The sequence below is a fragment of the Homalodisca vitripennis genome, chromosome 3 (assembly GCF_021130785.1).
Source record: "Homalodisca vitripennis isolate AUS2020 chromosome 3, UT_GWSS_2.1, whole genome shotgun sequence".
In the NCBI taxonomy this organism is placed as follows: Eukaryota; Metazoa; Arthropoda; class Insecta; order Hemiptera; family Cicadellidae; genus Homalodisca; species Homalodisca vitripennis.
The window spans coordinates 31,322,978-31,434,674 of record NC_060209.1 but is presented as its reverse complement, the minus strand read 5'-3'; the positions used below and the strand labels follow the sequence as shown (position 1 = coordinate 31,434,674).

General features: G+C 34.6%; 6 protein-coding genes across 7 annotated transcripts; 3 read left to right on the top strand and 3 right to left on the bottom strand.

The window, feature by feature from the left end:
• The first annotated feature begins 280 nt into the window (after positions 1–280).
• LOC124356763 (multiple coagulation factor deficiency protein 2 homolog) lies at positions 281–27,812 on the top strand. Its single transcript, XM_046807951.1, has 5 exons — positions 281–348; positions 18,777–18,923; positions 22,569–22,658; positions 23,932–24,104; positions 27,104–27,812. The coding sequence occupies exons 2-5, from the start codon at positions 18,778–18,780 to the stop codon at positions 27,238–27,240; spliced, it is 546 nt and encodes a 181-aa protein (XP_046663907.1). The 5' UTR covers positions 281–348; position 18,777; the 3' UTR covers positions 27,241–27,812.
• Positions 27,813–30,073: 2,261 nt separating this feature from the next.
• On the bottom strand, positions 30,074–53,963 carry LOC124356760 (ribosomal oxygenase 1). Of its 2 annotated transcripts, none has more exons than XM_046807948.1 (9): positions 53,808–53,963; positions 49,914–50,828; positions 45,458–45,636; positions 44,640–44,892; positions 39,186–39,399; positions 37,688–37,928; positions 37,170–37,290; positions 36,889–37,075; positions 30,074–30,564 (listed from the first exon to the last, which is right to left on the bottom strand). In XM_046807948.1, exons 2-9 carry the CDS (start codon positions 50,807–50,809, stop codon positions 30,487–30,489), a joined length of 2,169 nt encoding a protein of 722 aa, XP_046663904.1. In that variant the 5' UTR covers positions 50,810–50,828; positions 53,808–53,963; the 3' UTR covers positions 30,074–30,486. The 2 variants fall into 2 exon arrangements, with proteins under 2 accessions (XP_046663904.1, XP_046663905.1); XM_046807949.1 differs by lacking the exon at positions 53,808–53,963 and adding an exon at positions 53,618–53,796.
• LOC124356762 lies at positions 43,349–61,819 on the top strand. Its single transcript, XM_046807950.1, has 5 exons — positions 43,349–43,476; positions 56,136–56,778; positions 59,548–59,761; positions 60,285–60,417; positions 61,427–61,819. Exons 1-5 carry the CDS (start codon positions 43,420–43,422, stop codon positions 61,607–61,609), a joined length of 1,230 nt encoding a protein of 409 aa, XP_046663906.1. The 5' UTR covers positions 43,349–43,419; the 3' UTR covers positions 61,610–61,819.
• A 3,847-nt stretch (positions 61,820–65,666) lies between these two features.
• Positions 65,667–77,089, top strand: LOC124356759 (mitochondrial genome maintenance exonuclease 1-like). The gene is made up of 5 exons (XM_046807947.1): positions 65,667–66,086; positions 71,502–72,129; positions 75,711–75,921; positions 76,581–76,713; positions 76,808–77,089. Exons 1-5 carry the CDS (start codon positions 65,904–65,906, stop codon positions 76,988–76,990), a joined length of 1,338 nt encoding a protein of 445 aa, XP_046663903.1. The 5' UTR covers positions 65,667–65,903; the 3' UTR covers positions 76,991–77,089.
• A 2,406-nt stretch (positions 77,090–79,495) lies between these two features.
• Positions 79,496–87,135, bottom strand: LOC124356758. The gene is given in 4 exon segments (XM_046807946.1): positions 79,496–80,685; positions 81,870–82,073; positions 82,075–82,169; positions 86,321–87,135. Coding segments are annotated over 4 exon segments (573 nt in total). The 5' UTR covers positions 86,474–87,135; the 3' UTR covers positions 79,496–80,564.
• Positions 87,136–90,102: 2,967 nt separating this feature from the next.
• Positions 90,103–109,948, bottom strand: LOC124358131 (odorant receptor 10a-like). Its single transcript, XM_046810424.1, has 5 exons — positions 109,092–109,948; positions 97,260–97,359; positions 92,695–92,805; positions 92,461–92,613; positions 90,103–91,359 (listed from the first exon to the last, which is right to left on the bottom strand). The coding sequence occupies exons 1-5, from the start codon at positions 109,946–109,948 to the stop codon at positions 91,297–91,299; spliced, it is 1,284 nt and encodes a 427-aa protein (XP_046666380.1). The 3' UTR covers positions 90,103–91,296.
• Between the last annotated feature and the right edge of the window lie 1,749 nt (positions 109,949–111,697).

Sequence of the window (111,697 nt, the reverse complement as noted above, 5' to 3'; positions counted from 1 at the left end):
TTAAATTTCTAAATTCATCTTAGAAAAATGAAATCATTATTTTTCAATAAACATTTAAGGTAGTAATATAAGAATTGGAAAAGAAAGTTTTGGAAATTTTAATGAATAAAAATTTACGTTATGAAATTGAAAAAGCTGTAAGCTTGCATCGTGCATAAAAATAGACTTAAAGATTGGCTATTGGCATTAACTTTCCTGAAGATGAAGATAGGTACTATCTGGCGGGAAACTGAAGCACTAACAAAGGGTTGTTCTTGCGTCGGCGTCGATTGATTGATCAGCTGATCATCCAAGATGGCGGCGCAGTGCAGGTGCGTCTGAGTGAAAGGCGGCTGTTCACTGTAATAGGTAAAACTAAAATTTAATCACGTTATGACTGTAAATATTATATTATGGGAAAGAGTTTTGTATATTCACTATCTACACATTGTATGTGTTAATAGTAGGCTATATGCAAATTGAATGTGATAAAATGTGTATACACTGATTGTGGATTTAACCTCCAATGTTAAAGAGGGGGTGGTCTGTTAATTCGTAGTAAAGATGTAAACATTGAAACATATGTGTATGAAGTAATGTAAGATAACCCAATGCATCGAATTTAATTTAAATATATATTTAATTAATGTTCTCTTACAAATAAACTAACACTATTATACCATTTTTATTAGTGTTTTCAATTAATAAAATTACATAAAAATTTTGTATTGTGACAATTTGAATTATTTTGTGATTCGAAAGTACTGGTAGTGGAAATCTTTTATTACTTTTCATATATTTTATATATTAATAGAAAAGGGGTATCTGGTTTAAATTAACGCCATGATGTTTTGAATCATGGAATTTGTCTTTTACGACTGGATTGTCTGCATATAAACAGAGTAAAAACTACAGATTTCAAGTAATGACGTTGTATGAATCGTATTAGCTGTGCGTAAATATTGCAGTATAGTTGATTATTGTACATTTAATGATAGAATGAAATATATTTTCTGCATAAGTAATGAAATATGTTTGGGAAAGATTCCCAATCTTCAAATTTGGGAAGTTGTATAAGCTACACACCCTTGGATACTCTAGTAACAGTAAGAACAGCAAGGCCGTATGGATTACGTGGACTCTATGAAAAGCTGGATCGCATATTATTTACCTCATTGACCCTTGAACCCACTCAGAGTGGTTAGCGCCTTACCTCTAATCCCCACATCCACTCAAGTCATTAATTCAAGTCCAGTTCACACTAGAACAATGTCCGGCGCCGGAGGTGGCTGGCGCGGCGCTGTGAACAAGTGGGGCTGGGGCTGTCTGGGGCCATATGGCACCCCTCCCTCGGCACCCTCTGTACCAGCACCTGTTGACAGCTCGCCTCTACTCGCTTGTAATTACGATTTGGTTACAACCCCCCTAGATGTCACTGGACATAATGATAGAGTCGTTCCGCCGCGAGTACGGTGACAGTGGCAGCACCGCCCCTCTCAGCTGAATCACGATGATAGACACATGTCTCACCGAGGCGCGAAGACTCCAGGGACATTTTGTTAGTTTTGTATTCCGTAAATATTAGGAGTCAGATTCGGTTATATTCAAAACTTTACTATGTGTACTACAGAGTACGATAACACTGGCAGTCTACTACGTATTTCTACATTGTTAAAGACTACCACTAAGAACAAGATTACCGGCGTTTAAAGATAACGAAAGTTGCAAATGGGCAGGTGTCTTATCTGATTGCGATAACAGAACCAGGTCGCCCGTTGGGTCATGCCGCTGGTGCCTTTCCTTCCAGTTCAATCCAGTACCCAGTAGTAGTGATTGCTTCGTCATGGTAATTTCCAAGCTGTACGCACTAACTAAATCCAAAAGTGAATGTATCCGGTTTGCTGCAAAGCGTTAATATTATTCCTCTATAAAAACAGTGCGAGAATTGTCATGACATGTGAAGTGTGTTACGTATTATTACTGAGCGTGTTGTCACAGGTACTCGTATAATTTCTGAAAAGCGGGCTGCATATAATGGTATAAAAACTGTAACCAACAATATACCCTCATAACTCTGTTAACCATAGCCGCAACTTCATTGATCCTGCTACGGACACGTTGCACACCAACACAGTAGAGAGAATGTGGGGAGTTGCCACATAAGCTTCAGGCAACACTATGGCAATCATCAAAGTTACTGGACAGAGTTAGTTACCTTGTGAAGTTATGTGGAGTAAAACGTTTGGAACCAGATTTTCAAGAATCTTGCAGGATATCTCATCACAATTTGTTTCTTCATTTGTTTATCACCAGTTCTCATTAACATGGTTTTCCTTTATTACAATGTATATAAAAAAAACACTATTTTCCTTGAAAAATAGTTTTTTTTACAATTCCTATACAATATTACCAAACGTTATATCGTTGTACGCCAATAGAAGAAAGTTAGAGTTTTGTAGGTATATAACTGAATTTGATCAATATTGGGGTTTCTATCATCATAGAGTACACAATAATTGCAGTCATCACCATTATTCAGAGTATTCAAACAGTCTGCCTGTCTGCTGACGTTTCAAACCATGGTGTAAAGATAAGAGGTAAAAGTTTTAAAATAGCTCGAATTAGCTACATGTATGGTGTATGACATGATTTGATGAGGTAGGTCAGAATTAGGGTTATGGTGTATTGTCCAACGTTGGTGGTGCCATATCATGAAAGTCAGTTGTGAGAGTTTTATTTTAATAGTCCCATGTAGTTGCCCCGATATGATGACGCTCATTATCTGGGTGGGGTTAATATTTGTTGTAAAATGCCCCATACGTTGTGTGACATATGTCGTAGTTCCAAATGTGATGTCGATTTTAATATGGTGATTATTAGATGTATATCCGATGTAGGTTAAGATGAAGGTGTTGAATTGTTATACGACGAGTTCCGGTTCAAAGTGAGGTTATGTGAGGTGCACGTGACACTGCACATGTTGAAAAACCAATGTTATTGAATTAAATTAATAATTTATATTGGCTGCATGTAACTGGGGTAGGGTATGATAAGCGGACCCGGTTTTTTATATCGAAATAGGCAAACGATATTACTTAATCATAACCATCGATATAATAAATCGATACTGATTAATTATTTTGAACCATTAACTTAAATAATCTACATCAACAGCTGTAAACAATTTCAAATAATACTCATAATGTAATATTTCAATTATTTATAAGTAACATTTTATTATTAAAAACGACAGTCAATTTTAGAAAACTAAACGACATTGCTTTAAAAGAAGATAAGACATGTTTTTTTGTGACTTCAACATGTTGGACTCGTACCGAAAAACCCATTATGTGAAATTTGTGGGAAAGAAACAACTGTAACTGTGAGAGGAGCAAATATGGTCGTCTTCAGTTTTCCTAATTTTGGTTATAATAAAATTTGTTTGATCACTGTAAATATTAAATTCATATTTTAATTTAAAACATATGATTGTTATTGAGGACTATAGATACTTTTATATCGATTGATAGTGTAGGATTTGAGATGCGAATATTAGGTATCGATGATTACATACTTCGATATAAAAAACCGGGTCCGCTTATCGTACCCTACCCTGTAATTGTTTAAAATTTTTTTAAGTTTATACGTGATGAGTAGATGACATGATTGTGAAGTAATTCTAATGAGGTCTAGCTCAGTTAGTACCAAAAAAAAACACGGTATACTCACCATTTAATTATCTCCAGGATAATAAGTTTCTTTTGTATTTCACTCATAAAAATGTATTTTATTTATTTCAACGTAATTCCATTCACAAATTTAATTTACTTGAACATCTGACTCTGATGACGGGTATAACGCTTTCTTTCACAACATATGATTAAAATCTATTATATTCAGATATTAATTGCACTACATTAAAAAATGTCTAATAGGCACTTCACATATTTTTAAAAAAAGAATGCCCTTTCTAGCACGAGGACCACCAACCCATGTCCTCTCTCATTCACAGATGTCAAGAAGAAAGCTGGCAATCTGCTACATTTTCCGGGTCTTCAGACCGGAAGTTGTGAGCTCTTTCAGCCTCCGACCCAAACTAATAAGTTTTACCTTAGTGTTCATTAACATCGCCAATAGATTTTAAATTTCTTTAGTGATTATCGCAATTAAATAACTCGAATTGAGTCTAGTATGAAGTTGCCTTATCTTTTGCTTTATTATTTATTTTAGTCTTACATGTAATAATCAGCTGTTGGTGATACACGACAACTTCCGCTTACCGATCTTGCCGCGAACTATTTGAAATTCAAATTTGAACTACATGATCTGTTACACTGAATGTAAGACACTCACTACCAACTCAAAATGTTCAAAAATCAATCGATCTTTTGGAATAGTTGTTAGCAAGAAAACAAAAGACTAGAGTTGTGGCTTGGAACAAAGATTTGTTTGTCTTGAAGAAATCGACGTCAAACACGAAGTTGAATCTACTTTATCGTCTTTGCTTTAGTCTATTTTTGACTTTGCGCCTGCACATGAAGAATTCCTGATTTTTAATTGTCTTCACGATATTTGTAACTTTTATTTAAACACATAGAAAAACGTGAAAAATAAGTCAAATATCCTCAGCATTGCAACCAAATTTTAGATGAATATGTAGAATATTCTAATATTAAAATATGATTTCCATAATACACCTCATTTTCGGTAATACAATTTCAGCAGATTGCTGTTTTTTCATGTTCTTCTTTATAAAATAACTGAGGATTTCTTCACCTAAAATGTATATTTTCCAAGTGATTTTTCAAGTAAGACTTGTGATTTATTTGAATATGCTCATTTTAATGTCTGGCCTTGGCCATAGAGAAAGCCAATAAAGAAATGTACATTCGGTTTAGGTCCAAGTTATTGTCCCCCCCCCTTTTTCAGTAATTTATTACAACGTGTTTTATTTTAAATAGCAACCTCACTCCAATGGGGAGACATCCATTAAAAAAGTTGAATACGACAAAAATAGGTAACAGAGACATAGGTATATTTCCCCATATATTTATCTGACAAGTTAAACTTTTTTAAGGCCATGTTTTAAAAATTCTCCAAAATCTATGTCACCGTCATCATATGTGAGCTATTCAGGTTTGATGTTAACATCGATCAAAGAATAAGGAAATAGAGTGGAAAGACTATGTTAAAACTCGGTGCAAAATTCTATTACTACTCACTCTCGCGTTGTAGTACCTTCTTCCCTACCGTACCGGAACAGGTATTTTTCAGTCACTGCTATGAAACCTAACTCAATGTAAAAAAAAAATGTGAATGAATCATGTGGCGAAATATCTCAATAAGGATCATCTGCAGACTTTAAATTTTGAATTAAACTTTATTTCTACATAAGCAAGAATAAGTTCTATTTTAGTGCATGTCCAACCATGGAATTTGGCTGAGCGTCCTTGAAGCTATCATGCAGTAGGATGATCCAATTTCTTTTTTTTCTGCTAGGAGGATGAAAAAATTTCTGTATTTCTTTTTTTATGATATCTGTCTATTTGACTGCAATACGTCTAGAGAATGTAATTACTATAGACTTGAAATTTTGCATGCAGCCTTACCGAAGCTCGTTGCTTGTCACGTGGTGTGAAGTTTTCCTACCTTGTTATTATTAATTACATTAGAGATTAACTTATTTAAATTGCAATAACAAATAGTGTACACGCTGATAAAATATTTATACACAAATTCAGATTTTTAAAATTTAATATTTGTATATGAAAATTTTGTTTGACTCTTATCGTTGGGCTACTATAATCTGAATTTTAACGATTTCGATGGTCGGAAGCACAAGTCCACTGAACCCGCCAGAGTGAGGTGCGACAGATTGTGGTGGGTGACACATTAATGCTAAGTAAGTGGGTGTCAGCGCCTACAGAGGGACATCAGCTGATTACAGGATAATCTCCCCCTCCCCCACTCAACCACCCCCACCCACCATTCACTCCAGAGGGTGCACCTTCTACATCCTTAGGCCCTGTCACCTGCCCACTGCAGGAGTCCAGCTTGTTTCAAGGATTAATATTTTAGAAATTCAAATTAATTAAAATACAGCACAATTGACTCTCTTAAGTGAAAATGGAATTTTAAATAAATTACTATTTATAAAATAAAAAATTTTAATTTAGGAATTCAAAGTAATGCAGTGTGGCAAAAAAACATATATCACCGCATAATGGATGGAAATTCCCTGATAAATGAAACATGTAGGGCCAAATATATATTTAATTGTACGGCATGTTGGAATTGGGCTAAGCGTAACCGTATAATAAGTAATGCCACAGTGGCAATGCTCTACGAAAACAACATAGGACATAGGGTAGTGCCTCATAATTAGTAATGTGGTCGGGAATATTGCCAGTGGGAGGGAACTTACGAAATGGGAAGATTCCCAAAAATTGGGAATTTATGAAAGTTTGTCTTTTTGAATGTCTTAACAGTTAAATAACGTTAAAACTAAGTGAATTCATTCATTTAAATCCAAGAATGGTCGTTTCATGCATTTCCTGTATAGACAATATCATGGAAATTTATAGAACTAAATGGATTTCGATTAGGCTACTAAACCATTATTAAAAACTCAAGCATTTAAAAATCAGGCATTTTTTGAAGAAGTAATTTCATCTTGGAACTCATGTTCGAACATTCTAGATCTAAAATATTTAAAAAAATACTTATTTTTATAAATTCACTGTTTCTTTATGTTTTCATCTTTACAATTTATCAATTCTTATAACAATAATTAATTGTCAATATTCCCATTTTATATTATCACTTTTATTTATTTATAATTTTATTTAAAAATATTTTTAAGTTTTAGTTTGATTTACCTATATAATTACTGCTTTTACCTATTATTTTACGTTTTTTAGATTTCTTGTAAATTAATCATAAATTTCCCGGGAATTTATTAATTTTGAAAATATTTCTGGCAATATTCCCTGTGAATAATTCCTCGATTTTAAGTTCGTGGGAATTTTACATCACAAGTCACAATATGGTATGTCTTAAAAATACTGATCCAAATCAGTTAATTAGTTGGGGTTGTGGGCTATAACAAATGTTAATTATTTTACGTACCTCCATATATAAACAAAAATTATCGGCTAAAATTAAATAGAAATTCCTTAAACCGTAATTTTTTGTAAAGTTTTGCCTAGTATTGTAAGTAGAACGTTTGTAATCCGTTGAATAGATATACCCTTATCGATATTTGAGGAACAGATCTACATTAGCGGTGTACGTTTAACACTACAAATATCCACAGATATACCGAAAATCCTAACTGTACTTAACGCAGAATTTATCCTATACGTCTAACCTTATGATTAGTGTTCATTGGTTCATAAAGTATTTTCTTAGTAATTGAGTCAGCTTGTAAAAGAATGTATTTATTTAAAACTGGATATAGCTAAATTACAAATACCATTGAGTTAGCTCAATAGCCCATCGGGAATGGCGGTGAAATATATTTCGACTAGTGTTTGATACGCGAATCCGGTTGATTAGTACAGTATAATCATCGATACATAATATTCGTATATCGAATACGGGACTATCAATCGATATTAAAATATCTATAGTCATAATAAAAACCGTGTTGAAATCAAAATAAATAAATCAAAATATAACATCAATATAATAAATAATAAAGGAACCATAACTATCACACAAACAATTAGAACAGGATATAAAAAAACACTCATAAATAATAACGAAATGATAACAGAACTAAACAAACATTTAGAACAGAAAATTGGAAAGATGTAAAGTATTTATATCCCTCGCAATTATTTACCGTTTTCAAGGTGTACTTGAAAGCACCTTCTCCAGAATATTGTACCTCTCTTCAGTACAAATACTCACAGAGATGATCTGCAAGCAAGTTGGCTGGTATGTTACTTTTTAAACTTCGTTTCACGGCCCTCCATGGCCTTTCGACTCTGAGTATTAGCACCAGTTTCGGGCCCGCAAAGTTGTCACTATGGTTGACGGTAAAATGCACAAAACTACATTCGCTCAACCCAAAATATGCCCCGCATGTTTGTGATCGTGTTTGTCAACATAATGGGTGTGTTTCGGCACTAAACAAATCTCATGAGACAAAAAAACCGTTTTATCATATTTTAAAGCAATTTCATTACGTTTTTTTTTAAGTTTGCTGTAATTTTCAATTCGACAGTCACTTATTAAAAAGTAAATTACTACTTATATTTTCTAAAAAAACCTTATTACAGTTGACACATCGAATAGTACTGGTTGGTTACATCGATGGTTGTAATTTAGTAATACATTTTGTCAGTATCGATATACAAAACCGGGACCGCTTATCGTACTCCACCTTATTTATTTATAAAAAGAATTGTTTACATTTCATGCAGCGGTTAAATTCTGTAAATGAAATTGAACGGGTATATTTGGTAAAGGATGAAACGCGTCCTGTTACTTCCCTTAATTTTTATATCATTGAGATTATTCGATACCAGTCCCTCCTCCTTGTCAAATATTGTTTTATATTTTTCAAAAAAATTACCTAAACCTTATAATTTACATCTTTCTTTTTACAACTTAATATCAAACATTCGTTTACCTACAACCGATGCTCTGATAATTATGCGTGTAGAGACAGCTCTAACCAGAACCTCTACATTCCTTCTTATAATTTTGCTATAGAAAAACATCAGAACGGAACCATGATGTTTACTGCAACTACACCACATGATTGGGGAGCAATTTTATTGAGAAACGTACCCTTCTTTGTCCCCCTTTGCCTGAAGTCACAATCCCGACTGACAAATTTATATTCAATCACAGGGCAGAACCGTATACCAACTACAAATAAGAAATATCCCCCGGCGCAGTCGGAAAAAATTAAGGGATTTCACATGAGACCGTAATCTCGAAATGTCTAACTGAGGATGTATCATTATTTTAGATGTTTAATTTGCAGAACAGACTCTCAATGTTCCCATGTTAATATAATCTTAACACTCTCAAACATTTAGAAACTCCATTATATTAAACCTTAAAAGACAAAAATTATTAAAATCATGCAGGGTGTCCCACGAGTAACCCGAGAAACTTCTCAGGTTAAAACCCGACTTTTAAACGCTTCCGAACTACTACCGAGACGCTATCAGTAAAGCTAAGCGTATTAAATTATCAAGGACATTATTTTGAACACCATTTATAAGGTATGGAAACTGGAATAAAAGATTAGCAAAGATCAGCAATTAAAATGTTTTGTTTTTACGAAGAACGTTCATTTAATAAACAGATATTGCATTTTCTGTCTTATTTTTCGTATATGTTGATTTATTCAAACATTATTTTTTTTAACTTTTAATTTGTTTATTATGTCCCATGAGTAACCCGAGAAACTTCTCAGGTTAAAACACTTATTAAATCCGGTTCTGAACTACTACCGAGACGCTATCAGTAAAGCTAAGAGTATTAAATTATCAAGGACATTATTTTGAACACCATTTATAAGGTATGGAAACTGGAATAAAAGATTAGCAAAGATCAGCAATTAAAATGTTTTGTTTTTTACGAAAAACGTTCATTTAATAATTAGATATTGCATTTTCTGTCTTAATTTTTCGTATATGTTGATTTATTCAAACATTAATTTTTTTTTAAACTTTGTATTTGTTTATTATTAGCCTATTTTACATTATTCAATCCGAAATTTAAATTTTCTAAAAGTTTTGGTTAAAAAGTTTGCTTGTTTATTACCCATTTAATGAAGTTAATGTACTTCAAATCTAAACAAAGTACGTTTTTCGAGACCAAATTTTGCATATTTTGTCTGATATCTCAGAAATAGGTTGTCTAACAGGTCTGGAACGTATTTTATTCCATTTTTCAGTTCACTTTACATAAAATCCCCTATCTTTACACCGTAACATCAGTTTCGCTTTATTTCCGCCCTTTCTTAGAAATTCGGATGAAATTTTTCGCTAGCCGTAGCTCGCTAACAAAGCCTTTCCGGACATAATTTTTTTCATTATTTTGATGAGAGGAAACCGCCTGAGAAGTTTGTCGACTTACTAGTGGGACACCCTGTATACATTTCTATATACAAACGTGGACTTAACTTAGTCATAATTAATCCGAAATTATGTTTGTAAGAGATCTTTTCTGACATTAACTTTTAAATTTGATTGAAAAAAAAAAAGAATTGTTAAAAGTTAAAATTTCTTCAACGATGTGATCTTGATCGTTTCTAAGTTTATTCTATACTTTTGTTTCTTAAACCCGAAAGGGGCATATATTAATCTAGAAACTATTTTCATCCAGAGAGCCGTGGATCCTGGTGTGTTATGGACACCTCTCATAGTAGGCTACTCTAGAGCTCTCATACGCGCACTCACAGCTCTAATAGAATGTGAGTTAAAAGTATGGATACTACACAGTTTTTTATGGGTAAAGATGGAGGGATGCCGTTTCAAATTTCTACAGGAACACAGGATTGGACATTGTCAAACTGTCCTGGAGCAGCAGTTTGAAAATCTGATATAAAAAACACAGGTTAGTAAGATTTAGCCGTTTTATTGCTTAACGTAATTGTAATTACCAGTACTACTGTAACTTTACATTCAAAAATTTTAAACTGCCCCCTAAAAAGTCCATTATGGGAAAATGGTTCGCTTTTGTTTCTTAGAGGGGTGACCTGAGTTTCATTTTTCTATCTTTGTCCATTGAAAGTTGAGCAGGATCCATGATTTTTACATAATTAATTTCAATGAGCTGTCATTTTGTACTGGGTTAAGATAAAAAGTTCTTCTTCTTTTATCAAGATCATTCAAATGAGGTGTTACTTAATGGGTCTTTTACGTTTAAAAATTTGGAGCCCCTCCCCCCAAAAAAATCTATTTTATGTGGAAATGGGCAAAGTTGTAACAGTGACGAAAACGTTCACTTCTATTTCCTAGCCCTTTAAGGAGTGCGTGTAAACTCTACATAATGAGTAAGGACGTCATATGACGTATACAACAGTGGCCCAAAGGAGTACGGACGTTTAATCTCTGCATTTTTGTATTATATAAATGCATTGCTATTACTGATTGCCTTTTTGTAGATTATTCTGTAAAGTGGTTCCATCTATCGGCAACATACTTAACTTCCATTTTTGTGCTCGGATTCACTTGTAATCTGATTTTACCACCAGATCGCAGTAGCCACCTGGTAGAAGCTACTGACTCAAGACGCGTTGAGCGCGCATCACTTTGCTTCAGTCAGAATATGCCGCCACATTATACTAGCGATTCCTTGTATACTGCATACTGTGGCCATATTTATTTTGTGAGAGTGACTTATATTTGTTGAGCAACCATCTAGTTTGTTACTGTTGTCCAAATGGCATACAATATTGAACGAGTCTGCAGTAGTGAGGAAACAAGACATTTGATTTTGAAAAGGTACTGAAATATTGACTTGTAGAACACGTAGTCCTTTTTTATTAAGCTTCCAAATGTAAATAAACATTCCTTAAGAGATTTTAATTTTTTACTCCTTTTGGTAATTTTTTGGATTTCAACCATTACTCCTTTTAGCCTATCAAAAGAAGACGACATATGCCGTCCATACTCCTTAAAGGGCCAGAAAGGCGTCCCGAGCTCCATCCCTCCATCTTTATCCATCAGAAACTAAACAGAGTGTATCCATATTTTAACTCACACTGGTATAAACGTTTTTAAAACCAGTTTCTGTAATGGCTAGGTGGTAAGGCGATGGCTCAGAATTGCCAAAAAGTGTTTATAGGTTCTGTGGCCCGATAGGGTTATAATATATTTAAAACATAGTAGAGAAAATAAATTTTCCATTTTTATTATTTTATGCTCAAGTGAATAATGGACAATTTAAGTAGGTTCAAAATGGTCTCAACAGTTGAACACGTACGACTCTGCCAGTATCACGACGCGACACCGAGTGTCCCACAAAGACAAATTGGCGAAGGGGACAATCGGGTGCCTAATGCCCGCACTTCAAAGGGCGGACAGTTCCGGTTTATTTTTTATTCATGAGGGGACCCCCGCGGCGGGGTGGGGATTCCAGTCCGATTGCTATCTATCAATAACCGGGCAGATAGCGGTGAGGACACATGTCCTGGGCTCTAAGTGGGGCGCTCATACCGCTGATGTATCTGATAAGGAAAACCAAACATCAGGTCATGAAGGGGGTTAACAGGAGTCCGGACCTCACTACTTGAATATCGTGTTTCTGCTGAACACTAAATTAATAGTGACAGTTTAAGTTTGTTACAATTCATTTTCAGTTCTTCATTTTCAATCTCAGCTTTGCCAGTTTTATCAAATTACATTAAAGCTGCATATGACAATTTAAAGATTCCTTCGTCAATGATCTTATTTTTTGGTACCAAATAAATATAGATAATGTGGTAAAAGAATCTTATAAAAGACTTAACAAGTATTTATTGAAAGTATGCGATAAGCAAATCACAAAAATTCAAGATTTAAATATTATTTTCATGCCTTTAGAAATTGTCACTTTGAGATGAAAAAAGTTAACCAACTAGATGTGTACTTTAGCTATTCCAGTATTGTTATACTGTATAACACTTTCCAGCCCCAGGCGTATATACGTTACTCTACAGTAAGTGTAAATATCATTACCACGAATATTCACGTGGGGTTGAGATTATTAACATTGTGTACCTTAGCTAGTCCAATAATGCCAATTTAATATTGTGTAACCTTAGCTATTCCAGTATTGCTATTAACAATTGTGTACTTTAGCTATTCCGAGTTATTGCTATTTTATTTACAATTGTGTACCTTAGCTCTTCCAGTATTTGCCCATTTATCATTGTGTATCCACCTTAGTCTATTTACCAGTATCTGCCAATTTAACATTGTGTACCTTAGCTAGTCCAGAATTGCCATTTTAACATTGTGTACCTTAGTCTAATCCAGTATTGCCATTTTTCGATTGTGTACCTTAGTCTGTCAGTATTGCACATTTAACATTGTGTACCTATCTAGTCCAGTATTGCCATTTTAAACATTGGTGTACCTTAGCTAGTCCAGTATTGCCATTTAAACATTGTGTACTTTAGCTATTTCCAGTATTGCGCAGTTTAACCAATTGTGTACTTAACTATTCCAGTATTTGCCATTTAACATTGTGGTACCTTAGCTTGTCCAGTATTGCCATTTTAAAAACATTGTGTACCTTAGACCAGTGATGACCATTTAACATTTGTGTACCCTTAGCTATTACAGTGATTGCCATTTTAACATTGTGTACCTTAGCCTTATTCCAGTATTGCTATTTAATATTGAGTAACCTTAGCTAGTCCATATTGCTATTTAACATTGTGTACCATTAGCTTATTCCAGTATTGCTATTTAAACATTGTGTACTTTTGCTATTCCAGTATTGGCTATTTAACCTTGTGTACCCTTAGCCTTATACAATGTATTGCCATTTAACTTTGTGTAACCCTTAGCTAGTCCAGTACTGCTATTTAACATTGTGTATCTTCGCTAGTCCAGTATTGCCTATTTAAACATTGTGTAACATATAGCTTTTCCAGTATTTGCGATATTAACATTGTGTACCTAAGCTAGTCCAGTATTGCTATTTAAAACATTGTGTACTTAAGCTATTCCAGTATTGCCAATTTAACAATTGTGTTACCTTAGGCTAGTTCAGTATTGCCATTTTAACATTGTGTACCTTAGCTAGTTCAGTATTGCCATTTAAACATTGTGTTACCTTAGCTAGTCCAGTATTGGCCATTTTAACTATTTGTGTACCTTAAGCTATTCCAGTATTTGGCGCTATTTTAACACTTGTGTACTTTAAGCTATTCACAGTATTGCTATTTTAACATTGTGTTACTTCTAAGCTATTCCAGTATTGCTTTTTAACATTGGTGTACCCTTAGCTATACAAGTATTGCCATTTAACATTGTTGTCTTAGCTAGTCCAAGTACTGCGATATTAACAATTGTGGTATCTTAGCTAGTCTGTATTGCTATTTATCATTGTGTAACTTAGCTATTCCAGTATTGCTATTTAACATTGTGTACCTAAGCTAGTCCAGTATTGCCATTTAAAAACATTGGTGTACCCTTAGCTATTCCAGTTTTTTATTGTTCCATTTAACATTGGTGTAACCTTAGATAGTCCAGTATTGCCATTTAAACATTGTAGTAACCTTAGCTAATCCCAGTATTTCCCATTTAAACATTGTGGTACCTTAAGCTTAGTCCAGTATTGCCATTATACCATTGTTTCATTAGCTAGCCTCCAGTATTGCCATTTTAACAGTTGTGTAACCTTATGCTAGTCCACAGTATTGCCATTTATCATTGTGTACTTTAGCTCATTCCAGTATTGCCTAGACATTTAACATTATGTATTTTAAGCTATTCCCAGTATTGCACATTTAAAATTAGTTGTACCTTAGCAGTCAACAGTATTGCCATTTAACATTGTGTAACCTTAGCTTAGCTCCAGTATTGTTGCCATTTATCATTGTGTACCTTAGCTAGTCCAAGTATTGCCGAATTTAACATTGTGTAACCTTAGCTATTCTAGTATTTGCCATTTAACATTGGTTGTACCTTAGCTATTCATGTATTGCTAATTTAATATTGGTGATACCTTAGCTAGTCCTGTACTGCAATTTAAACATTGTGTAACCTCCTTAGCTATCTCCAGTCTGTGATTGCTATTTAACATGGTGTACATTTAGCTATTCCAGTATTGCTATTTTAACATTGTGTACCTTAGCTATACAACAGTATTGCCATTTAACATTGTGTACCTTAGCTAGTCCAGTTACTGCTATTTTAACATTGTGTATCTTAGCTAGTCCGCAGTATTGCTTATTTAACATTGTGTAAAAACTTAGCTATTTCCAGTAATTGCTGATTTAACATTGGTGTACCTAGCTAGTCCAGTATTGCTAATTTAAACATTGTGTACCGTTAGCTTGTACCACGATATTGCTATTTAACATTGTGTTGTACTTAAGCTATTCCAGTATTTGCCAATTTAACATTGTGTTACCTTTAGCTAGTTCAGTAATGACCATTTAACATTGTGTTAACCTTTAGCATGAGTCCAGTAGTGCCATTTAAAACATTGTTTACCTTAGCTAGTCCAGTTATTGCCATTTAACATTTGTGTAACCTAAGCTATACCCAGTTATTGGCCATTTAACAATTGTGTACCTTTAGCTCTATAACAGTATAGGCCATTGAACATTGTGTACCTTAGCTAGTCTAGTATTGGGTCCATTTAACATTGTTGTACCTTAGCTCCTCAGTATTTGGCCATTTAACAACCAGTCAAATTTTGACTGGGTTGTAGATCAGAATAAATTTGATTTACTCTGTTATATAGTGTTTTATGTGCAATCTCTACACACTGATATCTGTTTTCTACATATTATGATGTAAGCCATTCAAGTGCATGTTTTTCAATACCAAGTAATCTAAATTTACTAATCAGTCTGGAATGATCAACCCTATCAAAAGCTTTTGATAGGTCCATAAAGAATATCTCTTTGGGTTGATCTTTATCAACAGAATCTACTACTGAATCTATTAATGAAACTGCTGCTGTAGTCACAGATTTACCAGTGGTTATCCATGTTGGTTACTGTCTATCTAATTGTGCTCTTGTAAAAACGCTATAAGTTGAATATGTGCCATAGATTTCTCATAGATTTTTGAAAAAGCTGGAAGTAAGAAATTGGTCCGTAATTTGACAAATCTTTTTTGTCATTTTTCATATAGATTAGAAATTATTTTTGAAATCTTTAATTCATTAGGAAAGTAACCAGATACAAAAGATTAATTTACAAGGTGTAACAGTATTCCACTTAGGCGATGCTTAGCTAATTTTATTATTGTTATTGAAACATCATCATACCCACTTGAAAATTTCATTTTGAATAAACTTATTACTGTTTCTATTTTCTTCACATTAACAGAATTCAATATGTTTTTATTATTTATTTCATGTCCTAGTGGTATGTCTTGTCTGAATGGAATGCTGATTAGATAAACTGGGAATGAAATTTTTCCAATAGTATTTTTATATCTTGAAAAACTTCATGTGGGCAGGTGCTAGAATAGACATAATTTGCTCCAACTGGTAGCATCATATCTTCAGTCTGGTAATTTTTTTTATTTTTTAATATCATTTATCAGATTACAAAATCTAGCATTAGGTTCGGTTTTCCCATTAACTTTGACCTAACCTTTATACTTGGTGTTCAGTACAGTTGCTAAACTTCTTCTGTGACTGTCTCCAATTACTTCAATGTTTTTCCTTAATGTTGTGATTTATTTCTCTCAATGTAGGCTGACAGTGTACAGTATGTTAGTTGTGGTTTCTCTCCTAGCATATGTATTAAGTTTGTCACTATTCTGGTTGACACTTGAGTTTTCATTTAAAGTTAATAAAGGATGAAATCTGTTACTAGTTTTGATTGTGTCAAACAAGGCCATTCATTTAGTGATTTAAAATCACTATACTGTCCCTTCCACACTACAGTTGTTATTGAGGCGTTGGTTTTATAATGTGTAATAGTTCTAACTGTGTATGGGACTGGTTTTTTTTTGTTTCTATATGACGATTAAGTATCTCTTTGCGATGACATTCAATTTTCTATTATTTTTTTAAAGTATAGGTTTGGTTTGTGGTTGAGTCAGTAAAGCTTCTTTATTGGTTTGATGAAAACTTCTGTTATGCAGAGCCAATTCAGCATGCAAATACTTCAAATGTTGCACTTTTTTCAATCAAATGGTTTTTTCTGTTGTTTGACACTCAAGTTTAATTTTATCATCCAAAAGCAGCTTTTCTAATTTGAGTTATTCACAACATATTTTTTCTTTTTCTCTTTCACATATTGTTTCTCTTGAGTCAAGTTTTAAAATGTCCAATTCCTCTTGCATCTTGAATAATCTTTTGTCTTTTTCCTGAACGAGATTTTTTGTTTTAAAAAATAATACAACAGCTCGCTTTTGTCGGCTTCATCTATACCTAACAATTTATTCTTGCGGAAACTTGATTTCCGTTAAATGTTTGTCATAAGTGACAAGAATTTCTCCAAAATTTGGAAAATATTTTTAAATATAGTGGGTTCACATTTTTATTCATCTGTAATCTTCTTGAATTCGTCAGATATTGGTACTGCATATTATTCTACAACTTCAGATGACGCCATATAACAAAAACCGTTTTCTGTCTGAGTATTGTCATGTGCAATCAATACTCTCTTACATTTGAGTGCTCATTTTAATGTCGTCAGATATTTTAATAAGTACTAATAAAATTTGTAGTCAGGCTTTTAGACTAGAGTTTGTCTATAATTCTCTCTGTAAATAACAATTAAAAACAAATTGTGGTTCAGTTTTTTAGAGTAGGGTTTTTGCAATTCTCTCAGTTAGTTGTTAATAAAACAAATTATGATAGTTTTTCAGGGTTATGTTGTTAACTTTCATGTCTAAGATGATAAAATGTAAAACAAAATATGATATTATGACTTTATTTTAAAAGCAGAATATAGTGTACTCAAGACTGCTTGGTATGTGTTGACTCAGCTGGGTCAGCAGATTGAGGCGAGGTTACTGACCACCTACTATGTGCAATGGTGGTTGTACTTATGTGACAACAGTTGTTCTGTCACTATTTCTTGTGTTAAATTTGTGCCTTACGTGAAATGGGATGTTGTGGGTTAGTTATTGCAATCTCCTTAAATCCTAAAAAGTCTCACTTACAATACTTCATATAAAGGTAAGAGCCCATTTTATATACAAAACTAACACTTTTTAAGGAGTGAAAAGAACAGTTGCTTTACACATCCGCCACCTTGATTAATCATCGCGTCATATGTATTTCTGACTAAATTCTTAATTATCAATGTCATATCCAAACATGAAGAGTCAAAGCAGAAGAATCAGACATCTGAAGTAGCATTGGTCAGATAACATGCCTGCTAGTATTAAATAAGTAATAGTATTTTGCTCGACACTTTGTCACTATTTAATGATATTAGCTTACCAATCAACCATTCTAGCTGGAACTAGGTAAACACTCCTAGTTGCAACTGAATTGAATATGATTTTAAACTGGAAACTGAGTCCAGGTCTAATTGACATGTTACGTTAAGACAGAGAAATCCATTTGATATAATCTACGATTCCTAGCCACCTCTCAAACTATGTGGCCCACCACTTCGCCTAATGCCAAAGCAAATCTCAACAATCTTGTTCCTCGACATCTTATTCTTAAGCAATAGGTTGATTCACATTTTCAATAACATCAGAGCCACAAACATACAGATATCAATTGTTAACGATATTACATTGTATGGAAAACAAAATAAATTTCTCAAAAATGCTGTTGTTCACACCCTGTTCCGATCTGCTTTTAAGCCTTATTCTGTCTGTCCTCATGGGCCAATGGCCTGTGTGGGGATCTTATCAAACAAAATATAGGGGAGTGTCAGTACAGTACAAGGTCAATGGTACTGATAGAAAGTGCAACATCACTGACAGGATTTGAACCTGTGCTATCTCTAACTCAGATCCAAAGTCCAACGTCTTAGACTGCTCGGTGATCTGCACTAAAACTGGCGGAATCTAAATTGACTTCTTAAGATGGTTTCTGTCGAACATATTAAAACAGAAACTATCATTTCCATTTAATAAATGTATTTCACAATTGACACCGAATGACAAACATTGTTTTGTTTTGAACAGGATGCTGCAGCTGTTATTGGTGCTCGTTGTATGGGGGACTCCTAGTGGAGGAATGCGAGGACCTCACCATCCCCGGGGCCACTACCATCACCAACCCCGCACAGACACTAAACTTACACAGGACACAGAGTTGCTCAGGGATGTTGAGTAAGTACTTACAGTAGAGTTAATAATTAGGACCCCTAGTGGAGGAATGCGAGGACCTCACCATTCTCGTGGCCACTACCATCACCAACCCCGCACTGACACTAAGCTTACACAGGACACAGAGTTGTTCAGGGATGTTGAGTGAGTACTTGCAGTAGAGTTAATAATTAGGACCCCTAGTGGAGGAATGCGAGGACCTCACCATCCCCGAGGCCACTACCATCACCAACCCCGCACTGACACTAAGCTTACACAGGACACTGAATTATTCCGCCTGTTAAGTTATTTACAGAAACCGAAATTTATGTTCCATATGTATGGTTAGTTCATCTAAAAATGCTGTTATTGTTCTTATACATACACAAAACCAATGTTTTTCTTACATATAGCTGCATAACAAGAAACAATTCTCTAGGATATCCAGAGAGTTAAAAAACACCCTATATTTATTACATCATGATTGATAGCTGATGCTTCCACAACAATAATTTCTGAATAGTTTAAATTGAAATGAAACATCTACATGTATGCAGATTAAATTGCTCTCTCAACTCAGTTATTCCTGGACAAAACTTGTTGTATGGGATCCATATGTCATAAGTTATTTGATACTTGAAAAATAAATTAGTATTGAAATTAACTAATCATATAAAATATATACTTTACTCTAAATGAGTTATTTTTTATTTAATAAAAATCACCAATTTGAGTACTAAACTTTTACACATTAAATTCTATCAGTTTGCACATGTTTTTTTTTATAAAGGAAATAAAGAATTTTTTGAACTCTCAACTCCTAAAAGAGATCAAATCCAAACAATTACATTTAGTAGTATCACTCATTTATGTGAAATATTATTTTTTGAATTTTGAAAAATAACTTATCATCTTCTAATGTAACAGCTTAGTATTAGTGTTCACTTATTTGTTTTTAATTCCATATCATAATGTCAAGACAGCCCACCAGTTTGGAGTACCTTAAGTGAAAACATTCATAGCTTTGTTGATTTAGATTGGTTTGTTAACAGTGTTTAAATAGTATTTACAATGCATTAGACGTTTTAAATTCGTAACTGGTACTGTCTGGCGTAAAAGTTAGATATTAACTTTGTATTCGCTATATGTATTAAACGATTGAACAACCACTGTATAATTATGTTATAACATTTAAATATAAACAGATGTTTCAGTCAATTTGAAGAATTTTAGCTGAAAGTGTAAACAGCTGTTCATTGTCAGTTTGTCAGTTAAATTTGGATTATGAAACATAAATACTACAATTTTTTCTGAATCGCCTAATAATCCAGGTAACTTTCCTAATCTTTCTCTTCATTTTTATAAACATACTTAAAAAAAAAAAAAAAAAAAAAAAAAACAAGAGGCTAATCCCTTTTACAGCCTTATTCTGCCCGTCCTCATGGGCCACTGGCCTGTGCGAGAATCTTATCAAACAGAATGAGGAGGAGAGTCATACAGTACAAGGTCGATGGTACTGATAAAAAGTGCAATGGTCACAGACAAGATTTGAACCCTCGCTATCTCTAACTCAGACCCAAAGTCCAACGTCTTAGACCACTCCCATCAGCACTCCCATGGCCGATATATTTCACAAAAAGAATTTGCCAGATTAAATGAATGAATGAATAAATAAATGAATGAATTTATTCCAACAAATATAAAATACAATATTTACAAACAATTCACTTTAGAAATACCTGGCCACTTTTACATATAATGTAGCCAAGGTTACAAACAAAAGTAAAAACAACATAAAAGTCAGTATCCAGTAAAACATGTTTCTTATCAACCGAGCTGCTCTCTGTGCCATCAGCATCAGATGCACCTGACAGGTTTATCACTACATTGAAAGCTAATCACTACACTGTAGGCTGATAAAAACAAAAATTGTTTCTTTTGGTAGCTAGACTATTGTAAAATAAAACTTAAAAAATAAAGGGAATCATTGAAGTAATATTTCGCTTGATAACAAAAAGACTTCTGGAAATCAGTGCTTAGCAACACATTTAGCGATTGATTTTTATGTACAAAGTTGATAACTATTTTCTTAATCTTAGGTTGAAACTATTTTTTATAAATCATTATTAAAATATTTTAAAACATATTCATAAAAAATCCTTTTTATTTTGTTTGGGAAACATAATGAAAATCTGTATTCCAATCAATATCATTTAATTTTTTTAAACTAAAATGTTCTTAAAGTTGTATAATGAAGTTAACCTGATAATTAATTATGCTAATAATAAAATGGTCTTGTTTAATAACTAACTTTAATCTAGTTTTTAAAAAGTAATTTTATTTGGCAAATTGAATTAAAATACCAACCGAATCTATCATTTTCCGTTTTACATCATTCATGTTTTAGCTAAAATGTTGCTTCAATCAGTTTCCAAATAGGACATAGAGTTATCTTATTCAGAAACTTTCAGTGTACTTAGTTTAGTCTTTATTAGCTACTATAAAAACATTTAACCTCAGTTCTCAATTTTTGAACATTGATAACAATACTATTGTAGCTGTAGCTATTGGATGTAGTAAATCACTATACAAATAAATTAAGAGATAAAAGTAACGAGTACAGAGGGTTTTAACTTGATGTTTTGCATGCCTATGATTTAACTAAAATGGTTTCACAAGTGAACACCACAATCATCAATTATTATCTCCCTTTTTATCTCTATCTTTATTTTCTTGTTCAACTCTCTTCTATATACAACATATAAAAATGAATATTTCTCTGTATGTATTTATATAATCGTAAACTATTTGACCGATCATTTTTAAAATTTGTATGCATTTGTATTTTTCCACCTAGAAGGTTTAATTGCTATGCCCATTGATGTAACTCACCAACAGGCAGCACTGCAAAAAATAAAAGTTTTCAAAGCGCCTGCACATTATAAGCTGCAATTACAAGACAGTTAGGTTTATTAAATAGCTAAACACTATTTGAAGGTGCTAAGTTATGATTTATATTTGTATTTAAAATATATTTCTGGTTTAACTTAAAGCTTGAGTGTTAGACCACATTATGATAAAGTACATATACTTGTAGCATGCATCTTTTAATAATTTTGTTGTGGTTCACAAGATATCTCAGCCTACCAACATTTAAAAATCATCCATAATTCAATTTATAAATATGAGCAGTAGTGACCATCATGAAGTAATTTTCATTATTCATTATTTCAGTATTTTCTTGATCATAAAAGAGCCAAATCAGCAATTAAACAAAAAATACTAACAAAGTAATTTCGAAGTAAATTACAATGACCATAAATATACACTTTAAAATATATTTTCTTGATCGTAGGAAGAAGGCAAACTCAACCTTAGCATCGGAAATATAATTCACTCGAACCAGAAGTGCTGATACAGGTGCAACACCTATGAAATTGTGTGTGAAGCCGTGGGTAACTACTACTTCTTTATTAAAAACTGTTTTCTAAATGTGTAAGGACAAGGACATAAATGTATGAAAGTATTCTACAAAACACATGTAAAATCTTTTTATAAATATTTTGCAGAGCAATTCAGTTTCAAGTATTAAAAATAATATTTTAAACAAAAACTGTATTAATAGAGATATTCTTTCTGGACTGATCCAAATGTGTTACCCCCTAACAGGCACATCAAAGAGGATCTTGGCGACTGGGGCATGTCTCAAGAGGATGTTCACAAGCTCACTCCAGAGGAAATGGACTTCCACTATTTCAAGTAAATTTATAAATTAATCTTTTAGATAACATGATTATTTAGCTACTCATCGTAAAAAGTGATTATTTTTACTGCTGGTCATAGGTTAGTTGTGCCAGAAATCTGTTAATTTTACTGAGTTCCTCAGACTTTAAATTCCAATCAAATATGGTACGGTTATTTTGTCTTTGATGAATTCCCAAACCGTAATGGAAAGTTATTTGATAATGTTAGTTCTGTTGTTTCCTCAGCTGTTTTGAGAAAATAGTGTCAAGTAGCAGCACAACATGGAGCGTAACAGAACTGTGTAAAAAAAACTTGAATGTTCTCATGACTTTTATGATTCTAACGATCATCTGTACAAAAAGATGAGACAGATCCAGACTTTCTATGGAGAATGAAACCATTTGTTCACAGTTTTAAGAAAGTGTTGCCTCGCATATTAGCGCTAACCCATGAGGAAATGAATTTGAGGTTAGCATTATAGTATATAGCATCATTGACATACAGTATATAACGTACAGTATTATAAATTTTTTATTGCAGCATATTTAACTTTTCTTTATTCTCAATTCAATTAGAGCCTAATGCTATGGATAAATATCATATACCAACCAAAATCATTAGGGGTTCTCAAAGAAATAAGTTTACTTGAGCGTGATCTTTCTCTTCCCAACCTTCTCCCTCCTCTCTCTCTCTCTCTCTCCCTCTCCACCCCCCCTCTCTCTCTCTCTCTGTCTCCCCCCCCCCCCCCCCCAAGATTAATCTAATTATCATGTTCTGTGCTATAAACAAATATTCTCATATGACAAAATGTTTTGTTATAAGCATTTCAGAACACTTTTTCACAGGACATAAATAAAAGATAATTGTGAATTTCTTTTAGTTTTAATGGTCCCCATATTGAAACGAAATGGTGTACCAAGATGACCAATTAACTAAGATCTACCTTTGTTCCAAGTTTCATCTTTTTTGGTACAGTTCTTGTTTCCACAAGCCGTGTTATTTAGTATATTATAATCTTTTTTTAACGGAAGATGGTTTTTGACTCTGGAGCTCATGTTCCATAAAGCTATGTAGGAATTTTCAGTAAGTGCTACGATTGCAATAAAATGAATTTGCATTAAAAAATCTACCTAAAATTTAATGGTAAAATTCTTATAATATAAGAATGTGAAACCAAAGAATATTGAAATATGACCTGTGGAGAGTTAATACAGCACCAATTAAAAGGCAATATTAGACCAAAAAAATGATTAAAGAACACTTTTGGTTACCATTGTTATTGTTACAGGCTTCATGACTTTGACAATAACACAAAGCTGGATGGACTGGAGATCTTGCAAGCGATCTATCACACCGTACACAAGGAGAAGGAAGCACAAGCCAGCCATGATGAGGAGGGGAGTGGGGGGCACAGCCCAGACACACACTCATCCGCTGATGATGATCTTCCCTATTTTATCGGTGAATGTGATGAAAAACTATGTCATAAGTATCAGTCTTATGAGAAATCCATTATTAAAATAAATGCAGAATATTTATTTTTGGTAATGTGTTTATTTGTACTTACTTATGTAAAATTATTTCCCAAGGTTAGCTTTTAAGGTCTTTTGCACTTCCCATCTTTGAGAGATTCCTGAAGGTCTTTTGAGTCTACCCATGAACTCTTCCTGAGGGAGGTGACAACGCCATGTCAAAGTTGTTTGTCCCGTTTCAAAACAATAGAGGGGTATGGATGTTCTCAATAGCTTCCTTTGCTATCCACGACATCTACATAGTGAAAAGCATCTTATGCTTCCTCAGATGACAAATTTTCAAAACAAGCCTGCAGCAGTTTCTGTATACCTATTAATTAACACGCCTCACAGATTCCTAGTTCCAGATACAACCCACATTGACAGGGAAAGAAGTATGAGTCTAATCATATGGAGAAGACAACCAAGGACTACCTCCTCCGATGTTTGTCGAGCTCAGATATTGATTGCCTTGTATACCTGGTATTGATGGCCTTGGTACCTGGAATCCCACTGAATGGTTCTGGTCCAATGTGTAGTTATGACTAACCATTGGCAATTTATCATCAGTCTTATACTTCTATATATACAGGAACAAAGAAAAGTGAAAGATTATTAAATCTTCACACCTGATGATCTCCACATTAGTGGAGACCTGAGCAGCAAAGTAGTCCTTAACGGTTTAGGACCTAAACTTATAAGACCTCCAAGTCCTAACAGCTCTCTTCTTAGCCAGATGCAAATTTTGAATGAATATGATCTATTCTATTGTATTGGTAAATCCAATGAAAACTATTTTACAACCCAAATTTAGTTTGTATTTAAGTACTTACTTGTAATAGTAATTATCTATGTCATCAATTGTTTACATCTTCAGTACAGAATCTAACGCAGTGATCCTGCATCCTGTAAACTCAGGACAAACCAGAAACAGAGTCAGTGATTGTATAGTTTATTGTTTAAAAAAAATATATCATCTAATGCTAAAAAATACTAAATATTGCTGTTAAAACAACTCAATTTTTGTTACCTTGCATACAAAACTAAAATGGCTAGAAGAATATAGTCTAAAACCAGATTTTTAAATAATAAATTTATTTATTTGAATAATATTGTCTTGTTTTTGTCAAGATATTTTTACAATTATATTTTTTGTTTAGTGTTATTTATGACTTTTTAAAACCTCCCCTTTTCAATAGCATGTTGATGTTTTTGCTATCTATATTAAAAATCACCCAGTCAAATTTTTTTTGATGCGCTGCATAATAATTTTTGTCCAAAAGAAGATTTTCCGTCTTCTTTTGGACAAAAATGATAGCCAAAGTTTGTTGGATAAAACTGTCTACAGTCACAGCCAAAATTTTCATTTGCCCAAGGAACTGATGCTTGAAATAGAGCCAATAGTGGATTGGGGATCCTCAACTTCTGAAAAAGTGTGCAAGGAAACATTCAAAATCCTAATGAGTTACTTAATAACGTAATTTGGCCAGTTACACCGAAAAGAGTATATGTTACGCAATCTGTACTGAAACATGGTGTTTGTTTGGCAATTTGCACATTTAATAATGGCCTAATTGTCAGAGTCAAAATAATGGAGGACCTATGACTGTAACCTCTGAAGCATCTGATTACCTTAATGACAAATATTGAAAAATTGTAACTGAGAAAAGTTGAAAAATCTGCAAGTGATCTTGAAAGAAATGAAGAGGGCTAGAACACTTGTGAAAAGGAAGATACAAGACCACTTTGAACATCAGGAAACAGAGAACTCAGCATAAAATGCAGGGAATTACTGTTGCTGCACCATCTTCATCTTGCCAAATACAGGCTTTTTTCGATCACGATCTTTTCTTAGTAGTGTTTGAAAACTTTAATGTCATTAATCTCAGATCCTATAACAGCTAGCCTAATGAAATGTTTACTGTATGTTTATGATAATATATACTAGTGTTTAACACAGAGATTGTTAAATATTTAATTAATTTTAACAAAATAGAACAAATTATATATCTCTATCTTACACATAATTCAAGTGATGAAGGCCTATGAAAATAGGCATTCTGACTCCCCTTGAACATAAGTTTAACCCTAGAACTGGCATGTAGTCCAGTTGACTCGAACAGCAACAGTGGGTATCCTAAGCTATTCAAGACATCAGGTCAGGATGAGAGTCACTGGTCTGTGGTAAAGTCAGTGAGAGGGTCCACCTTAAAATATGGTGGTTGGCTTGGGTTGAAGTGGACAGGATCAGTGATTTTCTTATAAAAGTTTACCAGATCCAAAATACTTGTTTTGCATTTTTTGCCATTACTATTTAAAAGAAATAAAAACCACTTAATTTATGTTATTTTGTGTTCCACAAGTCATTTATTATTGAATCATAACCATAATAATGGCTTTTTAAAGTTAAAAAGCAATTTATAGTACAATAACATCGAAATTGTAATATGCTAAAGTCTGTACTCGTATACATAAAACGGCAGAGGAAAAAATGCAACGTTAATTACAATTTTGCCAGTTCAAGGGTTAAGAACTGCCGTACTAGTGGCTTTCTTCATTTCAGGGCCCTAAAACAAATGCTAAACTTTGAACACTTTTACAACCCTGGTTTCAATCATACAATTATTGAAAATATCTCATTTTGAAATTTTGTCCTATGGTTATTGTTTATTTAGAAAATAAAACTCAAACTTGTTTATATTTCATTGTCTAGATACTCAAAAAGTTTAACTTTACACAAAAAACTAAATAATGTTTGGATGAGAATTCATCATGCCTTTAAAATGGGACATCCACACAATTCTATAACCAAAAATAGGGGTGTAAAACTGTTTGAAGTTTAACATTGCTCTTATGGAGTATAACTCAAGGTCATTTCTTAAGATATCTATACGTTTATTATTTAACTCTTGCATATTAAACGATGAAAATCAATTTGTATTGTTTTAGAGCTGATAGACCAAGTGCTAGCTGAAGATGATCAAGACAATGATGGATACTTGAGCTATATAGAATATGTCATTGGTCGGCAAAGAGAGCAAAGCAAACAAGAATCTGCAAAACGAAGTATTCACAACCATGGATAACCTGGAAACCGAACAACTTGTCTACAAAATATATTTGGTACTTTTTCAACATTTAAAAGCTTCTGTTGAGTATTGGTTGGTTAATATTTTAGTATGTTTTCGTAATTTTTGGCAGAAAGTATACTATAAGAGACTTTTAGGATAAGTAATAGCTGTCTAAAAACTGAATTTGATCTATTTACAATGTTATTAGAGAGCAATTAATTAAATCTGCCTTATCGAAATTTACTACAATTAAAAAAAAAACATGTTAACTGGTACACTTTATGGGCATATATAAGTGGGATCAGGGGGCTTAAGCTCCTTTGAAATTTCGAAAGTCACACAATGAAATTGTACCCAGCAGCTAGAACACATTTATGAGGTTTTAATTTTTCTAGAGGGAAAATTCCTGACTCCATAATTTGGAGGATACTTTATTCCTCCTAAACAACCCAGTGTGCAGCCTACTACAAAATATTTTTTTATATACGTCACTGGTACAGTTATAAAAATTGTATTTACTTATTCTGTTACTTGTGTTACATTTTTATTCATTAACCATAATTAATTGTATAATTAAAACTGTTTTTACATTATGACTATATTATTTTTGTGTCAATAACCTTAAATTCCAACTTTTGAAGAACAATCAAAACTTCAGTACTGGAACTTTATGGTTTTACAAAATCACGGATGATGTAATTTTACTGATTAATAATATTACAATTTGAAAAAATGTTACCATTATTATAAACATTGATATTGTTACAAAAACAGAAACACTTTTGAGAGTTGGTATCCATCCTGACATGAGTACTTCATGTGTGAAATCATAAAACATAACGTTTAATGTTTAAGAATTTTGAAACATTTCTGTTGTAATGCATACCATTGGCAAATGTATGTAATCCTCTTATCCTCCAAGTTATTCAATGTTAAAAAAGAACCTTACACTAAAATCACCAATTAATCACAAAAAATTTTTAAAACAGTACCCCTTTATATTGTTATAATACAAGACATTGAGTTTGACTGTCAGTGGTCTAAAATGTAATCTACACAGTTACTGAGTCTCCATCAGTCTGATAACATAATCTTCTCAGTTACTGAGTCTCCATCAGTTTACAATCATCAGTCTGATAATATAATCTACTGAGTCTCAATTAGTTTACCACCATGAGTCTGATAATGTAATCTACTCAGTTACTGAGTCTCCATCAGTTTACAATAATCAGTCTGATAATATAATCTACTGAGTCTCAATTAGTTTATCATCATGAGTCTGATAATGTAATCTACTCAGTTACTGAGTCTCAGTCTCCATCAGTTTACAATCATCAGTCTACTGAGTCTCAATTAGTTTACCATCATGAGTCTGATAATGTAATCTACTGAGTCTCCATTAGTTTACCATCATCAGTATGATAATGTAACCTATTGAGTCTCCATTAGTTTACCATCATGAGTCTGATAATGTAATCTATTCAGTTACTGAGTCTCCATTAGTCTCTATTAGTTTACCATCATGAGTCTGATAATGCAATCTACTCAGTTATTGAGTCTCCATGAGTATACATCAGTTGAGCTTCAGAAGGTTATGGTAAATTACTCTTTGATAACGGTTTGACTCCAACAGGAAATAGGAAATAAAATATATCTCATCAATGGTAAATTTTCTACACAAATCCATCATCCAGAGCTGATTAGGACTACTATTTTGGCTACTTGTATACTTAATATTGGTAAGACTTCCCTCGTGACAAGACAAAAATAATTGTATGCTTTGGAAGCATTTCATTAAGAACAGAGAAGGCTAAGAATTGTGTTCTTATATGTCACCTCATATATTTTAACCTGTTTTGTTGGAATGGATTAGAGGCCCAACAGCTAGTGCTCTCAACAAATGTAAAGAAATCGTAAATTGATAAAAACTAAAAATATCAATACTATGGCACTTAAGGTAATTTCTTGGTACTTAATTATTGACCATACATCATTTATACCATAGATTAGATCATTTATACCATACAACAGGTTTTAAGTGAACAAGTCTTGCATCATTTTACGGTTCCAAAAATGGATCAAGCAATCTTCCAACAAGATGGGCGCTCCTTCTCATTTTGCAAATCCTGTCAAGCGATTACTAAATGACAACCTTCATGGCTGTTGGATTGGTCATGAAAGTTATTTTTTAGATTGGCCACCTCGATCCCCAGACTTAACTGTGTATGATTTCTTTCTATGGGGTTACTTAAAGGAACAAGTTTATACTAGTATCTTTAATAATGATGAGGAATTAAAACAATCAGTTGAAGAAGAACTTCTCCAGATACCACAGAATTTCTTTGTAAGAGCTTACGATTCATTTGTTAAGCGCTGTTATCAATGTGTTGCTGTGGATGGATTACAGTTTGAATAATTGTGGACTGTAATTGTAAGTTTTTTAATAGGCTATGCTCTAATTTTCTGATTGAAATGCTTTATTTCTCTAGAATGTGACAATAAATAATTTTACAAAACCAAAAATACCGTTTTTTTACTGTTAAAGTATAGTTTTTCAAAATGCCACCATTTTGTTTCAACAATTATTGCTAGAGAGCCGAAATTTTCACAGAATATTTTTAAAACCTGTTTAATGAATTGTGTAGAGTTTGAAAATGTTCGGTGCATAAATGGGCAAGTAATATAAAATCAAACGTTTAAACCTCTTTGTGGGACAGCCGGTACATACTAAGTCAAATATTACCATGTAATATACCCTATTTTCTTTTATAATTGTTAACTAGCTAAATCGTCTATTTATTGTAAATTGTTTTGTAATGGATTGTTTGTTGGTGAATAAATGTCAAAATTAAATAGCAACTGGAAGTTTTATTACAGGTTAAAAAAAATTATATCACAATGTGAACGTTTTATTGAAAATTCCAACATAACAAATAATTATTATTTGCAGTACATATATACATTTGTTAAAATCCATGATATTTTATAATAATGTCAACAATACTCAATTACTGTAGTAAAATAAAAATGCACATCACTTATAAAAATCAAAATGTTAACAGAGTTCAGTAGGAACGTTCCTGATAAATATTATGTTTCTACTTTGTTTAAGTTAGGAAATTATAAAAGTTTAAAATAATTAAAAACACAAAGAACATTAGGAAGATATGAGTACTGAGCAACATTAAAATTACTTAACAGTGTTCGAACATTACATTATGCTTAGACCGTTGATTCTCCACAGACAGTGAATCTACGCACTCAGTCATCTTGTGGGCTTGTCTGTAGCTGTTTTGCCACCAGCAGTCCAGCATCCCAAAGGTCAGTTATCAAGTAGAGCTGAAATACATTCATATTCTCAGTCAAACTTTCACAGTATAAGCTTTACCTTCTAAAGACCAGTGGCAGTATCAGAGTAGACTGAAGTGTCAAGACTGCCATTGGTTCAGTAGGAAAGTCATACGATGTAAATAAAGTCATACAAAACATTACAACATCGGTCTGGACAGTCTTGAAAAATACCATATGTCTACTTAACAATGATGATTATGACTCGTTAATAGTCCAAGTTCATCAAGAGTCACTCTATATTGGTGTACTAACAAGCCAGCATATGTTCTCTTTCTCACTTTAATATTTTGTTTAAAATTACAGTAACTTTTTTAACTTTTCTTCAGCTGTTTATGATATTTATTTAGAGATTTTTTTGGTACAAGGAGCATAGAAAACAGACAGATATATTTATGAATATACAGAGTTTTGATGGATACATGGCAACTATATAAATTCGACATGACAAATTTTATATTTCCATGTTTTACACTTACTTTACGATGACATTTATTAGTTTTCAACCATGTTTTTTTTTTATTTTATTTGAAACTTTATGCACTACTTTTTTTAAATGTTTATTGTTATGTATGTATAAATCCTCCCAACCTAAACCTGAGATAAGACCCTCCCTCCACTCACTTCAGCAAGCTAACAGTTTCCATATACAGGGTGATTCAAAACTAAACGGCAATCTCTCGGGAGCTTATTCTATAGCTAAAAACAAGTAAAAAAGTTCATATAACCATATGCCCGGAAACGCTTCGTTAGCGAGTTACGCCTAGCGAAAGATTTCGCCCGGATTTCAGAACCCTTGGTGAAGTCAGGCCGTATAAAAATGGTAAAGGTAGTTACAAAGATACAAATACGATTGTTTTTTTATGTTTTTATATCTGACAAATTTATTAAAATTCGTCCCAGGGCTGTAAATGCAATACTTTCAGAGATATCTTACGTAAAACACAAGAATTGGTGCAAAGAAATAACACATTTTTGTGTTTAACGTAAGATTACTTCCATAAATGTTAAATAAAGGTAATTTTTTTCTTAAACAGATTTGTAGAACATTTAATTCTGAAAAGATTCATGTGAATTACTTAGGAAAAAAATTAATAATAGGTGTTGAAATTTAGCTTTATTTAAAAATAAAACAGACACACAAAAATGCATATTCTTATCTGCATAAAATATTAACTAATGTTTAGGTTGTGAGTAACAGCTGATCATTTATTCAACACTTTTTATCGTCATATTTTCTTTGCAAAGGTTGGCAATATCAGCTGATCAACAATTAAGTTCATGAAGTAATATTTGAATAACCTTTATGGAGGTTTTTGTATTGTGGCGTGTGAAGATTGTATTTTGTGAGATCCTGTGATTATTTGGAAATATTTTATACAAGTGTATAAAATATTTTATTAAATATTTATTTTTAAAATATTTTATTCAATATTTTTATAAAAGTGTATGTAATTATCTTAGTAAATAATGGCAGATAATGTAAATGGTATGTATTCGTTTGAAGAGTATACGGGCATGATACTGATTTACGGCAAAGTTAACAAGAATGGTTTAGCTGCAGTTCAGGAATATCGTGATACTTTTCCACATCGAAGAACACCTGATCGCAAAACATTTGAAGCTGTGGAGAGACGACTTAGAGAAACTGGTAGCTTTAAACCGAAGCGAATAGATACTTGTCGTCAACGTAGCGCAAGGAACTATAATAATGAACAAGCAATAATAAATGCTGTAGAATTATCACCAACCACAAGCACCAGACGATTATCACGTCAGTTAAATATTTGCCAGTCAAGCGTATGGCGGACACTTCATGAAGCACAGTTGTACCCATTCCATATAACACGTGTTCAAGACTTATTACCGCAAGATCTTAATAAACGGAAGATGTTCTGCCGCTGGTTAAGAAGAAATTGTTTACGACATCAGTATTTTCTTCGGCGTATTCTCGTTACTGATGAATCCTGTTTTACTAGAAATGGAATTGTAAATTTTCGTAATACCCATACTTGGGCGTACGACAACCTACATGAAACTGCGACGAGGCATTTTCAACATAAATTTTCAGTCAATGTATGGCTTGGTGTTCTGGGTGATAATTTGATTGGTCCATTTTTCCTCCCTAATCGACTTAATGGAGTAGCGTACTTAAATTTTTTAAGAACAAACCTGCCTACCCTCTTGGAAGATATTCCTGTTCAAAACAGAATAAATGCATGGTTTATGCACGACGGAGCACCTCCACATTTTTCTAATGATGTGAAAAACTATTTAAATGATACATACGGTAGACAATGGATTGGTCGAAATGGACCAGTAAAATGGCCACCACGTTCTCCTGACCTCACGCCAGCAGACTTTTTCTTATGGGGTTGGATGAAGTCAATTGTTTATTCAAAACGGATTAACACCATAGAGGAGTTACGTAATCGCATTACAGAGGCGGCAGAAACTATCAAGAATGCTCCAAACGTTATGAAACACGCTAGAAAAGAGTGGATTCGTCGTGCGAAAACGTGCATTGCTAACAACGGAGGACACTTTGAGCAACTATTATAGGTGATTATTACAGTTTTATAAAGGTAAATACATTTTATGTTAATGTTCAGTCTAGAATAAATGATCAGCTGTTACTCACAACCTAAACATTAGTTAATATTTTATGCAGATAAGAATATGCATTTTTGTGCGTCTGTTTTATTTTTAAATAAAGCTAAATTTCAATACCTATTATTAATTTTTTTCCTAAGTAATTCACATGAATCTTTTCAGAATTAAATGTTCTACAAATCTGTTTAAGAAAAAAACGACCTTTATTTAACATTTATGGAAGTAATCTTACGTTAAACACAAAAATGTGTTATTTCTTTGCACCAATTCTTGTGTTTTACGTAAGATATCTCTGAAAGTATTGCATTTACAGCTCTGGGACGAATTTTAATAAATTTGTCAGATATAAAAACATAAAAAACAATCGTATTTGTATCTTTGTAACTACCTTTACCATTTTTATACGGCCTGACTTCACCAAGGGTTCTGAAATCCGGGCGAAATCTTTCGCTAGGCGTAACTCGCTAACGAAGCGTTTCCGGGCATATGGTTATATGAACTTTTTTACTTGTTTTTAGCTATAGAATAAGCTCCCGAGAGATTGCCGTTTAGTTTTGAATCACCCTGTATATATATATATATATATATATATATATATATATGGAAACTCCAAACACTACTATGTCGCCATTAATACGACACATCGCTGTCGGCTGCGATCTTGTAGCGGTGGCAGTTGTTTGCGATCGTTTGTGCTGCAAACCACTCCATTTAATTTAATTTGGTACACTAGTAAATCACGCCAAGACTGATTACCACGAGTTGCCGCGATTAGACTTACTTAATTCTCGCTCACATGTGAACCGGACCTTACAACATAGTCACGGAGACGATGCATGCTGATTCAGCTTGAAGATTTTCAAAATATTATGTCAAGACTTTTAGCGGACACCAAAGCATACAGTAAATTTATCATCATAATGGGTGACGTAAATGTTGATATGCTTAAGGAAACCTCTGATAACAAACTAATTAATGACATGCTATTAAGTTTCAATACCACAAGACTACCCCTGCAAGCTACTAGGATTACCAGCTCCACACAGTCCTCTATTGATTGGGTGTGCACAAATAGCTTGGAACTTGTTGTACAAGTGGAAGTACTACAAACTGGACTCTCTGACCACAGAGCTCAGCTGTGTACCCTAAACATCGCTACAAAAGAAAAACCAACAGTTTCTGTTACAAGACGCAGGTTCAATGATGACAGTATGGCAGTGCTAAAATCTCTCTTACAAGGGCAAAACTGGGACAATGTCAGGAATGCACACCACCTACAAGATGCTTATGATACTTTTTCTAAGACCCTGAATGTTATCTTGGATATAGCATGTCCTAAAAAGAAAATTAGATCTCGAAAAAAAGCCAAGCCAAAATACTATTTAAATGACGAAGCACTAAGCCTTAAAAGAGACTTTTTGGAGGCTCAGCACAAATTTGAACTAACAGGCTCTGTAACAGACAAAACCAACATGACAATCAAGAAAAAAGCATACGATTTTAAACTGAGAGACATGAAGAGGCAACACATAGTGACTTACATCAACCAAGCTCATGACAAGTCCAAAGCAACATGGAAGGTTATAAATGACGAAAAGACAGGGAAGAATGACAATAACTCAAAATTAGAACTACTTGTTGATAACAAAAAACTTGAAGACCCTCAGAAAATTGCAGACTTCCTGAATGAATACTTCATTAATATAGCAGATAACACTTTAAGAAAACAAACCAAAAACCATACAAGACCAGTATTATCTACATTAGTACCTGTTACAAACAGTAAACTTGAAGTATTTCATACCACGTCAGTAGAAGAGGTGCAAAATGTAATAAAATCCCTGAAATCGACTCATTCAGCTGGTCTGGATGAAATATCCTCAAAGATATTGAAATTTTGTTGTGAGGAGCTATCTGAACCTCTGTCATACTTAATTAACAGATCTTTTCAACAAGGAATTTTTCCCCAACAGCTGAAAAAATCCAAAGTTTATCCAAAACATAAGGGTGGAAATAAACTGGAAGTCAATAATTACAGACCAATATCAGTAATTTCAACAATTTCCAAACTGTTCGAGAAGATAGCCCTCAAAAGATTATTGGATCACTGCAACGAAAATGAGTTGATGACACCTAACCAACATGGCTTTAGGAAACATAAGTCCACAACAACGGCCTTAATAAGTCTGCTTGAGGAGACTGTTGACCACATAGAAGCTGGCAGAATAGCAGCAGGTATTATGCTAGATTATAGCAAGGCCTTTGATTGCCTCAGCCATGACCTTATCCTCACCAAGTTACAATCCCTTGGTATTGTGGCAAAAGCAGCAGAATGGGTTCAGAACTATCTGGCTGATAGACATCAGCTTGTGGAGCTTCTGTGTCAAGAAAAGAGTACTACCAAAAAAGTTCTTTCAACACCTCTACCAATAACAAGAGGGGTACCCCAAGGTTCTGTTCTGGGCCCTGCTCTCTTCATCCTTACCACAAATGACCTACCAGCATATCTAAGAGACAGCTGTACCCCAATAATGTACGCTGATGATACCACCCTTGTGCTGGGCAAAGAAAGTATTGAATCACTTCAGATAAGCGCATTTATTGCTACAAACCTAGCCACTCAATACTGCCACGAAAATTACCTAGTTATAAACACACAAAAAAACAAAGCAAATCATGTCTGGTAGAAGAGGAAGGGAGGAACCAGCATTACCTGAGGTGGAAGTGGAAGAGACCGCATGCTTCCTGGGCATTACCATCGACAGTTCCTTTACCTGGACAGCCCACATTGACAGTGTATGCAGGAAGTTGAACACTGGCATATTTTTAATTCGAAGAATGACGCAAATTGGCACTCCAGAAATAGCAAAAATCATTTACCATGCTTTCTGTGAAACTCACATAATGTATGGCATAGCCGCATGGGGTGGTACTACCAAGACCAATATGAACAGGATACTAATATTACAAAAGAGAGCATTAAGAACTATACTAGGCCTACAACCTATGGAGAGCTGCCGAGAACATTTTAAAAGTCTTAAAATCTTGACTGTGTATGCAATGTACATTTGTGAGGTGGCACACTATACATCAATCAAACAACCAGCTCAAGAATCAGCCCTTCACAACTATAATACAAGACATGCAACTCGTTTCAACCTCCCAGCTCATCGAACTTCTCTATATGCAAGAAAACCAATATATGCCGGTATGAAAATCCTCAACCACCTACCACAAGACTTCAGACAGGAAACTGGTGCAACACTAAAGAACAGACTGAAGAACCTCTTGTTGGACAATCCAATCTATTCCATGGATGAATTTTATCAAACGACCTGGACTTGATGTTATGTATTGTATTACAATTTTATGTATTTACTCATATATTGTATACAGTATTGTTTTGACACCATTGCATTTCTTAAAGAAATTGTAACAAAGAATATTCTGACTTCTGATTCATTTAACAGCAAGTTGTGAAGATTTTCAAGGTTTGTACATTAAATTCAGTGCTTATTTAAGGTTTTATTCATGGCTTATTCACGATTTCACAGTTGGGTGGGGACGATGAAGATTTCGATGCAAATCAGTGTTAGTTTACATAGTATAACACTATAACAACCCCCTGAGGGGTCCTACAAGTAACTTAAGCCCAACTGGTTGTTATTTCTAAGTACAAAAATAAATTATTAACACACTCACCAAAGCCTCCTTATCGTCAACGGGCAACCTTTGGACCTGGACATATGCAGGATAGCTGCGGAACAGGTGTGTGATGACAGGGATGCCCTCAGGGGGCAGTACCAAAAACTGGGGCTCATCGGCGTGATACTCCAGGGGGTTGTCCAGGCAATGGTACAGCCTCACCTCGTCCTCCTCCTCTGCCAACCTGCAATCGTAATACATTGTTACACCACATGTGTATCAACATGCTAAAGTTCCATTAAAGCCTGGTTTTATATAAAACCAAGAAGTATACTCACCTACATATGTTTGCTCTGACCAGCTTAACCTTTGTGTCCATATCAAATTCCACTCGGTTTACCAGCTTTCCATTTTCCTCCATTCTCAGACCACCACCCAAACTTGACTTTTCTTTTTCTTCTAGAACATAAAATTAAAAATAATGCCAATAAGTAAACAGTAGTTAGAAAATAAATTAATGGTAGTAATGTTGGTTTTCAATTCCATTTTTTATTACATTTTTTAATATAATAATTTGCACTAAAATGTCTTCAAATCATGAATTAAATAACATGTATGATTATATTGTTTAATGGAAGCAAGAGCAAGAGCACACAAAGGCAATGTACAGGTGCCCAGAGTATCTTACAGGATTAAAAAAGATGGCTGGTGTCCACAACAAAATTGAACTGTTCGTAATGTATTGGAGTGTTAAATTCAATGCTTTTCCACTTTTTTACACACAAATCCTAGTTATAAATTCAGTTGTCTAATGACTAAAGAGACACGAAGTAACTACTTGAGCTAATATGGTCACCTGATGTAAGAACAGGAGGCAGAGCATCATGCATGAACTGAGCACCCATCTGATCTACTCCTGCCCCTAAACTGAGGCTCAAGAAGTGTCCAAGTCTAGCCACAAGTTGCTTAGCCGTGTCAGCGAAAGCCTTCTTCTCCACATCACCGCCACGATGCTCAATGTTCAGGTAGTCTCTGGGCAGACCTCGGCGGAACTCCACATCCTCGGCTGCAGCCTTCTTGAGAGCCAGAGGTAGAGTCTACAGTGAAAAGCACATCATTATTACATCAAAAATGTAATAAAATAACTCATAGACAACCCAGATATTTTTCCTAAACTAAACTAAATAAACCTCACAAAAATGTACTGCTATTCATTTTTCATATAACAAAAACAAAACTTTATTAGATGACAAAATGTTGTTAAATACAACTATCTGTTAACTCTTAAATGGTTAAAAATTGAAAAATTACATTTAAGATGTTTCTAGGTCAATATTGCCTAATTTCTAACATTAAAAACTCATGCATTGCCTCCTGAAGAGAGTTGCTTCCAAAATTTCAAACAATACATCCCCCTTTTTAGATCAACATTTTAAAAACAAAGATTATGTTTCAAACCATTTATGTTTATGCTAAAAAAATACTACTAAAACATCAATTTTAAAACCACTTTCAATATAAAAATACAAAATAAATTCTAAAACCTCACACAGTTTTGCTGCTAATTATAGGCCAGAAAATTGATGCCAAGTAAATCGCCTACAGTAAGAACCACCAGAAAGTGCAGTTGAGGGAGGAGCCTATTTGGCGCGTGACCTTGGAGCAGCCAACGAGGACTGAGCGACATTGCCAAACATGTTCTCTGCTGTTACCGCAGCGCACCGTGCCAAGCGGCAGTTGACATGTGGCAATGTCGCGTTGGCCTGTTCATCCTATTGGTCACCGCCAACTGCACTCTTTCGTGATCCCTACTATAGTAACATGTTCATGTTTCAGAAACACCAGGATAATTTTTGTCTAATCCTAAAAATGCTCCTCTAGTCCAACGGTAAAATCTAATTCAAGCCCAATAAACTAATCAAAAGGAAATTTAATTTTTAAATCTTATTGGAGCTGTATTTGGAGTATTTAACTCAATGAGCAATTAGAAGATAACAATTGACATTTGGAAATCCTCATGTTTTAGAAAAACTGAATGCATTAGAAGGAGATTCACTGGAATTTTGACATCTGTTGGCTTCAATTCATTATTTTGGCGTACTTAATTTTTATTTTTATTTCCCTTTCTAGAAATGTATTAAAAAAGGAGGATTATAGTTTGGAAAGTATGAGTTGGGTATGTGGAGGATGTCTCCTTCCAGAAACAACATCTGAAAATGTTAATTCAAAATGTAGGTACCACTGATCCAGAAACATCATTAATTTTCATTTTTCTTTCAACAATTATTAAAAAATTAGCAGTGGGACACTATTCATCCTTTATAGTGCTTTGGATCGATCAAAAAGGCATCTACCTTCTCTAAGAGATCCACCCAAGCAGTCTTCTGGTAGGCAGAAAGTGTGATGTGCAAGGAATGTTCTCCCTCTACAGTGGATGCCTGGTGGATGAATCCTCGGGGGAAGTACAACAAGTCTCCGGGCTCCAAGGTCACATCCAGAATTGGCTCACCAATCTCTTCCTGGCTGAAGTTGGGGCTTGAAAACCGTGGAAGAACTTCTTTGTCATTCCTTCAAAATAAATACCAGTTTAAATGTTGAGTAATAAAAAGCAACTAAGGTTGAATCCATGTCTTTCACGGTTTGCATTTATTTTCAAACTTTAAAGTACTTTCTTAAAAAATAATGCTACAATCTGATTTTTACCCCACTTCATGTTGTGCTTTTCAGCATTACAACACTCAAATTCCTTCATATACTTTAGTCACAAATCAAAAATGACAAACTGGTGCCAAATAGGACGGTTTTATACTCACATTCATTTCACCCTCTCCCAATTAATAAAATTTCAATTAGATTTCATTCTTACAGAGCCCAAGAAATGGATATTATTGGATATAATTATATGCATAAAATAGTTTTCAGTGTCCAGGATATGCAGACCACAGAATTATAAAACCATTTATTTTATTTTTACCACCTTGCAATCATGAACGGATTTAGGCATGTACCAAGGAGCCTATGCTTGGAAATTTTTTTGAAGACAGCAACATTTGTGAAAAAATAAATTTAATCTGTACAAAAACTCAACTTTATACTTTTTTATGGTAATCTTAAAATGTCATTATTGTTTAAGTGCATTAGATTTGTTCTGGGCTGCAATTTCAGTTATCATCTGGTTGGGGACACTTTTTACCATTAATATAGTAATGTAGGATATATAGTACAGGGTTCGGCAAAAAAACCTACCCGGTTTGAGCAAGGCACTGCGTGAGTTGTAGTGGGGGTAGAGATGTGGAGGGGGTATTGTACTGTAGCGGCGTACGTGCCATTTTCAGTGTTCGCCATGGCTTGGCTCGGTGAGCATCGGACGTTTGTTGTGGAGGAGTTTATTAAAAATGGCGGTTCTGTGATTTCTACTCAACGAGCGTTTCGGATTCGATTCGAACTTGGCCGACGTGATAGTGTTCCTGATGCGAAAACGATTAGACTGTGTGTGTCAAACTTAAGACAAACAGGGTCAGCACTAAAAATAAAACCAACTGGCAGACCTCATACTGTAATAACACCAGAGAATGTGGCGCGAGTGAGAACATCCATCCAACAGTCTCCAAAGCGTTCGGCGGTTAAACATGCAGCTGCCCTGGGATTGTCAGAAAGGAGTGTAAGGAGAATTCTGCATAAGGAACTTCATCTGCATCCCTACAAAAATAATGGTTGCCCAAAAATTATCTGATGAAGATTATGAAACTCACAGGGCTGCATGTGATGACATTTTGCAAAACATTCCCCTAAATGCTGTCTTCATTTCTTCTGATGAAGCCCACTTCCACTTGTGTGGAACTGTTAACAAACAGAATTTCCGCTACTGGGCTGCAGAAAATCCTAAGGAACTCCACCAAAAACCAATACACAGCCCAAAAGTCACAGTTTGGTGCGCTGTTGCGAAATTTGGTGTGTGGGGTCCGTACTTTTTTGAAGAAGATGGACAAACAGTAACGGTCAATGCCAATCGCTATTGTCACATGATAGAGACATTTTTCTGACCCAAGATCAACCAGTTTGTTTTAGACCATGAGGAAGAAGAAGTCTGGTTCCAACAGGACGGAGCCACAGCTCACACTGCTCGGCGGTCCATGGAAATGTTAAGAGAGTTGTTCCCTGGACGTCTTGTTTCTTTAAGAGGAGACATTTCCTGGCCCCCAAGGTCACCCGACTTATCACCTTGCGATTTCTTTCTGTGGGGCTACCTAAAGGTTGAAGTGTACAAACATCGTCCCAGAACTCTGCAAGAACTAAAATATGCCATTAGGCAGGAAGTGACAGCCATTCCAAGGGAGTTACACGAAGAACTATGGAAAACTTCAGGGAAAGACTTCGTGAATGTCTTAACAATGGGGGACATCATTTATCGGACATAATTTTCAAAACCAAGTAAATTGTACTAAGTGAAGTAAAATGGCATCATATAGGCTATTCACAAATATAAGTAATTGTTCTGTATGTTTCTTATTCTTTTTACAAATGCCTATTGAAATCAGGGAGGTTTTTTTTGCCGGATCCTGTATTTAGTAAAATGAATATAAATAATACAACATTAAAACTTTACAATTAATTTTAATCCGTCTCATTAAGGCCAAATTGTACATACTGCAGACTAAAATTCAAAGTGTTAATGATATATTATTCATATTAATTATTTTCTCAAATGTTATTGCAAATAAAATCATATATTTAAATACTTAGAAATTTCACATACCAAATGTGTGTGATTAACATTTAAAATAAAGGCCTCAAAAATATGGAAACAATTATCTGAGATTGATCTCTTGACGCAACTAACCTGTGCTAATTTATGTGCTTACTGCACAAATATGTGACAGTTTGGTAATTTTTCACAGTAGAAATAGTTGGGCGAATGGAATAGGAATATATTAGCCTATTTAACAACAGATACCGACTCCGGACTGTTGAATAAAAACATACCATAGCCTGTTCAAGCATCTTCAGCGACAAAAAACCTTCGTACAGACACCTTTAAAAATTGTATATTACACTTTGATAAAATCTCCTTTACCTTTTTTTTTATATATTATACCTAAATTTGATATTGTAACAGTCAACTTTAAAAAATTTTTGTTAGAATGTACAATTTATAATTTGCAGTCAATATATTCACCTTTTTGTAGCTTTAATTGGTTACAATAGTAAAAACTAGACAATCCACAGTGGATATAAGGAACAATGTAATCTGCCATTTTGTGTAGTGTCAACTGTTGAGATATGATTTGCAGCATAGTGTTCTCCTAATAAAAACCTAAAAAACTAACCTGTGCTAACTTATGTGCTTACTGCACAAATATGTGACAGTTTGGTAATTTTTCACAGTAGAAATAGTTGGGCGAATGGAATAGGAATATATTAGCCTATTTAACAACAGATACCGACTCCGGACTGTTGAATACAAACATACCATAGCCTGTTCATCTTCATTGACAAAACAACCTTTATACAGATACCTTTAAAAATGGTATATTACACTTTGATAAAATCTCCTTTACTTTTTTTTATTTTTTTTATATTATATCTAAATTTGATATTGTAACAGTTAACTTTAAAAAAATATTGTTACAATGTACAATTTATGATTTGCAGTTAATATATTTCACCTTTTGGTAGCTTTAATTGGTTACAATGGTAAAAACTAGACAATCCACAGTGGATATAAGGAACAATGTAATCTGCCATTTTGTGTAGTGTCAACTGTTGAGATATGATTTGCAGCATAGTGTTCTCCTAATAAAAACCTTTAATTTTATATACTGAAAGATCTATGCACTCAATTGAGATTTTCCTCAGACTCTTTGTAGACTGTTCTCTGATTGACAAAAAATAAGATATTTTCTTACAATTGTAGATATTTTGGAATAATATACATGTGTAAATATATACTGCTCTATCTACAATAGTTAAAAAAATATAATGCCATTCCCATACAACCAGACTTTATGGCATGGTGGTATTATTATCTTAGTAATAATAAATTTTTATATTCAATGTTAATTTATTACACTATTGTTTTATTACTGATTTTACAATTCACTTGACTGTCATTCACTTTTTTTATTACATTTGAAATTACTCACACAGTGGTTCTTAAATACGTCATAACCAATTGTTTAAAAAGATTTAGTAGCCTGTAGCTTCTAAACAAATAAGTTAAAAAAGATTCCAAGGGAAAATCTTTTTACAAGTTATTTCATATTAAAAATTGCAAAACAAATATAGGGCATTTCATAAGACATTTTTAAGTTGGTCGCCATGTTTGAAAATGGCAGTAAAATTTTGAAATTCTACTTTTAATAAACACTAAAATTTAGGTTTCGCCCCCCCCCATTTTAACTTTTCTGTAAATTTAGTAATTTCTGAGATACCGATAGTGTTACAGTTAAGATGGACACCCAAACAGTTCAGCTATCACAGTCTGATAAAGATTTAATTAAGACAACTAACTAGTTTCATTCACTACTGTAACAGTTGTAGTTGAGACCCAAACATTTCACACTACACAGTTGCTACACTTCAGACGACATGCTTTTTGGTGTTTCTGGAATTGCGCACTTCACAACTACTTTATTTCTACTTCAGGTCAGATAACATACACAAATCTACTACATTTAATTTCATAACACAAATGTCTACAATTTAATTGTAAAATGTAAAATCTTATTTTATTCAATTTTCTCTTTGTCGTAGTGAAGGAAACAAAATACCAGTGTTTAACTTCTAGATAAAACCAAAAAGCCTGTTGTAATTACACAATTATACCGGGTGAGTTTTTTAAAGTGATCCAATAGCTAACTTTTTAACTACACAACTTAGCACCACACTTTAAATTTGGAACTTGCTCAATTTTAAGTTTCACTCAGGAATACACTTGCAAATTTTTTGAAGAAGGCCGCCATATTGGAAAATGGTTCAGGAGCTATGTGGACTGGAAGTTTTCGGACTGATGATGAAAACTTCCAGTCCACGTAGCTCCTGAACCATTAGAGATATTGAAAAACTCTCAAAAGCAAAAATGTCTTATTTTGTAGAATAGAATCTAAAAAAAACATAAAATACAGGGTGTTCCACAAAAGATTTTAAAGTTGAAATACATTTAAAAATAAAATTATAATTAAATAAAACTGGTAATATAAAAATAGGAATATTGGCAATTAATGGCTTAATAATTATAAACTATAAAGCTGATAAACATAAAGAAACAGTAAATTTATAAAAATAGGTAGTTTTTATATATTTTATATCTAGGATGTTTGAACGTGAGTTTCTTTTGAAATTACTTCTTTAAAAAATGCTTGAGTTTTTAATACTGGTTTAGGAATTGAAATCCATTTAGTTCAATAAATTCCCAGGATATTTGTCTGTAAAGGAAATTAATGCATGAAATGATAATTCTTGGATTTAAATGTATGAATTCACTTAGTTAACCTAGTTTTAAGGTTCTTCAACTATTAAAACATTTAAAATTACAAATTTTCATAAATTCCATATTTTTGGGAATCTTCCCGGACCAAAGAAATATTTCCGGCAATATTCGAACTTCATAAGTTCCCTCCCACTGGCAATATTCCCGGCCCACATCACTACTTCGTCAGTTTGAATCAACAAAACTCCCAATTCAAAGTCATTGGAACACTATTTTTAACAAGTTAAGCCTTAAGTACAAACATAAATTTCAATACACAAATAAAAACAAAAATTATAAATTTTAATATTACTGCAAATTATGATTAAAAAAAGCTTACCGTGGAGGGTAAACTTTCCAATGTTTCTTCCCTTCAATTTGAAGAACAAAAGCCTCAATATCATCGTAATGTGGGGCAAAGCCTTGAGAGTTAGGTGGTGTAAGATACACATTGGCACCAACAAAGCAACCGAAATACTCTTGAAGTGTTGCATTCAGGGCATGGATTTTTGGTAGAAAAGCCTGAGGGTTCAGCAGCCTTACACTGCACCCGTTGGAGTAGAAATCCCATACTAGATTTGGTTGAGCCCTACCTGCAAAATAGAAACGTATAAAAACTGACTGATTCAGATATTTAACATCTGTTCTTATAAGACAAAACAACTTTAACCCATTGGGGAAGACACCTGTGCTGGTTATGTACCGAGCGGTCCTGGACTGAATGCTGAGCCATGCACTGGTTACATGGTCTATGTTTAGCCACCTTTACTGTTATGGGCCATTTAAGTTCTACAAATATCCAACAGATATCATTGCCATGGTCTTTAATGATGCTTATTGAAACATTTTGTTTGTCAACTGCTAAATGTGAGGTTAGGTGTATTGTTTGTTTTTGTTTAGTTGTGGAATTGCAGGTTTCTGGTACAAAATGTTAATTTTCCACGTGCTGTCCTGGTAAATTTTAAAATACATTTCCTTGGTGCATTTCCCCTGGGTGGTTTCCCTGATTAACCTTTTATTTTACGGACAAACAGATTATTGGTTAGTTAATATATATCCTAGAAACTAGATGTAGTCCCAATAGTGTACAAGAGAGTAATCATGTTCTGTCTGAACAAATCACTTGTTTCTACTGTAAATCAATAACCAATTAACTACCTGAAAAATTGTGAGTTTCTCTGACACCATCAGTGTAAGAAGTGATATCAAGATGCTTGGTGAAACAAACAACATTCTCCCGGAGCATAGCATTGATTGCAGGAGTGCTCAGCACCTCAGAGAAGTAGTTCCTGTTATTTTCTCGCTGTATTAGCAGTGGCCGCTTCTCCCAGTTCTGTCTGTAAGAAATGAATCGGTACATGAGCGATATGAGTTAACATCTGGACTCAATACCCGTATCTTATGTTCAATTAGTCTGAATCAAAGAGATGTTGTTTAAAGCTCAAAAGTAACTTTGGCTGTTAAAATTACACATCTGATACTTCAATTGGCATTATAAAGGAAACAGGATTTTTCCGGATATTTATGTTCAATGATATATGAAATAAGTGACACTATGTTTTGAGATCTAAAATCTAATCTTTTCCTCGAGTGAATAACTAACCTAACAAATAACAACAATCTAGGTTAAAATAAACAAATCATACAAAGCGTTGTGACACTATAGTGTTACTTGATTTCTTAATAACTGAACAATGGCAAATGTCTAGAAAAATCATATTCCCTTCACAACCTGGTCGCTAAGAAGAATTGTTAGAAATTTACAACATTTTGAAATTTACCAGTACAGAATTTTGTAAAGAAGAACCAAACTTATGAATATTTAACGAAACATATCATATGACCATTTTTGTAGAATATAAAGTTTTGAAGAAGTAGTTTACCATCAAATATTGGATATCCTTTAGATGGGTCAGTAATCAACCTTCAAATAAGAACTTACACCTGGATGTTTTTCTTCTATTTAAGTTTGAAGTGTTAAACTTAAATCCTCCTAAGTCTTTATCCGTTTTGGCCGTATTTGATAGACTAGGTCTTGACTTCAGGAATAACCAATAAAATTATTGTCATGTTTTGTAAATTACACTTCCCTAACAAAACCCCCAAACAGTTTTTTTAAGAATTGATTTCACCTCGGGAATCTACACCTTTGGTTTCAAACGTGGTTATCAACCTTGAATAAGACACAAGCGATGCATGCCAAACTCGATAATATCCATCTAACAATAAAATTATGACCAGTCACTCAATTCACTGTTTCCATCCAAGGATGTCGCCCTCTCTGGTTTTGTTAAACTGAAATCCGAATGTATTCTAGGGATGAACCTTTAATATCACTATGCTAAATTTAATTAAAACCACAATAAATGACCCAATGTATAATAATCGCTGAATAGAGTTTTTATTGTGGGGCTATGCTCCCTTGGGCCTATTTGGGTTAGATAGTGAAATTAAATTTTGGATTTACAATAGTAAACATATCACATTCATAGAAAATCAGACATTAAATACTGCCGCTAGAGTATTTACAGAAACTATTTACTGCCAATCTCCACAATAATCTAGACCTATCGATCAAGTTATCCGACAAGGTCTATCTTTTCTGTGTCCAGAGTAGGTTCTACTGGTATTACAATAACATTTAAATTTAAAAAATTCTCTTACTTGCAATTACCCATGACTTTTCATGCAATTGCCATTGAAAAACATGGATACCATGGTATATTCTAATAACATTCTAAACACTCTTGAGATGTCATAATCATTGAAAGATATTCTAATCTCCTGATCCATTAAAGATTTAAGGTTAAAGAACAGTGTTCTGATAACTCGAATTTCTCTTCAACATTACATGACATTTGTTTTGAATAGCTCCATCGATTTAATAACAATCGAACTATTTTACGAATCCTAATGTCAAAGTCCTTATATTTACAATAATACATTATATGGTTCTAAGTAGTTTATAAATGGAAGTAAGCATCCATCAAGAGCAACAAAGGACCAGTAATCCCTGGGGCAATAAAAGACGCAATCTCTTCACTCAAAAAGATATTAATGGTTGTTGTTTGAAGTGGGTTACATTGGCGATGAATAAAAGAGATGTGATTGTAAAGATTGTGTGTAATGTATGTGTATTATGAATGACAGAAATTTTAGGATAGTCTTATTAATTGATGTTTGCCATACGATGTATTTATTGTCACAGCACTAAAACAGAGAAAAAAATTAAAATACTAACAAACAGTTAAATGAAGTATTGTCGTCATTGCTAAAACACTTGCTGTGGAACTCTGGAAAGTGAAACAAAAACTGGAGAGCCTGAAGAACCACAAGAATCTGTGTATGCGCTATGACGAGATGGAACACGATAGGAATTATATGCGGGATGAGGTGCAGAACTTACAGCAGCAACTGGTTGACAGTGAACAGCATGTTTGGGGCACCAACTTCGAGATACAGGACGTCCCTTTGACATCGGGAGAAATGTCTATGTATGTGTGGAACACATCTCGAGAGTTATTGGTGTGGACTTCGCGAAAGAAGATATCTCGATTGCGCTTGTCTACGACTGTAGTCGAAAGACACGCCCGTTGTGGTCCAATTCGTATCTCGCAGGGTGCGGGAAGTGTGGTTGACTGCGACTAGGCATAAGAAGAGATTCAACGCCAAGGAGATCTCACCTTCACTCTCACTTAGCACAGCCTACATCAACGAGCAGCTCACTCCACAAAACTAGGCATTGTTAAATTGTAATAAAGGGAAAATTAATATTCTGTTTAATTTTAAATTAACTTTGAAATATTTAAATTAGATGTTATGAGTTTATCGTTAATAAGGTAATTAGGCACAAATCACAATTTTTTTTAGGTAATGGACAGCTGGGTAGGCCGGGCTTCTATGGCCTCTGAAGGGCGATGATGACACCGGATGATGACAGCGATGTCAATTAAAATTTTTCTTGTACAGAATTTGATTCGTTCAATGATTGCTTCAATGTTTATAACAGGGGTGACAACAGCTTAAAAATATTTCATTGTGATATAAGAAGTTTTTCTAAGAATTTTGACCAGTTAATAGTACACTTGAGTATTTGTTCGAGCACTTGGACTTGATAGTATTGTCGGAGTATTCGGTGAGGAGGGGTGAGGGATGTACAAAAATTCACGGATTCGAACTTGCGGTTACTAATACACAGAGGTACCAGAACAATGGTGTTGTCATTCTATTTAATGATCGCTTATCAGTGACATCCGCTCAAATATCATTAAGCGATGTTTACGGTCTCAGACTGGAATTTACTGTACAAAATAAACATTAGAATATCTTTGCAATGTACCGAACTTTTAACAGCGACTTGTTATTGGACAAATTGGAACAATACTACAAAGACTTGCAGCTTTTTAGATAATGTGTTTTCTTAGGTGACATAAATTTAGACTTATTACGGGACAACTAACACGACGACAAATATTGAAACTGTTTAGAAGGAACATGACTTAGACAGTATACGAGTATAAATAAACCGACTAGAGTAACTGATGATCATGTTTCTTGCCTGAACCACATCTTTGTAAGACATTTTGACATGAACCACATAAGATCGGCTGTTGTCCACACGAACATTAATGACCACTACAGTACTGGCCTGACTATCACGTGATACTGTTGACTGATGATACTGATGATACTACGCCCTACACCTACGTTGACCATGCTGTGCTTACCGATAACCTCTCTCACATTGACTGGAACCCCTTTCTGTGTGACACTGACATCAATTCCTATTCTATAAATAATCAAGTATAGTCTGTAATTTGAAATCTGGAGCCAGGAAAATAGTTCTTAATAGAACGACAAGAATAAAAACGTTTAAGCCTTGACTATCTTCTGCACTTATTTATTTATTTATAATTTTATGGCCTACATTGGACTACTTTAGTCACTTTATATTTTCTAGTCTTTCTTCTTTTATCCACCCAATATTTCTTCATCCTTTCCGAGCGTAATTTCCTTTCCTCCTCCGGAACCACTCTTCCTATTCGTTGTTTGTTTCTTTTCAGCTGTAGTGTAGAGTGTTTGTCATTTAATATCTTTAATGTGTTTGTCTTGTGTTTTAAATCCTCTACTGTAATTTGTAACTCTCTCATATCTTCCCTTAATTCCCTTAATATCTTCTGCACTTATTAGGTTAAGTAATAATTATAGCACCATTAGACAACAACTTAGTAATTCAGTATAAAAAAACAAAAAGAGATTATTATAGAAATAAAATCAATCAGTCAAATAATAATCCCAAATTAATCTGATCTATTGTAAATGAATTAGGTCGAAGAACGAATAAGCAATATTCCTTACCAATTAAAAGAAATTTACCTGAAATTTCTGAAATCACTCTTTCTATAATCAAAGACACTACTAACAGCTGGGCCAGTAGTTGGCGGATGAAATTAGAATGGGCAGGAATCCGGTCATAATTGGAACGGAATTCATTCATTCATAGTTTATTCTATAATGATTTGATATTAAACAACTGTGGTCAAAAGTAGTTTTTGTTCTTTGTTTAGCCTGTAACACAATCACAGAACATATACCTAGATATGGACTCTCTTACCTCATAAAGTCTTGTAGGGATATTGGAAAAATAAGCCATTCAAAAAGGCTTTCTCCTGCTAAAATGCTGTTTTTCTGATCCATACAATCTCTTTCTTGTGAATCGTCCTTTTTATTTTTTACCATAAACTCATTAATTTCAGGTAATTTTGTTTTAAAACCGCTTTTCTTCTTTAATACCAAATTTTCTTTTTTTCCATTATTTCTCAAACTTGAAACATTGTTTGATGTAATATCTTTAGGTTTCTTTAATTTCATCTTTTTTGCCTTGGAACTTGAATTTTCTCTGTCATTACAGGTCTTCTTAGGGTACAACAAATTGTTTGGTTTTCCTGCCTTAAATTTTTTTGAAGGCTTTCCAGTTTTAGCCTCATTGTGTTTACTTAAGCCATTATTGCCATTTTCAAAAGATTTATTTAAATATGGACCAAGTTGGATATTTTGCTCTATGCTGACCGATTTATCATTTTCATCAAAAGTTTTCATTCCTTTATTATCATCTGATTCTTTAGATAATTTCATTGTTTTTGTAGCCTTTTTAGAAGGCTTATTTAAAGATATACTAAAGTTATCTGTTGTATTTGATGAAACTGTTTCAGTGAAATTGAAAGGAGATTTTTCCTGTTGTGAAGCATTTTTTGAGTGTTTTAGCTTTATTTTAGAATTTGTCTCCGTAATATTTTTAACTATTTCATTGTTTGCTATGGACTTATCTGCAAGATGCTTCAATATAGCACCAATTTCTTTCATCTGGTGCATCTTCAAATCACTACCTAACTTTTTAGTTTTATTAATTTTCTTATCACCATTTTCTACAACAGGCTTGGTCTTTTTCTTTTGTTTAAATTTTTCTGAATATACTGCAAACGCTGATACTGGCTCTTTGCTGATTTTCATTTTCCCCTCGGTTTACCACCTGAAATCAAAATAATTACTTTAGTCTTCATGACAAAATAAAAAAAGTTTACTTATAAAAAACAACTAAAACTAGTCAAAAATTAATATTTTTCATTCTGCTTTAACGTGTAGTGTAATTATTTAAAACATACGCAACAAGTAAAATATTACATTGGTCAATGAAGGCTACTGAATAAAATACTAATGCTCCTATAAGCTTGAGGGTTCTTCCAAATAACTTGCCCGGGTTAAAAATTCACATTAATAAAAATCTATTATGTGTTAAATTTTTTTGTTGACTATCATTTTCACTTACAGTTATAATAAATGTGACCTCCACCAATTTTCATACTTTACTGTTAATTATTGGGTTTAATATCAGGCTTGTATTGATCAAATTCAAAAATGTTAAAAATCAAGGGACATTTGTTGTTGCCATTAAGTGTATTCGATGTAAGCTTTTATCATCCACACATTTCACTCCATTACTCTCATGATAAAACTAAGTGCCTCTACAATTTAAACAATGCTTCACAATGTTCAACACATTCAGCACAGCCGGTTCCTGTCCGGGCTGGCTAACCTTTACTCATAATACACCCCAATACGCTACACGCCATAATCCCATATGGTTTAGCCACTTGCTATCTGCCACATTTATTACATACCCAATACTATACTGGTCAATTTAATTCTTGTTGCCACATTAAAATTAAATTCTTATTTAAATTTACAATTATAAAACTCATATGTTACTATTGTGTTATTTGTGTACTTCTAACTGACGTAAGTGGTTTTTTTTTTAAATGGATTCTTAGACAGCATATAAGATTTAGTGAAATAGCAGCGGAACACTATATACAAGTTTTTACAGCATATGGTTTCTTTGGTCCCAATAGATCATTGCTCCTATTGTGAATATTATCAATAAAGCCTTCAGAAGCGGCATATGCCTCTAGGCACTCAAAGTATCAAAAGTATACCCAAAACTGAAAAAAGAAGTCTCCACCAACCTCAGCAACTATTATCCCATTTCCATTATTCCCAACCATCTACAAAATATTTGTACTGAAAAGGCTCATAGACCATTTAACTCAACTTGACCTCTTCACTGACTGCCAAACATGGTATTCTAAAAGGTATTTATTATTGATTACAATGACAAAAGACGAGTATACACCACTGCTCTTCACTTTGAATACTCTAAAGCCATTCGATTGTCAATATTAATTGTAAATATTAAGTGTCCGATTGCCTTAGCTATGATATCATTCTTGAGAAGATAGAGGGACTAGGAGGCCTGGAACCCGCTAAGAATGGGTTTGAAAGCTACCTCAAACTATCACTGAAGGAGTCAAGTGGTAGAGCGCAGTTATATGGAAAATGGTGTTACTCAAACAGTAAAGTTAAAACTACATTTGATTGTAAGTGGAGTAACACAAGGATCAGTGTTTGGGTCTGTACTATTTATGACTTCCCTGACTACATCAAAGATTACAGCTCAGTGGTGATAAATGCAGATGACACTACCCTTTTGCTGAAAGGTGTCATACCGGAAGACCTAAGAATCAGCCTCTACATAGTACTAAATGTGGCGTTACTGCCTAGCAAAAAACTTGGTAGCAAACCCTTCCTAATCAAAACAGTTCACTTCAGTAGAAGAGGTGGAAAAATTCCATATGAAATGAACACACTAAAAATAAAACATGTACTTGACCACCTCAGAATTTATTACATTTGGTATGAAGGTAGTCCTCATATAGATTATGAAAACTGCCAATTTCCCTCAAATTATTTCAAATGGTTTCAAAGTTACGGTTATGTAAAGTTTCTCAAAATCCACTAAAAGGCTGCAACCAACATATTTTGAAATTACCATAGATTTACTCCTAATCAAGCTAGAGTAATCAAGGTGATGGTGTTCTTATACTCAATTTTAAATGCTCTGTCTTTTGATGTACAACACAACATACTTTGTCATAAAAAGATTTTTTTTAAATATCCAATTGTTTTGATTTTTTTCAAAAAGTGCACTAGGCTAGTGCTATTATCCGCTGAGTTTTTTTTAACAATCACATCAGTCAAACTAGAATGGTTTCTGCACTCAATATGCATAAACGGTCAGAATGGGCACAGTGCATGCTTAATGTGTATTGGCATTATTATTGACCTCAGCCTATTTTGGAATAGCTTTCATTTCGAAGATAATTTGAAATCAGACACATTCTAAGACACTTCCAGGATGCCAGGGCACATCTCAGGAATCCAGAACTGACCCGGAAAATCCAATACATATGGTGACCATAGTAATAGATGCTACCTAAAGGCATTGTTTGTCGCCATCAGTGCAGTGCAGCAAAATGGTACTGCAGCTGCGCTGACAACCAAAGGCACTCGTGTAAGCCTGACGTTAAATTTTATTTTCAGGCCTACAGTAATAATTAAGATTTACCGAAATGTTTATTTAAGGTATGTCAAAATCCTACCAGATTTCAGTATTAGCCTATTTTTAGTTCAAGTATACCTATCCAAATATGGTGCAACGGCTGACATTAAAGGAACACAAGGAATTTTGCAAAAACAAGTAGTTCTATTTTTAATATTCTATAACTTTGTTACTTTTCATTTCCACCCCTTGAAACCTTACATTGTTTTGCTCAGGATAAACTTGTATTTTACTACTTGAGGTTAATTTCATATTTACCAAAAGAATTATTATATATACTGTAATATTAATTAATTTATGTTATTTATATTATTTTACGAGACTTGCTACTATAAATATGTTTTGCAAACAGGAACACTTACTACTAAAGAAACAGCAGTTATTGCTGAATGCTATTAGGTTAACCAGAATTTGATCCTTGTTATTATACAAATTGTTTTTCTTCTAATTGGTATACAATAATAAAAGTAAATGTTATATGCTAATGCGAAACAGTGTAACTAATATCAATTGTTATACTCTATCAGTAATTCAGACAAAGTAGTATCCAACCTCTTGAAGTCAACGATAAGCCGCAATACAACACATAAAACTTGAAAACATAACTTCAATCAGGCTATCTCGATCTACAAACACGTGTGATGACGACAGGAGACGAAACCGTTGTAATGATATTGTTTAACAGTGACGACTGAGGAACTGAATGAAGAATTCAAATCCTTTAAATGGAAACGGGTCGTTGTGACTGTTACTGAAACTACTCGGTTCGCTTCAAGTTCAAACCTATAACTTTCCAAAGCTGACTGGCAGCAGTGGATAGTGGAATTACAGGTAACTACAACGAAAAATCGAACCGTTTCAGTTCTAGTGAAATACTATCGTAGACTTTCAATATTAAAATAAGATAAGCTTTGCATTTACAAAAAGACGAAGATGTATACAAGGAATCAGTGACATAAATTAGAATGTGTAGGAATTTGTAGATAGCTTTGAGTGTAAACACAATGGGCAGTTAACGCTTTTGTTTAGAGTTTAATCCAGTTGATCCAGTAATGACTTATTTTTATGAATACAATTTAAAATGTTAGGTATTTTTCATTATTGCCAGAGTTTAGTACACCAAATAACATGTTTTAATCCACGTTTCTGGGTATTAATTATTCTGTATTTATAATCTTTTTCCTCCTATTGCCAATTTAAGATAGAAAACCACAACGTCTTAAGTACCTAACAATAGATTTTCAAAATTCAGATTAGGATATGATCTTCTCATAGACTGTTAAATAATCTAATCTAAAGCTACTACGATAGGATTGTCACAAAACTTACAGTGCTTTCCATTGGAGCGAATATTGCGAATATTGGAGCTTTCCTAATGAATACATGAAGGTAATTACTGCCCTCCTGAGGCTTACGTGGAGTTCTAATATGATTAAAGAAATAGAATGATTCGAAAACATTAACTCGCGATAGAACAATAAAAGTTGCATAACAATGTAGTTTATATAATTCAAAATCAATCGGGTTTAATGGAATAACTATGCATAATAATTAGTATACAATTCCAATAAGCTTGTCTCCCGCCTGAAAATGATAGTAACCAAGTATTGATTATTTTGTTTGTGAATTTCTTATAAGTGAATAATTAACAAAACACCAAGTTGTGAATCAAACTGACCCAACGTTCTGTTGTAACAGCTCCAGAATGATATTGCGGAGGTTCAGCGGTCCGCGATTGAAATTACATTTACACTTCTAATAGAACTTTGGTTTGGCTTGGTTGGGAAAATGCCGATCATCTTAGCATTTGCATATCCAAATAATTTGTATAAAACTTTTCCTTTCCAAAAATGTTTCATGTTGTCATTAGACACTGCTGTTTAATACGAATAGTCTTATGCAGCCGGTTATGGGATGCTTTATCTGGTAATCTACTGCATTTTAGATTTAGAAATCTAAGAAACCAAATTATTTATTGTGCATTATATAAAACAGACTACGCTAATTAACAACATCGTTCCGCCCAGAATTTATAGTATTGACAATATTTGGTCCTTAATTTCTATAATTTGAAACGCTTGTTCTAACGATAATTAAGTGGAGGCATTTTTGGGATTGTCTTCAAGTTATTTCTTCTGTTTGATTTTGAGGACCAAGATAACTCAACACTGAACTCTTAACATTTCACCCTCGCATGAGCACAGCTTCAGGAACGAAAGCAGTTTCTCTATTTCTTGGCACACAGTGCAATATTTTATGTGTATTAAACATTTATTAAACCACTTACAATAACTTTTACTATAGAGTATGTAACTTCTCACAAAACAATTATTTTATATCACATAGTTTCTTGGAGGTATTGATAAAATATTCATGAGTGGCGATGCTAACATTTTGGCGTTAAAATTGAACTGGATATTGAATTGTTTACTATTGCATAATATTGAAAGTCTACGTTGTAATATTTCTGCTTTACCTTGCCAATGGAACTCTCTTAATCCCTCCGGATTGCGAAGCCTATGTCCGGCTAACCACCACCCTTCACGGCGTCTATGTAACAGTCCCTCTCGTGCGTTCCCGCCTCCTGCCACTGAGCGTTAATGTTTTTTTGAATGTAGAAGAAAATCAGGGTACTAAAAACTCTTGTAACTTAAGTGTAATTGAGTAATAGCTTTCGCACAACGAGTACGCATAAAGACCTCTGTATATTTATGTAGGGTTTATACAGATTATAGAAGGCGAATTCATAGTATACTCCATACTAATTATTATTAGTTTTGGCTGCAATGAAATACGTTATTATCAAAATCTCTGGTGCATAGCAATTGGTATATTTGTTACTGAATTCATTGAATATAACTTAACCAATGTATTCTTCAGGTTACAGATAATACATCAGCAGAGAAAACTATAAAGAAAATGACAACAGTTAAAATAAAAAATGAAGCTGTCCATTTGGATCCTATCAGTGATGCCATTGAAGCTGTTATTAAGAAAAATAATAAACAAGAATTATTGAAAACATTTTTAAACAGAAAGAATATGACAACTGAAATTAAAGGAACCAACATTGCAATTCGAGATTTTAATACATATACCATACAGTGGCATGCTCCCAGGACTCGTTTAATAATACTTTCTCATAAAAATCTGAAAACTAAATGTTGTACCCGTAAATCTTGTACAAAAAAGAGAACTCATAAAACGTATAAAACCAAGTCCAAAAGGAAATTAAGATTGAAAAGTACCAATAAATCTAAAACTATTGATAATTCAATAAACGAAATCAATTATCCATTCGAAGGTTCTGCAAAGCGTGATACTTTTGGTCAGTCAACTTATGTAAATCCGATTTTAAAGTTCCGTTTTAATAACACACTTGTGGACAGTGTTGCTGAATTTCCCTCTGTTACAAGCATTCTTGAAGAAACTGTTCCATATAGAAGTGAACTGATTTTGAGCAACTGGCGTCAAAAAATGATCCACAATTTTGGTGAGGAAGGTTTACATAACCACAGTGAAGGTAAGTTTATTATACAGCAATATTCACAAAGCATTATTGTTTCATTCCTACGATAATATGTGATAGGAGTGTATATGGACATGGTCCATATTAGAAATAATAAATGGCGCGCGCGCGTTCACACACACGTGCGCGTACGTAATGTTGTTGGTATTTTTCTTGTAGTAGATAGCGTGGCCTAAACAGAGATATAAAATGTAAAAAAATTCCTCCTGGCATATCCTACTGGTGAACCCCTATTTCGAGGACGATTCCATGGAGTAACTGAGAGTGGATCCTGCATTTTTTGAGATAAAACTATATTATATGACAACACGTCATACATTTTTAGATTTTGTTAGACAGCTAAATCTGGAGTTCAACTTTATGATACGTTTGCGTGCGTCCAATGTTAAATTCAGTGGAGACCATAAAAATTGCAGGTTTGATAAATTTTTCTTAATTGAGCAGTAGAACCTGGAAATCTTTATGGAATCCGTTGTATTTGTAAAACAGTGCATACCCAATCATCAATTTGCCTCTTACAAGTTCCGGGTTAAAGTTACTGTACCCTTCCTTCTCAACAAACATAATTAATATTGATAAAAGAATGGTTTTAGAGGTTGTTGTGGGATAAATTAAGGGTTATGTCTTATCAGATATGTGATAAGACATTGGGATCCAGGTTTGTCCCTATTTTGGGTTCAATATACACTTTTTAATTATATGAGAAGGTTATATTTAATCGAATAAAACTCAAACTTTGGCTACTTCGCCCAACAACATTTTTTCTGAATGTTCAGTTATTAAGCCTATATGGGTCTGTGGTTTAATTTGTTTGTTAAAAAGTCATATCTAGCTAAATCAAATAATATTTTTAGCAGTGTTCATTATTTTCTACCCATTCGTCTTGAAATGCGTGTACTAAATTCATTTATTCGACACAATGAAACAATTACAAAATTAATTGTCCAATTGTAACGCTCACATGCCACTTGAGTGAGGATTTGGATAACCTGAGTCGTCTATATACAATCACACGCTTGTTAAGGACAGAACAATGTCTATCTCTATTCAATACATTACAACTTCCACTGATTTCTACATGAATTATGTAAGTTTTGTATTGCAGTATATGGTACATTTATTTATATTCTGAAAGTCTGTTTTGTGCTGTTTTAGGATTATTCTGCATATTATTTACAATTTATTTCAAAGTGCTTTATCAAATTAATATCAATTTTTAATTAGGCGTAACATCCTCTCTATCATATAATTTTTCCTATAATTTTAAATACTTTTCCTTCAAAGGTCCCTGGAATTTATAATTGCGGGGAACAATTTCAAATTGTTTATTACATAGTTCTTATTCTTCTAAGCTAAAGCCTACTGCCATGAACTGAAGCCTCGAGGGCCTTCTGCGCATCTCGGAAGTGTTCTGTGAAGCCTACCAGTTTAAAATTTCTGCAGTCCCAAAAAACTCCAAAAACAACCGATCAAGTCCTCCTGAAAATTCACCACTCTTTTCCAGAATGTTAAATATGATGCAACGCTCCCTTAGTATAATAGGACAGTCAAAAACAGGTGTTCAGGACTTCTTACTGCTTAATACATAATCTACAGAGTGGATCATCTCTAAAAATTTCGAATCTATGAAGATATTTCAGAAGATGTACATGTATCGTAATATACCCCACAACCTGAGAAGGCAGCGATATACTTAAAGAGAGATCAGAAGCTACCCTGAGGGAACGTGTCTATAAAACCAACTTATTATCCTAAAACCCAACAACCATTTACACCTTCTGGTATTTTCAGAGTGAATCCAACTCCAGACGGTTCTAGAGGATTCACACCTAGGAATTCCGTAAAACAGTTCAGGCCCTGTCATATTAGGGTAAAGCAATGCATCATCTTTTCGTTCCCAAAGATCCCCTCATGGCCAGATACTCATATATAGTCACATTGCTGATTCTGCCGAGGGAGAAACCACATGATACAATCCCAGATAAATTTTGAGTTAAACACAGAGTCCAATACCGTAAACTGTGCCCGACTATCTGTTTAAATACATCGTCTTGCTTCTACGCCGCAGACGAAGAGTTTCACAAGCTCACTCCGTTATGGCTGGGACCTATGTCTCTAAAACTGTGAGATAAGTACCTTTAAGGACCACAATTTCCCTACATGGGCTCAGACCCGCAATTCCAGTATCTGTGCCACTGTATGTTAGATAACAATCTGTGGACTATTAAAGTTCAACTGGTGGGATGGGGTTCCTTCTCAACAGCAAAGCCTCCTCACAAGGTATCACAACCCTAGAGAGTTTACGACAGAATATTTTTGGGGCATATAATCAGAAATCATAACGTGCCAGATATCATTTATCTAAATCAGGATGCTAATTTTACAATTGTCATTGGTGCAGCCTGAGACAGTTCAAAGCCCTGTCTGCTGGAGACAGTAAGCACTCCTGGTCATAAAACCCAATGACGTTCAATATAGCTCCTTTGCTACTTTTTACTGCAACTATGTACTATTCTCTAATTCTTAATTTGTGGACTTTTTAACATTAAAACTGCAATTATTGCAAATTTTACTAATCAATACAACAATGAGTGCCAATACTTCTGGAATTATTTTATATGTACTTGTTTAAATTATAAAGAAACATTAATACTCGTATTTGAGTTAATTTGTTGAAAGTATGGATAAACATTGCATTAACTTATTTCGGTTTTAGGAAGAAACGGAGCGAGTTTAGTGTTTTAAAATTTAATGTCATTGCAGCTTTGAGAGCCAGAGGTCATGAGTTCCACAAAGCTGTGCGTGATGCGATGCTGAACCTACAAATCGAACCTAATTGTAGCCTCGTTACAAGGAATGCTCTCAAGAGTCTGTCTTGGGTATTTAAAGGAATTTCTAAAGTCGCGGCGGTGGAAAGTGCGGTAGCTCATCCTACACTGGAATACAAGGGAGTCGTTGACTGCGTTGCAATTTTCAGGTAAACATATCTGATAATTACCATATAATTAATTGTCATCTTCTTTTTGGTAGATTGAATAAAAAATCAGCCTATTGCGATTGTCCTCATGGTAACACTTACCGAAAGATTCTGCATAAACCTACCCAAAAATTTTAACCAATAATTTTAAAGAACCCTACAATAAATTGATAGTTTTTAAACCAAAGCAACATTCTTATAAGGAAGATAAGAATTGATCCAATGCATAAATAAAGAATGTAATATTTCTTTAAAACCAAGATAAATTCTTCAATATTAATAACACTATTAATGTATTACCAGCCTCGATAGTTTATTTTCTGTAGGAGAGGATAATATTCAAACCTAATATTGAAAATTATCGCATTTCCTTTTTTCACCACATTTATTGGTTAAAACATCTTTAGATAAATCCATTGATTTCTGATAATACTGTATTCATATTTAATCGTCAATATCACTATCGGAAGTAAAAAATTGTTTTTCGTTTTATATTATTGACAAGTTGTACATTTTATTTCAGAAAAACGCCAGTTCTTATTGATTGGAAGTTGTCAAGTAAGCGAAAGAAAACACTGAAAGAAACTTATGATGCCCCAGTTCAAATTTCAGCTTATCTTGGTGCCTTCAACCATGATCCCAATTATGAGTGGAGAGTGAGTTTAAAGTATAATAATTTTTTCCTGTTACATATTTTACATACCATGAAAAAGTTATGTATGCTGTTATTATTTACATGTGAATTGTCCAGTTGTAAACTTTAAAACGCCAACATACCAAGTATCATAAGGTGAATATGAAAGGATGGGTATGCTGAGTGTAATAATAAATAATGAGCGTCTTTTAGTTTATAACGAGTGTTCGTTAGAAATTGTCGTTCACTAACATCCCATTAGCAACCAGTTTACTCCAGTATACGTGACGTGAATAATTAAACATTATTATATCCTAGATGTATTCATATGTTATTAGAATCCAGTTTCCAAGTACAGTATTTACGATATTATCACCTCTCAAAAACTATACAAGGGATTAAAGTGACATCAGGTAACACATATACTAACTACAATACAAAGCTGACCTCAACTATCCTTCATGTTCCGATTTCTGTGTAGTTGGATTGTAAGATTTTGCTCTTATATTGCTCTGCTTTGCTCTGTCTGATATTGTAGGACATATTCGTATGGGGTCTAATAGTTTAATATTGTAGAACATAGACTTCTCACATATAAAATAGTTATTTTAATTTGCTTTTCGCTTGACAGAAGTTGTAGATGAGAAATTTGCCAGAGAAATCAAGTATGTTAAAATTGAACGCCTGTGTTTAAGAACAAAAATGTTCTAGCTTTGTCAAAAATAATACACTTAGATTGATCAGTAGCTTTGTTCAAGAACCATGGTTACTTTATTTTAGTAACCCTAATATTATATTATACATCGCCAACCAACAGTACCCGATAGTAACACTTTGATTCCTAAGTGACACAGTTACTAGTATTAAAATGGGTTTTGTAATCAGCATACTCTGGCAGTGAATTTGTTAATATAATATTGTATCACATAAAAAATATTTTCTCATTTAAATACTATTCCTCTTATAACGTTGCTAAGTTAATTTAATAAATTATATTAATTTATAATTTACTACATTTGCGAATGTTTTAGGTGAACCATGGCATGGTGGTAATAGCGTATACATCTGGAGAACCTTGTGATGTATTTCTCCTCTCACCGCAATACTGTAAAATTTACTGGCGTCACTGGCTTAAACGTTTGAATAAATTCAAGAACACAAATCGCCTTCATCTTATTCATGATATTAATGAGGACGATCTGGAAGTTTACTAGTGAACAAATTTGCTATTTTTGCTGTTTGTTGTTTTAAAAACATAATTTTTGCTATAATTTTCTTTTTACTTGTACTTATAATCAAAACAGCATATAATGTACCATTCAACTAAACATAATGGAATATGAAGTTCAGCACCACAGTATATCTTAACAAGACAACGGGAGAAATTATAAACTAAAGGATTATATAATAAAGTCAGATAAATAGATGTGTCATTAATAGGCTACTACCTGGTGATTTCCAATTTTAATATTTGTAATAACAATAACAAGCCAATACTAATATTTCTTTCCTCTTTCCCTTTTTGTATAATATACGAGAATAATTACAGTATATTATACATATATTTCTCTACGAAAATAAGTAAAATTTACATAATACTGTATACCTATTTGTCTAATTACCTTTTACATTTCTTTAAAACGCGCATCAGTTAGGTGACAAGATTAAGGGGGTATTCTGAACGTGTTCTTAAGACGTTCCTGCTCTAATATAAGGTCTTCAAAGTTTTAGTCATCATAGCATCTTAAACTACAACGTTCAGAACGATGAAACTAGGAACACTATATACATATTTATGCCAATATGTGGCTCATTTTAATCGTAAATATTGTTTCTTACATCTATAGTCTAGTACATGTAATAAGAATCTACTTAAATATGCTATCTGGATACGTACAAGTTGATTTAGAATTTACCAGTTTTGTACAAAAATTGAATCTTGATAAATTAATGATACTCTCTGATCGAGTATATCGATGCTGATGATCTGGAGGCATGTTGCTAGCTACCTTTAAACGTTTTTGGTAATGACAATCACTCAGTGTAAGTATTATTGAGATAGAGCAACATAGGTGAAGAGTAGGTCCAGGCCTGGTTAACTCAAATATGGTAACCGGGGCTATGATTCATACCTTCTTCTTCAGTTATGTGCGGTAGTTGGGTACCACACCGAAAGGATCGCTGGCGATGGTACCTCTTTTCTGATTGGCTAAGGGGTTTCACTGAAATGTTAACAACAAAATATCAGCTTTCAAAATAAATGTATGTAGTTATTCATTATATAATGTTGTTCGTAAAGTCGGTATATGACTAGTGCCGCAGTTAGGGTTGTAACTAGAGAGTATCATAGTTGAACACATTAACAACTGTGACCAAATATCATTACTACTGTCACAGTCCTTACGTCAGTACATGACTCAAGTCGCAATCAAAAGTGTTAACAAGATATAACGTAACTAGAGATTTATCATAGTTTAACACATTTAATTTGGCGGACGCATATCACTACAACCTCCACTGTCCTAAAGTCGCTATACATGACTAGTGTCTCAGTTCACGTGTTAACTTATTGGAAACTGTGTTTATAATACTCAGCGACTACTCTTTCTTAGTTCTTTTAATTATGTACACCGTGTGTATGTTACTTGGTTATTTATGTTGTATGTTTATAATGCATCGCAATTTAAAACAATTGAAGAATTGTAACCATATTACTAGTTTTTTTGGTAGTATAAAAATATTATACATTTGAAATTGACACCACGTGTAAGGTGCCAGAAAGTAGGGCCTCCAGTTTCCGGTCAGCTAAGGTGTGTTCTATAATGCGAGAATGCGTTGAAACAAATCTTTGCAACGACTTAACATTGAGTTTCCACACTATTATTTTGCGTGTGTGTTATTTAAATGATTTTTCACTATAATTTTTACAATAATATTAATTTATGTATCTGTTATAAAACTTCAATAAGTTACCCTAACTGGTTACGCAGCTGATTGAAGAGATCACCTTATATTTTCTCTTGTTTTCCATTGGATCGAATAAATCACGCCACATACCGAGTGACGCTCCCTGTCGCTCTGCCAACCGGTATTTAATCTTGGGCTTGCTTCTCATTTTGAGTCTCAAATGTAGTGGATAATTCGTCCGATCTCTTTATCGAAGTGTGTGGCTTTTGTCCCCAACGCTCCCCCCGTTGTTCACGCTTGCTTACAACTTATCGTGCCACAAAACTCCTTTTGTATGTCTTATTTTGCAGTATACTCTGTAGCAATCTAATGTTGGACCCTGTACAGTGTGGTAATATCTCTATCTCGATGGAGTATTATATTACCTCTCTCTAGCTCTTGTGCCTAGACGTTTCGTCGCCAGTTCACGTTTCGTGCTGTTAACCGTGATAGTTATTGTATTTATTCGTTTGGTGGAAGACTCGTTTAGTTATGTTGTGACAGAAGAGCTTTCTTGTTTAAACCTTCTTTTTTATATTGTGTGCCGTTTAACAAGTCGTACTGGTGTATTGACAATTACTTAATACGGTGTTGTCAAGATCGAGTTGAGCCAGTTACGTGGCCTAAAGCAGTGCATGTCTTGAAACCTTGCTCCCTCAGAGACTAGAATAATTTACTTTTCTCATAGTAAAACACCCGATTCTTAATGCACAAAAAATTTAGTGTCCCCTTATTTGGGGTTTTTTAAGAGCGTTTGTCAGGCCCCTGATAAGAATGTTTTCTCATTACTTCTTATTTCCATGCAGCTCTTCTTCGTAATATTCCTCTTTCAATTATCATTGTCACTAATGATTAACACACTAATGATTAACATTGTCACCATTATATAAATAAATAAAACTGTACTTAGATATTGATAACAGTAAATTTAACGGCCTACCCGACAAAAAACTATTTTTGACCTATTACTATCGTCCTCCTGAACAAAACAATACAAGGTTTAATGGGGTGCAAATGAGAAATAACGAAATCTTAGAACATTAAAAATGAAACTACTTTTCACGCGCGGAACACTTAAAACACTTAACCGAATTGGCATGTGCACCGGAATCTGGGTCAACGAAATTGATTGAATGGTTGACGTGTTTGTGCCTGAATCCCTCGTCGCTGAGACAATCGCTTATAATTGTTGTACCTGGCAGAACACATTCGTTAATAACCTGTAGCAGGCTTATCCCTGTCACGTTTTTCTACAGGTAGAAGGAAGGATTCTCTGCTCTGCCTTTCGATACCCTCGAAAACCCACTATTCCTGAATTCATCTGCTGCGATTGTATTTTCTCCTTCCAAATTTGGCCTCATCAACTTCTACGACTGTCAGGGGATCACTAATTTTCTTCGAGGACGTTGAAATATGGTGGAAATAAACTTCGCGGCAGAAAGAATACCATTATATTACTGAATGTGCTGATACTCCAAACTCCAACGAAATATACCATTGTCTCGGTAGCTTCATGTGCAATAACGTGGTCACCAAACAAAAATATGTCTTGATATCCAGCCGCGTCATTTAAAAAAAAGAACCTGCTTGGGCAGATTAAAAATAATCACCGTTTAAAACGCATTTAAATACATTTACAAACTTTTATCACAACGAAATATCATACTCCCGCTTTAAAAAAGCCCGTACGTTATATTAAAAACGCAATTATCTCCTTTCGGTTAAAACAAAGACTCGGTACACGCCCCGTAAAACATTCCAACAAACACAATTTACTGGGATTAAAATTGGTAGAGCTAGTTGATGGTTGATCCATTAAGTAACGCACTCGATCCGAACTTCATTACACGATATCTAATGGAGAACTGGACCACAGCCCCGGAGCGCTTAGATAACAGACACGCTCAGTCCCGGCCACATATCAAATTGAAGTACACATATTTCGAGACACACAGTACACAAACAAAACATCAAAATATTACAAACGTAACTATTTATGAACATGCCCCCTAAAACCGTGTTATCTGTCATTTCCATCACCAAAACCATATATATGATGATGAGCAAGAGGATGAGAAGAATACGTTAACGTCAAACTAGTCATTTTCCGGGTCGGCTCCGTAGGTACTCAGATTTTTTCCATAAATATGTGAGCATATTGCATTGAACATTACATAACCAGTATCATATATGACAATATATAAATAGAAGCAATCACATGGCAGTGTATTTCAGGGCTTCATGATATCGTCAAATCCTTCTTGTTAAAAGTAAACAAGAACAAACATTATTTTTTTGTTGTGTTATAATATGTCATGTGTTTTATTTCTCAAATGAATTTGTTATAGATGTTTGATTGTAGAGGTTAGGGTTAGAATGTTATGCTATTTATTTTTTGACCTTTATGGTTATTGTTAGTGTTATTTTATACTGAATAAATTTCTATGGTTTGAATAAAAAATGTATAGGGCAAATCTAAGCTTATGATAAGGATTTTATTAAAAATTTTAAGCTATAGCCAACTCTTAGGCCTACAATAATTAGATTTATTTGAAAGTTATCATGCTGAGTTTACCTATTCGTTTTCTATTGAGAACTGTTTTAATAATTGAAAAAATTCCTGCATCCTGCAAGTGTACTAACAATGAAAAGGCAAATATAATCAAGAGCCTCAATGCAGAAAACAAATATATCTATGGGAGTTTGTTGGAAACTCAGAAACAACGTAGAAAACGCATTAGTAAGGTTAGTATTTATTGTATAATCATCCATTTGGCTAAAGTATGATAAGCGACCAATTTTTTTTATATCGATATTGACAAATGATGGTTGCTTCATTATAACCATCAATATAACCAACCTTGATACAATATAATAAGAGGCCACTGGTAGAGTACAATAAGCGGACCCAGTTTTTTATATTGAAATTGGCAAACGATATTACTTGATCATAACTATCGATATAACCAATCGATACTGATTAATTATTTTGAACAATTAACTTAATTGATTTCAACAGCAGTAAACACTTTCAAATAGTACACGTAACGTATTATTATTATGCATACACGTAATAATATATAATTACGTGTGTATAATTGTAAAAAATTCAATAATTATGACATAAACTATATGAATTGTGGCTAATAATTATTTATGAGTATTCCTGTTTGATCGATCTCGTTCTGGTTTGTTTATTATTTATATATAATTTCTTAATTATTTATTTTTCCTATGTTCATATATACTCATATTTTAATTTAAATATATATATGATTGATATTTAGGACTATAAATACTTTTATATTAATTGATAGTCTAGGATTCAAGATGCAAATATTAGGTATCGATGATTATATTTTTCGATATAAAAAAACCGGGTCCGCTTATCGTACCCTACCCGAGGCCACCACCACAATAGAGTCACATTTATGATTATCTAAACTATAGAAACAAGAATGTTGACACGAATTACTTTATATAACAACTATCTATGTTGTGTATCTATAAAATGTAACAAACCAAACAGTTTAACATTTAGTTAATTTTTACTGTTTTTAAGGATATACTAGGATTATATTGTGGTTGTGGCCTCTTATTATACTGCAGCTACCAACCGATATTGATTAATTAATTTGAACAATAAGTAACATATTTGTATCAATAATTATGAACACTTTTTCAGGTAATACATTTTTTATTTTACAATACTGGTATTACTTGGAGGCCTCTATTTTTTAAAGAGATTTCTTACCGGGAACCCAAAAAATTTACATTATTAGAACAGACTTTATTTGACTTACTGTACAAATAATATGCCATTGTGATGATCGGTTCTTGGTTTCTGTCTCCGAAAAGGAAAGGATGTCATTAGAAGGAGGTCACTCTGTCCCTATTGACTATTTGTTATTGTGCGATATAAGTAGTTTCAGATTAGGTTATCATAAGTACGTTACTATAGATGAGCTGCTTTGAAAGCAACCCCTGCGCTAAGATTTCTTGCGCATAGGGGGAGGGAGGAGCAGGAGCTCGATCATGCCTACCGCCATCCCCTGTTTCACTGCTCTATCTATTTCCTTTACAAGACACAAGTGGGAACCGAGTGCTTTGCCTCCCTGTGTTGGTGTTTTGGAGCATCAGTCTATATCTTGTTATTCTCATAGACACAGATAATAACATTTATTATGGAATAACAAATATTATTATTAATGTTAAGAATAGTCCATTGCACCTATTTAATATGTTAGTATAATAATTAAGTTTTTTTTAGGATTTGGATTTAGCTTCCAGGCTCTAAAATAATCTGCGAGGACTGAAAGATCATCAGTGAGTGCCTGTTCTGTTTTCTTTATGTCATTATGTTGGTAGGCTAAGGCAATATCATCCGCATAAATAAACTTTCTGGATAACGTTGTTGGGATGTCGGCAGAGAAGCAATCACTGGAAATTCAAGTGGGGTATTACTGACGACCAGACGTGTGATTGTGGCGCAAACTCTCAGACAATTGAGCACATTGTAAACGACTGCCCTTTGCGATTGTTTTCTGGTGGTCTGGCTGGTCTGAGTGGTTTAGAGGATGGGTCTCTAAACTGGCTCAGTAATTTGGATTTAGCTTTGTGACGGGAGATTTTAATATTATTTTTAATTTATGACTCAAGAACTTTGTTCTTACGTACTTTTTAATAATTGTAATTTTTAATTTATTTATTTATGGATAGCTGCCTTTGTCCCCCATACGATATATATATATATATATATATATATATATAATAATTAAGAAGTATTTTAATAAATAATATTGTTAACAGCTGTTGTAATATTACTGGGTTTGTAAAACAGCTGTTATATAACACATATCCTATGAGTGGTAAAGTGGTGATTGAGCAGTGGTTGGTAAGGAATGTGGAGGGGGAAGTGAGTCCTCGCTTCTTCTCCCTCTCCACATCTCTCTCTCACTCCCCCCACACTGTTCACTTAACAGGTCGCTTTCAAAGTGCCTCATCTTATAGTTCCAAAGTTTTGACATTCTTACTTGAAATTAAAGTTAATGCATGTTATTGTGTGAATATTTTAAAATCAGTTGATTGTGTTGTTTTTCAATGTGATCTGACGTCAGATAAGTTGGATGATGTTGGACGTGATTTGAGGTCAGGAAAGTACTGATCAGAAATGCTCCTGGCCGTTAGTGTGGGCTTCGGTGGCGCCTTCCCACACTTCTGGTGATAAAAGAAAAACATTCCCCCACATTCAAGCTTAGATCACGTGAGCGCTCAGAAAGATTATCTTTACCGTTAGTACTGCTAGTAACATATTTGTTCATTGTTGAAAGTTTGTTATTGACAACATTATAAAGGTTTGAAAGAATAATAGGATTTCGTTATATGTTACAAAATGTGTAACACAAAATTTTAAGGATTGAAATTTAGTTTTCGTCATGTGGGGAGGTAATTAATTTCATCTTAATTATCTCCCCATCTGGTGAAGAGAATAATTATTGTAAGCCTCGAAACATTATACTTTTAGTAACATATAATGATAGCAAACATAATTATAACAACTTAATCTAAAGCTACTTATATAGTTTGATAACAGATAGTAGATAGGGATATAGTGGATGCCTTTTTGCTGACTTTGCTCTTTTGGGAAGTAGAAAACAAGAACCAATCACTATAATGGCATTTAATTTTCACAATAAGTCAAAGAGACTGTTCTTTCTAGCAATGTAGTTTTTTAGGTCACTGGCAATAAAAACTCTTCCAAAAATAGTGGTCTCCGGATAATACCAAATTACCAAATTAAATTAGAGGATGAACTTAAAATCAAAAACATTTTCGAATGAAATCGCTTCAACTTAATTGTCTGGTCTAAGTATGGTAGTTTATGGCCTAGCATAAAGTTCTTTTATGAAGACCATTCGAATTAGGTTTCACTTAATGGGTTTTTACATCTAACGATTTTGAGCCGCTCCCCCCCCAAAGAAATCCCATTATATCTAACATGTTTTTAAGAAAATTCGATTTTTAACTGTAAAGTATCAGTACTAACTTGGTATTATAATATGACTATTTCTTGTCTATTCTTGTAAAAAAAAATATCACAGTGAACAAAATATTTGTTGGCATTCACAAAATTTGGCATTTTATGTAAAAATTAAGATATATATTCACACAAGATTTTACAGTACCTAATATTCAGCTGATTTTGGGTAGTGATAAAACTGGATTCAACTGAGACTGTGGTGTACCATCAGCCGTTCTGAAGGGTCTAATCGCAAATGCTTGAGAGATGTAAAAATATATTAAAAGCTCACCTAACCATAATTCCTTGAGAAAGGAATACTAGATTTAAGATACCATAAGTTACTAATGTTTTGTGCAATATTATTTTATTAGTGCCTCTCAATTCCTTATGGAAAGGAAACTATGCCTACAGAATATACTGTAATACAAATTTATTTAAAAGTTGTTTTATTTCATTATCTTCTTACACATCCACATTTTCATGCTATTTTTAATTTATCAATTATATTATTGTATAAACCTTCCTCCCCACACCCCCAGGAGGGTTCCCTTCTGGATGGTTATACTTGCCAGTTGAACCTACAATGGGTACAGGAAAGATCTGTGTGTCACTTATATCTGGACAACCATAAGGAAGTCCAGGAATGTCACATCCAGACAACAACTCACACAAACTGCAAGTGTTGTAGCATAAGGGAGTGATTTGACTGGAGAGGCTGGAGCATAGCTGGCCATCCCTTCTTCTGCAGTGACATGAATGAGATGACTGTATCCCACTATCCCTTTTCATGGGGTTTGACAGGAGGTGGCCCCATCCTAAATCTTATCTCATTCTGAAAATCATCATTCCGGGAGCAAGTGCAAAGGTTCCTTTAGGTCTAAGTGTAATGAGAGATTTCTCACCTTCTTGTACTGATTAAGTATATATATATATATATATATATATATATATGTATGTATGTGTGTGTGTGTGTGTGTGTGTGTGTGTGTGTGTGTGTGTGTGTGTGTGTGTTTGTGTGTGTTTATGTATGTATGTATATACATGTTTGCATTAACTCTACTTTGCCTTGGTTCTGACAAAAAATTCACATCAAATGATTTTTATCTGATTGATTTCAACCTTGCAAACAATCTGCTGACCATTGGTTGTGACTAAGCAATTATCAGTTCAGATTATCACAAAAGAAAAGTTGGTATATAAGTCTTGAGACATACTGTCCCTTTAATGCAAACTTTCCACACTGAATTACATTTTGCAGGATTTCCATTGTCTCACAAACTTGACCACTTACAAATATTTATTTCCCTTCACACAAGATTGAGCTAGACAAATGGTAAACAAGCCCTGTTCTTTGACATCTGGATGCCATAGTACATTTACTTACTACAAGACTCATTTATTTGGTGTTTGTGGGATGCAAGAGTAAAAATTTACCCTACTTGTTTATAACTTAAACATTGAAAGTTTCAGATAAAAGTTTTCAGGAATCTGTAGCAAAACACTTTGTGTCCATGTTTATCTCATAAAATGAGCAGACATATAGCGATTTTCAAGTTTTAAAGTATTAATTTTGCTGGATAAATAAACAATAAAAAAACAAGAAAAGTTAAAAAAAAGACTGCATGGCCTTGCAACTATAACTGGACTTAAAAATTTCAATATTATCTAAACAATTTAAATATGATCATGCTCAGTTTTTAGTTTACAGTACAACATATATCAAACTCAAAAACACATCACAAGTTGGTTTGGTCTGTAATAAATGACGTTATCGAAACAAAAATGGTACAAATTTCAGTACTTGCCAGTAATATATGAATGTTCACAATAGGAGAAGGATGAAAATAATACTAATTAAAATATCTAAATATTTTAATAAATTGGAAATTTAATCAATTTCCATCTACAAAGTTTGCCCATAAGTAATTATTTTGTCAATTCAGCTGCTTCTAAAATTTGTATAAAATATTTTTTTTATATTTATATAACACACAAGAAAAATTTGTTTTGGATTAAACAGTGATGTCAAATATCTTAAAAATATTACTGTTTGAATTTATTGTAAAATCTTTTGTGTTAGCTCATTGTTCGTTATGTTAAAATTTCATTAATAACTTTTCATTAAACCTGTTTTTCAGACTGTAGATGGTGTTCCTGGTAGTGCTAAAAAGTTAGAACCAGAAAAAAAGTCGGAAGTTTCGACAGATTTTGGAGATGAAATTGAAAGCCAAAAGAGTTCCAGAAAAAGAAAAAAGAAGTCAAAATCAAGTGAAATTCAAACCGATTCAAAGGAGTCAATTAATTCTTTGCCTCCGGATGTTCCTCCCACTAATGTTACTTTAGGAGATAATAATCAGACTTTGGAAAGTGATAGTCAAGAAATTACTAGACAAAAAATAAAAAATTCCAATAGTTCTAAAATTTTTACTGATACTCCAATTTTACCAAGGAAAAGTAAGGTCAAAAACAACCCAGCCGTAGAAAATTCAGATGAGTTTGTTTTTAAATCCTCGGTTTCTATAGATGAGAAAAGTTATCCACTGCAAAATCCAGAAAAATTAGAAATGTTCAATCAGGATACTCAATTAGAAAATGTTTTAAATTATACCTTCTCCGATCCGTTAATTAAAAACTATTCAAAGTTTCCTTCTGTTAGTAAAATTATGGAAGAAACTATGCCAGAGAAGAACAGAATGATTCTAAGCAAATGGCGGAAAAACATGATAGCAGAGCTGGGAGAGGAAGGATTTAATAATTATAATGCAGGTAAGTACTGTTGTTGCTGGTAAATATCCCTTTAGTTTATTTACTGTAAAATAAATTGTAAAACTTCAGTGGGCTGAAAAGCTTTCGTATTTTTTTAATAACTTAACATGTAAAAATCCAAATATGCAGTAACTATTCAAACATTTCATTATACAGACAATATAGTAGAGTGGTCGACTCCAGTCGTGTAGGATCCACAAATGACGGAGCACAGTTGATTTCAGTAGTTCCGTATTAGCACAAACTCAGTTATCCATAGCAGAAGTACTTTATCCATAAAACTTATTGTTAGTATCACTCAATCAATATGTATGTGCTATTTTGTACATACATTATTTACAATCCCTCCCAACCATTTACTCCTTATAATATAGTATGTGGTATTTTTCATAGCCCCCCAAATGGGCACAAGGCTAGTTCACTCATTCATTAGACACAAATATAACCGGTCTAGAGTCTGTTTTGCCTCACTGGTGGACCCTCACAAAAAATCTTAGATGCATGCCCGTTTTATGAGCACTCACCATCTGAGCCTGTGTGGACAAACTTTACAGTAAGGGGTCCATGAGATTCAAAAAACAAGAATAACACATTGATTATGGGTTTTTGTTTCTTATCCTTGATGTATTGTCAGAAGACAAGTCTTCCTCTCCAAAGGATCATGCCTTCATGTCTGCTCTCAAACCAAGCAAAATTGAAAATTCTGTTGACTTTCCAATCGTTGGTAATTTTATTTAGGTAAATGAAAGTTATGTATACAACATCTGGCCATCAGATTAGCACTCAGGTATATCTCTTTAGCACATTGGTTTGTTTTTTTCAACAATAGTCTCATGAAGTAATAATAAGAATGAATCAATAGTTTTGTTAGATCCTGAGATTGAAACTTTCAATAATTCTCCTCCTAATAACTAGTAATAAAGGAATACAACACAGACCTTTAGTGGCCGAAGACCATACTGGGTTTTCATCCTGTAGTTTCATCCTCATTATTGTCTGCAATACATTCTTCTACATGTGTTCCATCACTTCGGGTACAAAGTCACTGTCATCTTAGTGATGTAGATACTCAATACAGAAATAGATGCCAATTATGGAGATATAATTGTAATAATAAGTAAAAGTAAAACAGACAAGAAAAAAACAGAAATGGTGCAGAACTTGTTGCGAAAATAAAAACTCAAACAACTAAAGTGAATATAAGAACTCATTGTAAAATATACTACATAATGTAACAACAAATATTCAAAAATATACTGCAAGTATTAAAATAGCCTTATCCAAACACTTATATTACTTTGCAACACTGTAGTACGTAACTTACACTATTTGCTGAACAACGAATCACCTTACCTAGTCAAGAGCTGAACTCACAGGCACATATATTAACCTAGTCTGTTAGTTTCGGTAACAGAATAGGTCAATTACGACCTTGATTTATCAGATAAACCATTTACAAATACATAATTTGGATATTTTGTTTAGATTACACCTACTAAGTTTGAACATACGCTTTATGTTTTTTAATTATCAATAGGGTTCAAGAAAAGAACATCCTACCTAAGGAACCAACTGATAAGGAACCATTTTCAAACTTACCGTAAGATGTTTACTTGGCAAAACAGAAGAAAGGTTTCAAAATGTACATGATATGGTAATAATAGAAGTAGGGGTTTTCCACTTAAATTCTTGTTGAATATAAAAGTACGAGTATTGCGGTAAAGTTTGATTAGTGTTGTTGCAGTCATGAATGAGGTGAGTGAAAAGTTCACAGTAGGGTATTCATTTTTGTAATAGAGAGTGATTGAGAGGTCTTACAGTCGAAAACCAGCCATGTAATAATTTGACAACAGTATAAGTTTCATCAACTGCCTTATTTTATTATGAAACTGTAGTAGTCTAAAAGCCAAGAGCCAATTTGCTCTGCATAAGCACACTATCAGGTTTTTCTTGAAATTGATTAAAAAATTCGACTAGTTTTTTTGGAGATTAAAATGGCATCTGGCTGTGTGCTTTTACAATGTGAATTGGCTTTCAGTTCCTGGATTATAAGTAAAGTAGAGTAGTGTGTAAACAGTATGTTATATTATAAAGGGAAGGATATTGTAAAATACAGCTCATTTGATTTTAAGTTTATTGTTTTTTTTACTTTAATTCAAAATATATTGTCTGTGTCAACATAGAGGCTTTCAAACATCAAAATAATATTTATTTTTTAATTGTGACTACACATTGGTCAAAATCTAAAATGACTATGTTCAAAAAAGAATAATTCTTTAGATGGTTTTATTAGGGCCCATAAACAAAAATCCAATTTTTTAAAATTTTTTGAAAAAATATTTATTAACTAACACAACTATTAGATAGCTCACACTAGTATTAACAAATGGTCTCAATGTAATTTGGTCGGTTGCTATTTAAAATTTTTTTAATTGGCTTGAAATGACTATCAGACCCTTTTGGGATAAAAATTAGCGTATTAGAAAAATTACATTACAAACCCATATTTTTTTAATATTGGCGCCAAATTTGATAGTTTTGTTTTTAAGAAAGACTTATTATTTTTTTAGGGTTTTTGGTTTTAGCTTAGAAGTAATTATGGGATGAGTGTTAATAGACAAAAACATTTTTTTACTCCAAGAATCCTAAAAGTCTACATATAACTTAGATTTATGTATTAACTTAGGTATTTGGTAACGAGACTCCATGTAATACTCACCGTCAAACCACTTTCATATGTTTGGAAAGTAGTAGGTTGAAATTTGGCTCATAGGTAAGGATCAAACGAACAAGAAAATCCAAACACTGCACTTTTTAAATTTTGAAGATACCTTTAATTTTGACGAAAAACAGTTCAAATATTTTGCACACACATATTAAGTGAAATATCAACACAAACTTGCAGTAACCAAATTTCAGCATTTCTAAACATATTCTTAATGTCTATATGAATCCAAAATTGTGTGTGATTTGCTTCAAACTAACTCTAGTTCCGTCAAAACTAAAAAAAAACTATTTTTTATAATAGTTGATGACATACAATTTTAGTACCAAAATTAATAATTTGTTTAATATATCCACATTTTATTGTTGTTTTTATGCCAAAATTGTGGGTTTCTTGATCTATAACGCAAAGTTTAAAAATTACTTACTGTAATTAAAAAAAAAATGGATATAATGGATTAGCCCAAATTAGAAATCCAAATAGACTGTGATGGCAGTAACCCATCACTTCAATCGAAATGAATTACTATTGTATGAAGCTGATTTACTGTAACTCTCTCAGGGACTCATTGACACAATGTATCAGGAACGTTCCATCGTGCTATAAATGTAAGATAAATTTGGAATAATATGAGTATTGAACTTAGAACATTGAGAAATTCTTAATTAGTCTACTTTTTGGTTTAAGGACATACTTATTGGGACATTTTTTTTATTAGAGATCAACTATAGAAACATAGGTTTTTGTATTAGAGCAGCAAATCCAGTATACACAACCATGTATAATGTTTTCACGTAGCCAGAACTGGGTCTATAAGAGACACTTATTTGAAATCGAAATAAATAACTGTGCTCAGGTCTGAAAACACGAGGTTCAGAGTTCCACCTGGCTGTGCGGAAGGCTGTGCTTGGGGAGTCGGCAAACGACTACAGTGAGGTTACTGCCAACGCTCTTCAGAGCCTGGCATGGATGATGCCCCATATCTCTAAGCCCTTGGCAGTGGAGAGCATTGTGGGACATTCCAAGCTGGAGTATAAGGGCATCCCTGACTGTGTAGCTTTGTTTAGGTGGGTTGAATTGAACTGAATTCAGAAACCGTCTCTGAACTGACTTAGGCATGCTGAACTCATGTTTGTAACAATCCATATTTAGTCATTTAATATATTTTTTTAAATTGATATATGTCTTAAAAAGTGCACTGAACGTTAAAATTATTGATTTAATTAAATGTTACTTTCTGTGTATTATCACGAAAAAATTCTGAAAAAGGTGTACAAAGCACAAGCTTTAGTGGTAGAGGTTAGCAACAAGTGTTTTGTATACTAATATTCCAATTCACTCTCCGCTTGTTGTTCAGTGTCTAATAACTAACACTGTCATGAACCCTCTAGTCCATATACTTTATAAGTGTATGATGAGTTTCGCACGAGATTCACACGCTCAGAGGTACTGGAATATCTAGGCAAGGAGGAATTGCTCTTGCCATTGTACCTGTTTCGATCTTAATGGATCTCTTCAGACAATCGCTGACTCCAAATTTCAAGAGTGAACAATCCAAACAAGCAAAGAGTGAATTGGAGTTTTAGTAAATAAAAATAATTCTCCTTTTTACTAAAACGAGATAGTCTCAGATTGACTAATGATTAATTTTTTTTCATAAAACTGTTTTAAACGTCTTTCATTTACTTTTTTGTGGCACTTGATCATCTTCGTACATAATTTACAGGAATGTACCTGTGGTAATTGACTGGAAACTATCTGACAAGCCCAAGAAAGAGCTGAAGGATACTTACGAGGCTCCTGTTCAGATCGCAGCTTACATCGGGGCTTTCAACCACGATCCTAACTACAAGTGGGGGGTAAGTATGATCCGCCACTGAGGTTCTTAATGATTTCCATCATGAAATAACAAGTGGATTATATTATTAGTAATTATGATTCTTGTGGTTTTAGGTTAGTCATGGGTTGGTTGCCGTTGCCTACAGTAATGGAGACCCTTGTGATGTGTTCCTCCTTTCACCTCAATACTGTCAGATATACTGGCGTCACTGGCTCATGCGTTTTGATAAATTTAAGGCACGTACTCATCTTCATGTGGATCACAATATAGATGAAGCATCTCTTGGATTTGTATAATTAAGTCCAGGTGAAGCTTTTCGGCTTTTGCCATGTATAATTCAAAATTAATTACTGTTATTTTTATTTTTACTAAAATATATTTGTTATAAAATTTTATTTATTTTATTCATTACCATTTTAACGCGTCATGGGTTGGTCGTTTTAACCCATTAAGCGCTAAGTTTTCACTTAAGCTGTAGTAGCCTAAAGCTAGGTTTATTTTTAGCTATGCAAAATAATATTGATATTGTTTGGATGTGTTTTGTCACAATGAACACATGAAAAGACTTTATTAAAAATATGTGATACAATGCGGTAAGCTGTTTATGTATGGGAGAGTAAAATATGGTAGAGGGAGGGTAAAAGGTTGTGGGCTACTAGCAATAAAAAATGTTGACAAATATTCATATCTCCTCAAAGTACAGCACTTAGGAACACCGCCGACTGCGACCAGCCCGGTCCGGCCCAGCCTTTTATACTCTTGTCAAAATGCATACAATCAAATGGACACCCGCCCACTGCGACCGGTCCGAGCTGGGCTGGGCCGGGTGTCCATTTGATTGCGTGTATTTCACAAAAAGGCCGGACCAGGCTGGGCGGGGACGGTTGCAGTTGGCGCCATGCCTAAAAGTGATCTGTTGCTTTTGTTCTATCTGTCTGGTCTTCATGGTTTCGTCTTCAACTAATAACATTCTAAGAATCATTTATCCAAATGCCATGGAATTTTACATAGAAATATGTGTTACTGTATAGGGGCTTGGTTACTAAGAACCCTTTGCTCTCTGATCCACTAGCCTCTAAACTTAGACATTCAATAGTTCAAAAGTGACTCTGGAGAAGGGATAGCTTTCACTTATACGTCAAAGAATTCTAGTGATGCTATTTAAAAAGGGATTACTACATACAATGCCCATGATGTATTATAAGAAATGTGATTGAATCTATGGGGTACTTGTTATTAATACTTTAACATGTTGACTGTAGCAGATGCCTTACCTTGCATCACAGTATGAGAGTAGGCCGGTCTAACTCAATATAGAGCAGCAGTGAATTTCGGTTTTTCGTATCTTGTTCTTTATTAAGGTTAAGTTAAGCTAAATAATTCGGTTTTTTACAAATTATTATGTTTCTCAGTCAAAATTTGATTGTGCTCAATAAGTCAATTTGTTTTGCATGTAAATTGAGTTTTCCCATTCTTTGTTTAGTAATTTGCTCCAACTATGCCAGCTTTTCTGAGCTCCCAGGCAGATGATTTAATAGTATGTTATTAATAAAACTAATTTCTTCTAAACTACACTTTATGTTATCTGAGTTTTCCTTAAATTTGTGCAATGAGAACTCGTATTATATTGTATGTTTAAGTTTGGGAATGTTATGTTGAAAATGAAGTGTAAAAATATATACGAGAAAGGGAGTACTGTATGACATAAACAGAGTAATTTTCAGTGATATCTCCAAGGTGAGCTATGTTTAGTTTGAAATTCCTGTCTTCACATTATCCGGTTTCACAACTCTAGGACAGACTCCACCCTACCTCCAATGGGGATGTCATTTGAGGCAAGTTATGGGCATTGGAAGAAAACTATGTCTCAGCAACCTACTCTGTTCCATTGCTGTATACCATGTTTCAATGGACACTGTGTCGAAGAAGCATTTCTGGAATCCTGATATAAACAAAGCAAGGAAATGTTATGTACCGTCTCTGAGATAAACTTAAGTTCATTTTGAAAATTCCAACCTCTGTTCTCCATCCTCTCAGTGCTTCAGACGGATTCCATATCTCCAACAGGAAAATCTCTCAGAACATTAGCACAATCAAGAGTAAGTAAGTGATGATCATCGGAACAAAACTACCCATCAGTACTTATTCAGCGTTATTGCTCCATATCATGTCTCAAAGATAGAAGGAAGTTTCTCACAATATCTCTGAGGTAACTTATGGTTATTTGAAAATTTTCTATATATGAACAACATAATTTCCATTGAGAATTACAAAAAATATGAATTTTTAAATTAAAATAAACTATGAAGATAAAAATTGTAATTTGATACCACTAGTAATAATCATTTTCCTGATATAAATTTTTATTTTTTGTGAGGCCTTTCAAAATCAAAGATTTTTATTTGTGGTTTCGCCTGATGATAAAATCTTTGATTTTAAAATGCCTCACATAAAATAAAAATAAGTATTGGAATAATGTGTGATCAATGCTACTGGTATCAAATTAAAATAAAAGAACATTTTTTTAATGTTAGTAAAGAGTGTTTTACACTCGTACTAATATTGTTGTAAGTTTTTGAAGTTTGTTTATTTTAATTTTTAATGTGTACACTATACATGCTGTCAGTTCTACTAATTACTCAGATTCCTCGTTTTATATCTGAATCAATGGATCTTTCATAACAAAATAATCATAATTTCTTCATGTGTAAATGTAGTGTATGTTATATTATACACCACACACACAGGTGTTGTTTATTGTTGGACAGGGTTAAACATGAATTGAGTGGTCGGAATTTGTATCAACTTAACATTTTATTAACATTCAATTACATAATCAACAAACAGTTATTTGTGGATGTACAGATTATATCACATTAAACAACACTTACAACTAAATAATGGTTTAAATTTGCACTTTTAGGTTTTTTGTAATTAAGTAACCAATTTATGAAAGGCTTTTCTTTGTCACATTATTTAAATATCTTTATTTAATAACAATATGCCTTTTGAAATCATGGATTTAGTTATTACATATTTAAAATTATACTTCATTCAGGTAGTGCAATAGGTTTTTCTTTTAGATTAAAACTTAAAAATGTGTAGTCACCACCCTTTAACCCTTATAGTACCATGTCAAAAATTAAGTAATTTTCAAGAATGCTGAGTATTTTCCATCCAGTACTACTGAAGGATGCGAGGCCTATATCAGCCTTTTTGCAGTGTTTCACTAAAGAAATTGTTAAAAATACAAATATTGAGATACTTGTTAGTAGAAAAATGAATTTCCTTCGTAAAAGCTATAAAACAATCTTATTTTGGAATGAAATTTACTTTTAAAAATTATAAAACTAAAAATATTTAGTTAGCACTTTGAAAAAATATTTTATTATAAAACATAAAACCACTTGAAAAATAAAATTAAACTGCATACAATCATCAATAGTTTGATAATGCTGTAAAAACTGTAAAATTTATATTGTATTATAGAAAGCTACATATTCTCTTTTTTGTGTTGCTTTATACCACAGTTAATTTGCTGTTTATTATGTTAAAAAATGGACGTAGTGGAATTTTTTCTGTGAACATCCGTACATCAGCATTTTGGTAATTTCTGCAACATCTGTATCAATGGGACACTGGCATTTCTTTGTAATTTTTCAAACAACCATAAATAAGGACATTGGAACTATAAGGGTTAAGATACCTCCCTCAAGACATTTCCTTTTCCTAGCTTCAGCAAAGTTATAGGGGACTTTGAAATTGAACAAAATTAACCTAACCAAAAACCGATTTGATCACTTTAAGCTGACTTGTAATTTTGAATCTATCAACTGTGTTGGCACCCAATGAACTTGAAGTTAAGATCACTTAAGACTTGTGACCACTACAGGAGTACTGTTGATCACACAATCCACCATCACTCCCGAACTGCACGGCTCGATGTAACTGTTCCAGCAGCCTCTCGTACTTGGGATTCACAGGTATCACTCTGTAACACATCACAACATAGTAACAGTGACATTGTAGACAATGGAACTGTATACACAAGTCACTTAAGTGATAGTGGTGATTAAGTGATGACCACTACAGGAATACTGTTTCTTGCACACTCCACTGTAAGTGCTGAACTTCACTGCTCATTATAACTGCTCTAGGAGTCTTTCATGGAGTTTACTTTGTAACACAAAAAAGTAACAGCTACATTGAAGATGAATGATCTGTTTTGTACATCTGATTTTTGAGAGTTCCGCTGGTCAAGCGTCATTCAATGAAACGATAGTCAAGATGTAAGTTAAGTGATTAGGAATCTCACTTAAAAATAAATTAAAAAATAAAGCAGACATCACAATGAGTTCAATTTTGATATCACAACTATTGAAAAAAATTCGGAATATCAGATTAAAAATAATAATTGCATTAATACCGTTATTTTGGAAAATATACTAACAGAAAGTAGATTGCTAACCATAAATCACAGTTTAAACTAAATGTAAACTATAATTTTGATCATTTAGTCATTCTAAAATGCGATAATATTGTTTTCATTTAAAGAGTATATATACACATAAATATATATATATATATATATATTTTTTTTTTTTGTTCTCTTAGGACAAGAAGCTTATAAATTGCACTTAGTCCTGTAAGAACCTTTGCGCTGCTTCCGGAGTGACAGGATATTCAGGATGGGTAAGGTTAGGGAGTAGGGGCCGCCTCCTATTGAGATCCATGAGGAAGAATTAGGACATTACATCTCAAAGTCATGTCTCCCTGCAAGAAGGGGAGGCCAGCTCTGAAGCAGCCTCTCCAGTCAAAGCAGGCAGGGGGTGGCATACCCATGTTGAGGTTAGCAAGAACCTCTGATAGTTAGGGAACAAACCCCACCAACTCCAACAGTCATCTCCCACAGTAGACTAGACCTATCGAATTGCCCATGAACCCCACAATCTCAACATTTGCGGTTAGTGATGTGCCGCTCCTGGACATCCATAAGGTTGCCCAGATTTAAGTGACACATTGGTTTTTGCTGTGCCCAGTGATAGGTTCAACTGGAAAGTATAAACCAGCCAGAAGTGATCCCTGCTGGGTAAGAGTATATATTACCTACAGATGAGTCGTGTAATTTTGGATGAGTCATCAAAATGTACATTAACTCAATACATTACAACTTACTTTTCCATGACCTTCACGCCTTTAATGAGCATCTTGCCAGCGACAATGTATTCTCTGGCCTTCTTGGGCTCTTGGCAAGCGACTCGTAGTAGGCAGTCATACTTGTTATCACTTTCCCCCATGAGGTAACTGATAAGCAATACGAGCTCGGACTCTGTCAGCAGGGAGATGGAGGGGGGAGCCACTTCCCCCTCCACACTTCTTCCCCTTCCATGTTCCAGTGCCCCACATCGCAGCTCCTAGCAGAAGTCCCTTCAGCACCAACAGGATGATCAGGTTTGTCAGGTTCAAACTCAGCACCTAAAGAGCAGTGATCTTTTTAAGTTTCACTCGCTAGTTTGTTCATGATATGTTTTGTAAAAAACTTTAATTACATTTTTGAAAAAAAAAAATGATACTACATTAGTCACTAGAACAAATGAAATGGTTCACTTAAATCTATTTATCACCAAAACATAAAATTATTAAAATAGTAGAAGACTTTCATATGACATATAACATGAGGAGCTTTTATGTCACATGAGACTTTTACTTAACCTTGAAGTATTATATAAAAAATGAATAAAACAAGGCTTTAAGATATAAATATATGAAATCTTTTTTAACTTAAAACTACCACCACTTAACCATTCTGGATCACTTCACTTTTACTTTAGTTAATGATTTAAAATATTAAGGTAAATAAAATTAAAGTACTGTTTGTTTTAAAAACAATAAATTGGTACTTTTAGATGTTCGAGATTGTGAAAATTCCTTGGTATTGTTTCCAGATGTTTTTGCACTTGGAAAAATATGTTTATGAAACTATTTTATATTAAAATTGTACAAAAGTTAATTAAAACAGTAATTATAGTAGTATTTTTCACGTTGCAATATTACTGTGAAATGTCAATCCTTACCAGGTTACAAAATACTGATAGGGTTGGTGGAAAAGCGACTGTGTTCCCAATTTTGCCTTGACGCTGTCAAGGCCTTCCATTCATGTTCCATCTTGTGGTAGATGAGCATGTTAATTTGCTATGAGAACTCCAGTACCAATTCAAGGTATTAGGTATTTAGGAAAAGATGAGACGATTTACTTGGAGTTATAAAGAATAGTTACAGTTTTTGTTGCTAAATAAGACACCTTAATAAGAGTTATGTATAACACCCCATGAAAAATCTATGGCAATATTGTGGTGTTTGGTTACAGTCCAAAGTCAAGAAAAGAGTTCATTGTCATATTTGTGCTTGCTTAAGAGGGGGCAACACCTCTACTGAAAATGGGGCAAAAACTGCTTAACAAATAAGCACTTGACTTTCAAGTAAAAATTCTAAATGTTGAATCAAATTGAAGATGAATATTTTTCTTGGTAAATTGCTTTCTACAATCTCGATATCTTTATTTGTTTGTTACAGTAATTGATTAAAGTTAATAAATATTTGTCTAAGTATAACAAGTAATTTTAGTTACATCAATGTTTAAAACCAATTTTACCCGGAAACTCAATCATTTTTTCAACAGTTAATTACATTTAAATTGTTTTAATTTTAAAGCTTTGATATACTATCATGCAAATGCTTTAAGGTGAAAAATCACACTGATTACGACAAACGTAGCCGGCGGAATCGACGCGTCGATGGCGACGTCCTGATGAAGCGAAAGAATAGGTCTGCTTTCATTCATTCATCATTAAGCATTGAAGGAATTCCAAACTTATTAATGGAATAGTGAATTTTGTCTCGAAAGATTCCCAGATTAAACAAACATTAAATAACCGCACACTATACATTAAAGGATGTGCGAGGCACGTGTGTAATTATTTATCTAACTACAATGTCTTGTCTATTTTTTTAATATATTGTTCACTACTGTAAATTAGCTGGTTAGTTGGCCTAAACTATTCAATTTTAGTTAGTAACATTTTGCTGCATTCATGAAAAATGCACAAGACATTACTTCTAGTGGAACTAAAATATTTGAGTTGTCTAATATAAACAAAATATATCCTTTATTGCTCTTTTAATTATGAAACTCATTTTGTAGTTGAATTACTTATTTGTTTAGTCTAACGGTGAATATTCACATGATAACGCTATAGTTGATGATAAAACAAGTAAACAAGAGTCTTGGCCAGTTGGATTCAACACACACGTTTAGTTCTGCCTCAAGGAAATGTTCTCCTTCAGTCCAGGACTGTACAGTCCAGGCCTTGAGGTAAAACTGAATGTGTACGAAGGCTTAAGAGTTTTCAGCGAAGGTGGTTTATCTCCATCTTGCATTGAAGCCTCCAACATAGGTTGTAGAGTGTTTTAGCCAATAATACTGTTTTTCCCAATATTTGCCTGATAATGGTGCGGTAGAATAGTTGGAAGAACCTAAATATCATGATGCTGTAAGGTTGAGAGATAAGCCAGAGATACCACATTCAAGGTAGTCATATAGGACTGCTAGTGAAGCATTTGGATACTGATGTATTTCAAATGCTACCATCAGGCTTTAATAATACTTCAAGGCTGGAAAAGGAAAAGAGTCTAATGGGAAAACTTAATTGGATTAAATTAATTTGGTTGAATTAATGAACAAGACATTTCTGGGAATATTTTAAGTATTACTTAATAAATGGTAGAAATTGTGCCAGATATGAAACTTATTGTATTAATTCAGTATGCAAATGATATAATTTTTCGATTTAGTGTAAAATGATTGAATGATTTAGAACTGAAAACTTTTAGCGAATTAAACTGATGTGCACAATTTTTCTTTAATATTGATTTACAAACTGTTATAGCAAAATCTATTTTCATAAAATTGTGTAGTTGCCATGTTTCTGATGAAGACCCCAACATTAATTTCATGGCTGATGAAACCATAATTTAGGAGGTACAGTATATTGTACAAACTTCTTATGAATTTATATTGGTAAAAAATTAAATTTTAAGGTACAAATCAATAATGTTTGTTCAAAAGTTTCTTCTGGCATATATGTATTGAGTAATCTTCGTAAATATTGTACAACTTTAAAATTGGCCTTATATAACCTCACTTATCATAAGTATTGCTATGTGGGGATGTAATGTAAATGAGTTTTAAAGACTTATGTCTTACAAAAAAAGTCTGAATCATTAAAAAAAACAACAGTTAAGAGACCCATGTGAATCTGCTTCTAAAGAATTAGAACTTCTGACCTTGCCTAGTTTTTATATTTTAGAAACAATATTGTGTTCAAAATTTAAATGTAAACCATTTGGGGGAAGGGATTACCACAACCACAACACGCAATATAATCAAATCACCAGACCTCAGCAACACTGACTAAATTTATTTAGAAACCTTCCTCAAACAAGAGTCAGATTTGGAACAACTTCCAGAATGTTTTATTAAATTAGAAACCAATGACAAATTATTCAAAAGACACCTGAAAAAAGTTGTGTTGTCTAGGGCACTCTACACAGCGGATGAATTTATGAAACATAACATTATGTAAATAACTACATTCAAAATTTATGATTAAAATTTAAGAAATAACTCCAAAGTTATACTCATTTATATTTAATTTTGAATAGTAAGCTCTAGAGCCCGTCTATTCTTGTTTAAACTGGTTTTGTATTTATTACTGACATTGATAACACAACTTGATGTTATATATCAATAAAATGTTTGTTATTGTTATGGCTATAACTTTAAATCTTTATATCTTTACACTAAGGAAAGTAGATGGAGAGTTAGTCAATCAGCATGTCAAGTTGCTCGGTATTCATCTAGACTCAAAACTTAGTTGGCATTATCATATTGAGCAGCTAATTACTAGAGTGTTATACTTATTGTTTAAGCTTAAGTATAATGTTGAATCTGATTGTTTGCGTATGGCCTATTTTGCATTTTTTAATTGTCACTTGAACTATGACATTTTGCTATGGGGAAATAGTCCTGGAGCTAACAACGTATTTTTATGCCAAAAAAGGACAATTCGAGTTATGGCTGGTATAAGTCCGATAGAAAGTTGTAAACCATATTTTATTAGTTTTAAGATTTTAACTGTACCTAGCTTGTATATATTGTGTAATTTATTATGAGTGTTTTGATTATTTATGAGATAACATTTATCTGATTTTGTTGAGCGCAATGTGTATCATAGCCACTATACTAGGAACTGAGATAATCTTAATTTACCAAGTACCAGACTCCAAAAAGTGATAAACAGTCATAAATATATGCAAATTAAATTGTATAATAGTTTACCTGAATATGTAAAAAAATTAAGTACTAATGTATTTAAAACAATAATTACAAGTTTTTTGCTGAGGATTGCATCATATTCTATTGAAGAATTTTATCATTATTGTAGTAATGACAATTTGTATACTGCATAGTATATTTAATATTAGTATGACAATGTCTATTGCTTGTAATATAGCCTAATGACAAATAAAGATTTGAATTTAAATTTGAATTTGAAATGTACTATTACCTGACTGCTAGTTCCTGACCGTGCTATCAGCTCCTTGGCGATGTCAGCCAGCATGGTCCGAGCGCTCGCTGCACTCATGAGCCTCTCCTCCCGCTCCTCGCCCCCAGTCACCACTGCCATCAGCAGCAGACACAGCCACAGTGACCAACTCATCCTGGCACTAGCACACTATCAGTTGGCATAACGTGGTTCTATAGCGGATTTTGTAACTAATTTCTTTTCATATTGTTATGATTGGGAATGAATAATGAGTATTGTCAAAGACATATACTTTACAAATTTCATCAGTCCAAAATCAAATATCCAAATCTAGCAACATTGGTATTTTAAGGGACATAAAATACGGCCTAGTTTACGTTCAAGGCAATCTTTTTATACTACAAGGTTTATTGTTTGACAGTTTTACAGGCTGCAAAAGTTTGAAACTGGTTAAATCGCACATTATTCCTCAAAAATTTTGAATAATTTTTTTTGTTTAAGATGTGTCATATATTTCATGAATGGAAACCATTAGAGCTGCAAGTGTACAATTTTTCTGATTTCTTGTTTGATTTTTTTTACAACAAACAACAAAATGGGCTTTGAACACAACAGGTAACCTTAGTATTTTAAGTACTGGTATCCTTATACTGGAAAGTCCTACTTATACTGAAAAATAACATTCTTCAAAATGCTATTAGTGTCTCAGGGAAAGCTTCCTTATATATAATAATAACAACCATTTTTATTAATTCGATACGAATAAGGTGTGTAACCATTGTTTAAAAAAAAGTTTAGACAATTTGATAATTTATTAAAAATAACAACTTTGTAGATTTCAGGCATTTAAAAATAAAAAATGTTTTTAATTTGGAATTTAGTTATTTATATAAATCAGTGTTCCCTAAATTCATCGACTGAGTAAAATTTTCTTGATAACAAAAAGTTAAAATTTTATTTGAAATAAAATTTAAGATTGTGTTTTCGAATTTTATATTTTAGAGTTTATTGAATAGTCTGACCCCTCCATGTGACTGAAGGATTTTAGTTAAATTTAATCTTTGTTGTCGAGGTCTAAGGATTCGTCCTAGGGATCATGAGTTGTATCCCTGACAATCCCTTCCCTCCAATGATTTACATTTAAATTTGGAATGTATTCATGTTTCCATAGTAAAAAAGCGAGGTCAGAATTGCTATGTCTTTAAAATAATATTTATATAACTTTCTTAGTGTAGACTTTCTTAGTTTTTAATAATTCTCATGAACTTTTTTGTACAACAAAATTCTATAACTCATTTGTGTTGGAACATCCACATATAACAAATGTACTATTTTTTTTCTGAAAGCAAACAATATTATTATCTACATATTGAATTAAATGTCCAAATGATAATTATAAATTGCAATTATTTACATCCATAAGAAGTAACCAAGGAATAAGAATTGATCTCTGAGGGACACTATGTTTTAGTTCAATGAAAGTGATATTTTTCCATCAATTTCTACTTGTTAAATAATACTTGCTAAATTTGCTTCTAGACACTGATGCGTTATTCAATGTATAATATAGCTTTGAGAAGTGTCTTGATTGTTGGACACAATCAAATGTTTGGATGGATTAAAGAAGATGCCAATTAATTGTCTTATTAATATTTACAACAGCAGGTAGAATCAAACACAACACTATATTAGTGTTTATACTTCAATACTAATATATCAGAACTTCAAATAAACCATTTACAATGTGTTTTGCCATTTTCACACCACTTGAGAGGTCTGTAAAATATATTTTTCTAAATGTTGTACAATTTTTATGTAGGCTTAGTATATAGTACAATAATTGTAACCACCAAAGACCAAAAATAAATGGAACACACTAAAAAGAAATAGTAAGAGCCTTTAAAACACCGCTTTAGACAAAAATCGTAGTTTAAAGAAAAAGACTTTAGAAAATAAATACAATAGGACTAAGTTACTTTAAAAAAATTCAAAATGAAAACGTTTTTGACAATTTTTATAAATTATATCTACATGCTAAAAACCCATAAAAATTAGATTATTCATATGTTCACTTTCATACAGTGTAATGTTGAGTATTTTAGTTTAAGGCTGCCAAAAACCATAACGTATAATTTATCATATATCAATATAGGGGTAGAGCAACCTCTTATTTTTAAATTTTACGTATTAAAGGTGGAGTGTGTTGTGTGAATTGTGGACTATTTTAATGAGGTCTCATGTATGGGGAAGAATTAAAAATATATGAAGTTATGCATTTTTAATATCAAAATGCCCACTTGTGTGATATAGGCTACAGTAAGAATACCTAGTCCACTCACCTGTCCGTATGTGGTTCCCGGCTTTGATTGCGATCCTGGAGAAGGTCGGGACAGACTAAGTCCTATTGTTTCTCGCAGGGTCTTTTTAGCCTGTGTCATAACAGGCTGACCGAAGACAATGAAAGTGAAATGTGGGGACGGCCTTTGTGTTTACAGGAAGCTGCGACGCTCCGATGACTGACTCGCCAAACTGACACAATTATCGTCACTTCCTACACGCGCGTGCCGGTCCCGCTAGATTATCTCCCGCGACATCTTCACTACACGATGGTGGCTTTCCACGAGGAAAAGTTATACGTATAGTGAAAGTATACATGTATCTATTTATTACTTTTTATAAAGGATTTCATCATTGTTCCTGAGCTAATTTTCTTCTATGATAACAAAGTTCCGTGCCTCCGATCCAACCTTGTGAGGATATTATCACATAATACAGAAGGAAAGTACAGTAAAGGTTTGTATTTACGAGATAAGAAACCACTCTAGAGAAGATTTTCAACAGCATTTGAAGTAGGTGAAACTAAAAATCGTCGTTTTTTGAGAATTCCTGATATACGAGAGCTGCCCAGTGCACAATTTAAAGTTGTGTTCCATAAACGTACATTTTTTATTACTAATTTAAGGTGTGTTTTTTATAGATGAAGGGTCGAATTCACTTGTAGTCCCTAATGTTCTGTATAAACATAGCTTTATTACAGTACAACTATATGTTTAATTAATTTAACCACAATGTTCCATTTTGTTTACATTTATAGTCTTGAATGCATAGAGTAAGCTTGATAACATCACTTCTTATATCATCATTTTCTGCAACCGATGTTTAGCATAGCATAAGAAAACATGCAGATAAAAAAAATGCTTTTCACTGTACATTTTAGCCAATATTCAGTATGCAGTGCTTGGTTATTACTGTAATGTTGATATAAAAGACAAAGTTAGGACTATCTAACAAAATATGCAAAGCTCAGAGCAAATTACAATGGCCATAAATATACACTTGATCGTGTAGATGGCCAGATTTTCTGGATCGTGGCAACAAGGCAAACTCAACATTGGCAACGGAAATATTATTCACTCAAACCAGAAGTACTGATACACGAGCAAAGCATACGAAATTGCGGGCGAAGGAGCGGGTAACTGCTAGCATGCGAATGCATTTAGATAACGAGATAGAGAGAGACAGGAAATCAGCCGCGGTATTGGTCATATTAATCGTATAATAACCAAGACACACAGCGAAACGTGGCCGCGTCAGCTTGTATCCTTGGTATATAAAACACTAAGTACTCAACTTAAAAATGATTTAATTATAACAAATCTTACGAGTTTCATCACAGCGCGCTGCAGCATCATTTTTGTGATTTCTAAGTAGTGTGATCATACCATCGCGCTATCTGCTATCAAGCCATTTATTGTGGTAGGACATTTACATCGTTAATGCTACTGCAATAATAGAACATTACGTTTCGATGATTTGAATGTATCATCTTCATAAAAGGTGTCATAAACATCAAGGCAAAAGGCTAAGAATATACAAGAAAGTTAAATTGTGGTGATAAACTAGCCGAAGTCATGGTTACCAACTGCAAAGAACATACGTAACAACTCATACATATACAAGAAGGTCCAGGGATAACTGGAGCTAAAGCTTATATTTAATAGCTGTTATAATTTTGTAACATTATAACGATGGCAAATGTCCGAAAACCTGCCATCTCATCAAATTATCCATTGTCAGTAGTAAACTTTAGTATTCACAGATAGCCAGGCAGCGTTGAACTATTTTGTGTTTAACTCCAACTTGTCTGGGATTGATATCAAGCCTTTTATTTGCTTAACAGAATCAACAACGTGACTGTTTGTTGGGTTGCTGGTCATGAGGGGATCTCTGGGAGCGAAAGAGCTGATTACTTGGCTAATTTGGGCTCAGCGTTGAACATGACATGACCTCAACTATTCTGTGGTATTTCTAGGTGTGAATCATTTGGGGCTGTCTCTAAATGGGTTCACGCTGAACATGAAAGAATGCGCAGTATGCATCCGGGTCTGAGAATGAGCAGAATGGTCCTACTCCCAGGGTGCCGTCTGGCCTTCTCTCCTTAAGTAGATCGGTGTCTTTTCGGGGTGTGGGTCTGATTACGAGACATGGCCACCTGAGGAAGCATCTTCACAGAGTCTGCATTCTTCGGGAGGATTTGCTCTCTGTAGGATTTGTGACGAGCGGGAGAAGACTGCTGAGCAACTGCTCTTCGACAGTCCTGCAATAGCGAGGGAGCGGTATGCCATTTTTGGTAGTCTGGAGAAGGGTGGTGAATTTTTCCAGGAGGACCTGATCGGTTGTAGAACTGTTGAAACCCTAGACTCATGATATACTTCCGGGGTGCGAAATATGTCCTTGAAGCTTAGTGCACAGGCAATAGGCAGCCCCTTAGAAGAAGAAGAATACACTTTAACCACGTATCTGTGATGCTAAAAGCTATATTTTTCCAAATTTACCACATGAGTGAAAATTATAATTGTGGGTGTTGATTGACCATGTGGTATGACAAAAAAGATCTAGCCGACATAGTGTGACATTCTAGCAGCTAAGTATATCCTCTAATAAGGGATCTAAAGCGAGTTGAAGGCGTTGGTAACTACAGGCGTTCCCAGGAGCTCCTAGTCTTGTTTGTAGCTGAGGGCTAGCAGAAGATTGAAGTAGGAGAACGCCGCCTTCAAACACTGAAAAATACAATGATAATTGAGAGTACTAGTGGAAAATGTGAATTATGAATGATAAAATGAATTATATAAATAGAATCTTAATAGAATTTCTATCAAGGTAACAACGAGAAGGCTAGGCAAACTGAAAGGAAGAATGCTTAAAAAGTTGTAAGGTTCTCAAAATTGGTGTTTAAGCTGCATTATTTACAAAAATAACGGCAAATCTTCATTGTAAATTATTCTGATTCTACTATCAAATTCTCTTTAAATACTGGTTGGATATATTTTTGTTGGATGAGCGTTAGCGAAGCCTAATACTCGAAGTGCTGGGCAAATTTAATTTCTGTCTTTTTCCGCACGATGTCTCGAAAATGAACTGACCGAAAGACTTGAAATCTTGCATGAAGTTTCATTTCTATAAAGGAAAAGCTGAGTTCGACGATGGTACATTATATCTACTTAGCAAACCTACTTGGTCTAAAGGGCAACCAGAGAAAATAGCAGAATTAATAAACTTGTTAAAAAAAACTAAATATGAGATTTTAACATGTGACATATCAACACATGAAGCCTAATTATTACCCCTACACATACAAGATATTCTTTTGTTGACTTTGTGTGTAGAATAGAGTAAAAGGAAAAGTCTGTATATATTTATCCTTTAAATACTGCTATGAAACACAACTTGATGAACAAACACATGTGATGTGTCATGAAGAAATGTATCCCGAAAAGATCTCATCTGTAGACATTAAAATTTGCATAAAACTCCATTTCCAAATATACAAGAATGAGCTGTAAGTCCAACCATGGAATTAGGCTTAGAGTCATGGAAGTCTACTATCACTCAGTAGGTGACATAATTTCTCATTCGTCTGCCAGGGAATGTTAGAATGCCCTGTCATCATTAAAATGTTATGTCATTAAAATATTGTGATTATCTGACCGTAGGACATCTTGAGAGTGAAACGTGTAATAGACTTTAAAATTTGCATTGAACCTCAGCGAAGCCTTTTATGCGCCTCATAGTGTGGTGTGTTCCTATCCCGTTAGAAGAAGAACAAAGAAAGGTTTGATAGTTCGTCCCCTTTTTAAAGTTCTTTTTAGGCCAGCACCGACCTTGGCGAAGGTAGCCAGGTTGGTGGGAAGGATGACAGCTTGGATGGTGACCCCTCTCTTGATCCGCTCTAGGATGATGCGGTAGCTGCGTTTAAACCGTGCAGATCTCTCAGTCCATTCACAGGCGTACACGTCGTTCCGGAAACTGGAAACCTGGAAGATGTCACTGGTTCAGACATACGGCGTTACGGTCATGTGGTCACACGTCAGAACAAATCATTCCAGTGTTGGTACCTCTGCATTGAGATGGCTGCCGAACCAGAAGTAGACGAACTCGTGTGAGATGAGAGCGGCAAACATGCAGAGCTGCTTGAACAGTTGCTCCAAGGCTCCTGCCTGATACAGCTTGCAACATACAAGTCACACAGTCTCAATATTCTGATCTACAACGTAATGTAAATGAAAATGTAGGGTTAGTTCAATAATACTAAATCCAGTGAGCTATAACCTGTGTCCAGGTTATTTTTGACGATGGAAGGATTGTGAAGGAAACAGGATTTTTCCTGACATTTGCCATCGTTCAGTGAAACAAGAAATCAGTAAACACTACGTTTCGAAATCTGCAATCTGATCTCTTCTTCAGGTAAAGAACTACCTGTTGTTGGGGTTACAAAGAACAAAATAGAACACAAATTTATTAAATATAGAGATTTTAGCAGCTGTGACCCAGAAAAAGTTTTAAGCGAGATAGCGGCTTGTGACTGGGATGGTATATTGAACGAACAAGACGTTGATATTGTGGAGGCATGGATAACAAATAATATCAGGAAAGTATATGACAAAAATGCCCCTGTAGTATGTAAGAAAGTGTCCAAGAAAAAAAAGCGCCATGGCGAAACGATGACATCCGAAAGATGACGAAGGTTTTAAAAATAAGTTGCGAAATAGATATTGGAAGTACAGGCATATAGATGACTGGGAGAGGTACAAAGAAATAAGAAACCGACTGAATAATATGATCAGAATTGCAAAAAAAGAGATTTTTTTCTGAAAAGCTATCCTCTTCAAAAAAAATCCAAAGGAGTTCTGGACATGCCTTAAGAAAGAAAAATGATATTGTACAAACAAGGGATTGCTCGAACATTCCACCAGAACTCAAAGCGATGAGATCAATGAATACTTTATAAACATGGGAGCTGGCCCGAAGATTGATAAAAGCGTATGGGAATTTTTTGCAACCAATGGCCGAGAAGAAATTAGAGATAAATTTAAGTTTTACGCTGTCAGTAAAAGAGACGTTATTTCGGCAATTGAATGAAATAAAATCTAAAGCTGTGGGCAGCGATGAAATTTCGATTGACATGATCAAGTCAGTGAGCCCCTACGCAGTCAAAGCCATTACACACCTGGTAAACGTTTGCCTGGTTGGCAGCGGGTTTCCAAAGTCATGGAAAAACAAGTATTGTTCGGCCAATACCGAAAGGGCAAGCTGCCAATCAGGTAGACCAGCTTAGGCCAATTTCAATGCTCCCAGGCATGTCTAAGATATGGAAAAGATTGCCATTAGACAAATAGACAGTTTTTATGAAAACAATCGGGTATTTTACCGAAGCTGCAATCGGGCTTCAGGCGCAATCATAGTACATGTACAGCCCTGACAAATCTTTTCAGTGATATGATTGACGCCAAAGACAGGGGTAAATATAACTCCATTGTTATGTTGGATTATTCTAAGGCCTTTGATTCAATGGACCATGAGATGCTTTTAGCGAAGATGAGCTATTATGGCTTTGACTTGAGCGTAGTCAATTGGATAAGGTCATACTTAGACTCCAGGCTGCAGGTGACGCGTTTAGGGAGTGAAACATCAACCCCGCTTGTGAAAGTATCGAGGCATTCCTCAAGGTAGTTGCCTAGGGCCTATTCTGTTCAATATGTACACAGCCGATATGCCAAGCTGTGTGCAAAATTGCACAGTTCATTTGTATGCTGACGACTCGCAGCTGCACTTGTCTTATGAGCCATCGCAGATGGTGTCAGCCATTGATATGATCAATGTCTACCTTGAAAAAAATATTGGGGTGGTCAATGGCGAATGGGCTGAAACTAAACATAGGCAAGTGCACTGTGTTGCATACGGCGCCACACAACATTGTGCAGTCCCTCAGTGAAAGAGGAGTGATGGTGAGGCTCGATGGCCAGAGTTTGGCTGTATTTGATAGGGCGAGAACTCTTGGCGTTGTGCTGGACAGCGGCCCTCACGTTCTCTGACCATGTCACGCATGCCTGTCAACGAGCACTCGGTAGACTGAGGGGACTCTACAGATTTAGAGATCTTTTACCTGAGTCTGCGAAACTACGTATCATGCAGTCACTAGTCCTGTCCCGTTTCGCCTACTGTTTCCCAGCCTACGGGAATAGCATTTTTTGGAGAAGACATGCATCGCATTCAAAAGTTGCAAAACTCTGCTATCCGTTTCATTTTTAATTTGAAACGATTTGAGCATGTCTCTCCTTACAGAGATGCCGCTGGGATGATGTCGGTAGAGACCGTCTGCAGGAGTCATGACGTGTTGCATGGTCCACAAGGCTCTTGTTAATCAGGAGCCTCAGTACCTTAGTGAGAAGCTCTCATTTCGGGATGAGGTCTCTCAGCGCAGAACCCGCCATGGGAATCTTCTTCACTTTCCCAAAGTTAGGCTGGAGTTGGGAAGGAGGAGCTTCTCTTATTTCGGCCCGAAATTGTACAACGACCTCCCACCAAACGAGAAACAATGTTCAATAGCTACATTTAAGAATAAGATGAGGCAGAATTTGCTTAATGTATAGATTTTCTTTATTTATTTGTATTTAATTTTCATGTATATGTTGTATTTTGACGATAGTTGTTCTGAAAAGCAGTTGTTCTGTATGTAACTGAGAAAACGCTTGATGAAAATAAAGACAACATTATTATTATTATTATTATTATTAACTAACCTAATACATAAGGCGTGCCACAATGCTTTGGTAAGATTTGTTTATTTTAACCTAGTTTGTAATTATGTATTAGGTTAGTTCTTTACCTGAAGAAGAGATCAGATTGCAGATCTCGAAAACGTAGTGTGTTTACTGATTTCTTGTTTCACTGAACGATGGCAAATGTCCGGAAAAATCCTGTTTCCTTCATAACCTGTGTGTTCTAAGCGTTCTCAATCCCAATGGTTGGCAATCCTTTTCTTCATTTGCATTGTTCCTGTTGTTCATTGACCTATTTTGTCAATTCTTAATTTATTTATTTGTTTTTATTACAAATATAGTTTTCATATCGAAATACGTAAATAAAACCATATAGTCTACTTTTGGTAAAGCTGACATATAACTCCTTAGAGCTACATTAAAATAGAAATTCCACCACAATGGTATGTTTATGCCGTATTTAGACTAATTTTCTTTAGTTTCTTATTATAGATAGAACCTAGTTTATAAAATGATTTCAATGTATTAATACACCCCTAACGTTTCTGTCTGACATGGTACAGTGTTGATGACTCACAGCAGCCCAAGGTTACAGGAGGCAAGCTGTGGGATTTTAATGTGTAATGGCAAGGATCAATAATTTATCAAGGTCCACGGCTCGACGGACAATGTATATAACTCTTATCAAACATAAATTTCGACTTAGGCTCAACAAAAATCCTCAACCTCTCCATAGACCCCAAACCATTTGGAAATTATTAGAGCTTTATTTTCCACTGTAGACTTTGGCGTTATGTTTTATATTTTTAATTTGTTACCTAAACAGCCCTAAGGGTTCAAATCAATAGAAGTTCAAGACACTATACAAGTATCACCTCCCCCCTCCCAAATTAAAATAGTTTAAATAACCTATGACACAAGAACTTATTCGCATTGTATAAGCACATATCCTGATTTGTTCTTGAAATCAGCAGAGAAATTCCTCCTAAGAAGGAAATCGATCGTGAGGTAATAACTGTATTAGGGGAATCCCCCTATCAAGTTCAAGTAAAACAAGGTTTTGAGCTTATAGAATAAAAATAGATTCTTGGCGCCTAGGCTCTGTATTTTGCGGGGTTTTTTTTTTAATTGGTGATACTTTAAAACCAATTAATCTGTGCTATTTTCAAATACAAAACATTTTTCTTTGGTATTTTAACGTTTTTAGTATTATAAAACGTATATGTATAAAATATTTTAAATTGTATTTCTATAAAGGATGAAATAACTATCATCACAAATGTACCATTGAAGAGTCTATTATCTTGAAGAGTCTATCTATAGAGGTGTGTTATCTATAAATTTGTACAATTGATCTATCCTAGTTTATCTGTCGACACCAAAGCACATATTTAAATAAAATATTTATTGTTGTATAAATCATAAAACATGTACTGATTATTTATAATTTAAATGTTAATAGTCTAATTTAATGTCAATAAAGATTGTTCAAAAGGTGTACTCGTTTTGCTCGAATCTCTCCCTTGTCAAGCGATTTAATTAAAACATTTCATAATTTTTTCTGAAAATAAATTAGACTACTTCCATGAGTAAACATTTAATAAATATTTAAAAATGGGATTTAAAATTCCGTACATTTTGATGTATCTTACTATAGGTATTATAACATATTCTTAACATCATAGGATAAAACGACCGATATTAAATTGCAATAGTACTATATCAAATAGTAATAATAAAGAAAAGAAAATTTGTTAAACACGGAGACATTTACTTCACACCTTAAGATTTGCAATCAAAAGTAGATTGGATTTATTGAAATATAGCCAGTGATCACAACACGAATTGATCAAAGAATTTGAATTAAAAATACTGAATTGTAACTTTTGTGAGTCTCTTACCTTGAAGATGTGGAATCCGGTCGAGCACAGCATGATCTGACTGTTGACGAACAAGTCGAGGATAGGGATGCCAAAGGTGGACTGCAGGTCCTTGTAGAATCTGGAGATACCAGTTCTTGTATAATAGTAGCAACATTACTATAAGGATTGCGTTGGCATTATTTACGTTTTTAGGTCTTAAGAGCAGGATGTAATGGTGGTCATCTTGATTTTAGCACCATAAGAAAGTTTTGGCCCCAACCCCCATTATTTGTGAGCACGGAATTATAGGAAATGTCTCATTTTAAAGATATCATTAATACGCGTTAAATAGTTTTTAGTTTTTTTCTGTATTTTTGTAGATTATCCAGTTAAAATCTTAAACTATTTTGTAATCCATCGGTTACATCCAATTTAAAAAATGTGTATTTTACAAAAAACAAAACAGTTTTTGATGCGTATTAAACATGTAAAAAAAAAACACCTTCGATAATTCTACGCATAAATATAATGGCGTAAACATGTTGGGGTCAGATTCCGTTATATGCCCCCAACGCTTGAACTTTTGCAATGAACTTAGAACGTTATAAAACGATGTAGTTGAGTAACAGAACTAACATTATGCCCCCAACGCTAATTTTTCATTTACGGATGATTATAATGAATTACAATTGGTTACTAGCTAAGAAAAAAGGGTACTTACGTATTATATCGACCACACCCCTACATTTCTCCAAACACAAAAATTAAACGAAAACAAACACTACCAAACAAAAACTAAACTCTTTATTGAAAAAAAACACACAAAACTTGTTTTTATTCTTGATCACACTCCGTCACCCAAAATGCGAGTGCCTCCGGCCATCAGCGCGGGCTTCGGCAGCACCAACTAAAGAAAAACATCCCTCGAGATAGTACTTATCAGTAAAATATCAAATTCTAGAGGGGCTGATCAGAAATATAAATTGAATTGTAATGGAAAGGCAATTATGTACCGTGCAAAACACTTAAATAATCATGTGATGCCTCGCGGCCTGCCATAATCGGGATTCTCGAGAAAGATAAGATAACAGCGACAACAATACCGATCGCAATACCTGGAAATTCTTGCTGATTGATGTAGTTACTTGTAAACGATGTAGTTACTCAACTACATCGTTTTATAACGTTCTATGTTCATTGCAAAAGTTCAAGCGTTGGGGGCATATAACGGAATCTGACCCATGTTGGACATTAATATTGCTCGTACTGAGGTTAATATCAAGATAGCCTTTAACTAATGGATGCCTTGGAATCCCTATGGCAGAATTTATAACACAGTAACGTTCAACATGAAATGTTCAATGTAATAACAGGAACTGTAGATATGCTACAATTAAGTTAGGCTATAGTAGAAAACTGAAAATGGGCTGAGATCTGCATTTGAATTACAGTTTCAATTTACAGTGTAATTTTCAACATTTAATCGGTAGCAGAGTACGAAATACATAAAAAAACGTTTTATCTTGGAAGACAGGCGCTACCACTATATTAAATCAAAATCTTATCCTATAACTCCAAAAATACACCTATGGCTTATCTAAAATCTGAAAAGCTCATAAGTATTTTATTTGAATATTACTGCCGTATTACAGTTATGATTGATTTCATGGCCGAATTACATTCCAAAAGCCCTCTAAAAATGTACAAAAACTTTTATGGATTCAAAAAAAGGAATAACTTAAATTAGTCAAATAATATGACAGTAGACATTTTTTTGTATGATGTTATAAGAAAAAATTGAGTTGCGCCTTCAATTTAGGGCTGTGGAAGTCACACATTGCTGTAATTAGATTGCAATTACCTGAAAAGTCACGGCGCTTCACTGCACGGAATTGATAAAACATAAACAGCTTATAATATTCAATTTTTCTTACTTGTGCGAACATTATTTGTTGCATATTATTGTTGGTATTATTACTGAATAAAAATATAGTAATCTACACGAACTGAGCTAATAACCTAAATTTGGTCTGATCAATTATTATGTTGAATTATTACATGGACAGTTTCAATTATACCTCTGCCATAATTTGTTTACGGTAGTGGCAGTATCGTTTTGAAAGGACCACTTGTATCGTTCAAATCATTTAGATGAGATGAATGATTCTAGAATAAATGAGAATGTTGTGTAGTAGTAATATCTAGAGTTAACAATGTCAAAAGTAAAATACATATTAATTATTACAACTCGCGCTCGCTCGCCGACCAACAAAGTAAGACTGTTGACACAAAAGCGTAATCAGAGAACCTTAAAACACCCAAGTAAGAAAATAATCAGGAAAGATCATGGCGTCAAATCACGAAAAATGGTAAGGGAGTCAGGGGACTGACCGATAGAAGTGACTACTTCTTATAACGGACTGTGAATATATATTTTGAAGAAGTATGTTTCCTAATTACTAAAAGTTTATTTTTTATGTATAACATTATTAGAGACAGTGAAATCTTTAACATAAAAATGTTTACATTTTCTATTCATTGTATACATATTTTTGTTAATGTTTTTACTTTTATATATTACAATGATCAATGACTTCTAAATATTAAATTAATAAATATTTACACATTTTCATTATTATCGTTTATATTAGTTTCCATCCAAACCAATTAACTCATTTTCATTGGCATTATATTGAAATTATGGGTTTATGATAACTGAAATAAGAAATAATAACATGTAAGGCCCAATGTATTGAGTAAAGATTATAATTGTAACTAACAGAAAGACTAATGTTCTTCCAAGATTAAATTTCACTACGTTTTGATAGCTAGACAAAATCTAATCAATTTATTTTTTATTCTCTATTAAATCCCGTCAGGACTAAAATAGTAGTAAACTGGGATAGGAATTAACCGTGCAGACATTCAGTTTGGAATCCAATGCGCTTTAAATAATACTATTAAATTGTGCATAAATTAATCAATTTCACGTTGGATGTATTAATAAATAAATTAGTAGTTCGTAGATTTATTAAAACTAGTATATTTTACCATGTATTTTAGTCTGTTTGCAACGATTGTTTGGAGTTGGAAGTTGTTTGGTGTGTTAAAGTCAACATAGCTACTAATAGCAGAGTATGAATTGTAAATTTTTACAGCTTTTAAATTGGAGCTTAAGTAACTTAATCTGAAAAATACAAAAACCAAGGAAGGTCTGCAGAAGCAGGGATAGAACCAGACGATGCGATACTTCGGACAACATTTACGACAATAATAATATGAGTATCATTGTAATCAGGGAAGAGGGAACTCATTCAGAATCGAACTCGTGACCATTGGTTGGTAAGTACCTAAGCTACAGTGAGGATTTCTTAAGTACCGTCCCTATAAAATAAAAGAAGCAAACGGCCGAGTCCTTTTAAATCGTTAATCCGAAGCTAGTGAAGACTCTAAATTTTTATCTCTTCTGATAACACTCTAAATCTATACACAGACTACTAAGTTGTAAAATATTTCTGGACCATTTATCGATATATGGTAAATACAGTGTGCGTGTTTCCTTTAGTTTACATAAATGAATAAATGATTTATTTCCTAAAAAAAACACATAAATATTAGTACCAAGACAAAATCATATGAGTATTTCAAGTATATACTAACATAAAATAAAATTCTGTTATGACAAATAAAATATATAGTTTTAATTGGAAAATATTGTGCCAAAGGCAAAGCCTGATTAGGGATTCCATCAGATAAGTTCAACATTTAGATAAAGAGTTCTTTTGCGGTTGTAGACACTATAACTATTTATAACTACTAATCCCATAAATTCACTTATTGTTACATTTACTTTTAAAGGTACGAAACAGAATTAATAAAACTTAACTTACCCTTCGTGAATTTAAAAATAAACAGAAAACACTTAATTTAAAGAAAATATACGTCTTAAAACATTGTCACAGACCGGCTGTTAAGTATTTATTGCATTAAATAACTTGTTTTTTTATTGCCTAATATGAAAAGGCTACTTTTATTGAATAAAATAATTATGTATATATTTTTTTGTGCAACTTATACTCTATATTTGCCTTTATTTACTAAACTGTATATACTACATTAATTCTATATCTCTTTCTGCGGCCTAGTGCCTACAATACCATTCCTTACTGGATTAAAATATTCACGTACAGTGGAGTGGACAGACCAATGAACCATTGTTTTCCCGAATCAGCTGTTTACTGTACACTGACCAACCAATCACAACGGTTGACTTATCAATTGCCCACCTTGCAAGCGTAGGCACGCTTGCTCATTGTACTCTCGATCCCGCCTGGGGCACTTATGTACTCTCTAGCCACTGCTTACCATACTTACTCTCTCCCCCATGTGTTACTCTCTCATTTAAATATTAGTTTATTCTATTTGTTTGTACATTTACATTAACATTAAAGTCAATGCTCTGGATTGGCAATCTCTACCAGAACGTCTCTGCTCCCGGACACCCGCGTTACTACGTGCTCTACAGGACTGGCCACAGTGTTATGAACTATTCGTTTGCGGTCGTTATTGTGCGTGAGTGAATCCGTGAAGGACATCTTCCGTCTTCACGCCCTGCCTACAAGACAGCAGCCTATTTCCAACACTTACTGATCACAACCTGGCCCTCAACAACAGCAGACTACGGTTAGGTACCTCTCATGAAAATAAAGGTAACTGTTTTATTTTATACACTTTATTTGAATATGCACTGTTCATAAATCATTACGTGTAACCTAGTGAACTCTTGTTAAAATCAGTGTGTTCGGCGTCTTCACTGCCTAGTGTGAAAGTGGTCCTTCTTAGTCGAGCCTCTAAAATATTATTTCACGGTTCTATAACCAAATTCCATTCTTTTCATGGTCCTTCGAGCCGGATAATAAGAACTTTAGTCCATTGGTGAATATCAGTGCAATCTCAACTCTTATAAGCTATATACAGTGCATATTTCAAAGTGTGGTTTCAGGTTCTTTCACGATTGCAAAGTCCGTGCATATCGATTTCCAATCCCCTCTCCAGTCATATCAGCTGTGATCATATCAGCTGTGACGTCTGATCATATCAGCTGTGGTGCTCTGTCGACTGCATTGTTTTGTTGACAATCAAGCTTTCAGACTGTTACAGCACAGGTGAACTGATTACTGTGTTTAATGGTTACCGCTTCTCAATACTTGCTGGTTATCAGCCCTACTTGTAATACGCATTATTCTAAGCAGGTTAAATATAAAACAATCTTGGTTATTGACACTTTACCTTGAGCAGGACTTGCACCCTTATTGCAAAATTAAATGTTTATTTTGTCAACACTATATTCTAGTCTCAGCTTAAAAAGAAAAAAAGTCTACTTACTGCTCACAATTGTTTATTATAATTTCTATTTTGAACATTGCTCACGCATATGTATGCATGGTTTATGGTTACTGTCACAACACTACCATACTTTACCACTGACAGTTTACATGTAGTACGTGCGCATAATGTTTCCAGAGCCTCTGCTACATTATAGCTGAATTTAGCTCAACAATAACCTTAATTGTTGTTTATTATTTAATAACAACTTGTCTTGTTTACGTTTTTCCATAATAACAGTGTATTTTATTTTCTCGAAACAAAACTATACTATAGGCCTATACGAGCCTACTCTACTTATTGCATTATTATTGAGTTTTTACCTCAAAAAAAACTAAACAATATTTTTTTTAAATTGTTTTTCATTGTATTATATTGTTTAGATACTTCTTATTTCTTGGGGAAAATACTTCAGAGGAAAATAATTTTAGTTTCTATTTTTATCACTGTCTCAATTCAAGAGGACAATATTTTGTTTACTTTTCACCTTTGAAGTTTTACTCAAATTGATTAATTTTCTACAAACACTTTCAACATGGCGATGTCTCTTAAAGTGGCCAATGCAAAGCGAGAACACCTCTTTTCTCAGATACAAAGTATCTATGATTTAACTAAGAAGACTTCCGATCCAAATATACTTCAGCAGTTGCTTGTCAGAGCTAAATCTATTCAGAGACTTAGACAGGAATTTTCAGCAATATTAGACTTGTGCCACGAGTTGGAATTAAAAGTGGATGCCGACTATACACCTAACTATTCCGCATTAGCGAGCGTGGACGAGTTAGTTGATTACATTTCTGCTAACGGCTTATGATTGAGACCAAGAGACAAGCTAAAGCTAATAAAAGCGAAAACTATTCCGCCTGCCTCTCCTCAAGTCAACGTCCGGCTACCGAAATTGGAAATTAAAACTTTTGACGGAGCTTGCCTTGGACTTCTGTACGTTCATCAACGTTTATGAACAAGCCGTACACAACAATGCGCACTTAAGCGATGTAATGAAATTTCAATATCTCTTGAGCGTGCTTTCAGGCGAACCACTCTCTGATGATAAAGTCGCTAAATATAACTGAACAAAAATTATGCAATCGCTTATCAGCTGCTGAAGGATCGCTACCATAATACTAGGCGTCTACTCACACTACATTTTAAATCAAATACTAGACCTTCCTGTCATCTCCAGCACATCTGTGAAGAATTATCCGTGCTTTTCCTTAATCTTTTTCACGAACATACGCAATCACTTAAAGCGTTAAACAATGTCATCACTAGTAACAACCCACTTCTCTCAGCCTTGTTATTACGCAAGATTGATAATCGGATGGTCACACGCCTAGAACAGTTTCGAAAAAAGGAAGAGCTTCATACTTTGCCCTCGGTTGAACAAATAATTGAGTTTCTCAACCTGGAATGCAGCCACATTGAGGACAGTAGTCTACATGACAATATTGTGGACCCCAAAGAACGCTTCAAGTTCTTATTTTGGGTCAAAAACCCAGATTTGATAAACCCAAATCGTCTCTTAAAAAACGTGAGCTTGTTAGCGGCTTCCTCTCCACCCTCCTCGGCCTATAAACAAGGCCCATTTCATGTTTTTATTGCCATCAGAGCGGTCATAAAATTTATGGCTGTCCCAGCTTCGGCCAAAAGACACCTCAAGAACGGCACGGGATTATTAAACAGCACAACCGCTGTTCTTCTTGTTTGGGAACGCACAGATTAAGTGAATGTCAGTCTAAATTCACGTGTCGAACATGTCGTGGTCGTCATCATACCTTGCTACACTTCACTGATCGGCCAACACGGTCCAGTGTTAGTACATCGGACCGCGTTCGTCCCGTTGTGGAGAGAACGGCCGTGACGGCGGCCGGCCTGCACAGAGCAGTGCAACACCTACACCTGCTGTCCGCCCCTCGCCTGCGACCACAGCGCTCTCACCTCCTAGCCCGGCCGAACACACCACACTACACGCTCATGGCACACTGCATCAAGACTCGCCCTCTAGTACCACGGTTCTTCTGGGTACTTCTCTTGTCAAGCTCACGCCTCTAACGGACAAGCTTATGTCTTTCGTGCGTTAATTGATTCAGGAAGCATGCTAAAATTTTATAAGCGAGAAAGGCCTCCCAACTGTTGGGTACACAGCGCCGTCCAGCCACTATTAATGTCGCCGGCCTTTCTCAAACCTCTGCTCACACACGCGGATTTTTAAACTCTGGGAGTGGAAACTCTTGCTGGCCACCCAGTTGCCGCCCCGCACTCGTTCCACATATTGCCACAAATCACTGTAGATCTCCCACGAGGGCAAATATATCTCAGGAGGTCATGAATTAAGGTTAAAAAATATTACACTGGCTCTGATCAACCTTCCACCTCCCTGGTGGCATTGACGTGCTTATTGGTGGAGCACTATTTCCAACATATTCTTACTCACGAGACCTACTCTCTTGGTCTCAATTTTACCTCACGCCCTGGGCACCTGTTTTGGTTTCGTGCTGATGGGGACGGCTCCCTGCACACCACTGACGCAGTCTGTCTCTACTATGGCTGTCTCTCTTCTCTCGACTGCTGAGATGGACCTCCACGCCCTCTCTGCAGCGTTCTGGACACAAGAGGAACTGCCTGCTCCCAGTAAAAGGTCTGCAGAGGAAACTCAGTGCGATGAATATTTTTCTACCACGCACTCCAGGGACCGTGAGGGTCGATATATGGTCCGCCTCCCTTTCAAGAACACCAGTACTCATCTGGGAAATTCCAAAGTTCATGCTGAAAGTAGACTCTATTCACTCGAGCGCAAGCTCCACGCTCCCACTAATGTGGAGTATTATTATAATTTATATTTCTGATTTTATACATGAATATCTCTCTCTAGGCCATATGCAGGGCTGCCCTACTCCTGACTTAAGCACTCCCCACTACTTTCTGCCACACCACGGTGTTTTTAAAGCACAAAGTAGCACCATCCAAACTACGCGTCGTTTTTGACGCCAGTGCCAAAACCAGTTCCGGACTTCTCTCTCAACGACACTCTGTTGACTGGACCTAAACTGCAAAATAATATTTGTGACATTCTTCTGCGCTTCCGCCTTCAGAACGTAGTGTTCTCTTGTGACATCATCAGACAGATGTACCGCCAAATCAAGGTGCATCCTGACGATCAACATTTCCAACTGATCTTATGGCGTGATCACCCCACCGACTTGATGTCCAACGTTCAAGCTCACGACAGTTACCTACGGCCTAAAACTGTTCACCCTACTTGGCCATCAAAACGCTACATCAATTGGCAGAAGACGAAGGTCACCGCTACCCCCATGCTGCTGAGATTCTCAAGCACCAGAGCTACGTCGACGACCTGATCTGCGGAGCTGAGACTGAAGAACTCGCCGGCTGAACTTCAAGATCAACTCATCAAACTCCTTCGGCTCGGTGGCTTTGAGCTCCGGAAATGGGTCTCGAACTCTCCGAGGACTTCTGCAACACCTTCCTGAAGATCATCGGGAAATCCCAGTTTTTCTGCAATCCTCTCAGGAGCCTCATTTCTCTATTTTGGGCCTTAATGGACCCCTCTGACTGACACGTTTACGTTTAATTTTAATTTTTCTTGTGAAAACCCCACTAAGCGTAAAGTGTTAAGTCTCATTTCTCAAGTCTATGACCCCTGTGGTTTTTTGGCGCCTTGCATAATGCTCGCAAAAAATATCATGCAACTCGTATGGATTTCTGGCATAGATTGGGATGATCCGCTCCCTCCAGAAATATACAAAAAATGGCACGCATTTTTATTTGAACTTAAGCACGTTGCTACTATTACAATTCCTCGTGCTATCCCCTACTCTGCTGCTACTCACTGGGACTTGCACGGTTTCTCTGACGCCTCAGAACTAGGCTATGCTGCTGTAGTCTACATCCGCTCTACCTCAATGACACGGTGCACGTAAGCCAAGTTATAGCTAAAACTCGCGTCGCTCCTCTCAAAAGAGTGACGCTGCCCGACTGGAGCTATGCGCAGCTCATCTCCTGGCCCAACTTGTGAAAATATTGTGTTACTCAATTAGCTCCCACCCACAAGTTTGGTTCTATTGTCTGCTGGTGCGACTCTACTGTGACCCTCGCGTGGATCAAACAACACCTTCTTATCGCCTCAAAAACCTATGTGGCTAATCGTGTGGCGCAAACTCAAGAGCTTGTTGCTGTGGAGTGCTGGCGCTACATACCCAGTGCTTCCAATCCTGCTGACTGCGCCTCCCGTGGGATCCTTCCCTCTCAATTGGTGGATCATCCCCTTTGGTGGCATGGACCCGACTGGTTGCGTTCTCCCCTCCTCGGCCTGGCCAGATACTGATTCCAGCCTGGACTCGGTCTCTCTGGAGGAGCTAGGGGGAGCTGAAGCATTCCACTCCTGTCATTGCCTTGGCCACAGCACGCCTACGTGGGACCTCCTCATCCAGTACTCTTCCTGGAGGAAAAAATTGCTGCACGTGATGGGCCTACGTCTTGCGTTTTTATCCACAACTGTCGTTCACCAAAACCGCCACTTCGGACCTCTCTCCAAGACAGAACGGGACTCCGCCCAGCTGCGAATTTTCAAGACCGTGCAAGAGGAAGCTTTCACTGAAGATCTAGCTCTACTGCGGGACCGAAAGGAACGTGTTCTACCAGACTTCAACGCCTCGCCCCATTCCAGGGTCCGGATGGACTTCTCCGCGTCGGCGGCAGACTGCGCCACGCTGACCTCCCGCCGATCATGTCTCACCCGTGCATCCTGCCCAAGAAGCACCCTGTCGTGGGACTCCTCATTGACCATGTCCATGTCAAATATCTCCAGACTCTTCAGCAGCGCCTCAAGTGGAGCACTCCTTCCCGCAACCTCCAACCTGGAGACCTCGTCTGGTGCATCAGGATTACTCCGCTCTCTCATGGCCCCCTTGCACGGGTCACTGATGTCACTCCAGGACAAGATGGTACAGTTCGAGTGGTACATCTCAAGACCTCAAGTGGAACTCTCACTCGTCCAGCAGTGAAGGTGTTTCTCTTACCTCACCTCTACAATTAATTAACTGTCTCTCTACCACCGCCTATAACCTTTGTAATTTGAGCCTATGTTGCCTCTTTCTCTCATTGAATCCCAAGGTGATTCAAGGCGGCCGGTAATGTTAAGTATTTATTGCATTAAATAACTTGTTTTTTATTGCCTAATATGAAAAGGCTACTTTTATTGAATAATAATTATGTATATATTTTTTGTGCAACTTATACTCTATATTTGCCTTTTATTTACTAAAACTGTATATACTACATTAATTCTATATCTCTTTCTGCGGCCTAGTTGCCTACAATACCATTCCTTACTGGATTAAAATATTCACGTACAGTGACAGACCAATGAACCATTGTTTCCCGAATCAGCTGTTTACTGTACACTGACCAACCAATCACAACGGTTGACTTATCAATTGCCCACCTTGCAAGCGTAGGCACGCTTGCTCATTGTACTCTCGATCCCGCCTGGGGCACTTATGTACTCTCTAGCCACTGCTTACCATACTTACTCTCTCCCCCATGTGTTACTCTCTCATTTAAATATTAGTTTATTCTATTTGTTTGTACATTTACATTAACATTAAAGTCAATGCTCTGGATTGGCAATCTCTACCAGAACGTCTCTGCTCCCGGACACCCGCGTCTACCGTGCCTCCTACAGGACTGGCCACAGTGTTATGAACTATTCGTTTGCGGTCGTATTGTGCGTGAGTGAATCCGTGAAGGACATCTTCCGTCTTCACGCCTGCCTACAAGACAGCAGCCTATTTCCAACACTTACTGATCACAACCTGGCCCTCAACAACAGCAGACTACGGTTAGGTACCTCTCATGAAAAATAAAGGTAACTGTTTATTTTATACACTTTATTTGAATATGCACTGTTCATAAACTCATTACGTGTAACCTAGTGAACTCTTGTTAAAATCAGTGTGTTCGGCGTCTTCACTGCCTAGTGTGAAGTGGTCCTTCTTAGTCGAGCCTCTAAAATATTATTTCACGGTTCTATAACCAAATTCCATTCTTTTCACCGGCAAACCAAAATGACAAATAATAAAGGTTTTCTTTTAAACACTGAAGCACGTCTATTTTAAAGAAACTTAATACACTACCATATTTACATACCTCAGTAACATACATTGTGAGAGAAAATAAATTTGTTATTGAATGATAGTTAAAAGATACTGTCCATACTTAAAAGCCAAGTATATAACAAGTAAGTAACACTTCTAAGGAATTTATTTGATCACGTCGAGTGAACCGATTTCATAGTGCTTACTGAATGGTTAATAGTTATAAAGTAATAGTAAGTGTCACACAGAGTATTCCAACCGTGAAGGTGGTAAAGCATTACTAAATTAAATTAGCAAATAATTGAATTTAGCTTTTAACTAGACAATCGTCCTTAATTTAGAGCGATGCTCATTTATCGAGTATACTCACTGCAGAAGTGTGTTGTGGTGGTCAACAAAAGACTTGAGGAGGTCCTGGGCATGGTGGTCGACGTGGTCGTCGGACCTCCACCCTAACACGACTTCCCTGGCCGAACAGTGGAGTGCCCGGTGGCGAGCTAGAGGCGCCAGTAGCCTGAAGGCTCGGCCCAGGGCGGCGAACTGTGCACACAGTATGTTGATGAAGCCGGCGCACAAGGTGATGCCGGTGATATGTATGTAGCCCTCGCAGACAGTTATCATCAGCTGTAGAACGTAGACTGCGTAATACGCTATGTTGGTGAGCTCCAGAGGCACCGTCATAGGGAACAGCAGAGATTTGTTCTCAGGCGGAAGGTGGACTCTGTAAACTTTTGAGACCCCTATGAAACTCGAGTGGACGGAGAAAATGATGACGGAAATCGTGATCACCAAAACCGCGTTGTTTTTCTCTGCAACTATTTGATGTTTGTTATGTTTTATATAAGTTTTACCAAAGTCGTTGAAGTTGGTTTCGACAAGTGTCAGCATCTTCAAGATTGTCTTTTGCTTCCAGATGAGGATGATGTAGGTGGACAGCGAGTAGCCCAAGAGGGTGATGTGCATGAGAGCTTCTGTACCCTTGTAGATGTCCTGGGGTATGAACAGGAGCTGGTGGAGAGTTCCGAGTAACCCCAAACACAGGAATCCGACTATCCCGGCCACCACGGGTTTGTTCAGGGTGCGGTCTTCTGGACCCTTCCACAATCCGGATATTGTCAGACAGAACTTGGCTATTCTCATGTACACGGAATCTCTGTCCGAGGGAATGTCGAGGTACACTATCTGGTCCTCCCCCTGGCACGAAATGATTTTCAGAGTTGACCACATACTTGGAAACCCCATGGAGTGTACCGCTCGGAGGCCTGATGCTTTACTGTTTAAAACATCTGGTGGAAAACCTCCACTGGGAACTCTTCGATAGCTGCAATTATTCTTTGAACAGTCACGGAAGTGCAGCTAGCAGTTTAAAAACTTTCAACCTCACAAACCACTACTGCAGTTGACGTGTAAATAAAAGAACAAGGGAATAGACATCTGTCGTGTTTTTCTTTTAACGTTTCAGAAGTACTTCATGTTCTCAAAGTTCTCAAAGAAAATATATTATTTATTAAGCTAAGTTTACATAAATAAGGTTCGGTGTTCCAAATTGCATGAACGTAGCCAGCGAGGGAGCCCAGGGGGTCCGGAACCCCTAAATTTTCAATTTTTTAAACTTTTTTAATTTTATAGTAAACTATTATTGTTATTTAGGTAATTCAGTATTATTGACACATACTGTTGAAAGATTGTTCTCAGCATTGAAATGGATCGAGAAATTTTTGAGAAACAGTATGGGGAATGAGCTGCATTTGCCTTACTTTCTGCCCACTACGGGAAAATGTCAGTCATCTTGACCCCTCCCCCCACCAATTTGTTTTCCTTCCTACGTTCTTGTCAAAGTGTTATTTAAGTTGAATTTCAAAGTCACAAAAGACATTTCAACAGTTTCACATCGCAATAAAGAAAAATACCTTATACTTAACTCGGAGGTTATGTTTTAAAATGGTTCAGACATTTATATTGATTCAAGAGAACTTCATTCATTTCGTAATTTTCTAGACAATAAACATCCTTAATTTAAAACATTAAAACAATATTAAATACATATCAATACCGCGTTAAGGTTGACAGAGTCATTTAAATACAAACAAATAATTTCAATTTACTACCTTTGACAGACGAGAACAACTCTACTCACGGCTCGCAAGAAGCGTGCGGAACATGGCCTGCAGAACTACGACGTGAACGACATTTCGTTTACTATCACGACAGCTACAACCCTGAACCCTACATTTACCGCTCGTTTGACCAATCGTTTGGCGTTGTCGTTCCCACGGAGTAATAATAGGATCGGCGAGCCATTTACCTTCCACTATTGATCTCGGGTGCTGACTCACCCATCAAATTGGAGCGCTTCTGGTGGAATTTGTTTTGAAATACGTGATCGGGTAAAGTTACTAGATCTGAAGAAACATCCATGTGCAATTGATTCCATTAAAATATATATTGAAAGCGATTTAAACAGTTCCACGATTGTAACTAATCGATAAACCGATTGGACTTGGTGTGTAACACTCAGGTCTATATCAGTGCCAGTTTTGGTTGGAAGGTTATGGAACTGTTATCAAGTGGTGCAGGATTTTGTACTTATAACATTTACACTACAATGTATTTTCTTTTTCAACGGTGCTTATTGTGTAAAGCCTACACGATATCATAAAAAAAACTTAAAGTTGGGTTCATTCACGATTCGAAATATTCAAATAAACGTAAAAATGATAATTGATATTAGACTCCGCCCCAATAACACCAAACATAGTATCCGATAGAAGAATAATGCAGGTGCCCTAAGGCCATCTCAGCTAGGACAGACAACCAGCGTAGAGCCAAAGGGCTAAACAATTATACCCCCCCCCTTCCACCAAGATGCTAGGGTTGCTCGTGTTCGTTTTGGAATGCCCCTACCATTAAATTGATGCCTGGAATGCTTCTGTCCAGTGGTTTTCAGACAGGAGACGTCATCATGTATGTTTATGC

Bases quoted from the DNA above. Each gene is read 5' to 3' on its own strand.
- LOC124356763 (XM_046807951.1), top strand. From the start codon at position 18,778: ATGCTGCAGCTGTTATTGGTGCTCGTTGTATGGGGGACTCCTAGTGGA. The intron at 22,659-23,931 runs GTAAATTTATAA...TTATTGTTACAG, and splicing joins ATGGACTTCCACTATTTCAA to GCTTCATGACTTTGACAATA. The intron at 24,105-27,103 runs GTGAATGTGATG...GTATTGTTTTAG, and splicing joins TGATCTTCCCTATTTTATCG to AGCTGATAGACCAAGTGCTA.
- LOC124356762 (XM_046807950.1), top strand. From the start codon at position 43,420: ATGCTTTTTGGTGTTTCTGGAATTGCGCACTTCACAACTACTTTATTT. The intron at 43,477-56,135 runs GTCAGATAACAT...TGTATTCTTCAG, and splicing joins CTACTTTATTTCTACTTCAG to GTTACAGATAATACATCAGC. The intron at 60,418-61,426 runs GTGAGTTTAAAG...CGAATGTTTTAG, and splicing joins ATCCCAATTATGAGTGGAGA to GTGAACCATGGCATGGTGGT.
- LOC124356760 (XM_046807948.1), bottom strand. From the start codon at position 50,809: ATGAAAATCAGCAAAGAGCCAGTATCAGCGTTTGCAGTATATTCAGAA. The intron at 45,637-49,913 runs GTAAGAGAGTCC...CATTTCTTACAG, and splicing joins TCCCTACAAGACTTTATGAG to ACAGAACTGGGAGAAGCGGC. The intron at 30,565-36,888 runs GTGAGTGTGTTA...AATGTATTTCAG, and splicing joins TTGACGATAAGGAGGCTTTG to CTCTACTTGATAACTGACCT.
- LOC124356759 (XM_046807947.1), top strand. From the start codon at position 65,904: ATGCTGAGTTTACCTATTCGTTTTCTATTGAGAACTGTTTTAATAATT. The intron at 66,087-71,501 runs GTTAGTATTTAT...CCTGTTTTTCAG, and splicing joins GTAGAAAACGCATTAGTAAG to ACTGTAGATGGTGTTCCTGG. The intron at 75,922-76,580 runs GTGGGTTGAATT...CATAATTTACAG, and splicing joins GACTGTGTAGCTTTGTTTAG to GAATGTACCTGTGGTAATTG.
- LOC124358131 (XM_046810424.1), bottom strand. From the start codon at position 109,948: ATGTGGTCAACTCTGAAAATCATTTCGTGCCAGGGGGAGGACCAGATA. The intron at 92,806-97,259 runs GTAAGAGACTCA...GTATGTTGCAAG, and splicing joins CCGGATTCCACATCTTCAAG to CTGTATCAGGCAGGAGCCTT. The intron at 91,360-92,460 runs GTCGGTGCTGGC...TGTATTTTTCAG, and splicing joins ACCTGGCTACCTTCGCCAAG to TGTTTGAAGGCGGCGTTCTC.